Source organism: Panthera tigris, chromosome B2, assembly GCF_018350195.1.
Source record: "Panthera tigris isolate Pti1 chromosome B2, P.tigris_Pti1_mat1.1, whole genome shotgun sequence".
Taxonomy (NCBI): Eukaryota; Metazoa; Chordata; class Mammalia; order Carnivora; family Felidae; genus Panthera; species Panthera tigris.
The window spans coordinates 66000470-66141748 of NC_056664.1; the positions used below are offsets into that span (position 1 = coordinate 66000470).

Consider the following 141279-nt stretch of genomic DNA (forward strand, 5'->3'; position numbering starts at 1 on the left):
AAGTAGGGGCACGCCTAGCCGACTTGCTTCCTGAAATAATACATCCAGCCACAGAGCCACACTACAATGATGGGAGGGCTTCAGGCATTTATTAAATTTCATTACCTCGCATACAGCAAACATTCAGGTCAAGTGTGTGAAGAGTTAAAGCAGCATTTTTCAGTCCAGAGAGTTTTTAAACTGTGGGTCATTGAATTTTGTGCATAACAACCAATGATTTAAAAATGAATATTAGATTAAATATATCAAAATGCTGCTCTTAGAACAATGGTAAGTGCTGTTTTTTTAACCTTTTGTTTCAAAATTTTTATGTACGTACTGGGTCATGTTGTAAAAATGGCTGACGTTTACGAGTCACGGCTAAAAAACGTTTCTGAACAACTGAGGTTGAGGGTGGTTGGGCTGGGAGTTTCGTAGAGCAAAGCACAAAGGAGAACCCTTGGAAGTACCACACCTGAAAAGGAACCTAAAGCCTGCGCATTGACTCTTTCGAGGAGCCCTCATATGATAGAAAAATTGGATTGGTCAAACAGTGAGGACCACGCCCACAACATCTTGTCCACCAATGGGTGCGTGGCCAGGGCGTGGCGAGCCTTGAGCGGGCTCCTTAAGTAGCGGCTGCGTGGATACCTTATTTAAGACTACGACGGCACGGGGGTGTGGTGCAGATCCCTACTGGAGCGACGTCGGACGCGCCGGATCTTTTTCAAGGAACCATGTCGAGGCAAGAAGCAGACGCCAACGCCTCCTCGTGGGTCGTTGCGACCCGACGAAGCTCGGCAGTGTCCCGGGCTCCAGAAAGGAGGCCGACGGAGGATTCAAATCGAAGAGGTCAGGGGGTCCCTAAGGGCGGCAGAGGTGGCGGCTGGAGGAATTCCTCTGGTCTTCCGCAGCCTGTGGCGCCTGGTGCCCGCGAACCGCCGCTCTGCTTTGGACTGAAGAACATGTGGGTTGGCGCTGTGATCGGTAAGTGAAACAAGGTTGGATAGGCGGGGCGGGGCCAGGGCCTCCCCACCCACTCTCTTCGCCTCCATTCAGCAGCCATCTAATGAGATCAAGGTCTTTAACTGTGATATTTCTAATACCATCTGATGCTAGAATGATGTCACTTTAGATATTTTGTGGAGTTGATATTTTGGGAAACCAAACTCTTAGATTTATCAAATCTTTGGAGTGAAAGGTCAGGCCTTTTCACGACTTAACCCAAAATGAACAAGTCCAAGTCCAATCTGTTTCTTTGAGCACCATTTAGAGCCATTAAAGAAGGTGTAGGATATTAGGGTTGTTCAGAACAGTAGCAATATCTTGCACTGCTTCTTTTACTTGGGTATTTACCTCCTGAAAAACAGGATCTTTTTTTCTTAGTACACCTGAGTCTTAGAAATTCATTTTTGAAAGACACTTAGAAACTATAGAAATGGAGATTTGTCCCATTTGTGGCCATTAAGACAGGATAAATTTGAGCACTTTGCCTATTAGGTATGAGAGCTAATATTTTGTTTTACCCTTTTCTAAACCTGTTTTGAAAAACGACAGCATTTTGCAGGCTGCTGTTAAATAGAGCTGATTGATAGACCAGGTATAGATTTGTTTCCTCGAAGGCTCAGGCTCAAAGATCTGAAGAGTGATGCTCCATAAATGAAAGCCCCTAGATTTGCAGTAAATCACACACTGAACACTTACTGAGCACCTGTGATAGTGCAGGCTCTGTGCTAGAGACCACCCACTTAATGTTGGTTCTGGAGCCACTTTCTTTTTCTTGTAAAAAAAAAAAAAAACCAACACATGTATTTAAACTTAAATTTAAGTGCAATACAGTACTGTTAGCTAAAAAAGCAATGTTGCGTGACAGATCTCTGGAATGTTTTCATCTTGGATGACAACTACCCACTGAACAACTCACCATTTTCCCCTTTTCCCATCGCTGGCAAATAAACCATCATCTTTGTTTCTATGTCTGATTACATTAGATACCTCAAAGTCATGCTCTATTTTTTGTGATTGGCTTATTTCATTTAGCATAATGTCCTCAAGCTTCAATCATGTTGTCAAAAAAGGAATACTTCAAGGCTGAAAGCTTTTTTTTAGCATGTTTATAACATGTTTTTCAATTTTGAAATATTAAAATATTTTTTTAGTGCTCATTTACTTTTGAAAGACAGCATGAGCTGGGGAGGAGCAGAGAGCAAGGAAGACAGAATCTGAAGCAGGCTGGGGACTCCCAGTCATCAGCACAGCCCAGTGTGGGCTCAAACCACATACCTTGAGATCAGGACCAGAGCTGAAGTTGGATACTCAACTGACTGAGCCACCCAGGCGCCCCTATACCAAATTTTTTTTTCATTCAGTAGTCTGTTGATAGTCATTTAGGTTGTTTCCATTTCATAACTATTGTGAATAATACAATAATGCTGTAATGAACAGGATAGATATCTTTGAAACAGTTTTCCTTTGGATATACAGCCACAAGAGGAATTGCTGGATCATAGGGTAGTTCTGTTTTTAGTTTTTGACTAACCTCTGTCCCTGTACCAATTTACATTCCCACCAACAGTGCACAAGCTTCCCTTTTCTCCACATCCTCATTAACACTTGTCTCCTGTATTTTTGATACTCATTCTCATAGGCGTGAGGTGATATCCAGTTGTGGCTTTGATTAAATCTCTTAAATATTTTATTAAAAACAGGTCGTGGTGGGTCAAAAATAAAAGACATACAAAGTACAACAAACACAAAAATACAGGTAAGTGGTCTGTATTAAATCCTCAAAGAACATAGTTCATTTGTAACTATAATTTCTCTAGTTATTAACATACTATTGGTTATTTAAATGAGTTGGCAAAACTCTTCAGGCTGCCATTCTTTTTCAGGAATGGTCCCACACTGTGGTCCATTTCCAGGTCTAGGTTTTGTGACTCCTGGAGGTAAAGATCTTTAGCGATAATCTCAACTGACATTGAGATCTTGAATATTCATCATGTGCTTTTTGGACCCCATCCCTCAAACCCTGACCTGCGCCTGTGTTCCCAGTCTCAGCGGCTACATCATTCACCCAGTTCCCAAGCCAGAAATCTCAGATTACTTCCCTCTCCTTATCCTGCAACCAGTCCATCACTGAGTTCCTTTATATTTCCTGTATTTCTCAAGGGGAATCACATTTGGGACATTCTCCCCTAATCTTCCATTCCACTTCTAGTCTTATCCCCCTCTCACTAGGCTCTACTGTGACCAGGGCAATATTTCTAAAATACAAATTGTTTTCATAATTTGTTTTCTTTTCCTGCATAAAAATTTTTCATAATATCTCAGGCTCTTAAGTCCAGACTCCTTAGCATGGTCCACTTGATCTGTCTCCTTTAACCTCTAGCCTCCTTTGCCTTCACTCCCTCCACTGAACTCCTTGAGTACTTACAGCTGGGCTCCTGACACTCTCCTATCTTAGCTGATATAACTCCTGCTCATCAGGGAGGCCAAAGACCTCCTGCATCCCCATTCTTTCCATCCTCTCCGTGTTCATTTCTGCCTCATTTCAAGAACTTATACGGGGGGCCTGGGTGGCTCAGTAGGTTAACCATCTGACTTCTGTTTTTTAAGCTTTATCCATTTTTCAGAGGCAGACACTGTGAGTGGGGAAGGGGAAGAGAGAATCCAAAGCAGGCTCCCAGCTCTGAGCTGTTAGCACAGTGCCAACACGGGCCTTGAACTCACTGACCACAAGATCATGACCTGAGCTAAAGTTGGACACTGAGCCACCCAGGGGCCCCTAACCATCTGACTCTTGGTTTTCACTCTGGTCTTGATCTCAGTTTGTGGGATTGACCCCTGCATCCAGCTCTGTACTGACATGAGGAGCCTGTTCTTTATCTCCCTCTCTCTGCCTCTCCCCTCCACACATGCCCTCTCTCAAAAATAAACATAAAAAGAACATAGAGTTGTCTGTAAATAGTGGAAATTGTTAAGCTTTTTTGAAATCACCAGCCTAAGATAGCATTTGGTATAGCAATTTCCAGATATTGAATCAATGAGGTTATCTGGGATTATGCATAGTTAAGGATGTGACTTCAAGAGTCTTCAAATGTCATGTCAGCCTTGTAGTAAGGTTGCTTTCCCTCAAGTTAAAATTTTACACAAATAACCTGACCATTCAATCTGCTATTAATATAGCACATAGGTTAATCTGCCACATCCCTACAGTTCTGTATGATTTGCCAAATTACAATTTCATAGTTAAAAAGAGGTCAGATTAACAGTTTAATCTTCTAACACTAGTTGCTAAATGTATTCCATAACTGTCACTGTAGGTTTTTGTAAGTTTATTTTGAGACAGAATTCCAAGCATGCTCTTGCTGTCAAGAGCAGAGCTCAATGAGGGGCTTGATGAACCATGAGATCATGAGCTGAAAAAGTCTGACCTTAACCGACAGAGCCACACAGGTGCCCCTGACATGGTAGTTTTTAAATTTAGATTGTCCTGTTCCTTTTCCTCCAACCAGGAGATAGATCTCAGGATAGATTTGTAGAATGAAGAATCCCCTCCAATTAGAACTTAAAGACACTGATAGCAATACTAGATTTACTTAAAATTTTTATGCTATTTGGGGTTGAGTGATTTTTTTGGAGGGGGGTGTGGTAAAAGAACTTCAGTCTCACCTATTTTTCTCCTGCTTCTAGATAATAAAAGGTTATCCTGATGCACAGGTCAGGATATTCGGTAGCAAGGGTATGAAGGCCAAGGCCAAAACAGCGATAGATAATGTTGTTAAACAACAAGAAAGTTACAGTTTAAAGCCTAGAATTGGTAAGTAATTTTTGTATAGCACAGCCTTGTTAAAATTTTAAAAATTGCTTTGTTTAAAAATTGCTTAGTTGATGCTTTTCCTGATAACATCTTCAGATTGCTGTCATTAAATCTTATCTGTTATGGATTTTTTCCTTTGAAATGCCAGAATACTCATTTTCTTACATTAAAACACTTAATCTCTATGGTGAGTGAAGCCTTGCAGTTTTACTTTTAGCCACAGGTAAGTGAGAAAAAACAAAATAACCTTTTAATGCATTCACTATTAATGGTAGAAGGATTAGTCATGACCTTCTGCTTCTATCTCTTCCCTAGAATGTGACCAACTTTGAAAACTACCTAGTTTGGCATTTAAAAAAATCTCAGGGTCACCTGGCTGACTCAGTTGGTAGAGCATGTGACTCTTGATCTTGCGGTTATGAGTTTAAGCCCCTTGTTAGGCAGAGTTTACTTAAAAAAATCTCAGATCTTGGACTAAAGGAAAAGCCATTATTGAGCCATTTCCGGAAATATGAAAGTAACAAAGAAACAGCATCTTAAAGTTGATGGCAGCATTGCCTCTTAGTGTTTCTTAGGAAGGAAGCTCTGGGAGGCCTTTAAGATTCTTTATCTGTTAATCTGGGGTGACCTCTGCCTCACAGGATTGTTGTAAAGATTAATATGGGATTTATTAGCAAACAACAGGCTTTCAAACTAATTTCCATTTCTTTAATAAATTTCCATTTCAGTAACTCTGGTAACTGAAAAACTATACAAATTGTCTTAGCATCATAGTACTAAAACCTACTCTTTATATTTTAAGCATTATTTTCTGGTATGTATGTATGTATGTATTTTGAGAGAGTGTGCATGAGCCAGGTAAGGGCAAAGAGAATTCCAAGCTGATAGCACAGAGCCTGAGGTGGAGCTTGAATTCACCAACCATGAGATCATGATCTAAGCAGACTGAGCCACCCAGGTGCCCCTATTGTCTGGTTTTTAAACACAAAACAGTAAAGTGGGGTCATTTATACAATTAGGATTTGTTTTGAACTAATTTGGTAAAAAATATTTTAACAGATATTGTTGCTTTCCAACCTTCTGTTGGAAGAGATTTAAGGACAGAGGGTAATAGTACAGAGAATCAGCCATTGATTGATTGGGATCAAATTCGAGAAGATGCTTTGAAATGGAAAAAGAAAAAGTGGGAAGGTTAGTGCTGTATCCTAACACGTACATTTAGTGTTGGTGTACTTTTGGTGTTTTTTTTTTTTTTTTTTTTTTTTTGGGTTTTTTTTTTGGGGGGGGGCGGGTTTTACTTGAGGTTTTTATCCTCTAAGATGTGTCTTATTTCTAGTAATGAAATCAATATGAAAAATGTTAATAAAACATTAAATGCTGCAGTTGGTCCCTGTGGCAAGACTTGTTTTCTATGTTTTCTATGCTGTTATCAGTGTTATAATTGGGAAATTAAAATATTAAACTTATGGGGAGCCTGTGTGGATCAGTCAGTTAAACATCCAGCTTTGGCTCAGGTCATGATCTCACAGCTCATTGGTTCAAGCCCCACATCTGGCTCTGCATGGACAGCTCAGCCTGGAGCCTGTTTCAGATTTTGTGCCTTCCTGTCTGCCCCTCCTCCATTTGAGTTCTCTTCCAAAAAAAGTAAACTTAAAAACATTATACTTTGTCTTATTGGAGGTAATTCATGGCAAGAGTTTAATAAAATATAGAAAATCAGGCCCAAGGGGAAAATGAAGACAATGAACATGCCAACCATAAGTGGTTAACATTGTTGGATGTGGTTGAGAAATTGATTCTGGAGTGTCCTTGCTGACAAGAGCAAAATAAGGGAAAAACATTAATAAGAAAGAAAAACAGTTTTTGAGAAGAGATGAGGGTTTTTTTCATTTGCATTAATCTTAAATGAGATTCTCACTTGGAATTATGGAGTGTAATGTTTCACATCCACTAAACTTCAGTCTAAATTCAGGTACTAATTTTGGCTATCACAAGGCAGCAATACAATGTCATTTAAAATTTGCAATGGGCTCAGCACTGTGTGGAGCCTGCTTAACATTCTCCCCTCTTTCCCACTCTCCCCCTCTCAAACTCTCTAAAATAAAGTTAAATTAAAAAGCAAAAAGCTAATGCACTAATAGTGACAAATATTAACAATGACCACTTAAGTGTCCAGTTCATTTGCATGTTAAGTTACCAGTGCCGCCCTGAACAGTATGTGGTAGGGAGATCAAGGATAGGGGGTCCAGAAAAGATTTAAGTTTGGAGGAAGTATGCTAGCCATATAAAAGGAGACAAAATAGCCTCAAAGTGGAATAAATATTCTATACCTAAACAGAAATAAAATGGATCTTCAAAGACAAGGTAAAATCAGTCTACTGTGTTTGAGAAGAAGATTCACCAATTGGGATGATTGTCTTATGTAAAGTATTCTTTCTCTTACAAAACTTAATTATCAGGGCTCCCTTTCTCAGATAAAAAATGTAATTGAAAGAAACCAAAACAGGAGATCTCTTAGAGACTAGCATAAGTCTGACTGGCAAAGAACTGTCTAAACCTGTAAGGTGAATTTAATAAATAGATTAGTTTAACTTCTGTTATTGAATAAATTTCAATGAAATATAAATCCTGACTTATCAAAAAGTTTTAATTTTCATCTTTGTTTCAGACTTACCTGCAATTAAGAAAAATTTTTACAAGGAGTCAGAAGCAACAAGTTCAATGTCACAAGAGCAAGTAGAAAGTTGGAGGTGAGTAGTTTTATTTAAGTATTTGTATTGTTATATTATTAAATTAACTCATCAGGCAAACATTTAAAATTACTGCAATCGAAGACTACATTTCTGGTATTCACATGAACTTGGTTACATCCTACATGAAATATTTTAGAACATTGCTATCCAAGAAACCTTTCTGCAAAGATGGAAAAAGGATAGTATTTGTCCAATAGAGGAGTCACTATTGATAGCTATTGAACTTTGAAAATGTGGCTAGTGTAATTAAAGAGCTGAGTTTTTAACTCAGGAAGACTACTGTGGTTAGTGCAGTGCCTGCTGTGTTGCACAGCAGTTTTAGAGAATTATTTCTACTACTGTTAAATCATAAGTTGATATGAATATCAGCATCTCTTCTTCAGTGCTTATTATCTGGAATTAAGGGTCCTAACAGCAACGTGTTTTCTATCAGTCTGTTATAAAACTAAGATAATATGGAAGAGCAGAACAGTTATTCTAGGATTGGAATAGGGCTCAGACTTTGGACAAGTGATCACTTGTCAAATGAGAAATTTCCATTTGATAGGATTGTTGACAGTAAATGTTATGTGGAACATTTGTAGAACCTTGTGTATGCCAAGTCTGATAGAAATCATGACGCATGTGATTTTCAGGCTCTATTCTTCAGCTTTCGATGAAATTTCATTGGCCCATTCATACCATGTATCTTTTTTCTTTTCTGTTAACTATTCTGATAAGAAAAAGATGGGCTCACTTCTATTGTATTTTTCTGTAGTTTGACAGTTGCAGTTGAATTTCTAGATATGATGAGCTAATGCTGGGAAACATTTCTTACTTGGGGAATAAAGTGACCAAAGCCACTAATACTCTTTTTTCCTTAAAGGAAAGAAAATTATAATATAATGTGTGATGACTTGAAAAATGGTCAGAAGCGTCAGATACCAAATCCTACCTGTACTTTTGAGGACGCCTTTAAACATTACCCTGAGGTTATGGAAAACATTAAAAAGGCAGGTTTCAGGAAGCCGACACCAATTCAGGTATGGTTTCTTTAATTCCAATGTTTTACTGACAGTTTTTTCCCCCCAAACAATGTCTGATTATTAGAAGTTAAATCACCAGGGAGTAACTATCCCTTGTGAGCATCCCCTGTACCAGCAGGGCCTAGCATGAAAAAAATGTTGAAAGAAGTTTGTGGCAGGGAGAAGAGGAGCATTTGACTGAAAGATTCACTTTTAATATTTCTGTTTTAGTCACAGACATGGCCAATAGTCCTACAAGGAATAGATCTTATAGGAGTATCCCAAACTGGAACAGGGAAGACATTGTCCTACCTAATGCCTGGATTCATCCATCTCGATTTACAGCCTGTGTAAGAATTTCTACAGCTGGGTTCTCTTCATAGGGGCTTAATAGATGTGGATATCAAAGATGCAATTAAAGTTTCTTTCATCTGTTGCATTGGCCAAAAAGTATGCCTAGCCTCAGGGAAATGAACTTATACTGGCCTGGTCAGAGTATAAGCTGACAAAGGATTTTTAGGAAGTGATAGGTAGTCTTAATAGTGAAATATTGGAAATGTTTAAATTATCACGTCCAATACAATTGTGTGGGAATGTTTGACACAGGGAAAGCGTTGGCCATGTTAAATGAAAAGGCTGGTATCTGGGCCCTTGGTGTTTTGTCGTGCCATTTTTCTGTACTCCACATTTTGTGGTGAATGTATGTGACTTCTGACATTCATTCCTACAAATTCTGAAAGCGGTGAATGAATGTACTATATGTACCTGAGACAGGTACTTTAATAATTGTTTTCTCTCCAAAGAATTAGAGAAAAAAGGAACGGACCCGGAATGTTAGTCCTTATACCCACTAGGGAATTAGCTCTTCAAGTACAAGCGGAATGTTCTAAGTATTCATATAAAGGCCTTAAAAGGTACGTTGTCATTTCATTGTCCATTCTTGTAAGGGCATTTTAATAATTCATAGCTTTATACATTGTCCCCATTTTTTACACATTTAGAGAATGTGATTGGCTCAGCTTGGGTCAGGCATTACCCCACTCTAAATCAAAGGTAGCCAGGTCAGTGACATCAAGTAACAGTGATGCAAATATGGCTCTTTAGAACACATCACTGAGGGTTGATGGGTGTGGATAGTTCTTAGAAAGGGACAAATACTACCCAGAGGGTATCTGATACTTTCTGATTTACATACCTTTTTTTGTACCTAAAATGCTTTGGTTGGGATTTTGCGTTGTAATGGGACATTCTTTGCCTGAACATGTACCTCTTTTTTTTAAGTGTTTGTATATATGGTGGAGGAGATAGAAATGGTCAGATACAAGAACTGAAAAAAGGAGTAGATATTATTATTGCAACTCCTGGAAGACTGAATGATCTACAAATGAATAACTTTGTCGACCTCAGAAGCATAACTTACTTGGTAATCATGGAGTGAGGGTTTGGGATACTAGGAGGAAGGATAGAATTCTTATTAAAACAGTCTTAGAATACTATCCATGTTGTAATAGTTTTATTTTTTTAAGTTTGAGAAGCAGAGAACACGAGTGGGGGAGGGGCAGAGAGAATGCCAAGCAGGCTCTGCTGCTGGCATAGAGCCCACACAGCCCGATGCAGGGCTTGAAGCCCCAAGATCATGATTTCAGCCAAAACCAAAGGTCTATGCTTTGCATTCTATTTCAGTTTTTATAAATACTAGAAAATGTAGGTAAGTAAAAAAAAAAATTAAAATCCATGTAGATATTTTAGACATTAACATTTTTTTTAATAAATTTTTTTTAATAAATTTTTTTTAATGTTTATTCATTTTTGAGAGACAGAGCATGAGCATGAGCAGGGAAGGGGCAGAGAGAGAGGGAGACGCAGAATCCGAAGCAGGCTCCAGGCTCTGAGCTGTCAGCACAGAGCCCGACGCGGGGCTCGAACTCACAAACTGTGAGATCATGACCTGAGCCGAAGTCGGGCGTTCAACCGACTGAACCACCCAGGCGCCCCGACATTAACATTTTTTTCATTAGATCTAGAAACTGTAAGCCAGCTTAAATCAATCTGTGTTACAACTAGATCCGCCCTTATTTGTTCTGAAGATATTAAAATAGTGGCTTAAGGGGTACCTGGGTGGCTCCGTCAGTTAAGCATTAGACTCTTCTGGAATTTGGCTAAGGTCATGATCTCACCTCACCAGGTGTGCGGGAGCCTGGTTGGGACTCTCCCCAACTCCTGCTATCTTTCTCAAAAGGTATTCTTCTAAAATAAATAAAATACTGGCTTAAGTAATAGGGGAAATGAGAGAATTACCTTATTATAGTATGTTAACAGAGCATATTAGTTACCTCCCATATCTAATGTAGCCACAATCATTTTAATGCAGGTATTAGATGAAGCTGACAAGATGCTGGACATGGGATTTGAACCCCAGATAATGAAGATTTTATTAGATGTGCGCCCAGACAGGCAGACAATTATGACAAGGTAGGTAATATGCCTAATTGCTAGTCTACAAAATAGAAATCACTGGACTAGACTCCATTCTTAATTCCCCTACAGGATGTTAGAGTATTGAAGGTATCTTGAGATGCTTAGGTGAAAGACATTATGTCATCACTTAGGACAGCAATTCAGTGTAGCAGTATAATAATGATTTGGATTTCCTAAGTTAGAGGTAGACATTTCTGTGAAAACATACAGGGAACTCATGGAGGAGAGATTGTTTCAGAAGTGGGGGCCTCACATTTGAAAACATGCACCTGTTCTTAGAGACAAACCTTTGATACTGAATAGTTTTTTGCCCATGATAAAACTGAGAAACAATGTTATTTAAATGAGCCTGGGTGGCTCAGTTTAGCATCCAACTTTGGCTCAGGTCATAATCTTCCAGTTTGAGTTCGAGCCCTCAGTCGGGCTCTGCCAATAGCTCAGAACCTGGAGCCTGATTCAGATTCTGTCCTTCTCTCTGTTCCCCGCTCACACTGTCTCTCTCAAATAAAATAAAAACATTAAATAAAAATAAATGCAGAGTGATCTATAGACTGTTTTCTCTGTGGCTTATAACCTTTATGCCATTAACATTAAAAAGAATAGTGTATAATTGGAAGTATGTCCTCATTTGTTACTAATAGTTCCATTGTTATAACTACAGTGAAAGTACAAAAGGTAAGATTACTTGTATGGATGAAGAAACATTTGAATTTACATGTCCTTTCAGTACACTTAAAATGCTTTTATTTTGCATAAGCACTTGGTTTTTTGACTGACAATGTATGCTGACAAAAAATACTGTTTTATAAAGGCCAGGGGAAAACTAATCTAAATCTTGAATTCATTTTTTATTAGAATTTAAGGCATAGATCTTCACCTTGGTTTATAAACTTTTTAATTCAGCTTATTTAAAGGTTTCATCTAGTAGCCTCACTCTAGTCCAGCAATTCTTTGTGAAGTACACATTCTGTAAAAGTCCTCCTTATTTAAAAGTACTGAATTTGTCTTCTATGGGTAATCTGATTCATAGCATTCTTAGGGAAATGGTAATTTTTTATGATAAAATTTTAATGTTTGTATCATGCTTTATTTCCAGTGCAACGTGGCCATATGCTGTCCGTCGACTTGCACAGTCTTATTTAAAAGAGCCCATGATTGTATATGTTGGTACTTTGGACCTAATTGTAAGCTTGTTTTTTATTACTATTACCAAAAATATTTCTTATGAGAATTGTAATTACTTTGTTTTGACATGACAACTCTGTCCACTCCTTAGTTATAGAGAAAATCTTAGATACGTATGATTCATTGATAAAAACTTCAGTATACATCCAAGACTAATTTTAACAATTATGGTAGTTATTTCACATCTAAAATTTTAATAATCCCTCAATACCCTCCTATCCAGTCCTTTTTCCTATTTTCCTGATATCTCATTTTTATTTAATCCTGTTAATCAGGTTCTGAACAAGGTCAACAAGTACATGTGTGTAAGTCTGGTGTTTTGGTGAAATTACGATGGGTCAGTGGGTTCAGATATCAGTAATTATACAATCCATAAAGATCTCCATTATGTATCTCCTCCTTTGAAAGTTCCCTGGCCTTCCACTTAATCGAAATTGGATGTTCGATTAATCATTATTGAAAAATTGATCTTTTAATCACAAGTAATAGTGATAGGTCATTGCCTAGGCTCATTTCATTAGATTGCATGAAAAGTTTGGCTAGATATGGCATTCCTTTCATTAAATGCTATTAAAACCCATTTTATCTCTGGGTTAAATTGTATCAATGATATTTTGAAATTTTGCATTAAAGTGTCAGAATACTCACTGAATGGAAACTCTTGTCCCAAGCTGATCATCCTCCTTCATTATAAGAACTGTACCCAAATTCATGGCAGTTTGGCCTCACTCTGGTCATCTTTCCCAACAATGGTAACCAGTTACTTTCAACTAACTTGCCAAGTACTCAAGTTTCCAACTCAGCTTGGGTGAATAAGTAAGAAGCAAGAGACTGAACGATAAATCTTTGAGTAGAAACAGGTCCTTTTGAGATGATCTGCCTTTTTCCCCTTGGCAGTTTATTAAAACTTAACCAGTGATGGCGATAGATACATTTTGAGCCAGTGTATATTGTTTGCCTATCAATTTTGATGTACTGATCTTTTGACTCCTTTAGGCAGTAAGTACGGTGAAACAAAACATAATTGTCACCACAGAAGAAGAGAAGCGATCTCATATCCAAACTTTTCTAGAAAACATGTCTCCCAAAGACAAAGTCATCGTGTTTGTTAGTAGAAAAGCTGTGTGAGTATTTTTTCTTTTACATCATTAAATCATCAAACTGATGTGTTTAGCATTAGCTCTATTTGTATATTAATTTCAAACAGTGTATATATATCTTTCAGTATGTTTCAGTCTTCTGCTAACAAGTAAATAGAATGGAATAGTCTTGCTAATAGAAGTAAAACTAGTAAATTGATAGTGGTATTAGAATAAGCACTTAAGATCACTGACTTCATCTTTTGCTTCAGTGCCGATCACTTATCAAGTGACCTGATCCTGCAACATATATCAGTGGAGTCCCTTCACGGCAACAGAGAACAGAAAGACCGAGAGAAAGCATTAGAAAACTTTAAAACAGGTATATAAAAAAAAACAAAAAAACAGGTACATTACACAATTAGTATTTGATCCAGTTTAAGTGTATAATGCCTGCACCTGGCTGAGTGACAGCACCTTTTCATGGAACCCATTTCTAAGATCTGTCCTCAGTTTGCAGATCCCAAAACTACTTGCTAGAGCTCTGAATATTCAGATTTTCACAGGCGTCTGGGTGGATCAGTCAGTTCAGCATCTGACTCTTGATTTCAGCTCAGGTCTTTATCCCACTGTCATGGAATCAAGCCCCACATTAGGCTCAGTGCTGAGCATGGGTTCAGATTCTTTCTCCCTCTGATCCTCTCCCCTGCTTGGGTGCACACTCTCAAATTAAGAATACGTTTTAATCATATATTAAATATATTTAGCTATCCAAACTCCCAAGAACTAATATTTAAACCTGCATATCAAGGTAATTTGCCATGTGGGGTACTGCCATTAATTTACCTGAAAGTTGTATATCTTTGACATGGTTCGGGTGATGCAGGGACCATCTGCTGAACCATGATGTATATTGTATTATAACTTGCCAGCAGTTTAAAAGAAATATAAATATATATAAATATTATGTTATATTGTATTGTATATAAATATATATACAAATATCCCTTTCTAATTTTCACTGTCATAAGTATTTTAATATTAAAAGTAACAATGGTTCACCCAATTAGATATTAGGGGAGAATATACTTTTCTGATATGTCTTGGGTTGGTTTATGCCAGAATGTATATTCTTTTGGTTTTATTCTTTAGGTAAAATAAGAATACTGATTGCCACAGACTTAGGATCTCGAGGTCTTGATGTCCACGACATCACACATGTTTATAATTACGATTTCCCCCGGAACATTGAAGAATATGTACATAGAGTAGGCCGCACAGGAAGGGCAGGGTAAGTAAGCACAGTCTACCTATGAAAGAAGCCAACCACCATTACTCCGTTCACAAATGATTCTTAGCTAGAAAAGTGTTTTTTGGTCTTGCCTGTAAATTGTCTGTGCCACTTGCTTTGTTACTTTATCCCTGTCCAATTGGCCTGTTCCAGATTCAACCAGATGCCTCTCTGATTAGTTGCAGCTGTTTCTCATTCTACTCTTTGCTTTATATCTATAGTGTCACACTGAGCTACACAGTGGATACTCTACTGTTCCTGTGTAAGAGGACTACTAGCAAATCCCTTGGAAATACGCAGTTGAAACAGTGGTGCCTGGGTGGCTCCGTCAGTTGAGCATCCAATGCTGGGTTTCAGCTCAGGTCATGATCCCAGGGTCACACTGAGCATCAAGCCTGCCTGGGATTCTCTCTCCTCCTCTGCCTCTCCCCCACTTGCATGCACACTCTTTCTCTCTCAAATAAAAATAGAACAGCTCCAGATTATTGAGATTCCAAATTGCTGTTGGAGTGATGCTAACTTTTAATGAATAACGTATTTGGGCTTGTGAAAAAGTTGAGGTTTTGCTATTTTTATTGTTTTGCTAACTGAATCGTGAGTACAGATTATAAAATTGAATTACATGCACTCCTCCCCTTTTATAGGAAGACTGGAATGTCTATTACCCTCATCACTAGAAATGACTGGAGGATCGCTGGTGAGTTAATTAACATTCTGGAAAGAACACATCAGGTGAGAATAAACAACTCAGAACTCTACCTTGTATCACTTTTCTAATGTTCAAATAATTTCATTTATTCCAAGTACCGGGGCTTAGCGCTTGTCAGGAAAAAACATTAAACATGTTATGAGTGCTATAGCATGGCAAAGACAAGGAGCTATGGTATATAATTGGGGAACCTGATCTAATGGTAGTGAGCTTCAATGGAAATCATACTGAGGAAGAAGCCAATGGGGCAGAGTTTGGAAGAACTGTACAAGAAAGGGGTACATGTTCTAGCAGGCGAACATTCAGGCCCAGTGGTAAGAAAGAACATACAGAAAGTGGCACCAGTTACAGTAGTTAAGGGGACTGGCAAGCAACTGTAAAGGGCCATGCAAGCAGGGAGTGGTAGCATAGTCATGGAAGTTTAAAAAAAATTTTTTTTTTTAACGTTTATTTATTTTTGAGACAGAGAGAGAGCATGAACGGGGGAGGGGCAGAGAGAGAGGGAGACACAGAATCTGAAGCAGGCTCCAGGCTCTGAGCCATCAGCCCAGAGCCCGACGCGGGGCTTGAACTCACGAACCGTGAGATCGTGACCTGAGCTGAAGTCGGATGCTCAACCGACTGAGCCACCCAGGCGCCCCAGTCATGGAAGTTTTTAAAGATCAGTCTGGTTTTATTTATTTTTTGAAATAGTTTTTTAATTATTTCTGAGAGGGGAGGGGCAGAGAGAAGGGGACGGGATTGGGAGCAGGTTCTGTGCTGACAGCTCAGAGCCTAGAGTTTGGTTCAAATTCTGTCTCCCTCTCTCTACCCTTCCCCTACTCTTGCTCTTTGTCTCTCAAATAAACAATAGAAAAAATTTTTAAAACTGCCAAGAAAAGCTTTCACTCTGCAAGAAAATCTCATTCCTAGTAATAAACATTTAATGTTTCAGAATGTCCCAGATGAACTTATGGCAATGGCCGAGAGATACAAGGCAAATAAACTGAGAAGAGAAATGGAAAAATTGGGAAAACCCCAAGGAAAACCTAAGAAATGTTATTACTAATGTCCTTGTTGAAAAGTGGTACCAGCCTACCTACAGGAGGTAAAATTTAACACTTTCAAATTTTGGATTTCCAACGGCCTGTTTTCCTTAACTACACTATTACTATGTTTGTTGCAATCAGCACTATCTCTAAGAGTCATTAACACAAATTATTAGGGGTTATTTAACTTTTATATAAGTTCCAGTTAATATATCTCATTTAGAGTTGCAAGTATTAGAGAGTTGAAAATTTTAAGTTGTATAGAAATCTCATTAAGAGTAACTGAGTTGGCTGAGGTATAAATTGGTAGAAGCTCTGTGCAATTTGATAATGTATCGATTACAAATACATAACCTTTTCAGTTATTAACTTTAGGAATGTATTCTATAAATATGTCTGCATATGTAAGTAAAGATTCATTATTCCAGTATTTGTAGTAGGAAAAGACTAACCTAATTGTCCAGTAGGGGGCTATATGAATAAATTCCAGAGGATTTTTTTAACACTGACAGCCACCCAGTGCTCATCACAAATGCCCTTCTTGATCCCCTTCTCCTATTTCACTTATCTCCCAATCACCTCCCCTCAGATACCTAGCAGTTCGTACTGTAGTTAAGAATCTGTTTCTTGGTTTGTCTCTTTTTCCTTTGCTTGTATTTTCTTAAATTACACAAGTAAAATCATAGTATGTCTTTCTCTGACTTTTGCTTAGCATGATACCTCTATTTTTTTTTTTTTTGTGAACCATATCTGAAGGAATTAGTACTTAGAGAGCTCAAAACTGAATGAAAACCTGATTTAAAAATGGGCAAATGACTTCCATATACCTTTCTCCAAAGATACACAAATGGACAACAAACACTAAAAGATGCTCAGCCTCACTCATCACTGGGGAAATGCAAATAAAAACTAATGAGATTGTCTCACACACATTCAGATGGCTATTATAGAATATCTACTATCAAATAAACTGAGTTTTGGCGAGGAGGGGTAAAATTAGAACTTTTGTGCACTATTGGTGGGAATGTAAGGTGTGTATCCACTGCAGAATAAAGCAGTTCCTCAAAAAAATCAAATAACCCAGCAATTTCATTTCTGGGTTAATATCCAAGAGAATTAAAAGCAGGGTCCCTAAGAGATTTGTCCACCCAAGTTCATAGCTTTCTTAATAGCCAAAAGATGGAGGCAACCCAGGCATAAACAGAGAAACTAATTAGTGTGTAAAGGGAAATTCTGACAGGATGGTACAACATGGGTGAACCTTGAGGATATTATGCTAAATGAAATAAGCCAGTCAAGGACAAATACTGTGTAATTCCACCTAACAACGTAGGTAGGTAGAGTAGTCAGCTTCTAGAGAAAGTAGAGTGGTTTTCAGGAGCCAAAGGGGGAAAATGGGAGGTGTTTAATGGGCATAGATTTTCAGTTTTGCAAGATAAAAAAGTTTAGAGAGTGGCTGTATAAAAATGAAGATACATAACACTAAACTATATTTAAAATGGTCACTGTGGCAGATTTTGTTACATGAATTTTATCACAGTTTAAAATTTAAAGGCTTGGGAATAGCAATTTATGTTTTTCTCTACTTATTTTTCAGATTTCGAGACTTTAGAGATACTATTTAGGATATGTGGAAATATTGCAAACATGCTGGCTGTATGAAGAGATGACTGATTCTAAAATAGTGTTTAAAAAGGTGGAATTCAATATTTTATACCTTCTTTAATAAAATCAAACATTTAAACTTGAGTTAATTTTCCAATTTTATTATCTTTATTTGAAAATAAAAGTACATTTTATCTCCTAAAATGTTGCTCTATTAATGTCAGTCTTTAAAGAGTTTAAAGCCTGTGCAGATGTCATGGCAGTGAAAAAGATACTGTTGACAATTTTTTTCTATGATAAAAAGATAAGGTGATCACCCTGAATAGCCCTTTAATTTTGTTAAATAGAACTTTATTTGGGAGTGCTTGTCTAAATAATTATACTTCACCTACTTCTAAATGAAAGAGTAAAAGGGTTTCATGAGACTAGGATATGCAACAGTGCTTAAGTTTCAGCCTATAGGCTAAAATAAATCCTAGGAAAAATAAAATTTCGTTTCCATGAAAGATTCTTTGACTAATCTCATTCCCCAACTTCTCTTTATAGTTTTGAATAGTTTTCTGTTCTGTACATGATAGTTATATTAACACTTTGTGTATACTTGGTTAGGGCTTTACCTCCTCTTACATTACTACACATTCATACAAAAGTAGTTTCTTGGGATGGCTGGGTGGCTCAGTTGGTTAAGCATCTGAGCCTGTGTTGGGCTCTGTGCTGACAGCTCAGCCTGGAGCCTACTTCAGGCCTCTCTCTGCCCCTCCCCTGCTTCTGCGTGTTCTCTCTCAAAAAATAAACATTAAAAATGTGCCATAGCATATGAGAATAAGAACCAGATAAAACATAGAAATAAAAAGTGTATAATTTCAAATTCAATGACCACAAGGGAAACCAGAAAACTAAAATGATATTGTTGGAGCCAGGTGGTAGACATATAATATATTACCCTTTCTACTTCTGTGTATATTTGAATATTTTCATAATAAAAGTAGTCAAAAAAAGTTTACCAGAGTTGACTCATTAGACTAAGTGAACCTGTAAGTCAGAATCCAGCTTGCAGCACAGAAAGACAAAGTCGTTCCTCTTTCACGGCTGGCAGGAGATTTGGGAAGGAGTTGTATCTGGGGCCCAGAGCTTCACAGGGACCCTGAGGACTTCGATTAACTTTGGACACAGCACAGATGAGACTGACCAAGTCTCCTGACCTCAGCAGCCCCTCAAAGCCAAGGCAATACAGACCAATGGCCTGTGGTGGAGGTGGAGGCAGAGCCAAGGGTCTCCAGCTGGTTGGAGGATTGCCTTTATTAGACATTTCCAAGTTTCTGGCGTCCAGATCTTTCTTTCCTGGAGTCCAGATCTTTCTTTCCTGGAGTTGGACTCAACATTCAGGGGGTATAGCACAGGAGTGGCAGTGGGAGTGCCTGGGATGCTACATATCTTAAAGAGGTCCTCCCTAGCAGGCTTCTTGCTGGAGGGTTTGTTTTCCTCCAAGAAAAAAAGCAATCCTTGGGCTCGGCTCCTTCGAGTAATGTGGATGGATGGGATCACTACAGTATGGGCCATGATCTTCAAAATGATGGGTTTCCTGCACCTCGGTGTCTCAGTCGGTTAAGTGACTTCAGCTCAGGTCATGATCTCACGGTTCATGAGTTTCGGGCCCACATCAGGCGCTCTGCTGTCAGCATAGAGTCTGCTTCAGATCTTCTGTCCTCTCTCTGCCCCTCCCCAGCTCATTTTCACTCTCCCAAACTTAAAACAAGAAATTATGATGGGGTTTTTGGACTGGAGCCACATGGCGTCCATTGGGCCAGATTTCAGGGAGGGTGTTCTGGAGATCAGGGCCTGATTTCTGGTGGGACCTCAGAGACTGAGTAGGTGACAGGGCCCTGGGCCCAGAATGCTGGGCAGTCCCTCCGGAGGATGTTTGCCTCTGACATAATTAGCTTTGGTCTTGATCACCACTGATGCTGGTGCCAACAGGGAAGGTTGATGGAGACCCTACATGGCTTAATTTTTATTTTTTTTTCAATATATGAAGTTTATTGTCAAATTGGTTTCCATACAACACCCAGTGCTCATCCCAAAAGGTGCCCTCCTCAATACCCATCACCCACCCTACCTCCCTCCCACCCCTCATCAACCCTCAGTTCTCAGTTTTTAAGAGTCTCTTATGCTTTGGCTCTCTTCCACTCTAACCTCTTTTTTTTTTTTTTTTCCTTCCCCTCCCCCATGGGTTTCTGTTAAGTTTCTCAGGATCCACATAAGAGTGAAACCATATGGTATCTGTCTTTCTCTGTATGGCTTATTTCACTTAGCATCACACTCTCCAGTTCCATTCATGTTGCTACAAAGGGCATGGCTTAATTTTTAAAAAGAAGTCCCCACACCTTCCCCCGTTTTTCCATTACCAAGATGTAACCACTTCATCTTTTAGCTGTTTCTAAATAACATACTTATATTGCATTTTCTAGGTTTTTCAAATTTGATATTTACTGATTTTCCATTGTAAGAAATAATTCAGCCTTGGTTATACTCTTAGGGTGGCTCCATGACCCTCACCCTCCTGGGCTTTATATCTAGGTAATAAAGATATGGCCCTAACTCAAGTTAAAAACCTAACTCAGAGGTCTTGCCTTTGCCATTGACTTCTGGAAGGTAATCAGTAAGACCTTGGAACAGCCCAGAAAGTCTAACAAAGTGATTTATGGTGGGCCTTTGGATCATGATGCTTGACCTCCACAGTGGTTGGACTCTGAGGTTAGACATGTAGGGAGTTGACCACGGAGTTTCAATAAAAACTCTGTACACTCTGGCCCAGGTGAGCTTCCCTGGTTGGCCATATTTCATGTGTATTATATATATGGATGCCAAGAGAATAATGCATCCACTACTCCACAGAGAAAGGAGAATAGAAGCTCTGTGTTTGGTATCCTCCTGGACGCTGCTGAGTGCTTCTCCCTTGACTAATTTTAACCTGTATCTTTATACCCTGTAATAAATTGCAACCAGTAACCATGAGTGTAGCTGCTTCAGTGAGTTTTCTGAGTCTTTTCAGTGAATTATCAATCCTAAGAATGCTTTTGGGAATCTCCTGAAACCGCAATTGGTGTCAGAGGTAAGGCTAGTCTTGTGGGGACTGTTGTCTCCTACCTGTATAGCTGGCTAAACTGACACAGCACTCTTGAGGGATTCCCCTCCCCTTGAGTATGCGTGGGACCTGTGACTTGCTTCCAACCAAGTGGAATGGTAAAGGAGATGGAGTGTACATGATTATATGTATGGAATTATGTTAAATAAGACAGTAGCACAGCCTCTTGCTGGAGTCTGTCCCTCCCTTGAGCTTTGAAGCGAACTGCCATGTTGTGTGGGCTGCCAATGCTGGGAGACTCACATGGTGAGGAACTGTAGGCAGTTCCTAGCAGCTAAGGGCAACCTCTGGCTGATAGAAAGAAACTGAAGTCCTCAGCCTTAGCAATGTAAACAATGCCAACAAATGTGGATCCTTCTCAGTCTGGTCCCAGATGAAACAGCAGCCCCAGCTGACACCTTTATTGTGGCCTTGTGAGACCCTGTGCTGAGCCATGCTCAGAATCTTGATCAACAAACACTGAAATAAATGTGTGTTGTTTTAAGCCACCAAATTTGTGGTAACTTGTTATGGAGCAATAGGAAACTACAGAATCCAACCCCTCTACCTCACTATCACCATATAAGCACTCAGTCTATTCCTTTATCCTCCTTAATCATAATTTTGATGACACTGATAGTCAATGGTTATATTACTTTGCCTTCACATACAATTACAGCTGACCAATATTATCAAATCAGACTTTTCTTGCACACATTTGCTTCCTGGAATTAAAAGTAGTTTTGATTTTTGTTTGTCTAGTTTTCTATTTATTTAGGATTTACTGTCCCCAAAACTTTCCTCCAAATGTCTAATTTTTCTCTTAGTATGTTAAACAGGATATATAAAATGCACAGACTATAAAGGAGAAAACTGATACATTCAACTACATTAAAATTTTAAAACCTTGTTTACTAAAACACCAAAAATGGTAAAGACACTCCACACAATGAGAGAAGTTATTTGTTACACAGACAACCAACAAAGCGTAAGTATCCAAAATATATAAAGAACTACAAAAAATGAGAAAACAGTAAAATAGCCAATAAGAAAATGTGCAAAATGTATGAATGGGAAAAAGTTAACAAACAGCAGCTGCTTCTAAGTTGAATGCTGCCTGAGCACAGAGGAGAAAGGGTAACATTTGGAAATAGCAGGTATGGAAGTACCTGTTTCTTTGAATGTTGTACCATATGCATGTATTGCCTTTTCAGAAATATATATAAAAGTGTTACTAAATATAATAAAAGTAAGTTGTATGTTTTATATTTATCCATGTGCATTATTCTATATTTTGCTATGACATGGATTTCCTGAGACATGTAGAGATGATGTAGACTTTTCATTTCCTTCTTACTGATTCTGGCATATGTGACAAGACATTGCTTCCAAATATGTTTGAGCATTGAACAAAGTCTGCCATTTTTATGGAGGCAATGATCATTTCTAACGTCTCTTGCAAATTTCTACATTTGTGCTAGGTGAGAAGTGGTGTTTACTAAGTGCTTGATGAATTTAATTCAGGTGATAAGTATTTTGTCCTTTTCATTCCAGTCTAGTAAAGCTTTTATATTGTAAATACTCCTTTTGCTTCTTTATTCCTTGACTAACCTCTTTCCTAGGATAATCAATCTGTTTATACTGATTATAGTTCATTAAGACAAAAGAGTTAAATGATTTACATTCATTTTAGTTAATCATTAATGTGACAAATTTCAAACACTGCAATATTATAAAGTCACTCTAATTCTTGATTCTTTTTAAAAATATAATTTCAAAGTTTATGAAAAACTGGAAATCCATTGTTTCTCTCATATTCAATTTCCTTTGATAGAAATTCTTTACTTATTTTGTCAATTTGGTCCCGAGAGAATAGATTGAATCCAGGAATAAAATAATGCTCAAGATGTTCTATCTTGAGGCACTGAAGAAAGTATGCCACACAGTTATCAAAACAGAGCTCCAGGTCTCTAGTGTGCCAGTGACTGTCTTGTGACTCCTGGGTACATACATGAAAGAAGGCAGTTTTCACATGGTAAGAGGAGAACTTATCCAGTTCCTTTCGGTTTTCAAACTTTATTTTCAATTGTTCTAAAAGATATTTCATTAGTTTTAGACAATCTTTCCTGTTGAATAAAAAAGAAAACCACTTATTTTTATTTATTGACAACCTGCTTCATTCCACAAAAAGCTTTAGGCATGTAACAGGAAAAAAATACAAAGATACAATAAACAGGGGCGTGTGGATGGCTCAGCTGGTTTAAGTGTCCAACTCTGCTCAAGTCATGATCTCACAGTTTGTGAGTTCAAGCCCCACGTCAAGCTCTCTGCTGTCAGCACAGAGCCTGCTTTGGATCCTCTCCCTCTCTCTCTGCCCCTCCCCTGCTTGCTCTCTAAAATACGTAAACATTAAAAAAAAGATACAAAAAAAAAAAAGATACAATAAACAATACAGACATTATAATATATAAAAAATTAAAAATAAAGATATGTAATTATAGGGCCATTCTAGAACCTGTTTTCAAATATATGCTTTCAAGTTTCAAACACATTTTATTCTCCCCTCTTATTTTTAGCTTAAATATTTTATTCTATCAGGATAGATTCAACTATACGAAACTGGGAGATATTTATTCATGTAGTCATTTAGTACCTAGAAAAATCTCATTTTAATTTTTACAAAATGGGGGCAGATGACTGGCTCAGTCTGTAGAACATGTGACTCTTGATCTCAGGGTCATGAGTTCAAGCCTCATGTTGGGCATATAGCCTACTTAAAAAGATAATAAAATAAATAAATGATTTTCGTAGTTATTTCGTAGTTAACAAAATTTAATGTTTATAAAACTATTTAGGCTTATTAGAAATATAGGGGCACCTGGGTGGCTCAGTCTGTTGAGTGTATGACTTCGGCTCAGGTCATGATTTCACTGTGAGTTCGAGCCCCACGTCAGGCTCTGTGCTGACAGCTCAGAACCTGGAGCCTGCTTCGGATTCTGTGTCTCCCTCTCTCTCTGTCCTTTCCCCATTCATACTGTCTCTCTCTGCCTCTCAAAAAATAAATAAATGCTAAAAAAAGAAAATTAAAAAAAAAATATATTTTTTGGGGGGTGCCTGGCTGGCTAGCTGGGAGGAGGGTACAGTTCTTAATCTTTGGATCATGAGTTCAAGCCCCACATGGGTATAGAAATTACTTAAGTAAAACTTTAAAAGGAGAGGGGGTCCCTGGGTGAGTGGGTCAGTTGGTTAAGCACCCAACTCGTGATTTTGGCACAGATCATGATCTTGTATTTGTGGGTTTGAACCCCACGTTGGGCTCCATGTGGATGGTGTGATGCCTGCCTGGGATTCTCTCTCTCCCTCTCTGTGCCACTCCCCCACTCTCTCTCTCAAAATAAATAAACTTGAAACAATTTTTTAAACTTAAAAAATAAAAAAGATATTTTTCGTTTTTTAACTTAAAATTTTTTATGGTTTTTGTTTTTTTTTTTGAGAGAGATAGAGCAGGGGAGGGGCGCGCACACACACGCACGCGCACACACACACACACAGATAGAATCCAAAGCGGACTTCAGGCTCTAAGCTGTCAGCACAGAGACCAATGTGGGGCTTGAACCCACGAACCGTGAGATCATGACCTGAGCTGAAGTTAGATGCTTCATCAATTGAGCCACCCAGGCGCCCCAGGAAATATATTTTCCTTAATGCCTGTTTCAAAGCCTACATATGAAGCCTTAATCTCCCGTGCCTGCATGTGGGGCATTCTTGTTTTGACCTTTTAACTTTTGTGACCCTTCTACTAGACAACTTTAGAAACTCGAATGATGAGTTTGAAAACTCTTTTCAATCTCAGCTCTTTACAGTGCATATGTTAACACGAAAAATAATTACTTCTTAGTGTTGTTCCAAGCAGAGCTAATCAGTCCCTGGCCTTCACCACGAACAAACCATCTCAAAGCAGGCACCAGTATCCAATAAGAGTAATCTTTTAGTCTCCTCCCATTATGTGACATTAATGCTCATTACCTTAAAGCAACCAGACGACTCAGACACATCCAATTGTCGTGGCTAGCCATGGCGAGTGTTCATATCCTCTCACTCTGTCCTACTTCATACAACTATCTGATCCAGGTTCAGGACTTACTATGCTCCCTGGCCTTGCCTTCTAACACTATTTCCTTGGTCCCTTGGATCTGGCTTCCCTGGTTTCATGCTCACACTCTAGATAATACTCCAGGGTCGATCCAGCCATGTGCTGCCCCCAGGACTCAACTCAACAATGATCATCTTCAGACTGGAGCTATGAAATCAACAAAGAATTAAACATTCCATTGGTAATTTGCCATTTAACAAAATAATGAAGTTACCTGCAACACTTCATCCCATTAATTTCACAGCATGTTTTAGATTGTCCGTGATTTTTCAAAATGTCCTTTTCAATGTGAGAGAAAGATAGCCGCCACGTTTCTTCTTAATTTCCAAAAAAAAAAAAAAAAAAAAAGTACTTTATCAAAAGCATCCATATATAAACAACACAATACTGAAATTATTTCATTAAAATATCACTCTGGAAGATTTCTAAAGGGAGACAGACCAAAAGAAATGAACACATAATGTAATTACATATTAAAACAAGTGATCTGAAGCAAATAATGGGTTGAAATAGGAAAAATGGAGGGGAGCATCAGGAGCATAATATAGTTAGCATGATAAGATGAATGTATTACCTTTTATATATTGCTAAATTCAGTTTAATATTTTGTTTCAAAAATAATCTGAATCAACTGATTCAAAATTTTTGTTTATTTTTTTATACCATCCTTGCAAGTTTTGGTATTCGTGTAAAATGAGCTAGGGAACATTTCCTTTTTTTCTACTCCTTGGGAGAGTTTATATAAGAATAAAATGATTCCCCACCCCCCCCCCACTTCTAGAGTTTTACCATGGCCATCTCTTTTACATTCGCCTGACTATCCTATTATCTAGTTGTTTTTATACCAGAAATATATGATTGGTTTGTAATTTAAAAATTAATCAATATACTGTCTCATTAACAGAATAAAGGAAAAACATATGGTCATCTCAATAGAAGCAGAAAATGCAGCTAATAAAATTTAATATATATAATTTAAACAAAAAACATCTCTCAGCAAATGTAGATTTTTAAAAACCTAGCTATGATAATATAAGGCAAAAAGTTGAGGTTTTTCCTTTGAAATTAGGAAGACAGGATGTTGGTTATCCTCATTTCTGCACTGGCTATCCTAACAAGCACAGTGAGGGAAGGAAAAACAGGGACATAGCACTGGAAAGGGAGAAATAAAGCTATTATTATTGAAAGATGATAAAATTGTATACATAGAAAATACAAAAGAAGCTGGGTGACAGGTACGTGTATGTTCTTCAGTCTACTTTTCTATTGGTTTCAAACTTTTCATAATAAAAAGTTACAACTTCCTATGAGTAAATCTAACAAAATATATACAAAACTTAAATAGAAAACTTTAAAACTTTGGCACAATAACACTGAGATCAATGGAACAGAATAGAGAACCCAGAAATGGACCCACAAACGTATGGCCAGCTAATCTCTGGCAAAGCAGGAAAGAATATCCAATGGAATAAAGACAGTCTTTTCAGCAACCGGTGCTGGGAAAACTGGACAGCGACATGCAGAAGAAGGAACCTGGACCACTTTCTTACACCACACACAAAAATAAACTCAAAATGGATGAAAGACCTAAATGTAAGACAGGAAGCCATTAAAATCCTCAAGGAGAAAGCAGGCAAAAACCTCTTTGACGTTGGCCACAGCAACTTCTTATTCAACATGTCTCCAGAGGCAAGGGAAACAAAAGCAAAAATGAACTATTGGGACCTCATCAAAATATAAAGCTGCTGCACAGTGAAGGAAACAATCAGCAAAACTAAAAGTCAACCGACAGAATGGGAGATGATATTTGCAAATGGCATGTCAGATAAAGGGTTAGTATCCAAAATCTATAAAGAACTTATCAAATTCAACACCCAAAAAACAAATAATCCAATGAAGAAATGGGCAAAAGACATGAATAGACACTTCTCCAAAGAAGACATCCAGATGGCCAACTGACCCATAATAAATGTTCAACATCACTCATCATCAGGGAAATACAAATCAAAACCACAATGAGATACCACCTCACACCTGTCAGAATGGCTAACATTAACAACCCAGGCAACAACAGATGTTGGCGAGGATGTGGAAAAGAGGATCTCTTTTGCATTGTTGGTGGGAATGCAAGCTGGTGCAGCCACTCTGGAAAACAGTATGGAGGTTCCTCAAAAACTTAAAAATAGAACTACCCTATGACCTAGCAATTGCCCTACTAGGTATTTATCCAAGGGATACTGGTATGCTGTTGTGGAGGGGCACATGCATCCCCACGTTTATAGCAGCACTATCAACAATAGCCAAAGTATGGAAAGAGCCCAAATGTCCATCAATGGATGAATGGATAAAGAAGATGGGTGTGTATATATATATATATATATATATATATATATATATATATATACACACACATATACACAATGAGTATTACTCAGCAATCAAAAAGAGTGAAATCTTGCCATTTGCAACTACATGGATGGAACTAGAGAGTATTATACTAAGTGAAATTAGTAAGTCAGAGAAAGAGAAATATAGGACTTCAATCATGAGGACTTTAAGAGACAAAACAGTTGAACATAGGGAAGGGAAGCAGAAATATAAAAACAGGGAGGGGGACAAAACATAAGAGACTCTTAAATACAGAGAACAAACAGAAGATTATTAGAGGGGTTGTGGGAGGGAGGATGGGCTAAATGGGTAAGGGGCATCAAGGAATCTACCCCTGAAATCATTGTTGCACCATTCTAACTAACTTGGAGGTAAATTTAAAAATAAATAAATAAATAGATTAAAAAAAAAGGAAATTCTAAAACTTCACTGAGAAGTATTAGAGGAAATCTAAATAAATAGAGATGTGCACGCTGTACATGGATTGGAAGACTCATTATTATAAATATATCAAGTCTCCCCAAATTTATCTATAGATTCAATGTACCCTCAATCAAAATTCCAAAAAAAATGTTTTTGTGGAACTTGACAAGAGGATACCAAAATTTTAATGAAAACACAAAGGCTCAAGAATATCTAAAATACTCTTGAAGAAGGACAAAGTGGGAGAGTTTGCTCTACCAGATATCAAGATTTCTAAAGCTACATTATGTATGATACTATGGTATAGCACAAGGACAGAGGTTTTAATTGGACAGAATAAAGACTTTAGTAATAGCTACACAATATATAGACAATAAATATATGGAAAAGGCACTGGGCTAGGGGTGCTCATTACTGTATAAATCCATTTATGAAATCCACTTATACCATTCTGGAAAAGGCAAATCTATAGAGATAGTAAACAGATCAGTGGTTGCCAGAGGGTTGAATAAATGAGGCATGGGGGGCTCTTTAAGGCAGTGAAGCTATTATGTAAAGGTAGATACATGATACAATGCATTTGTCAAAATCAGAACAACTCTATAGCACAGTGAACCTTGAAGTATGACAACTTTAAAAAGTCATTTAAGAGATCAAGTAAGCCCAGGAAATAATGCAGACCAGCAGAAGGGACTCTAACTATATTACAAATGTATGAAACAACCTCCTTGAAGGGGGCTGGTGTAGAAACAAAAAAACCTCCCTGAAGGAGGGGGGTGGAAGCAAAGAAAGTTACTTTGGAAATGTTGTCTCTGAGACTGAAGGCAATAGAAACTGTACATAAGCTCTGTATTCCAGTTGATAATATAAATACAGGCGGTTACACATAGAAATGTTTATAGATATCTGTATACACTGGGGTCACTATATGTATATATATTTCCTTGCTCTTTTAGCTGAGAGTGATGACACCCTGGTAGCAGAGCACGCATAGCGCCCCGATCTTGGTTTCTAGTACATTTCCCAATAAAAGGATCCAGGGCTACTTGGAGAAATGGCTGATTCTAGGACTGAAGCAGGAAATACACAAGATGAGCCTGGAGCCTCTTGTAGTTACCAGAAAGTGAGTTAGTACTAAAAACAAAATAAAACAAACTCCACCCCCAACTACGGGGGAGTATGTCAAGGGATACAGCAATCAACTGGAAGAGCTCTCAAAGGCAAAAGCTGAAACAATTTAGACAATAAAATTAAGTGGTACTGGATTATAGCTCAACATAAAAAAAAAAAAATACCCATGAGTGCTTACTAATATGACTGCTTAAGCAAATAAATAAATGGGGAAAAGGAGACAAATCTCCCAGGAGGAAGAATTCCAAATAATTTATGTAAATACTGTGCTCTAAAAAGGTGGAGCATAACTCTGCCATTCTTTTTTTTAATGTTTATTTATTTTTGGTGGGAGGAAGACGGGGGGAGGGGCAGACAGAGAGAGATACAGAGAATCCAAAGCAGGGTCAGACTATCAGCGCAGAGCCTGATGTAGGGCTTGAACCCTCGAACCATGAGATCATGATTTGAGCTGAAGTCAGATGCTTACTTACTGAGCCACCCAGGCACCCCAACTCCCCAATTCTTATGTGTGAATTGTGCACAGTGACTTCCAAATAGAACAGTATGAAAAAGGGGAAAAAGAGTAACAGTGGAGAAACCTGACAAATGGCTTATCTCAGCCTGGTTCAACGACAACCATGCTAAGTCATGTTCGTGGCATGTGCCTTTGATAGGATATGATGAGAATGGCATTACCTCTGTTGTCTTCCGCCCAAAACCCAGAACTCCAGTTTAATCACAAGAAGACATCAGACACCTATCAATGAGGGACATTCTACAAAAGACCTGACTGGTGCTCCTCAAAACTATCAAGGGCACCAAAAATAAGGAAAGACTGAGAAACTGTTACAGTTAAGAGGAGCCTAAGATGACATGATGACTAAATGTAATGTGGTACCCTGCACAGGATCCTGGAACAGGAAAAGGGAGATTAGGGAAAAACTAAGAATATCAGAATTAAGTATGGGCTTTAGTTAACAATCGATATTTGTTCATTAATTATGACAATGTAGCATATTGATGTAAGATGTTAAAGATAAGGAAACAGGTATGGAGTATATAGGAACTCTACTATCTTTTCAATTTTCCTGCAAATCTAAAACTATTTGAAAGTTAAAAGTTTATTTTTGAAACTACATTGAGATTTCACTTCTTATTTTTTGAATTATTCGCGAAAATTCCAAAGTTTAAGGAGTTTGGTTGCTAAGGCTGAGAGTGAAATAGGTACTCTCATACATGGCTGTGGGAATGCAAATTGTGCAGTCCCTATGGGGGTGATCTGGCAATGTCCAGCAGATTTATATATGGATTTACTCCTTGATCAGCTGTAAAAACAGACTGAGAAAAGAAATGAGTGCTACCTTTATATAAAGCCAAAACTCTATCTTCAAAATATCTCACTAACTGAAAAAAGGGAGGTGTACTTTTTATCTTAAAAGATAAAGGTATATGGGGTGTCTGGATGGCTCAGTTGGTTAAGCATCCGACTTCGGCTCAGGTCATGATCTTGCGTTTCAAGAGTTCGAGCCCCTCATCGGGCTCTGTGCTGATCAGAGCCTGGAGCTTGCTTCCGAATCTGTGACTCCCTCTCTTTCTGCCCTTCTACCGCTCATACTCTGTTTCTCAAAAAATACATAAATGCTTAAAAAAAAAAAAAGATAAAAGTATATATTTACTTACACGATGAAACGAAAAACAATAAAGAGGGTTTCCAGTCAGGGAAGGAGAGAACAGTGTAGAGCAAACATGAATGGAAGCTGTGGTCCTCTAGAAATTCCTTTTTCTGTAGCTTTGACTTTGGAACCATGTGAATGCCTTATACATTTATGAGACAAAATTAAATCAAAATTGAAAATCTAGCATGTAAAATTTAAAACCATAATGAAACAAACAAACCTAACTATTTTGAGTTGGGTAGCTTAACCACCTGGAGAAATTCTTTCAAGTGGATTTAAGCTTGGTATTTTGACTGTCCTTTTATCTTAAGAACAAAAGAACTACAAAAAATCTTAAAGTGTTTTTTTTTCAATTATACTCTTGATAACAATGCTGGTATTATTTTGAAACAGGTGGAAAGATTTTTAAAATTCTTAAAAATTTGTAAGTAAAAACCAAACAAATCATATTTTTAAAAATATAGCTTATAAGACCAGAACATTTAAAGTAAAATGTTTGGAAAGAGAAAAACTAAAATAGGTGATATACATGTCTGCAATCTAGCATGAGTATTTTCACTGCTGACATGCCCCTCTGTTCAGTCTTTCAGATAGAGATGGGGGTTGAGGGGCATACTTGCCTGAACACAGATAATCTGCAATGATAGGAGGAAAACAGCCAAGGTAATGGAGAGCAAAGGTCAGCTGAGCAACCATCACAAGCATCCACTTTCATCTCAATGCAAGGATGTGACGAACTACCCACAGGACCACTGAAGGACTCTCTCATCCCTAATTTGATTTGTCTCCCAGTCTTGCCCACGGCAGTCGGTAGCAGACCACTAAGAGGGTGGTATGGGTCCTGTTAAGATTTCTGTATCACATACAGTGAGGGTTTCTTGGGCAGCTATTCTAGAAATTATCCAGGGGTGGAACCCCTCTTTACAGAAAGCTATGTTCCTTTTACAAAATTATGAATAATGATATATGTAATATCCTCTTACAAAACAACCTTTCTTGCAGAAAACGACTCCTATATATGCGCAATATAAAAAGTTATCATGAGTCCACAAAACATAAGCCATCAAACTAAGCATGATCAATGAATTCCAAGATTTGTTCAGAATACTAATTTGTAACGTGGTTCATACATTTCATGATCTTTTCCATATCCCTGGAATCCAGGTGCACTAGGTACCAAAAGTTCTTAATTTATAAGACAAAAATAAAATAATCAGCTAACCTGATTTTAGGTAGACTAACTCAGCCTTGAATGTTTTAGCTGTAGACTAACTCAGAACCTGAATGCTACCCAAGAGCACCATCTGAAAACCTGTTCTTACCCGTGAGGCCAGAGTACACAGGTGAGAAGACCAACTGTAGCTGAGGATGCAAAGGTCTGCTAGCTGCATGAGGAGCAGTGGAAGGGGAAGAAGACAGAAGAAAAGAAGTATGGCTGGGAATGAGAGTCTAGACTCTGATAAATTAATAATATATAACTGCCTTGTGCTGAACTAGGGATTTTATTTTTTAATATTTATTTATTAAATAAATAAACGGGGGAGGGGTAGAGAAAGGGGGATAGAGGATCCAAAGCAAGCTCTGACTTTAGTGAAGCAAGCCCATGTGGAGCCTGAACTCACAAAAAGAACCGTGAGATCATGACCTGAGCCAAGGTCGGACACTCAACCAACTGAGCCACCCAGGTGTCCTATGAACTGTGATTTTACATAAAGTGTCTCATTTTTTCTCTTCCCAGAAATTTTCAAGTAGCTTTTTTTTTTACATTTTTTTTTTTTTAACATTTATTCCTTTTTGAGAGACAGAGCATGAGCAGGGAAGGGGCAGAGAGAGAGGGAGACGCAGAATCCAAAGCGGGCTCCAGGCTCTGAGCTGTCAGCACAGAGCCCGACGCGGGGCTCAAACTCACGAACGGCAAGATCATGACCTAAGCCGAAGTTGGACGCTCAACTGACTGAGCCACCCAGGTGCCCCATAAACTTTCAAGTAGCTTTGAGAGACTTGGTTAACTAGCCCAAGATCACACACCTAGTAAGAGAAGAAGCCTCAGGATTCAGATCCAGGGCAGTCTGACTCCAAGGCCAGTACTGCCTTTCTCTATTGAAAACAAACTAAAAATAAACTTGAAATGTGGGTGAGATGATATTTTAAAACCAAGTATTTGATATTACTACTACAACTATGCCCTTTTCAATTCCCTTTCTCACCAAACTCTCACCTTGTAGTCTATTTAGCCTTATGGCTCTTGAAATGCCAACCGCACCAGTTACACTGCCCTAGTATATAACATTAACAGCCCTTGGGTCGCCTGGCTGGCTCAGTCATTAGAGCATGTGACTCTTGATCATGGGGTAGGAAGTTCAAGCCCCATGAACTGGGCATAGAGCTTACGTAAAAAAAAAAAAAAAAGAAAAAAAGAAAAGAAAAAAAAAAAGAAAAAAGAAAAAAAACACAGACAACTCTTTTATATGTTTTTAAGTTAACCTTCATATTCAAGATACCTTGAAAACCATTTCCTTCCTTTGCATGCTTGGGGACCAGGTAAAATGGCTGCTGTCTTAGACTGCTTCTAACTTTTGTTCCAAGCCAGTCCTTGACGGGCAGGCCATTCTTGGTGCTAGCAGGCCAGCTGGTGTTTAACTCCAAAGCCAGGGTTATATCCACAGATATTTCTTTAGGTTTTCTAATAAGAAGTGTTACAGCAGGACTCCCTCTCTTCTTCCTCTGGACAACGACATCTGTTTAAACACATAAAAGGGAAGATAGCATTTATCAATCCAGTTTTCTTTGAAAATATAGGGAAGATAATATATCTGTAATTGGAGATCTATAAAGTGCTAAGTGTAAGGTGCAAATTAGTTCTAAAGCGAAACTGACCCCACAAAGCAAAGTGTTTTCCTCATTTCACCAATATTTATCAATACCTACCATGGGGAAGCATTGTCAAGATTCTGTCTGGTATAAATGATGAGGAGCCCATGAAGACTGTGGGCTTTGGGAGTGCTGTGATTAACTTTTCACTTAAATTTATGGATGGCATTTTGGAGGGAAGCCTAGAGAAGAGACCAGATGAATGGCAGGGAGGAGACAGGCAATCGAGAAGACCACAGCAACAGTCCAACACAGAAGTTGTATGCCTGCAGCATCACAGAAGCAGTAGGCATGAAGACACAGGGAGTGATCCATGTTACTACAGCATTATTCACAACAGCCAAGACATGGAACAACTTAGGTATCCATGGATGGATGAATGGATATAGAAATTGTGGAACATACATACCATGGAGTATCATTCAGCCTTAGCAAAGAGTATCTTGCCATTTGTGACAACATGGATGAACTTGGAGGGCATTACACAAGGTCAAATAAGCCAGACACAGAAAGGCAAGTACTGTATGACCTCACTTATATGTGGAATCTAAAAAAGTAGAATACATAGAAGCAGAGGGTAGGATGGTGGTTACCAGGGGGTTACCAGGAGTTAGAGAGTGGGGGGAAATGGGGAGATGTTAGTCAAAGGGTACAGAGTTACAGTTATGTAGGGCAAGTATGTACAGAGATCTAAAGTACATCATGATGACCATCGTTAACACTACTTACTACACTGTTTACTAGAAATGAGCTAAGAAAGTAGATTTCAGGTACTCTCACCACACACAGAAAAGGCAACTATGTGAGAAGATAAGTTAATTGGCATGACTGCTGAAATCATTTCACCATGTATATGTGTATTACATCATGTTGTACACCTTAAATACAGTTGACTTTTGAACAACACAGGTCTGAACTGTGCAGGTCCACTTCTATGCATTTTTTTTTAGTAAATACAGTATAGCACTGCAAATGTATTTTTTCTTCCTTATGATTTTCTTTTTTTCTTTAAGTTTTTAAATTCCAGTTAGTTAACATATAGTCTAATATTAGTTTCATATATACACTATAGTGATTCAACACTTCCTTACCACATCCAGTGCGCATCACAAGAAGTGCACTCCTTAACCCCATCACCTATTTAACCCATCCCCCCACTCACCTCCCTTCTGGTAACTGTTAATTTGTTCTCTATAGTTAAGAGTCTGTTTCTTGCGGGGCGCCTGGGTGGCTCAGTCCGTTAGGCATTCAACTCTTGATTTTGGCTCAGGTCATGATCTCATGGTCATGGGATTGAGCCCCGCATCCTGCTCTATCCTGAGTGTGGAGCCTCCTTGGGATTCTTTCTCCCTTTCTTTCTCCCTCATGTGCGTGCTGTCTCTCTCAATAAATAAATATTTTTAAAACAGAAAAAAAAAGTCTGTTTCTTGGTCTGCCTTTCTCTTTTTGTCACTTTGCTCCTTGGCCATGATTGTATAGTGATTAGTACTCTGTGTTGTGTCACTCTGCTCCTTTGTTTTATTTCTTAAATTACACATGAGTGAAATCATATTGTATTTGTCTTTCTCTGACTGACTTATTTCACTCAGCATAATACTCTGTAGCTCCATCATGTCATCGCAAATGGCAAGATTTCATTTTTTATGGCTGAATAATATTCCATTGTGTATATATAATACATCTTTTTTTTTTTTTTTTACATCTTCTTTATCCATTCATCAATCAATGGACACTTGGGCTGCTTCCATATCTTGGCTAATATAAATAATGTTGCTATAAACATAAGGGCGCATGTATCCCTTTGAATTAGTGTTTTTGTATTGAGTAAATACCCAGTATTGCAATTGCTGGAGTATATGGTAGTTCTATTTTTAACTTTTTGAGGAACCTCTCTACTATTCCAGAGTGGCTGCATCAGTTTGCATTCCCATCAACAGTACACAAGAGTTCCTTTTTCTCCACATCCTCACCAACAACCGTTGTTTCTTGTGTTTTTGATTTTAGCCATTCTGATAGGTGAAGTGATACCTCATTGTAGTTTTGATTTGCATGTCCCTGATGGTAAGTGATAATGAGCATCTTTTCATGTGTCTGTTGGCCATCTGCATGTCTTCTTAGGAGAAATGTCTGTTCATGTCTTCTGCCCATTTTTTAATTGGATTATTACTTTATACATTTTGGATACTAACCCTTTCTCAGATATGTCATTTGTAACTATCTTCTCCCATTCTGTAGGTTGCCTTTTAGTTCTGTTGATTGTTTCCTTTACCATGCAGAAACTTTTTTATTTAGATGCAGCAATCCCCTTTGATTTTCTTTAACATTTTCTTTTCTCTAGCTTACTTTAAAGAACATAGTATATGATACATATACAAAATGTGTGCTAATCAACTGTTTATGTTATTAGTAGGGCTTCCAATCAACAGTAAGCTCTTGGTAGATAAATTTTGTTAACTTATACACAGATCATTATGTGTATTTTTTGTTAAGTTATACATAGATTATTATATGTGTATTATACACAGATTATACATAGGAGATCATTATGTGTATTTTTTGTTAAGTTATACATAGATTATATATGTGTATTATACACAGATTTTCGACTATGTGGGGTGGTGCCCCTAACTGTCCTGTTGTTCAAAAATCAACAGTATATAGAGATTGTATTATTTTTTTTAAAGACACAAGTAGCAGAAGTGAGAGGAATTAAAGAGGTTCAAATCAACAGAACTAGTAGATGGACTAAATCTGTAAGGAAGAAGGTAGAAGTCCGGAATGCCATCCCAGGATTTTGGCCTGAGAAATGAATGATGTCGATTTGATTCTTCAATATGGAATAATCAAAAGGAAGAAAGATTGGGCTGAGATGTATTTCATTTTAGACACAATGAGCTCTAGGTGTTTGGAGAATACCCAACAGGAGATGGCTACTGGGCCGGTGGCTTTGGTGGTCAGAAATTCAGTATCTCTAGATGAGAGATACTGGCTTTGGGATTGGGAGGTATACAAGCAATAGTTAGAGACTACTCCCAGATAAGACTTCTGGAAGGGACCATAATGAGAGAGAAGAAAGAGGACCAAGGAGAAAATCCTGGAGAATGCCCTCATTTTGCTATCACTAAATCTGTAAAACTACCCACATTTTACCCACATTTTACCCATTATATCCTTCTACCCTCCTATTACTACTGAGGAAGCGTACACCCCCCCTTTCAAAGGCTACCCCTGCACATGGTGTCTGGATTCCTTCTTTCTTACCTTCTTAACCACCGTGTTTTTTCAACTGTTCCCTCTCTCCTCCATCAGTGGGTGCCCCCTCCCTACTGGATCATTCCTGTCTTTATACAAAGGATTCCAGTATCTCTCATTCTAAAATATGCCTCTCTTGACCCCAACCTACCTCTTCCCCATGCTTACTCACCTTTCTATGTCCTTTACAGCTGAAACTTTGTAAAGATATGCCTACACACACCCCAGTGAAACTGCTAAGTCCAAGTTACCAACTCCCACAAAACTGAAGACTAAATCCAGTGGTTTTCCGAATGTCAGTAGCACTCTACACACTGACCACTCATTCTGCACTTAGTCTCCTTTTGCTCCTTCTCTTCTCAACCTCTAATGGGATCCTCTTCTTGCCACTCTGCTTAACACTGCAACTCCCCCTCCCCCATCCTATTGCCAACACTTTTCACCACAGGACTTACTACTTTCTAGTAGTGAAGATAATTATGTTTTCCATTTGTTATGAATTATATGTCTGTCCCTACATAACTAAGGTACAGAAGGGTGAGGATCTTCATTTATTTGTTCATTACTATATCCCAAACACCTAGAACACCTGGCACATTCGATGATCAATGAATACTGATTCATGAATAAATTAATCAATGCTCTCTGCCTATGTGGTCTCATCCACTGCCAATGCCATTTATGTGTTTACATATAGCCCAAACATATCCTCTGAACTTCAAACCCATATCCAATTACAAACTTGATACACTCACTTCAACGTATCACAGGAATCTCTAACTTAAAATCTCCAAAGCCAAAAACTCCTAATCCATACCCTAAAATACATTCCTCCTCAGTCCTTCCCATTAGAAAAGGGCACAATCAATTCACACAGGTGCTCAATCAGAAACCTGGAGGCCTTCTTTAATTCAATCCTCTTGAACCCCCTACACTTAATCCAGAAGTAAGCATTGCTACAGCTTGGATGTGTCTGCTTCTCTCCATTCCCACCTCCATCGAAGCCACCACTATCTTTCACCTGAATTACTTCAATGTCTTCCTTTTTCTTTCCTTTTTTTTTATTTGCCTTTTTATAATATCTTCTCCAGAGAAGTCAGAGTAAACTTTTAAAAATACAAAGCAAATCATCACTCCCTAATTAAAACTTCAATGAACATGGTATCAATCTGAATTCATTTCCAGGATCTACAAGTCCTTGCAGTATGGTCCCTGGCCACCTCTTCAACTGCATTTCATGTCACTCTTCCCCTTGTCCACATAGGCCTCTTTTTGTTCCTTTAACTTGCCAAGCTCTCTTCAGCCTTGGGGTCTTACTCCATCCCAGTTGCTACTACTTCTCCCAGTTCATTCCCTTTAGAGCACTTAATGTAATTTGTGTTTACAAGCTTCAAGAGGGGATTTCATGCAATCACATGTAACCAGTGGCACAGGCAGCCATTCAGTGAATATCCAATGAAAACCAAACTGAACAAATCAACCTTTAGGAAGAACACCAAGAAAATGTAGTAACTAAAATCAAGAGCAAAGAGTTGTTTCTAAGAAGAAGTGGTCAACAAGGAGGTTAAGAAAGATCAGGAAAGGATCCTTTTGTAGTTCATTAGTGTGATGACTGGGCGTCCAAGCTGCTGTGTGACAGACATGTGCCTCACTCAAGCCCTGTTATGAAGTAGGCACTTTACCTCTCTGATGTGGGGAGAAAAAAAAGATCATGAGAGGAGTGTACATTGGCAATTAGTAGGTATAATTAGACGTTTAAGAATCAAAAGCCAAGGAGCACCTGGGTGGCTCAGTCAGTTGAGCGTCCAACTCTTGGTTTCAGCTCAGGTCATGATCTCACAGTTCTTGAGATCAAGCCCTGAGTCAGGCTCCATACTGACAACTTGAAGCCTGGTATTCTCTCTCTTTCTCTCTGTCCCTCCCCTGAGCACACACATGAGCATCCTCTCTGTCTCTTTCTCTCCCCCTCTCAAAATAAATAAATAAAGTTTTCAAAAAAGAATCAAAAGTCAAAATTCTTACCTTCAATGTTTTCAATTTCTTTCTTAATGATTTTCCTAAACTTCAACAGCATCTTAGAAGCTGATAATATTTCCCCTTCTAAAAACGGACTCAGAGGATTTCCTTTAGGATTTCTTTTGAACTTCACAAAGTAATATGCACCACTGTTGCGATACTCTTCTAGCTGAATTCTGGAGACCTCCAGTTTGAACATAATATCAAATTCATTAGGAGCAGAAATCTAAGAAATAGTAAAAAATACTCGCTTGTGAATATTTTCCAAGCAACACAATTTTTTTCTTGAAATTTCTGCTTAAAACCCCCACTCTGAAAAGCAAGATCCCTAATATTTATACCCTCTGGGAGTGGGACTGGTGGAGCGAAGAGAGCATTGTTGCTTTGGTTGGTAGGTTCCATACCCTTTTTTTAAAACCAAAAGTATGCGGGGTGCCTGGGTGGCTCGGTGGGTTAAGTGTACGACTTCGGCTCAGGTCATGATCTGTGAGTTTGGGCTCAGGTCTGTGAGTTTGAGCCCTGCGTCGGGCTCTGTGCTGACAGCTCAGAGCCTGGAGCCTGTTTCAGATTCTGTGTCTCCCTCTCTCTCTGCCCCTCCCCTGTTCATGCTCTGTCTCTCTCTGTCTCAAAAATAAATGAACGTTAAGAAAAAATTTTAAAAAAGTAAAAAAATAAAACCAAGAGTATGCATTATTTTTATAATTTAGAATAATTTTAAATGATATCATGCAAGCTTTAAAAATCTGTACCAGTTTTTTTCTGAATTTACAGATTAATAAAATTAAAAGCCTTTAAGTGCTATTTTTTATGTGACAAGACACACACTCCAGCCACCCTCTTGTCACAGTGGTCTAAAAAAACGTGTGTAGCCATGTGCTGGCTAGTTGAGCAAAGGCCTTCTCGTTATAGTTTCTGGTCACCCAAGTGAGTGTTAGTTCCAACTCATAGTGTCTTTAACCACAGCATTTTAGGAGCATCAAAGAATCTTTTTCATCCTCACAATAATAAATGAATCAGCAATTATAATAAATGATCATTTTTCTTATATTAAAAATGCCACAAAGGGACATGTGGGTGGCTCAGTTGGCTGAGCATCTGACTGTTGATTTCAGCTCAGGTCATGATCCCAGGGTCATGGGATTGAGCCCCAAGTTAAGATTCTCTTTCTCCCTCTGCCCCTCTCCCTGACTCATGTTCTCTCTCTAAAATAAAATAAAATAAAATAAAATAAAATAAAATAAAATAAAATAAAATATTTAAAAAGCCACAGGGGGATACTGGGTGGCTCAGTTGGTTAAGCGTCAGGCTCTTGATTTCATCTCAGGTCATGATCTCATGGTTTGTGGGATTGAGCCCCATGTTGGGCTCTTTACTAACAGCTCGGAGCCTGCTTGGGATACTCTCTCTCTCCCTTTCTCTCTGCCCCTCCCATGTGCACACATGTGCGTATTCTCTCTCTCTCCCAAAATAAATACACATTTAAAAAATAAATAAATAAAATTTAAAAAGCCACAAATCTTTCATTAGTCAGGAGCATGCTTCAAGTACAGCTATTGAACTGTACTGTTCAAGAAGGTACCTATATGTCTAGTGACCATGTGAAACGTGGCTAGTCCAAATTGAGATATACTGTCCCGTATACCAAATTGTGTCCTCCCAAAATTAATATACTGAAGCTCTAGCCCCAAATGTGACTGTACTTGGAGACAGGGCTTTTAGGAGTTAATTAAGGTTAAATGAGATCATGAGGGTAGGGTTCTAATCTAATAGGATTGATGGCCTTCAGAGGAGGAGGAAGAGGAGGAGAAGGAGGGAGATCCCTTTCTCACTGCCCACACATAAGGAACAGAATGAGGACCCAGGGAGAAGGTGGCTGTCTGTAAGCCAGGAAGAGTCCCCACCAAAACCTAACCATGCTAGCACTCTGATCTTGGACTTCCAGCCTCTAGAACTCTAAGAAATTTGTGTTGTTTAAGCCACTCAGTTTAAAGTATTTTTGTTATGGCAGCCTAAGCTGACTAGGGTATAATATGAGGGTCAAACACTTGGAAGTGACATCAGTGGGAATGAATTAAGAGCCTCTGAAAATCCACTCTTCCATAAAAGCAACAAGAACATGGGCAGAAATGGTCAATTCAATTTTTCAGGTCTGTAAATTAACCAAAGGCTTGCAACAATCCAGGGAGGCTTTATTCAAGAAAAATGGCTGAATCCCAAAAGGAACTGTGAACTTTGTGGGCACTACCCTGTTCTCATCCACAGAGCACAGAAGGTTCTCTTATTCCCATTCACTCTCAGAAACCCTCCACCAAGAGTAGCTACTATTCTAACAACATAGATGAAGTTCACCTGTTTGGAAACACCATATAAACTGAATCATATAAAATGTACTCTATTACATGTGACTTGTTTCACTTAACATGTTTATGAGATTTACTTGTTACATGTATTGGTAGTTTGTTCTTTTTCATCTTATGAAACATTCCATTGAACTAATGCAGTTTATCACAATACACTTACTTATTCTGTTGTGAGTATTTGGGTCATTTCCAGTTTTTAACTATTACAAAGCTGTTCTGAGCATTCTTATATATGCCTTTTGGTGAACATGAGCACTCATTTCTATTGTGTATATGCCTAGCAGAACTGCTGGACCACAGGATAAGCATGTCTTTAACTTTAGGAGAAAGTGTCAATTTTCTAAAAGGGTTGTACCAATGTATCCTCCCTTTATCAAGGTAAGGGAGTTTCAGTTGCTCCACATCTTCTCCAAGATGGAATTGTCAAGTCTAAAAATTTTAGCCATTCTAGTGGATACATGTGTAGTAGAATCACACCATGGTTTTAATTTACATTTTCCTGATGATTAATGATGTTGAACATCTTTTGTGTTTGTTGCTATTTGGATTATATACTAAAGCATCTAGTCAAGTCTTTTGCTCAATTTTAAATTGGTTTGTCTATCTTTTTCTTACTGATTTGTACTAGTCCTTTGTCATATGTACATATTGAGAGTATATGCTTAAGTATCTGTTTTTGTACAGAGAGTATCTGTTTAAGAAATATTTGTACATCCTATTATTATGAAGACATTCTTCAATGTTTTTTCTAGAAACTTTGTTGTTTTGCCTTTCATCTTTAGGTTTATTATATATCTTTAAAATTGTTTTTTAATGTTTCTTCATTTTTGAGAGAGAGAGAGAGAGAGAGAGAGAGAGAGGGAGAGGGAGAGAGAGATACAGAGAGAATGAGCAGCAGACGGGTAGACAAAGGAAACACAGAATCTGACGCAGGCTGCAGGCTCTGAGCTGTCAGCACAGAGCCCAATGCAGGGCTCGAACTCACAAACAGTGAGATCATGACCTGAGCCAAAGTAGGATGCTTAACTGACTGAGCCACCCGGGTGCCCTATTATACATCTTGAATTAATTTTTGTGTATCATGTGTAGTAGATGGGTGTCAAGTATATACAATTGACCCAATACTGATTACTGAAAAAAGTCATCCTTTCTCCCACTGAATTACACTACTGCATATATTTTGTATTGAATTGAATTATATATGCAGGTCTGTTTCTGGACTTTCTACTCAACTGGCCTATTTATCTATCATTGCACCAATAATAACTGCTTAATTAGGGTAGTTTTATAGTAAGTCTTGCTCCTTGGTAGGGAAATCCTCCAACATTTTCTCCTTTAGAACAACTGTCTTGGCTATTCTAGGTCCTTTGCATTTCCACATAAATTGTATAATTAGCTTGTCAATTTAAACAAAAAAATTGATGGGATTTTGACTGAACTGCATTGAATCTATGCAGATCAACTTGAGGAAAACTGAACATGATATAGATTTCCATTTATTTACTCCGTTTTCAAATTTACTCAGTAATGTTTTGAAATTTTTATCATCTTTAGCAAGTTATTCCTAAAATATTTGATGTTCTTGATGCTATTTAAATGGTATTTTTACATTTCATTTGCACTTTTGTTGTTGTTAGAATATTGAAGTACTTTGATTTCTGTTTACTGACTTTGTATCCAGTAACCCTGATAAATTCACTGATAACAGTTGAGTAACACAGATTTGAACTGGGTAGGTCCACTTATACATGTTTTTGTTGCTTTTTTTAAAAATAGTACAGTATTGTAAATGAATTGTGTCTTCCTCATGACTTTCTTAACATTTCTTTCCTTACTTTATTGTAAAATACAGTATATAATACGTGTAACATACGAAGTATGTATTATTCATACTGTTCATCAAAAAGGCTTCCAGTCCACAGTAGACTCTTAGTAGTTAAGTTTTTGGGGACTCAAAAGTTATATGCAGATTTTTAACTGCATGGGTGGGGAAGGATTGGTGCCCCTAGCCGCTGTGTCGTTCAAGGATCAACAGTATTTCTAATAGTTTGTACAAAAATTCAATAAAGTCATCTGCATAAGTAGGTTTTATTACTCCTTTTCTGATCTTAAGCATCTTTTCTTTTTCCTGCTTTGTTACATGGGCTCTATGTATTCCTTTATTTCCTCTTTTCTTGTTCAACATTATGTTTGTAAGATTCATTCATGTTGTTGCATGCGGTTGAAGTTTATTTCTTTACTGGTTAATGTACCACTGGCTAAAACCACTACAATTACTTGATTTCTATATAACCTTTCACTCAGCCCAAACTATATGATTAGTAAAATGCAAAGAGGCAAAGAAAATATTATAGAATGGCAATTAGAGAATTTCTACAAGAAATCTTCCAAATTTCATCTAGAACTTGACAATATTACAGTAAAATATATGAATAAAAATGTGTCAATATGGAACCAAGTAAATAAATTACTGAGAGGTATATTTTGTATCTATCCTTTTAACAATTAGAAAGAGTTTGGAATCCAATTTTGAAATCCAAGTGTATGCATAACAGAAGAAAATATACCAAAATGATAACAGTGAATAAAATAAACGTGAGTAATATTGCTCTTCTTTATCCTTTTCCTAATTTCCCAAGGACATCAACATGGAAGAGGGGTGAATATGGAAAAGGCTGAGAAAAGTGGTATGTAGGTGGGACTAGCCATGGGAGCCTGCTAGAGGATTAACTGCTAGAGCCAGGCACTGAATCAACTCTACAATGAATATATATATATATTATAATCAGTTTTTAAAAATCAATACATGTTTTAGATAAAACAAACTTCATTCCATTTCTTCCATCAGTGCATGATTTTAAAAAGGAGGGGCAGGGGCGCCTGGGTGGCGCAGTCGGTTAAGCCTCCGACTTCAGCCAGGTCACGATCTCGCGGTCCGTGAGTTCGAGCCCCGCATCAGGCTCTGGGCTGATGGCTCGGAGCCTGGAGCCTGTTTCCGATTCTTTGTCTCCCTCTCTCTCTGCACCTCCCCTGTTCATGCTCTGTCTCTCTCTGTCCCAAAAATAAATAAAAAACGTTGAAAAAAAAATTAAAAAAAAAAATAAAAAAATAAAAAGGAGGGGCAGGGCACGTGGGTGGCTCAGTCGGTTAAGCGGCCGACTTCGGCTCAGGTCATGATCTCACAGTTTGTGGGTTCGAGCCCCACATCAGGCTCTGTGCTGACACCTCAGAGCCTGGAGCCTGCTTTGGATTCTATGTCCCCCTCTCTCTCTGCCCCTCCCCACTTGTGCTCACGCACTCTCCCTCTTTCTAAGAAATAAACATCAAAAAGAATTTAAAAAATTTTTTAAATAAAAAAATAAAAAGACAGGGCACCTGGCTGGCTCAGTCATAAGAGCATATGACTCTTGATCTGAGGTTATAACTTCAAGCCCCATGCTGGGTGTAGGGATTACTTAAATAAAACTTAAAAAAAAAAAAAATTGGGGCACCTGGGTGGCTCAGTTGGTTGGGTGTTGGACTCTTTTTTTTTTTTTTTTAAGTTTTTTTATTTTTTTGGGGACAGAGAGAGACAGAGCATGAACGGGGGAGGGGCAGAGAGAGAGGGAGACACAGAATCGGAAACAGGCTCCAGGCTCCGAGCCATCAGCCCAGAGCCTGACGCAGGGCTCGAACTCACGGACCGCGAGATCGTGACCTGGCTGAAGTCGGACGCTTAACCGACTGCGCCACCCAGGCGCCCCCGGGTGTTGGACTCTTGATCTCAGGGTCCTGAGTTTAAGCCCCATGGGGTTATAGCGCTTACTTAAAAAAAAAAAAAAAAGGAGACTGGCTCTGATTGGAAACTGTTCTTTTAAAAAAAAAAAAAATTTAACGTTTATTTATTTTTGAGACAGAGAGAGACAGAGCATGAACGGGGGAGGGTCAGAGAGAGAGAGGGAGACACAGAATCTGAAACAGGCTCCAGGCTCTGAGCTGTCAGCACAGAGCCCAACGCGGGGCTTGAACTCACGGACCGCGAGATCATGACCTGAGCCGAAGTTGGACGCTTAACCGACTGAGCCACCCAGGCACCCCTGATTGGAAACTGTTCTTTAAACATCTTATTTTGCCTGGGTGGTTCAGTCAAACATCCAACTGCAGCTCAGGTCATGTTCTCACAATTCATGGGTTCGAGCTCCACATCAGGCTCTCTGGTGTCAATGCATACATAGCCTGCTTCAGATCCTGTCTCCCTCTCTCTCTGCTCCTCCCCCATGCGTGCACGTTCTCTAAAAATAATCACTCTTTTTAAGTCTTATTATCCCATCCGTATAATTGAACAGATGGATACTTATGCAATAAGAATTACACTTAATGGGCCACCTGGGTGGCTCAGCCCGTTAAGCGACTGACTCTTGATTTTGGCTCAGGTGATGACCTCATGGTTCTGGAGTTCAAGCCCTGAGACCAGCTCCAGGCTGACCGTGCAGAGCCTGCTTGGGATTCTCTGTTTCTCCCTGCTCTCTCTCTCTTGCGCACACACGCTTGCTCTCTCTCTCTCTCTCTCTCTCTCTCTCAGAATCATACTTAAGACAATCTAATGAAAGTTTTGCTCACTTGGCTTTCAAAAAACTTTTAGATGGAATTATAAAGTCTTCAGTGCTAAAAGAGTTTAAGATTCAAAGACTGATACATACACTGTCTTTCTGACAATAAACAAAAACATCACTGAGTCCACACCAATGAAATGAACAGCTGTTTAAGATACAATTTATGTAAAACGTTCTGTGACAATGGAGTTTAAAATCTAGGTGGCAGTCAAAACAAAAAATATATGAAAGGTTTAATTTCACTGAAAGCTATCAGGTTAAATGCTTATCATGGGAATGAAATCTGAATCTGCTACCCTGAGAAGGCAGAGGTGTTAAGAGAGACCATCCATCTTTTCTTCTTGAGCACATTCATTATTCATTTGCTTGAATGCTTGCTATGTGTTAAGGCTTAGAGACACAAAGATGCATAATATTTGGCTTGCTATCTTAAGAGTTTATAATCCTAAATCCTAAATCTAGAGTTTAATAATCATCTACTTCTGGAGAGCAGTTAACTGAATAAAGCCAATACGTAACTCTAAAATAAATTACAATTACCTAATAAGGAAATATTCTCAGCCTCTGTTTCTGTTCATGCTACTCCTAAGATCTTATACAGATCTAACAGAGGTGCACGGTCCAGCCCTGAAAAATCTGACAGCTTAAGCCAAAACACAACTAGAAATCTGTCACCGGTCAGGAAACAAACTCCAGTCAGGAACCTGTTCCTAAATCTTCAATTCATACTGGAATGAAGATAATTCAGCCACACACAAATGGGATGTGGAATACATACCTAAAAACAATCACATTGGATGTGTACTTAGGGAGTACGCTTTTTTAGTATCTATAGATTTTCTCTTAATTTTTAAAGAACATCACTCAACGGGGTGCCTGGGTGGCTCAGTCGGTTAAGCCTCGGACTTCAGCTCAGGTCATGATCTCACAGTTTGTGAGTTTGAGCTCCGCATCCGGCTCTGTGCTGACAGCTCAGAGCCTTCATGAAGCCTGCTTCGGATTCAGCGTCTCCCTCTCTCTGCCCCTCCCCTGCTCACACTCTGTCTAATAACTGAATGAGCATTTAAAAAAATAAATAAATAAAAAATAAGGAGCATCACTCACTGTGAGCTTCCCATTACATCTGTATAAGAAATTGGGGAGAGAGGGAGCTGGGAGCAGCTGGAAGATGTTTTTCCTATGCAGTTTTTCCCATAGGAAAAATGTTCTTAGATATACTGATTTTGTGGAATTTTTCACAGACCACTCCTAATTACCCAACTCAGAATTTGACTAGGGAACACCAAGTATAGCACCGTTACAGAAACTCAAGCTGCTTGCATGAAATGAATCCATATATTTGAATTCCCCCAACAGCAGGGTCTTGACAAGAGCTGGCAACCAAGCTAGCTGTATATTCGTGGGATGTATAGATGGAGAAACGAGCAAGTGTTCCCCTTTTGGGGTACAACTATGTCACAGGCCACAAGAGAACAAGAGGCTGAGTTACTTTCGAAGGGAAGTGAGGGAACGTGGGAGTTGGGACTATCCGACAGGCTGGGGAGAGGGACGAGGAAAAATGGGCCCAGCTAGCCACGGGAACCGGAGGGGAGGCGCTGGGCGGCTCACCTTCACATGCTCGTAGTAGCTTCCGGTGCGCAGCAGCCCGACGTCTTTGAATTCGGAATCACAGCTCTTCAAGCCCCGCAGCAGGTGGTCCACAACCTTGTTCACAGTCTCAGCCGCCAATGAGATTTCCTGGCGCCTCAGCCTCAATTTGTCTAGCACCGCCCGGGGATTCCAGCCGCCGGGCGCCGCCCCCGAAGCTGAAACTAGCGGGCCAGGGCTGGGAACCTCCGTGGGCTCTGGCGGGGGTCTCTGCTCCCCAGCGGCGCGCGCGCTGCCCCTGCGGCGAGAACTAACCCTGGAAAGGGGCGGCCCCGCCGCCGGAGGCTCCAGCTTCGCCGCCGAAACCGCCTGCCCCTCCACCGCGTCCTCAGCGTCCAGAAGCGCCTTTTTGGCGCGGGCACCCCGCGCGCGTACCTGGGGTCTCTCCGGGGAGCCGGGGATGCTCCTCCTCTGCAGGGATCCCGCTGCCCCGACGGCGCCGCACTTCCGTGAGTTGGGTCGGGTAGCCCCAGGGGCGGACGGAGATTCGCTAGGTTCCTCCCGGAGACCCTTCACTCCCTGAGCCGAAATCTTGGAGGTAGCGGTCGCGGCCTTTGAAGCTGTCCTCGTGGCCTTTCCGCCCCGGTGATCCATGGCTGGCGCTCTCTGCTCCCCGAAATCCGGGAGACTCGGCTTCGCGAAAAGGCCGAGGGAGGAGAAGCCAGCAGTCAGAGCGAGAAATGAAACTTAAAAATCTGGCGGGAACGCAGGAAACAGGGAGGGGAGCACGCACCCTGGGTGAACGCTGGGAGTTCCCTGGGAGCTACGCCCCGCCCACGGTGGTGCGAAAGATGCTAACTTTCTCACCCGGCAGTACAAGCGACGTGGCTGGGCGGGAAAGCACGCTAAAGCGGAGGGAAGCAGAAAACACTTTCCGGAGCTTTGAAACAAAGTTTGACGGATTTGCTCGCTTCCTGCCTCAAAGGATTTTGGAGAACTACAGACCTTCTTGCACATTGAAGTTGGCAGAGAAACTTTTTATTTTTCTTATTTTTTTATTAATAAAATTTTTAAAATTTATTTTTGAGAGAGATGGAGAACCAGCAGGGGAGGGGCAGAGAGAAGGGGAGGGATCTGAATTCACAAACGGTGATATCATGACCTGAGCCAAAGTCAGCCGTTTAACCGGCTGAGCCACCTAGGCGCCCCGACTGAGAAACTTTTTAAATGTAAGTTTAAGTGAGGGTTCTTTTTTAGTAACGAGAAATAGGAAATGTTCAACTTTTACAAGGTGGGAATGAACTGAGAACTGCAATTGGAATAAATATTTCATTTTATTTGACTTTTTGAAAGCTCACAGTCTTAAATTGTGTAGTTCTTATCCGTGAATTTTACCCATTGGTTCTCAAATCCCATCAAAAATTGGCACTTGCGCCTGGATGGCACAGTCCGTTAAGCATCTGAGTCTTGATGGATACAGTATTCCACTCAGATCATGATCTCAGAGTTTGTGAGATCCAGCCCTGCAGTGGGCTCTGAGCCTCCTTGGAATTCTCTCCCTCTCTCTTTGCCCCTTCTCTGCTATTTCTCTCTCAATAAATAGACTTTCTTTCTTTCTTTCTTTCTTTCTCTCTCTCTCTCTCTCTCTCTCTCTCTTTCTTTTTAATGGCACTTAGGGGTGACTAGGTGGCTGAGTTGGTTAAGCCTCTGACTTCTGTTCAGGTCAGGATCTCATGGTTCATGAGTTCAAGCCTCACTTCAGGCTGTGCACTAACAGCTCAGGACTGGATGCTGCTTCTGATTCTGTGTCTCCCTCTCTCTCTGTCCCTCCTCCACTGGTTTTCTCTGTCTTTCTCTCTTTCTAAAATAAATAAATTAACATTTTAAAAAAATGACACTTACATTTTAAATTATCCATGCTGCTTTGGCCATTGCGATTCCAGAGTTCTCCATACAGGCTTTCAAATACCTATTTTTCTAAAGCCAAGCCCTTTGCATAAATAAATATTAGACAGGAACCCCCTGGGTTTAGAGTGCTTTGATTGATTTTTTTAAAAACCATCCTAACTATTTTTAGGTGTACAATGCAGTGACATTAAACACATTAACATTGTTGTGCAATCATCACCACCATCCATTTCCCCAACTCTTCATCTTATAAAATTGAAACTCTTCCCATTAAACAATAACTCCTGATTCCTGCCCTCTCCCTAGCCATGCAACCACCCTTCTACTTTCTGTCTCTATGAATCTGGCTCCTTTAGGTAACTCATGTAAGTGGAATGATACAGTATTTGTCATTTTGTGACTGGCTTATTTCAGTTAAGACAATGTCCTCAAGGGTTTATCCATATTATCTATACTGTAGCATTTGTCAGCTTTACTTTAAAACAATTTTTTAATGTTTATTTATTTTTGAAAGAGAGTGCAGGAGGGGGAGAAGCAGAGAGAGAGAGACAGAGAATCTGAAGCAGGCTCCATGCTGTCAGGCTATCAGTGCAAAGCCCGACATGGGGCTTGAACTCAGGAGGGGTGAGTTCATGACCTGAGCCAAAGTCAGACGCTCAACTGACTGAGCCACTGAGGCTCCCCTAGCCTTCCTTTTTAAGACTGGATATTTCTATTGTAAGTATATACCACATTTTGTTTATCCATTCTTCTGTCAATGGACAAAAATGCCTTGATGACTCTGTGAAAAGGTTTTCCTGAAATCAGTATTTTGATAGATCCTCTTTGATACAAAGACATTTTTTGCTTTTGTTTATGTTTTTTTGCTCTAGGGCAATGAGACCTAGTTTGAATTGTGACGTGAGAAACGTGTTTTTTTTCTTTTATAAAATGGAAGGAGGACTATTGTGTAGTCAGGCTTGTTCTCAAGCAGACCAATTTCAGGGAAAAGTAAAATGGTAGTTGAAATAAGGAAATCCATTTCCTTAAAACTGCAAGTGCACTTGGGCAGTCTTCCAGGATGCCCAGGGACCTCATTCTGAAGACCTCTGCTCTATGATTCTATTTTTCTCCTCCAGGGGCTCCAGCTGCTTATCATGGAATCCTGTAAATGACTCTACAGTTAGCTTAATGCTGTCCTCCAGCTATTTCCAAATCTTCGAAAGTCCACTCATGTTTGCTTAACCAAAAATATGTAAGCAACAATCCACCAGGCCAGAATCACATATCTTTGCTACTGACCTGTCACAGGAGAAAGTTTTGATCCTTGCTTAATCTTGCTGCAGCAGTGTCTGGATCATAGAGGGAATGACTTTTTAGTTGGGTCTTGATATGGATCTTGGACATTATCTCATAGGAAAAGCCAAGAGATTTGAACTCACGGTTGGTGAGTTCAAGTTCCACACTGGTCTATGTGCAGTGTGGAGCCTGCTTGGGATTCTCTCTCTGCCCCTCCTGCACTTGCTCTCTCTCTCTCTCTCTCTCTCTCTCTCTCTTTCTCTCTCTTTCAAAAAAATAAACTTAAATTTAAAAAGAAAAAAAACAAAAACAGTGCAAGAGGGATCAGGAATGAGGAATGGTACAATACCAAGATACTGGGAGAGTGACATTTGAGCAAAGATTTCAAGGAGGGGATACCCAGAAGAATGTTCCAGGCAGAAGAAAAAGTTAATGCAAAGCACCTAAGGGGAGACTATGCCTAGTTGTTCAAACAACATCAAGTGTGGCAAGAACTGGTGAAGCTTAAGATGTTGTGTCAGTTATCAACTTATTGCTTTTCAGACAAGGGCTTAATATACCCTTCAAGATATGCTATCCGATAAGTGACAGAATTCCTTTCAGCATTTCTCTTTTCAAGTGTCCACTATGTTAACCTTTCTCAGGAGAGGTTGCAGGAGGACACTGTAAGACACTTTCCAACATAGTGGAGGAGTGGAAGGGGGTTGCAAAGAAAGGACAGACTAGTGAGTGTGAGAACATCTGGTAGAGCCTACCCCAGCCATAGACCCAGAAAGTGATCCCTCTAGGACCTTGCAACCTTAGCCTGGCCATAACCTGTCTACAAGTTACTGGACAGGGGAACCAAGATCCCTGCCTGGCCTGCATAAGTTGCCTGTGGTCCAGAAGGTCACACACCAAGAAGTTGATCCTTCCTCAAGCCTTGTGTGCAGTCAGCCTGTGGCCAGGAGGTCCACATAGTGCTGTTGCTCCCTCTGCAAGCCCCCTGTGTTATGTAGCCCGTATTCTCTGAAGGCCTTCTGCAATTGAGGTCTGAACCCCTTTTGAATTTATTCTTACTTGGGTACTCTCCCTCAGCCCTAGAGTACTATATAGAGTTTCCTTATATCTTATATTCTTTTATTTTGCTCTTTTTTTAAAAGAGTTTGTATTTATTTATTTATTTATTTATTTATTTATTTATTTATTTACTCACAACTCCAAGATCAAAAGTTGCATACTCTACCAACTGAGCCAGTCAGGCATCCCAGTATAGTCAATTTTTCTTATGTTAAATACCAACTGTGTGATTTTTGTCTCCTGATTGGACCCCAGAGTGCTACAGAGTTAGTATTGGGGATGGGCTCAGGAGATAGAGCCCTAAAGTTGGGGTTTAGGGATTGGTTTGGTTGTGCCCTTAGGCTTGAGCACAGTGCTCAAGGAGGAGGAACCAGAAAAATATACTGAGAAGGAGTAGCCAGAAAAATAGGAGGAAAATCAGAATAGCTTAATGTCTTAGAAGACAAAAAAAAATGTGTCAAGATATGACTATGAAGGACACACATACAATATCCATCTTCTTGCCTATTTACACTTAAGACTTCATTAAAACCCAGTCCTGGCTACAGTATTAATGAAATACTCTTACACTGTTAATGCACCTGACCAAAAGCTTTCAGAAGGCTAATTTAGCCATCATCAATAATTTAAACATTGAGGAATCCTTTTACCCAGTATCTTCATTATAGAAAGAGTCCCATAAAATTAAAGAGATGTATGTACAATGATATTCATAACATTAAAAATTATAAACAGTCCGGGGCACCTAGGTGGTGGCTTAGTCGGTTAAGTGTCTAACTCTTGGTTTTGGCTCTGGCATGATCTCATAACTTGTGAGTTTGAGCCCCACATCAGGCTCTGTACTGACAGCACAGAGTCTGCTTGGGATTCTCTGTCTCCCTGTCTCTCTGCCCTTCCCCCACTCTCTCTGTCTCTCTCAACAATAAATAAACAGTAAAAAATTTTTAAAAATGATCAACAATCCGAATGCCCAGTAATTGGAGTTAATTACATAAATTATGGTTAAAATGTGATAGATTTATATATCCATGGCATGGAGTCCAGAATACATTGAGAGTTAAAGAACCCATAACTGCCGTCAGCTCTTCTAATCCCCACCTCTGTGATCATTGTCAGCATTTTGTTGCCAATGCCTCCTAGCTTTTTAAAATACAAATACTAATGCTACTATTATTTTGCACATATAATACTATGATTATATTATTTTTCAGTTTGCTTCTTTTTTTAACAAAGTTTAATTCTGTAGGGTTTAAATTGTGTATAACGAATGCTATTGTTAACGTAGTAAGACAACAAAATTCTGTATTCGACATATTTTAATAACTAGAACAATAAAACTGCCACATGGGTTGTTTCACTAACCAGTTTAAGATTTCCTTTCTAAGGAAGGCTTTAAAAATGTGTTTCCAAAAGGCTGGCCATTTAACCTTCAACCATTCCATTCCCCTATTAGCCATCATGAATCTTTCATCCACAAATATATTTTAACTGCTTTCGAATCTACTCTTATTCAGAGACTACTCTATAATATCAAACAGAATTCCAGGTGATATTATATCAGAAAATTCAAAGAATCTGATAAGGCAAACTGATCAAAATCACTGTAGGTGACCACCTGGCGATTAGAGCTGCCACTCTCCAGAAAACACAAAAACGACCACGTAGGAACCACCAATTCACAGCCACTGGTGATCAAAAGCCTGCATGGACCACGAAACCGGGCTCACACTGGTCGTGCCACCTGCACTGTTAACCCGGTCTCGCTTCGCCTTTAAAGTCCCGCCAAAGCCCCAATCAGCGCAGACGCTGAACGTGGACTGCGACGCTCTGACATCAGAACAAAGATGGCTGCGTCCTGCAGACTTTCTCTCGTACCCTAAATTTTTGCGCCTAGCTCGGGTCAGGTTTAGAGTCACACTCGGCCTTTCTCCAGCCATGTTTTCTCTCCGCAACTGCGGTCTCTGGGTCGCGGCCTCCCTCACCAAAAAGCGCCTTACGTTGGCCCGGTTCAGCGGTGACAGCGCGGCGCCCTTGGCTACGAAGTTTGACGTGATAGTCATCGGCGGAGGACATGCCGGGACCGAGGCAGCCGCCGCTGCTGCTCGTTGCGGCTCCCGGACCCTGCTACTCACCCACCGCGTGGACACGATCGGTGAGGAGCGCGGGTAGAGTGGAGGTTGGCCCAGGACGCAAGCTTCCAATATGCCCCTTCACCCTTTCCCGGATGGGCAGACTGTTCCCTCTCTCAGAGCTAGCGAGAATCCTAGTATCTGTGGTTTTATCCTGATTTGAGTTTCCCAGAACCCTGGATTGGGCTGTTCTTTGGACCACGGACTGCGCTGCTGCTCACCGAAGTAGTTAGTGAGGTGGAGGTGGAGTTGGGGGCCGTGCCTTGGGAAAGGGGGGAAATTTGAGAATACAAGCTGATAGCTTCTTATTTCCTTGTTGCCATTTACCTTTTGCTAGCTTGTGGCTTTGGGAAAAGAGTGAATTAACATTTATTAGGAATTACTTATTAAACGACAGTTGTGTTTTTCCCGAGATTTTCTGAAGCCCTTTTGAAGAAGGATGATCCTTTTTATTGCATTCTATATCTCTGCTAGGGGTTGGTCCTCTAATTTTGTGCTCAGGAACTAGCAGTGTTTTTTTCACACTTAAGAGGCAATGGGTGGACAGCTATAATTTAAAGCAAGACCTCTCTCTAGCACCATAATAGATGCTAGCTAAAACATCATTCTGTAAATTATGCGTGCCTATTTTTACCTCCTGCATTTTGCTTAAGAGTGAACAGTACTTGAAATATTAATCGTGTTTTGCAAAAATTGTGAATAAATCACATATTTGTATACTGAAGTACTTTTTAAAAATTACCATTCAGCTGCTAAGTGGGGAGAAACATACACTGTTAACAGTGATTCTTTTAGAGAGGGTTGATAAGATTACCCAAAAGATTATACTTTGCTTATGATATATTTCAGTGTTGTTTACATTTAAAAAAAATAAAGACTGGATACTGCCTTTCAATAATAATTCAAAACTCTAATGAAAAGTATTATTGAACTAAGATGACCATGAAATATGAGTAATGTAGTTCTGTGAGGGATAAAGGGATTCTTATCCAAACCCATATTCATATTATTTCACCAATACAGTACAATCCGTTTTCTTTTTAAATAAATACATTTCAGAGATAATAATTCTTATAGATGAGCTTAGTGGATCGCAAATCTGTCTTTAAATCAAAATCTCATTTTTAAGGTAATTTAATATAGTGGAGCATCTTAAATATTTCTACTTGGCCTCAGAAAGATAGCTTTGACTTAGAAGGTTCAACTGATGTAAGAATGCAGAGTACAAGAATTGTCGTGATGTGATTTAGTCATATCTGCCAATAATGAAGTTAGAGGCAGAAAGTCTTTTATTTTCTACTAACCTGGAAATAATACTTTTTGGAAAACTATTTTTGCATTTCACAACGGAAAAGTCTTGTGCTCTTGTGCGCCTGTTTATTCTTTTTTTTTTTTTTAATCTTTATTTTTGAAAGTGAGAGAGAGTTCGAGCGGGAGAGAAACAGAGAGAGAGGGAGACAGAATCTGAAGCAAGCTTCAGGCTCTGAGCTGTCAGCACAGAGCCCGATGCGGGTTTGACCTCATGACCTGTGAGATCATGACCTGAGCTGAAGTTGGACGCTTAACCAACTGAGCCACCCAGGCACCCCTCATTTATTTATTTTAAAGTGGTTTTTTTTGAGAGCGATAGAGAGGGAGACAGAGGATCTGAAACGGGCTTTTTGCTGACAGCAATGAGCCCCATGTAGGGCTCAAAGTCACTAACGGTGAGATTATCACCTGAGCCAAAGTCAGACGCTTAACCAACTGAACCACCCAGGCACCCTTTTTTTTATTGTAGAGAGAGAGTGTGAGCTGGGGAGAGGGGCACAGGGAGAGAGAGAGAGAGAGAGAGAGAGAGAGAGAGAGAGAATCTCAAGCAGACTCCACACTCAGTGTGGAGCCCAACACGGGGCTTGATCCCACGTCCCTGGGATCGTGACCTGAGCCAAAATCAAGAGTGAGACGCTCAACCAGCTGAGTCACTCAGGCACCCTCCGCTACTCCTGTATCTCTTTAAAGAGGAAAATAAATCCCATTTCTAGAGACTTCATCCCCAATAGTTCATCCCTCGTGACTTATTTCCCACTCTTAACCCAAACACTGGCAAGTAGAAACAGGATTACTTAGATCATTAAAGATTTATTCCTACTGAGTTTAGGTCACACTCCCTGAGTACAAAGCCTCATAGCAGAGTGTTTACCTAAATAAAATTGTGAATCGAAGGGGGGAAATAATCTACTGTAGCTATCATCTCTTTTTTACAGGAGGGAACTGAGGTAGAGAAAATTAGATAACTTGCCAAAATGACAGAGCGTATAGTGTTTATTTATTTTTGAGAGAGAGAGATAACAGACTGTGAGAGCGAGAGAGGCAGAGACAGAGGGAGACAGAATCCAAAAATTGGCACAGAGCCCAATGCTGGGCTCAAACTCACAGACTGCAAGATCATGACCTGGGCCGAAGTTGGACACTTAACCAACTGAGCCACTCAGGCGCCCCCAAAATGACAGAGCTTATAAGTGGTAGATCTAGGAACTGAGCCAGATCCCTTTCACTCATTCCTGACCCATACTCCTAATCACAGCGCTATTCAGCCTGCTTATGGAGACTATAAAAACTTGTAGACGGCTTGGTGGTGGCTTCAATAGACCTACAGATGTTGAGATCACTTCCCTACTCCTCCACCTCCCCTAAAAACCTTTGAGGAAACCTCATGAGTTTAGACTTGCAAATCAGACTAGGGGAATTTAAGGGGAAGGATTAAAGTATGGTTTCTACTTTCAGGAAGCTCATATAATTTAATCATTTCTGCAAAATAAGCAAAAAGGAAACAGCAGATGGCATTTATGGAAGACATAATTCATTATAACAGGGAATTAGTGCCAAGGGACTTCTTAAAAGTATGCTGGATTTGGGAAGGTTTCATGAAGTGAGGATTTCAAAACCACATTTTAAAGGAAAAGGCAACCTAATGAACTAGTAAAAATGTGTCAAGGAAAATATTTAAAAGAAACTATAGTCAATGGTTTGTCTTCCAGGATGCCCTGAATAACTCTTGCATCCCATTGGGATTTTCTAAGTTCCTTTCTAGTGTTTGTTTCAGGGTTGTTGGTTTTTTTTTTAATCTATCAGATGATTCTAGTCACTTGTACAGACGTTTCTCTATTAAACTCACTATGTACACATGTTCATATATTTATTTTGTCTGTTCTCTTTAGGTCAGATGTCCTGTAATCCTTCCTTTGGTGGCATTGGCAAAGGGCACTTAATGAGGGAAGTTGATGCCTTGGATGGGCTTTGTTCTAGAATCTGTGACCAGTCTGGTGTACATTACAAAGTATTAAACCGGCGTAAGGGACCAGCTGTTTGGGGTTTGAGAGCTCAAATTGATAGGAAACTCTATAAGCAGAACATGCAGGTGAGAATGGGGCATCAAAACAGGAGAGACTGTAGTGATTATTTAACTGTTATGCTTCAACTTGCATTCTCTTTTGACAGAAAGAAATCCTAAATACACCGCTGCTTACTGTTCAGGAGGGAGCTGTAGAAGATCTTATTCTTACAGAACCAGAGCCTGAGTACACTGGGAAATGCCGTGTCAGTGGCGTGGTTTTAGGTTTGTACTGGTGATAGATGATAATAACAGTGTCAAACTCCATGTGAAAAAACAAGTTTAGAGCAGAGCATGGAGATGTTTTGCTTATTCTAGGAAATTATTATATTTTCCTAGAGGAAAACTGTATAAAAAATTATATTCCTCCTTTCATCTTGACCTTCATGAAGCTTAGTCAAATTCTGGGCTCATTTATACCATCTTAGTAAGACTTTATAGCCTACATACATGTGTTTTTCTCCTGGTCCTTCTGTTGTAATTTTTATTTTTCCTAGTTCTTTTTTTTTTTCTTTTTAAAGATTTTATTTTTAAGTAATCTCTACATCCAACGTGGGGCTCAAACTCACAACCTGAAGATCAAGAGCCACACGTTTATCAACTGAGCCAGCCAAGTGCCTCTATTTTTCCTACTTCTTGCTTTAAGTTTTTTTCATTTGTATTTTACAATGTTACTATACTTATGTTTTTTACTTAAAGGAGTTACAAATTTCTTAAAATATTTTTTAATGTTTATTTATTTTTGAGAGGGAGAGAGATAGTGTGAACAGGGGAGGGGCAGAGAGGAAGGAAGACACAGAATCTGAAGCAGGCTCCAGGCTCTGAGCTGTCAGCACAGAGCCCAATATGGGGCTCGAACCCACAGACCACAAGATCATGACCTAAGCCAAAGTCAGACGCTTAACCAGCTGAGCCACCCAGGTGCCCCAGAAGTTATAAATTAATTTTTCATTAAGATAATACATGCACATAATTTTTACAAAAATCAAATTGAATTTAAAAGTTTGTATGGAAAAACAATTATCTCTATAATTATCTCCCTTTACAGATTAACTATTGCAGTTTCGTTTCTATGTATTTACATATTTCTAAATAGTATTCTTATATTTGTACTCCCTAAATTATCAGTATTAGATGTTATCTATTAACCTTTTTTATAGCAGTTCTCTTTAATCCCCTATTTTCCTTCCTTCAATCCTTCTAATTAGTTATGCCATAAATTTTGGTTGATAGTATGTTTATATTGTTATGATTTTTTAAATATTCATTGTAGAGCTAAGTAGTGTATTATGTTTGTTTCCTTTCATATACCTCTTTGCTTTGCTTTGGATTAATATTTGCTTTATTTTTTATTTGCTTATTTTAATTGTGTACTTGTTCAGCTTTTTCATTAGGAAAAAACTGTCATTTCTCAATCGTCAAGTAATCTATCAATTCTGTTTTTTCTTTGATTCTTCCCTCCCAGAGACATCAACTTCCCCAGCTCCCTACAACCCATCTGCTATAATCAGGGCAATTGCTCTCTGGGCCTTCTGCACAAATGTCATTTTGAGCCTTCTTTTTACTACTTTGCTGTGTTACATCATCCCATGTTCCTCGGGACTTCAGTCCCATGAGTGGGGGAGGGGCAGAGAGAGGTGAAAGAGCCCCAAGCAGGCTCCACACCATCAGCTGGAAACCCTATGTGGGGTTCAAACCCACAAACTGCAAGATTGTACCCTGAGCCAAAACCAAGAGTTGGACACTCAACTAACTGATCCACCCAGGAGTCCCTGTAGTTATTTTTTTTTATGTTTGTTTATTTTGAGAGAGAGACAGCATGCACATGCTCGCACGAGTGTGTGCATGAGTGTGTGCATGAGTGGGGGAGGAGCAGAGAGGGAGGACTCTGGGCTCAGCATTGAGCCCCTTGAGGGTCTCAATCCCCAAGATCCCATGCCATGAGATCATGCATGGCCTGAGTGGAAATCAAGAGTCTGACACTTAACCTATGAGCCACCCAGGAGCCCCTCCCTGTAATTCTAATTTGAAATAGTCACGTTCCAATTTGATCCTTGATAACAGGCACACTTTTTACTCTTTCTTAACCTTTAGCGGATGGAAGCACAGTACATGCAGAGAGTGTGGTTCTGACTACTGGGACGTTCTTGAGAGGCGTGATTGTAATTGGATTAGAAATGCATCCAGCAGGACGTTTAGGGGATCAGCCTTCCATAGGGTTGGCTCACACTCTGGAGAAGTTGGGGTTTGTGGTGGGAAGACTGAAGACTGGGACTCCACCCCGAATTGCCAAAGAGTCCATTAATTTCAGCATTCTAAACAAGCAGACACCAGATAATCCATCCATACCATTCAGTTTTATCAGTGAGACAGTGTGGATTAAGGTAAGATAATTTAAGAAAATCTAACTTTACAGCTGACAGTGGCCATTCACAGCCGGATATAGCCCTTCCTTCCTTCTTCCCTTTCTTCCACCTTCCCTCCTCCCTCCCTCCCTTCCTCACTTCCCTTCCCTTCCTTCCTTTCTTTCTTCCCTCTTCCCTCTGTCCCTCCCTTCCTCCCTCCCTTCCTTCCTTCCTTCCATCCCTCCCTCCTTCTTTCTCTCTTCTTCCCTTCCTTCTTTCTACTCTTCGCAATTCACTTTATATCACTATTACTTGGGGTGCAAAATAATGATCTTTAAAAGGATTAGCTAATTTGGCTAACTGGGTGTTTCCCAATAAGTTGTTAAGTTTCATCTCTTCAATAATTTTGCCTATTTAAAATTTTTTGAAACACTTTCAGACCTATGTAAAAATTGCAAGACCATTAAAACAAACTCCTGTAAACCACTGAAATTCACCCATTGTTAATATTTTACCATATTTATCTTTCTATATACAGAAATATATAGATACATATATTTAATCTATAAAACAGTAATATACACATTTATTCTTTTTTTAAATTTGAGAGAGAGAGAGAGTGCATGTGCGTACGTGCAGGGAGGGGCAGAGAGAGGAAGAGAGAGAGAGAAATCCCAAGTAAGCTCTCTGCTCTCTGTGCAGAGCCTGATGCAGGCCTCAAACTCACAAACCATGAGATCATGACCTGAGCCAAAACCAAGAGTCAAATGCTTAACTGACTAAGCCACCCAGGTACCTTACACACGTTTATTCTTATTCTTTTTTTTCCCCAAAACATTTGAGGGTAAGTTGCAGAGATCATGACTCTTTACTTCTAAATACTTCAGTATGTATTTCAACTAAGCACAATTACATGCTCTTATATAACCTCATTGTAGTAATGAAATTTGGGGAATTTAACCTTGATACATTGCTGTTATCTAATATAAAGTTCATAGTCAGATTTTGCTGATTATCCCAATATTCTTCTTTATAGCAACCCTTTTTTTCCAATCCAGGATCACGTGTTACATTTAATTGTCATTTCTCTTTATCTGGAACAGTTCCTCAGTTTTTCATGATACTGGTATTTTTGAAGAGTACAGGATACTTTTTGCCTATCTTTGGAATTAAAAAAACATTGTGTATTTAGAATTGAGGACTAATAATTGATGGTCCTAGTTTCTGGTAAGTGTTTTATTAATAAGTGGCTCCAAATATTCCACTGTCTTGAGCAAGTCACTTACATTTTTGCTTTGGTAAAATGTAAATTGTGATGCAACTTTCTTAGTATAAATATATATATATATATATATATATATATATATATACACACACACACACTTAATCTGTTTATTATAAATTTTCAAGTTTATAGAAAGTAAAAAAAACAGTATAATTTCTGTGTCCATCAGTCAGCTTCAACAAGTAACATTTTCTGGCATTCTTGTTTCATCTTTCTTTAACACTTTTCCTCTTACTAGGTTTTAAAGCTTTGGTCCCAGATATCACTTATAAATACTTTGGTATATGTTTTTAACAGATGAGAACTTTGTAAAAACCAACCACAATACCATTATCATACCTATCAAACAAGGACCAAATAAGGACCATACACTGAGTTGGATGATATGCCTTATAACAGTTTCCCCCAGTTTTTTTTTTTTTTTTTCTTCACATTTATATGTGGAAGAAACTGAGCCATCTGTTCTCTAGAATTTCCCACATTCTGGATTTCTCTGATTTCATCCTTCTGGTACCTTAAATAGGTTCTTCTGTCTTCTATATTTCCTGTAAACTGGTAGATTTGGAGGCTTGTTTAAATTTAGGTTCACCTTTTGGGGTTTTTTTGGCAAGAATACTCCCTAAGTAGTGCTCAGCATTATGCATAGGTTTAATGTTTGTAAAATTAAGTGCATATCATGTGTGTAATTTATTTAAGGAAAAGATAAACTCGTAAAGAAGCAAAACAGTGTTTTAAGTACTTCCTATATTTTAGCCAGAAGATCAGCTGCCATGTTACTTGACTCACACCAACCCTAAAGTGGATGAGATTGTCCTTGAGAACCTTCACCTTAATAGTCACATTAAGGAAACTACAAGAGGACCCCGGTAAGGACAGAACATTACTTTAAGGAGTGACATCAACCTTCTTTTGTTTGCTTCATTAAATTTTTGAATTTCATTGTCTTGTTCTAGATACTGTCCATCCATTGAATCAAAGGTTTTGCGTTTTCCAAACCGTCTTCATCAGGTTTGGTTGGAACCTGAAGGAATGGATTCTGACCTCATCTACCCCCAAGGGTTATCTGTGACGCTACCAGCTGAATTACAGGAGAAAATGATCACGTGCATCAAAGGCTTGGAGAAAGCTAAAATGATTCAGCCAGGTAAAGAGAATCACAGCTGCCCTTCAGTATCAACTCAGCATCACATTAGTAGATACTGAAGAGGTCTTAGCTATAGTCATGGTTGCTTAGAGCCTCAGAAGACAAAGCCCAACACCTATGCATTTAAAATATATTCTTTGTTTTTCAAGAGCATTTAGTGATCATCTTTGCATCTCTACTTTGAGGCAAATCCAGCTCTGTTTTTACTTACTTTATATCATTTATTCTTTGGTCAGGTTATGGTGTTCAGTATGATTATTTAGACCCCCGTCAGATCACTCCTTCTCTTGAGACTCATTTGGTGCAACGGCTCTTCTTTGCTGGCCAGATAAATGGCACTACTGGTTATGAGGAAGCTGCAGCTCAAGTAAGACGTTGTTCAAATATTGTTATAAACACAAAAGGACTATTTAACTGGTGTTTCTCCTTTAAACGTCTGTTATGATAACTATATAGATCTTATACAACTCATACATTGTAGTTGAAGACTTATTTCTGTTTCAGGGTATACAGGGATGGCTACTATTTTGAAAACACTTGTGGGTTTTGTTTTTTGTTTTTGTTTAATTTTTTATTTGAGTACGGTTGACACAAATGTTACATTAGTTCAAATGTACAACTGAATGATTTGATAGGTTTATACGTTATGCTGTGTTCACCACAAATGTAGCTACCAGCTGTCCCATTACATAGCTGTTACAATATCATTGACTGTATTCCTTATGCTGTGCCAAAAACTTTTGGTTTTAATTCTCATTTTGAGCTCCTAGGTCTGATACCATATTTGATTACATTTTTTCTGACTTTGTTTTTAAAGGTTTTATTTTTGACTAATCTCTACAACCTGGGGCTTGAACTTACATCCCTGAGATCAAGAGTCGCACGCTGTACTGACACACGCTGCAACCGCCCCTGAAATTTTTTTATAAACAAAATTTAGTTCTTCTTACATAACATTATTGAAAATTAACATATTCCTTTTAAGTGAGAAGTTATGTTATTTTTACTTGTAAGTGGGAAAAGGCTAGAAGAGCTTTATGGGTGGATTTAAAACAATATATTAGCCCACCTGAGGCTTATCAGGAATGTTAAATATTTTTGAAAACAATGAAATATAGCATTCTAAAGTGGTACATTACCTGTATTCTGGTTTTGAATAAGGATCACATTTTCTTTCTCTATTCTATCGCTTCAGGGCAGTGCTTGCTTTCTTACTATCCCGTGCTGTTTTTTCCAGATAGTGTTCTGAATAGCGTAGCTCGTTGTTCAGTTCATAATGGCCTTTTAAACATTTCAGTCCTCTTGTAGGGTGTGATAGCTGGAATCAATGCAAGTCTTCGGGTCAAACGCAAGCCTCCTTTTGTCGTTAGCCGAACAGAAGGCTACATAGGAGTCTTGATTGATGACCTCACCACACTGGGTACCAACGAACCATACCGCATGTTCACGAGCCGAGCAGAGTTCCGTTTGTCACTGCGCCCTGATAACGCCGACAGCAGGCTCACGTTCCGAGGTATCTCTTCACTGAGTCCTGCAACCATATTTACTCTTCTGTAAAACCTCTCTCATTATATTCTTTCCCCTTCTTTTAGGGTATAAGGAAGTTGGCTGTGTGTCCCAACAACGATATGAAAGAGCTTCTTGGATGAAGTCTTCTTTGGAAGAAGGCATTTCTGTGCTAAAATCCATTGAGTTTTCAAGTTCTAAATGGAAAAAGTTAATTCCAGAGGCTTCTATAAGTATTGGTAAAAGTCTGCCTCTCAGGTATGCACTTTTAATACAGACTTTTCTTACTTTTAACAGAAAAGTGAGATTGTTTCAGAGAAACATTACCTGTGGATTCCCTATTTTATTTTTTTTTTTTTTTTTTTTTTTTTTTTTTTATTTTTTTTTTTTTTTTTTTTAAATTTTTTTTTTTCAACGTTTTTTAATTTTTATTTTTGGGACAGAGAGAGACATAGCATGAACGGGGGAGGGGCAGAGAGAGAGGGAGACACAGAATCGGAAACAGGCTCCAGGCTCCGAGCCATCAGCCCAGAGCCTGACGCGGGGCTCGAACTCACGGACTGTGAAATCGTGACCTGGCTGAAGTCGGACGCTTAACCGACTGCGCCACCCAGGCGCCCCAGGATTCCCTATTTTAAATGACCATTTTAATGAACATGGCTTCTCAGAATCATTTAGATGTAACTTATCTCTTTATTCAGTATTAAAAATATGTATGATTCTAAATTATTTTTTTCATTTTTAATATAATATTTCTAATCGTTCCCATTGAGTTCTGGCTTTCCTAAGATTTAGAGGGTACACACCAAGAAATATAGTTAATCTGCATTCTTCTATAAGTATGGAACAATTAGAAACCTCTGATTAAGCAGAGTATTTTATTATTTTTTTTTTTAATTTTATTTTTTATTTTTTTTTAATTTACATCCAAATTAGTTAGCATATAGTGCAACAATGATTTCAGGAGTAGATTCCTTAGTGCCCCTTACCCATTTAGCCCATCCCCCCTCCCACAACCCCTCCAGGAACCCTCAGTTTATTCTCCATATTTATGAGTCTCTTCTGTTTTGTCCCCCTCCCTGTTTTTATATTCTTTTTGTTTCCCTTCCTTTATGTTCATCTGTTTTGTCTCTTAAAGTCCTCATATGAGTGAAGTCATACGATTTTTGTCTTTCTCTGACTAATTTCACTTAGCATAATACCCTCCAGTTCCATCCACATAGTTGCAAATGGCAAGATTTCATTCTTTTTGATTGCCGAGTGATACTCTATTGTATATATATACCACATATTCTTTATCCATTCATCCATCGATGGACATTTGGGCTCTTTCCACTACTTTGGCTATTGTTGATAGTGCTGTTATAAACATGGGGGTGCATGTGTCCCTTCGAAACAGCACACCTGTATCCCATGGATAAATGCCTAGTAGTACAATTGCTGGGTTGTAGGGTAGTTCTATTTTTAGTTTTTTGAGGAACCTCCATACTGTTTTCCAGGGTGACTGCACCAGCTTGCATTCCAAGTGGAGTATTTTAAATTCTGTAGACTCACTTGAACAATCCCATGCTACATTTTAGGGGGATTTTTTTGTCCTTTCATCATTTTGGTTATATGGACTCTGAGTCTAAAGGACATTAATATAGAGCTTTTGCTTCATAGATACATTTCTAACGACCTTACACAGATTTTTCCATTAAAAAAAATGTATGCTAGGGCACCTGGGTGGCTGAGTTGGTTAGGTGTCCAACTTCTGCTCAGGTCATGATCTCACAGTCTGTGGGTTCGAGCCCCACATTGGACTCTATGCTGACAGCTCAGAGCCTGGAGCCTGTTTCAGATCCTGTGTCTCCCTCTCTCTCTGCCCTTCTCCTGCTCGTGCTGTCTCTCTCTCTCTCAAAAATAAACATTAAAAAAACCTTTTTTTAGTAAAAAAAAAAAAAAAATGTATGCTAATTCAGGTGGGGAGGTTCCCAGAAGGCAGAAATGTAAAATCATTGTAGCTCAGAAGCAAATATGGTGGCATTATCTTGCAGTTATGAGTCCAATATACTTTTCCTTTTTTTTTTTTTTTTTTAAGTTTGTTTTCCTTGTGAGGGATTTTGTGAACTTAAAGGTATACCTATTTTAATGCTGCTTTTTATTATCTCTAATCTTCTAGTGCTCTCACGTTGATTAACAGCCTGGCATAACGTGTCCGTGTTTGGCTTTCATCTCATCATGGTGTCTTATCATTTATAACTTCTGTTCCCCGGTTTTCATTTTCACAGGAATTTCCCAGAGCACTGGTGGATAATAGAGGATATTAAGCAGATTTTTAATTATAGTGATGATAAGTATTAAAGAACCTGCATAGTAGTCACCCAAACTAGGGAATCTTAGTCACAGGAACGACAGCCTGATTGACAAATGAAGATGGTGGATAGATTTATTTACCAGCTAAGTGGCACTGGGAGATGGCAGTTGTATAAACATCGTTTATAATCCACTTGGTATTTCAGGTGTTTGTTTAAATTTAGGAAGGTTCACATTATTTTAGATTTTGTGCAACAAATATATAACATCATGCTTTTTTTTGACAAATGTTGCACTATTTCAAACTTATATAATTAGAATTTGCATTAAACGTGACCAATGTGTATTGAGGTAACATTGCAAGCAGAGTGTTTCTAACACAGTCTAAAATGCTAATCGATGAATAAAAATATGAATGAAAAGGCTATCAATTTTACATCTTCACCAAACTAATCCCAAGAGTAGCCATTTTATTAAGGTGATTAAAAAAACAATAATTTAGCCAAATGCTTTTCTTTTTAATTCAGGTTATCTTTCCCTTCAGGAGAAACTAGGGTCTCAGTCCCCACATTTGCTTTTTGTTTTAATTTTTTTTAATGTTTATTTATTTTTGAGAGACAGAGACAGAGTGTCAGTGGAGGAGGGGCAGAGACAGAGGGAGACACAGAATCTGAGCTCTCAGCACAGAGTCTGACATGGGGCTCGGACCACAAACTTTGAGATCATGACCTGAGCCAAAGTCGGACTCGTAACCAACTGAGCTACCTAGGCGTCCCCTGCCCCCCCACCATTTGATTTCAGCAGAATATTTAGTCTAGCATTCAGCCTCCCTAAATGAACTCAGTTTATCAATGCCTAGATATATAAAGCTAGAGAGATAGAAAATTGGTCAAAATACACTTATTGCACTTACTGTGTACATGCTAGGCTCTGTGCTAAACACAAGTTGAACCAGACTTTGAAGAGATACACAAATAACTACACACACATTTCCTGCCAGGATTATAGGGAAATACACTGATGTGTCAGAGTGTCTCTTACATTCTGTTGAGGTGTGATAACTTGTCCTTTCTGTGTCAGAGCTCTGAACTCTTGAGGCTTACGTTTGATTCAAAGCAGGTCTTAAAGGTTGGACCTGAGAACAGCTCCAAGGCTTGTAAATAAATTATTTTTTGAAAAAAATATTAAGTTGGACAGTCAAGGGCTATTCTTTGAGATCGCCATCCTGCTAGATTCCAAGATAATGCTTTTTTTTGGTTAGTCATTAGGTGTGTTCCAGTATGTTCTGTAGTTTAAAAGACAATTCAGCTGTTTTCCTTTGGGAGCTTAGGGTTTTATGGTTTCATGGTAGCTTATGAGATGAGGCCTCTGTAATTAATTGACCTAATTTGTCTCTGGGAGCACAGCAGAGCTGCCCAGAATTTCTGGACATTCCTAGAGCAGGCCATCTGAGGAAGAAATGAGTCAAGCATCCATCCGCAAAGGGTGATAATGCATGACTGTGGCAATAGAATAAACAGTAAAGAAGGTTGGCTGGGAGGCCTCGGAAGACTTGGGACCCTTGGATGGACAGATCTGACTTTTTGTTGACTTGATAATTTAATTGGTTTGAGATGGACAGAATTTATCAAAGATGCAATCTATTGGAGGGAAGATCAAAATTAGTAAATAGAAGCAAAATGAATTAAGACAGTAAATGTAGGGAAATTGTACAGATCGGTGAATCTGGTGAGAACCAAACAAAATGAGAAGTAAACTGCAGAAAATTTTGCAGTCTTGGGAGCACAGGAATGAGGTCAGCCTAGGGCAGTGTCATAGTTCAACCAAGCAGAACTAAGGTCTTGGCAACAATGGAACTCATTATGTACTGCTTTTAATTGCCCTGGCAATAACCGTTTAAATGAATTATAACCAAAAAGCCACGTAAATGAAGTCAGTAATAATTAACAGAGCAACAATTGGTCTAGTTCACACCATGTTAAGGGAGGGCAAGGAGATGGGGGTGGGTGATACCAAGAAGGAATCTGAGATCAGTATAAAAGGGATTAAATTGGCCTAAGGAACACCAGAACTTCTGGAGATGAAACATACCTGAAGTTTCTCTCTCTAGTTGGATCTTAATAAGTGTCGATGAATGAAGTTATTGCAAATCTCACCTGAAATACCTGTCAGCATTTATCCTTAGGCATGTTCTCTTGGTGAGCTATGAAAGATGCCTGGGAACTTTAGTAGTCATCTCTGTTAGCTGCATATATCGCTCTCCTCTCCCCTTGCTTTGGCCCAGGAGGACTTAGTCTATCCAGGGCTCATAGTGAAAGTAGAACTGAGAATTAGCTGCCTAAAGTTCCTAATCGGTAGAAATTGAAATGGAGATTATACAAAATTAGAATATACCCAACTGGAAGAATACTTAGGAACCCTTATTTATTAGAAAAGCCCTTGACCATCATTTTGTCATCAGTTTATTTGGAGAGACTAAAACATACACACAGGGCCTTTTGTTCTTACTTGGAGAGTTCTGCAAAAGCAAGAAAGAGGTCTTCAGCTGATTTCAGGCATGCAAGATGATGACTCACAGGACACAAATTCTTAGAGAATTCAGTCAAATCCTTGCTATCAGAGGATATTTTGTCTTTACAAGAAAGGGAGGACAAATGGATGATAGGATTGCAATCTTTACCAACAACTTATTTCTCATGATAAAGAAGAGAACTGGGGAGAATGCACACTAGTCTTACTGAGGTCCTACTGTGTTGCAGATGTCACTGCATTTGGTGACTGTACTTGGAAAGAATTAGGAGTATCTCTTTTTTACTATTAAATTTTTTTTAATGTTTATTTTTGAGAGACAGAGACAGAACATGAGCAGGGGAGGGGCAGATAAAGAGGGAGACACAGAATTGAAAGTGGGCTTCAGGCTCTGAGCTGTCAGCACAGAGCCTGATGTGGGGCTCAAACCCACAAGCTGTGAGATGACCTGAGCCAAAGTCAACGCTTACCCATTAAGCCACCAAGGCACCCCAGAGTATCTTTTGAAAATAGTATTAATTCAGAGATTTGGCATTATTTCCAAGGGATCTTGTTCTTAATCTGGCTTACATGATATGGACCCCTATTTTTTTTTGGGGGGGGGGACTCCTATCTTAATGAAACTTTTGTGTATTTGCAGAGCTCTAGATGTTCTGAAGTATGAGGAAGTTGACATGAAGTTATTAGCCACAGCTGTTCCAGCGCCCTTGAAGAAGTACATTACATGTAGAGAACTAGCTGAAAGACTGAAAATAGAAGGTAGAAAATAATTTTTTACTTAACATGCCTATGTGTTCTCTTTTCCATTTGTGCAATTTATGGAAATCAGCTCCATTAAGAAAAAGCTCTAAGAGGAGGCATTGTTACCATAGAACCAGCATAGTCTTAGGCTCTCTGCTAGTCAAAGTGGCGTTCCCAGCCTAGCAGCATTGCAACACAGGGGAGCTTGTTAGGAATACAGAATCTCACACTCTACCTAGGACCTAATTGAGTAAACACATTTGCATTTTTTTTTAAGTTTATTTATTTTGAGAGAGAGACAAAGAGTGAGCAGGGGAGGGGCAGAGAGAGGGAAAGAGAGAATCCTAAGCAGGGATTCTCTGGGCTCAAACTCATGACCATGAGATCTTGACCTGAGGTGAAACCAAGAGTCAGACGCTTAACTGACTGAGCCACCGAGGCGCCCAGCACATCTGCATTTTAACAGTATCCCTAGGTAGTTTGTGAGTACATTTCAAGTGTCCCTTAAACTTCCTTTTTACATTTTTCCCCTCTGATATTCTAATAATGAGAAAAATAATAGTGTCTTTGGCTTTGATAATATACTGGAATACTCTACCATTAACAAATACTTATTTTGTATCAGGCAAAGAAATCAGAGCCTGCCCCTGTACATTATGACACATATCGTGCTCTCATACCATCAAAGCTACAGATAACTTGGTAGTTGCACTGTATTTTTTTAAGTTTTACATTATGAAAAATTTCAAACATAAAAATACTGAGAACATCAGCTTCTGCGTTTTGATAGATGTTTTTCCCTGGGGTGGAAAATTATGTGGAGAAAAAGGCAGGGAAGTGAAAGAGGGAGAAGGGTAGGAAAAGGTGGATAATGACGTACTGTTCAAATAGGAAAGCACTTTAAATTCTTTGGGGACCAGCCAAGGTGGTAAGAACGCTGCATTCCTTGTATCGATGGCATTTTCTTTTAGTTCCAGAGAGATCTACCACTTTGCTATGTTTTGGCTGTGCATATAGGATGACCCAGGTGCTACCTACCATCCCACCATGCAAGTTAACCAAAGTCTGGCAACAATGGGAAACTCACCAAAACTGCAAATGACAAGACACTAGTAGTATACTGATGTGTGAAAATAATGTACTTTTATTTCAACTTCATGATTTCTCTATGAAGTAAAAATTACTTAATTGAACATTCAGGATGTTATCACCTGGGGACAGGTGATTAAATTCTGTATTTTAAACTTGGTTTGCAACTTTGTTCCATAAATCATCAGGTTTGAGTTAGAATAATCCAGAATAATTATCGTTAACTTGTTCATAGAAAACCCTGACTTCAGTCATGAAGTAGCTACTGTTTTGCCTTGTTTTTTAAAGACTCTGGCACATATAAAGACTCTATATCCATGGCTCAATAGAAACATTAGGTTAAAATATAAGATATATCAGTGGTTCTCAAATCACTACATGGACCCTCTGTACCAGATAGCAAGTTTCGTAATGGCAGAAATCAGTTTCAGATTCTTCTTTGTATTCTTTCTCATGTTTTATTATATATAGATTTGAAAGTTTAAGTAAATATACCTTTAACATATACATTCCCTCACTTATATCCCATGATCCTCTGTAAGGTCTATTTATGAGTAATATATTTGTATGACAGTTTTTTGTGCTAACTTGTCATATTACGATGTTGTATTAAGCCCTTTACATGTAGTATTTTGTTTGGTATTTAGAATTGTCCTGTGGGGGCGCCTGGGTGGCTCAGTGGGTTAAGCATCCACCTTTGGCTCAGGTCCATGATCTCATAGCTTGTGGTTGCAAGCCCATGTCGGGCTCTGTGCTGACAGCTCAGAGCCTGGAGCCTGCTTCGGATTCTGTGTCTCCCTCTCTCTCTGCACCTCCCCCCACTCATGCTCGCTCTCTCTCTCTCTCTCTCTCTCTCTCTCAAAAATAAACGTTAAAAAAAAGAAAGAAAAAGAATTGTCCTGTGAAGGATAGGTATTAGCATTATTGTCTTAATTTTACAAATAAGTGGTAACCTGCCTAAGATCACACAGTTGGTGAGTGGCAAAGCATCTGGGTCAGCCCTTACAATTTGTGGATAAAGAAGCTAAGGCCCAGAAGGATAATGATGTACCCATAGTCAGGTTCATTGATAGAGCCAGGCTCATAGCTGAGATTTTTCTGACTGCTAATCAAGTGATAGAAGCAGATATTATCAAAACATCTTAGGGAAAGCCGGCTTTCTTACAGGATAGGATGACCACCTCAATTTAGATTTTGAAACAGGTTTTGAGTTTATTTTTCTTAGAACAGAATGCTTCACAAAATAATTGCTAAATTATCCAACGTCATTTCTTAATAAAAACCTTAAATTGTTTTACATGTAAAAAACCCCACTTTTAAAAATTACAGCTTGATATGGACATAATTCTGAAAACCATTTTCTTAGGGAAACAGGTTGTCTTTAGGGCTCAAAATTCAAAGCCATAGTCCATTGAGGGTTTGCACTGAGAGGGAAAATTTGCAGAGTGGAAAAGCAGTATCTTCTATTTTTAATTTTCCAGATTTTGCTTTTAATGTTTAAATAATCTCTATACCCAACATGGGGCTTGAACTCACAACCCTGAGATCAAGAGTCACATGCTCAGGACACCTGGGTGGCTCAGTTAAGCATCTGACTCTTGATTTTGGCTCAGGTCATGATTTCAAGGTTGTGAGATTGAGCCCTGTGTTGGACTCTGTGCTGGATGTGGAGCCTGCTTAAGATTCTCCCAGTCTCTCTCTCTCTCTCTAAAAAAATAGAGTCACATGTTCTACTGACTGAGATACGTAGGTGCCCCTTAATTTTCCAAATTTTTGAGATGAAAGGGCATGCAATAAACTACCAGACAGAATGTTGTAGTTGCTATGCAAGATACTCCCTCTGATTTATCCTCAATTTCCTCATCTGGAAAAGAGTACGCTTACCCCACTTACCTTGTGGTGTTGGAAAAAGTGTTGAATGAGAGATTCAGAAGTTTTTTTGTAAATTGTAAAAAGCTATAAAAACACAGTTGTTGGGGCACCTTGGTGGCTCAGTCAGTTGAGCGTCCGACTTCAGCTCAGGTCATGATCTCACGGTTCATGAGTTCAAGCCCCAAGTCGGGCTCTGCTGACAGCTCAGAGCCTGGAGCCTGCTTTGGATTCTGTGTCTTCCTCTCTCTCCACCCTTTCCCCACTCATACACTCTCTCTCAAAAATAAATAAACATTAAAAACCTAAGTTGTTAATAGGAGTATCATAAATCATAACATAATTAATTCTGTTTACCAGCCATTTATGAATCAGTGTTGTTCCATCAGCAACAACAAATAAAGGAAGTTCAGCAAGAAGAAGCTCTCCAACTGCCAAAAGACTTAGATTATTTGACTCTCAGAGATGTGTCTTTGTCTTATGAAGTTCGAGAGAAGCTACATTTCAGTCGCCCAGAGACGGTAAGAAACCAGGCAGTGGATAGGATAAAGAACTAGTGCTTTAATTTTTTTTAAACCTGGATTTACAGTGATCACATAATTAATACACATAATTAATACTTTATTTCATCATTAAAAAATCTAACCTCTTAGGACATTTCTTTGTATGACAGATGTTGGTATGTTTTTGAGAGATGAAAAAACAGTCTAAATAAATAACTAGAAGAATTAGGTTGATTAAAATTATTCTCTAGTCCCAAACATGTGCTAACCCATAACTCATGACATAAAAGAAACCACATTAGGTTAAAATATAATACATGTGAGTGGTTTTCAAATCACCGCTCAGAATCCTCCCTAGGAGATCCATAGTGTTGGCTTACTAGGAGGTTAGAGGGGAGCCAAAGAGGTCCCTCACCCCATGCTTCAGCCTAAGTGTGTGTGTGCGCGCGCGCGCGTGTGTGTAAACATCTGTGAACAAATTAAAAACTTTATTGTATACTATACAGTATTAGACTTCTAATGACAAATATTTAGGAGGTGCCTGGGTGGCTTAGTCTGTTAAGTGTCTGACTCTTGATTTTGGCGCAGGTCATGATCTCACAGTTGGTGAGTTTGAGCCCCGCGTCAGGGTCTACACTGACAGTGCTATATTTATTGATTCTGAGATGCACATTTAACATTTCTGAAACTGAGTTGTATCTTAAAAATGGATGGTGTATCATAGTTTAATAGGCAGTGGCTCTTTTTAGTGGTGATTCATAAAGTAAAAGGCATTTAAGAAAAATATGACCTGTAAAACAATTTTAAAAAGAAATATTTTTAAAGGGAGGAGTGATTCCATCAATATAAACATGGTATTCTTAGCAATAGTCATCATGGAAACCAAGCAAATAGGCCTTAAATTTTATAACTCTGTATATCCTATTCATCTTGGGTTTTTATGGGTAGTCATAGGCTGCATTGCCCAATATGATAGCCACTAGCTAAATGTGACCATTTACATTAATTAAAATGAAATAAAACTCAGAATTCAACTCTTTAGTCATACTAACCATGTTTCAGGTGCTCAGTAGCCACATATGGCTAGTGGCTACCGTATTGGACAGTACATTGTTACAGTGCAAATGTTATGGAAAATTTCCATTATCACAGAAAGTTCAATTGGACAGAACAGGTCATTGGAGTTCACATCCCTTATCCACAATTCTAGGATACAAAAAGCTCTGACAAGTGTTTGTCATAGACAAACCTGGTATCAAACTTGACCTGAACTGACATGAGATTATTTAGTCTTTATACCACTTCGAGTGAATATTCATACATTTCACTATAAAAATATACCACAGAAATATTAATGAGATTATAGGGTGCTGTCCAACACATGGCTGAGGAGGTTACATTAGTTTAATGAAAATAAAATGTAGGTAGTCTAACCATCTTTTAGTCATGTGCTCTTAGACAAGTCACTTGAACTTCTCTGAGCCTCATTTTCCCTAATTTGTAAAATGAAGGTATTAATAATAATCACATTCCCTTTACCCACTTTATAGTTATTTTGAAGATACATTAAGATAATAGTTTTTAAAATATTTTATAAACTATAATATACAGATTGTTATTAGGAGCAAAACAAATTTGATTTTGACATAGCTCACTTATGTTTATCTTATGGTTTTATTTTTTTTTTTCTTCCAAGTTTTTATTTAAATTTAAGTTAGTTAACATACAGTGTAGTAGTAGTTTCAGGAGTAGAATTTAGTGATTCAGCACTTACATATATTTCTTATGGTTTTAATTCTTAGATTGGGGCTGCTAGTCGTATACCTGGAGTGACACCTGCTGCCATCATCAATCTGCTCCGATTTGTGAAGACCACTCAGCAGAGACAGGCGGCTATGGATGAATTGCCCAACACTGACCAATACTTGTGCGAGACAGACAAACTGGAAGAAAGACACTTATAGCTTTGTATTCATAGAAGACTTTTAAATAGTACAAGCAGAGAGAGGAGATAAGTACTGTATTTTGGTTTCAACACCTGTTAAAATAACCTTAGGTTATTATGGATTTATCATTAATTTATGAAGAGGGCAAAGATTATAATAACTGTGCTTCTTTATCTGAGAAAGTTATAAAGTCTTCATTTATACTCTTCATCTTAGGTGCTCTAATACAGTGAGCATATTAATGTAACGGGAGTATTCATCAAACAGAGATCATAGTGGATCCACAACTAAACCAGAAAAAAAAACTTCAGCTTGCAGATTTGCTTACTCATAAAGACTTTGTCCATTAAATGTTACCAAAGTAAAAGTCTTATGTTTCAACCTGTTTTGAAAGTTAGTAGTCTTTTGCTTGGATAAAGAGGCGATTTCAAAGCCCTCAAATTCTTAGGGCTTCAAATTTGAAACTATACAAAATCATCTAGAATTAGCCAGTTGATTTCCAACATTTAAAAATGTAGTATGTAGGGCGAAAGTTGACTTCTAAGATTCCTACACTTCTCCAGGAAATCCTCACCAGTAATTATCTTTGAACATCAATGAATATCTTGTAAAATAGATCAGAAATGATCATAGTTTCCTTTGATCCACAATATGGAAAAGTTTTTGGCAACCTGGTTAAAGGGAAAATAAAGGTAGTTACTTCATATCATACAGTATTTTCTTATGAAACTGTTATGGCACGATTTCTTAACACTGAAGACATAATCCATAGTAACTCGTGACTAGTGTTTCCCTGTTTTTAAGTCAGAATTGACAGAAAAACTGGAATGGTGCCGGCACTCTTCTTCCTCTTCAGTACTTCAATTCTGTGTTGTAATAGCGTTTAGGGTGGGAGGACCACCTGGGCCCTTTGGCTGGCTGACTCAGACACCTCGACCCTTCTAGGTAGACTAAGAAGATGAATGCAGACGAGTGGGCCAGAGAGCCTTGCTTGTCCCTGGAAATGCTAACTCACATCTCTGGTATCAATCAAGAGAGAAGCTCCCATGTCAGCTTCAGGCCAAAGAAGATACTTAAGACAGTATCAAGGGCCCTGAAGTCACTCTGGCTACAGATCTATTTAGTTTTTTTGTGGGGTTTTGTGTGTGTGTGTGTGTGTGTGTGTGTGTGTGTGTGTGTGTTTTAATTAATTTATGTATTTTTATTTTTATTTTTTAAATTTACATCCAAGTTAGCATATAATGCAACAGTGATTTCAGGAGTAGATTCCGTAATGCCCCTTACCCATTTAGCCCATCCCCGCCTCCCACAACCTCTCCAGTAACCCTGTTTGTTCTCCATATTTAAGAGTCTCATGTTTTGTCCCTCTCCCTGTTTTTATATTATTTTTGCTTCCCTTCCCTTGTGTTCATTTGTTCTGTCTTAAAGTCCTCATATGAGTGAAGTCATATATTTGTCTTTCTCTAATTTCACTTCCATCCATGTAGTTGCAAATGGCAAGATTTCAGTCTTTTTGATTGCCGAGCAATACTCCATTGTATATATATACCACATCCTCTTTATCCATTCGTCCATCGATGGACATTTGGGCTCTTTCCATACTTTGGCTATTGGCAATAGTGCTGCTATAAACATTGGGGTGCATGTACCTCTTCGAAACAGCATACCTACATCCCTCAGATGAATACTTAGTAGTGCAGTTGCTGGGTCGTAGGGTAGTTCTATTTTTAACCTTTTGAGGAACCTCCACGCTGTTTTCCAGAGGGGCTGCACCAGTTTGCATTCGCACCAGCAGTGCAAAAGAGATCCTCTTTCTCCACATCCTCACCAACATTTGTTGTTGCCTGAGTTAACAGATCTATTTGTTAAGCCTGAGTGTGAGGCAGCCAAATACTTTGTTGCTATAATGCTATATAGCTGCTCAGATATAGCTCAGTTTTCATGTATTTGTTTCATCTAATTTTATTTTTTAATTTTTTTTACATGTATTTATTTATTTTTGAGAGACAGAGACAGCACAAGCGGGGTTTGGGCAGAGAGAGGAGACACAGAATCTGAAGCAGGCTCCAGGCTCTGAGCAGTCAGCACAGAGACCGACGTGGGGCTCGAACTCACAAACCGCGAGATATGACCCAAGCCGAAATTGGACACTCAACCGACTAAGCCACCCTGGCGCCCCTGTTTCATCTAATTTTAGTTTTTCCATTAAAGTAGTCAATATCAGTAGCAAGTGAAAAGTATTTGTAATGCTGATCATTTAGCAATGAATTCTTTTTGATATTTGATTTAGTAATTTCAAAAAGCGGTTAACTTTTACTTTAGTTATGTTTATTCCTGGGCATAATTCTTACTACAGAGGCAACACTGTTCATAATACTATATTTTAAAAAGAAGGTAGGGGCATCTGGGTGGCTCAGGCAGTTAAGTGGCCGATTTCACCTCAGGTCAGGATCTCGTGGTTCACAAGTTCGAGCCATGTTGGGCCTTGTGCTGACAGCTCAGAGCCTGGAGCCTCCTTCAGATTTTGTGTCTCCCTCTCTCTGCCCCTCCCCCGCTCATGCTCTCTCTCCCTCTCTCAAAAAAAATAAACATTAAAAAAAAGAAGGCATCTTACACTACCTGTTTAGCACTAGAAGGGAAATTGCTGTTTTAAAACTTTTTTCTGGTTAAAGACAAGAGTAAAAGCAGTAAATGGGGTGCCTAATGAATGGAATATAACAAAAATTTATCTTGAGGAAATAGAAAGTTCTTAAATGCTGTGGAAGGTTCTTGATAGCTGTAATTTGGGCCTAGTGACATTACACATACTAGGAAATTCAAGTTTTATAATGCAAATCCATCACAATAGTGACTCTCACTGAAAAAATGTTTGACAGAAAACCTTTTTTTTTTTTTTTAATGTTTATTTTTGAGAGAGAGAGACACAGAATCTGAAGCAGTCTCTAGGCTCTGAGCTGTCAGCACAGAGCTCAATGTGAGGGTCAAACTCACAAACCATGAGATCATGACCCAGGCTGAAGTTGGATGGTTAAGTGACTGAGCCACCCAGGTGCCCCTGACATTTGTTTTATGTTCTGCCATTTGGTTTAGGATGCGAAACCTCTTTAAATCTGTAATTTAAAATGTGTTAACTTTTACAAAATTACCTCACTTGGGGTGCCTGGGTGGCCCAGTCGGTTAAGCCGACAGAGATTAGATCATCCTGAGCTGGCAGAGGTGCTTATGCTGGAGGGCACATAGTGAAAATCACCCGTTCCTCTTAGGCTCCCTCCTCACAACACTTTTATTATTGCATTATTTAATTCCACCTTAATTTGCAATATCTGGCTTACCCTCTTAAAATATAAACCTCTTGAATGCTTGCAGTGCCATAGTTGTAGACACTCAGGACATACATGCTTTTTTGGAATAAATGAATGAATATTCATTCATTTATTATGAAGAATTATGCTAAAGGCAGTGGGTGACAAAACTAAAACTTAAAGTGAATAATTAAATGGGATAAAAATATTTATGACATAAATAACTATATAATTTTGTGTTTGCCTGTCTCCATAACTCCTGTCTTCACATTCTGTTCAGCTTCATTTCCTCCCTACCTTCCTGTACTGTGTTTTCTGCTCCTAATATGAAAGTGAGATTTATTTTTATGATACTCATTTTATTTATGAAGCAGATATTTAGTACTTCCTAATGTAAGAGGTGAAGGACACAACAGAGTGAAAAGGCAACCCATAGAATGGAAGAATACTATATCTAATAACGGGTTAATATTCAGAATATTTAAAAGACAACTACAGCTCAACGACAGCAAAACCCCCAAATAACCCAATTAAAAAATGGGCAAAGGGCTTGAATATTTCTCCCCAAAATATATATAAATGGCCAATAGCCATGTGAAAAGATGTTGCACGGCATTACTAGTCATCAAGAAAATGCAAATGAAATTCACAGTGAGATGCCATCTCACACCTAACAGGCTATTATCAGATAAACAGAAAACAAGCCTTGGCAAGCCTGTGGAGAAATTTGAACCCTTATGCACTGTTGGTGGAAAAGTAAATTGGTGTAGCTGCTCCCCCTGCCAAAATTAAAAGAATTACTGTATGACACAGCAATTCCATTCCTGAGTATATACCCAGAAGAATTGAAAGCAAGGTCTTGAAGACCCTGTTCAAGGGTCATGTTCATAGTAGCATTATTCACAACAGCTAAAAGGTGGAAGCAACCTAAGCGTCCATCAACAGATGAATGGGGTAAACAAAATGTATGTAAGTAACAGTGAAATACTTTCCAGCCTTGAAAGGAAATTCTGACACACATTTCAACATGGATGAGTTTAGAGGACATTATGCTAAGTGAAAGAAACAGTCAAAAAAGGACAGTATTCTATGATTCCACTTATTTGTGGTACCTAGAGTAGTCAGATTAGCCTAGAGACAAAGCAGAATGGTGGTTGGGGGTAGAGAAGAATATGGAGTTATTGTTTAATGGGTACAGAGTTTGTTTTTGCAAGATGAAGAGTTCTGGAGTACGGTGGTGATGATTGCACAACAATTTGAATGTACCTAATGCCACCAAACACTTAAAAATGGTTAAGAAAGTGAATTTTATGTTGTGTTTATCTTACAATTTTTTTAAAAACCTCAATGTATATGTAGCTCAGCTCTAAAACCTATTTACTTACTGATAATTTATCCCCTGCTTATTTCTAAAAATATACTTGAGACATTTTAGAAGAAAATTAAGGATCAGCTGAGGAAAAGGCAGATCCCACTTTAATGTTAAAATTCTAGCTGAGCTTCCTGTCAGTGATAGGGTTTTGTGTCATCAAGGGGACCAAGAGAAAACTTTTTCCTATTATGAAAATCTAAGAGAAACTTATCACATAACCTCTTAGGGAAAACAGTGCCTTTGCTAGTGATCTTATAAAAGTAGCTACTACCTAATAATGTTCCCTATGTATCATCAGATAGGGAGTGCACCGTTGCACTTAACCCCATGATAAAGTTGTCCTTGTTCTGGAGACAAGGGAAACAAGACTTGGAGATAATTAATTTGCCTATGATAAACACTGCTGGGCCGTCTTCCTAATAATCACATCTGCCCATTGTCCTTTCCAAAAAACCATGGTTTACTCTTTCCTTCACAGTTCCAGGAGCTAAATCTTCATTAATTTAAGCCCGTCTCCGTCATTGCAGTCCCCCCTCTCCCCCCATTTGGTCTAGGCCTGAGGCTTGTGTGCAAACTGACCCAACAAATGGTAAAAGGAGACTCCCAGGGTGGCTTCTTTGCCCTTAAAAAGGGTACCTCTTCTATAAGGTGATGAAAATGTTCTGAAATTAGACTGTGACAATGGTTGCACAACTCTATGAAGATACTGAAGACCACTGAATTGTACACTTTAAAAGGGTAAATTTTGGGGCGCCTGGGTGGCTCAGTCGGTTAAGTGTCCGACTTCAGCTCAGGTCACGATCTCGCGGTCCGTGAGTTCAAGCCCCGCGTCGGGCTCTGGGCTGATGGCTCAGAGCCTGGAGCCTGCTTCCGATTCTGTGTCTCCCCCTCTCTCTGACCCTCCCCCGTTCATGCTCTGTCTCTGTCTCAAAAGTAAACATTTAAAAAAAAAAATTTTAAAGGGTAAATTTTACAGTATATGACTTGTGTCAATAGAGCTGTTTTTTAAACAAAACAAAAACCTGTAAAGAAATGTATGACTGGCAAGCCCTTGACCAAGGATTCTTAAACCTCACCTCAGAATTCCTAACAGAGCTTGTAAAAGTAGGGGGCAATGCCTTATCATAAGCAATTGATTCAGCTGGCCTGGAAAGGTATTGATATCCATGTTTAACAAACTCCATAGGTTATTTCAATGCCCAGCCAACTGTGAGAACCACTAGCTTGCCTCCATAAATATCCATTGTCTCAGCTGCTTTTGGAAGAAACTAGATTGCAATTAATTTTACCGTGTGCTGGCTCAGGAATGTAGAATCCAAATAATCTGTACTGCTGATTGACGTTGGTTGTGCAGAAAACTCATGCTTTATTACAGAAATTCAAGTCTAAAAGAAAGCCATTCCACCTTCCAATGGGTAGTGGGTTATATTTGTGGGCAAGATCACATTTTTTTCAAATGTAAGCTTTGGGCATACTTGAATGCCTGTCTGGACAAGTATATACCTCAGCTCTTACACCCTACAGAAAGGATGCATTTATTTTGATTTAGAACCTCATTTTGACTGTCAACTGACTTCTAAAAAATTTTTTTTAATGTTTATTTTTGAGAGAGAGAGAAAATGAACAGAGGAGGGGCAGAGAGAGACACAATCTGAAGCAGGCTCCAGGCTCTGAGCTGTCAGCACAGAGCCCAACACAGGGCTCGAACCCACGAACCATAAGATCATGGCCTGAGCCAAAGTCACTTAACCAACTGAGCCACTCAGGTACGCCTGTCAACAGACTTCTAAATCAACATTCTCAAACTGCTGGCTGCAATTCTTTAGCAAGTCATGAAATTTGTGTCATAATCATAGGTAATCATCTTTGATGCAATGAAATACTGTTTATACTGTGTTGCAATAGAAAATTTTTTTCTTTACTAGGATCCACAGTAAGAAATATTAAGACTAATCTGTTTGAAGAAATGCACTACTTCCTTAGGGCAAAACCCCCAATATATTAGGATTCTTTAACATCTGTGTATTTCTCAAAGAATTTTTTAAAAAAAAACTTAAAAACTTATTGAACTCTTTCTATGCTGTAGCCTGGTTAAGTCATGTGATTAAAGTATAACTGCAAGTTGCTGTTGAGCATGGATCTCAGGTATTCTGATTTCACAATACCTTTTCTGCCATTTTCAGTGATTTGTTTCCTCCTAAGGACCAGAAGTCCTCCATTGTATGAAAAGTTTCTCCAGCTGTCCCTAAACAATCGATGTCTCTTTCTCTTGGCTTAACCTTCAATTTCCCACTCCCACCTTTTGTAGCCTATTTCATGTTAAGCATTTACAGAGTTGCCATGCTTAATGAACCATTATAGCACTCGATCTAAGGGTTATTCCAGAGTTTAGAGACTGTCGGGGAATTTAAAATGTGAATTTCACTTTGAGCAGCATTCTCTGCAGATTTAAAATACTCTTCATATATATACTTGGAAGACAGTAGTACTTTTCTAGCGTTTGCTAGGCTAAACAACTATTTTTCAAACACAGTGCTTCATTCAAATTTAGTCTTTATGTTGGTTGCTCTTTGAATTCTGTTTTAGACTTGGTCTACACTATTTAAAACATGACAATCAAAATTTAAGTCAGCATGTTAAGATACATAAAAAAATAGACTACCTAAATTTAGAAAAAAACATTATTCTAAACTGTGTATCATAGAAGACCAGCACACATGACATGTTTCAAGCAATGAAAAGGAAACTTACTGAATTTTCTGTAGTTCCAATTCATACAGAACAACCTAAAGCGGGGCGGGGGGGGGGGGGTTGGGGAGGGGCAGGGAACAGTTTAACAAACTTCAATGACAGATACCAGAGCTTTGAAGAAAAACATTCATAAAGTTACATAAAATATGAGAAACTGAGTTCTAAGAGATGTATTCCCTAACCTCAATATAAAGATTTAGCTACAAGAAAATGTTCCCTCCACCCAACCCTAACTGAATAAAAATCATCTTATCTCTTGGTAGACATTTACTGAGTTTGCAGCTCAACACAGAATCTTGTAGGAGGCTCAACAGAGATGTCCAAATGGTCAGTCAAGGTGTGACAACAGCTAAAGAGAGGGGCTGCAGGTCAAGGCTGGGTAAGGCCCTTCCTTTGTTGATACAGCAGCACCCCTTCTACTTCAATGGTTACAACCCAGGCCCAGGAAGCCTGGCAGATGCCCTCATCAGAAGTCTGAGAGAACCACTTCCTCAGTTTGGGTGGCTCCAAATAGCCCTGGAACTCCAAACTCAAATGACTTATGTGGAAACCCTACAGTTTATCACACCACCAACTAGAATATTCTCCCAATCACATGATTTTACTGAAAATGTAACCAAGTCACTTAACCTCTGGGAACCACGTTTGCAGGGAGACCACACGGTCTTTGCTGCCAGTTACTCTCAGTAGAATATCCTACCTACCTTTGACTTATGTCTATTTTCAAACCTATTCTGCTTTATGTAAGCAGTAATCTACATTTTAGATCATGTCTCAGAAGAAATCGTGTTAAAGGGAATACCCGGACTGCATATGTTGCTGCTTTGATCACTTTTGGATGTGAATTTTGACAAAAAGCTAAAATAACTCAAACTCCTTGAGGTTGTGAATGGTTGGTTAATAAGACAGAATATTTAAATCCTAGTATAGATTTTACTCACATCTTGATCTTAAGTGGCACAGCAAATTATTATCTGCCAAAAAAAGGAAACTTAAAGCTATTACCTACTTCACCTCACTTTTACTCAACATTTGCTAAAATTTTCATGATTGTGATCAAAATGGCAAAATAGGACCCAGATTTTAATATTAGGTGAATTTGCAGGTGGCTGGACCATCATAATCAAAGAATAGTTCTCCAAGCACAATAGCTCAGGTCTGTTTTTGGACCTTATTTAGTACCTAGTAATAATTTAAATAAAACTACAGAAATATAAATATTAGATATATAAACAACAAAGTCCACATTTTTATTTAACATGCTTACATAGCAGGTTCCAGATTCAATATTACCCCAACAAGATGAGATATAGCAGGGATAAATGTAAACTCCCAACATTTGATGTTTAAGTATTTTTGAGAGCGCACACAGGTGTGCACAGGCGAGGGGGAGGGACAGAGAGAGGGTCAGAGGACCTGAAGTAAGCTTCGTGCCTACAGCAGAGAGCCCCATGTGGGGCTTGGAACTGTGATGTTGAGATGGTGATCTGAGCTGAAGTCAGATGCTTAACCCAATGAGCCACCAAGATGCCTCAATATTTGAGGTTTTAAAAAAAAATATTTTTGAGAGAGACGGAGGGAGGGAGGGAGGGAAACAGGGAGACACAAGATCTGAAGCAGGCTCCAGGCTGTCAGCAGAGCCCGATGTGGGGGGCTCGGAACTCCTGAATTGTGAGGACACTTAACTGAGCCACCCAGGAGCTTCTCAGTTTTTAAAAGTAACCAAGACAGGAGTGCCTGGGTGTCTCAGTTGAGTTCCACTCAGGTCTCAGTTTCTGGTTTGAGTTAGAGCCCCCATAGGGCTCCTGTGCCAGACAGCTCAGGGCTTTGGGGCCTTCTTCGGATTCTGTCTCCCTCACTTCCTGCCCCTCCCCCACTCATGCTGTCCCTCTTACTCTCAAAAATAAAGAGTGTCAGATTGGATACTTGTTGAAATGTGAATAAAGCCTGGAAATAGTAAGGTAACAATGGTTTCTTGGTTTTGACAAATATACTATACTATGGGAGTGGAAGACGTTAACGGGAAGCAAACTAGGTGAGGGGTATACTGAAACTCTTATTCCTATCTTCCCAACTTTCCTATGAACCTAGTTACTACCAAAGTTTTATTTAAAAAACTTGACAATGTAATTAAAGATCTAAAATGTAATTTGCATTTAAAGTCAAGTGATATTTGATCATAATCCGTGTTATAACCTCCTTAGGGCACCTGGGTGGCTCAGTCCACTGAGCAACTGACCCTTGCTTTTGGCTCAGGTCGATTGCAGGGTTCAGGAGTTTGAACCCCATGTCAGGGTCTGCAGAGTGCGGAGCCTGCTTGGGATTTCCTCTCTACCCCTCTGCTTCTCTTGCACTCACTCTTAGAATAAACATTTAAAAAACTTTTCCCTCTCTCTCTGACCCTCCCCCCGTTCATGCTTTGTCTTGGTCTCAAAAATAAACGTTAGAGGGGTGCCTGGGTGGCTTAGTCGGTTGACTTCAGCTCAGCTCATGATCTCGCGGTCCGTGAGTTCGAAACCCGCATTGGGTTCTGTGCTGACAGCCTGGAGCCTGTGTCTCCCTCTCTCTGACCCTTCCCCATTCATGCTGTCTCAAAAATAAACGTTTAAAAAAAAAAAAGTTAGAAAAAAAAACTTTTAAAGAAGCAACGGATCTTCCAACAACTGCAATAAAAGCTACCTTTTATTACTGGCCTTTTACAATAGGCCAGGTACTGGGCTAGAGTCCACACCAACTAACTCATTTCATCCTCAGAACAATCTTGAGATGGACAGTTATGCACAGATTAAAGGGACAGCTTTTCAAGTCCAAGTCAGGCAGACTCCTTGGTCTCCTGGATCAATGGAAGAGACTACACTCTTGTACATCTACAGATTTAATTTTGATAAAAAGTTTAAAAAGCTATACACTGGGAAGGGGAACAGCATAGGAAGAATCTAGAAACCCCGTGACCTAAGGTTCAGAAACAGGTTAAGAACGGTTTAGTGTAGATGTGACCAAAGGGTATTAATTGGGGGTGCCAGGCTGGTTCAGTCGAGGGAACATGCAACTTTTGATCTCAGGGTCATGAGTTCAAGCCCCTCTTTGGGTATAGAGATCAAAGTTGTTTTTTTTTCAAAAAGATATAATTGGAATCAAGTAAATTATTCTTGTAAAATGAAGTAAAATAGTTCAACTACCTTATAAAAGAACTTATGTTTTATGTCACTAGCAAGCAAATAGAATGGAGACAAAAAGCTCATCCAGCAATAGAGGACTTAGGAGCTACTCTACCTCAGTCTGTCATCTGTAATGAGGGTATTAATACTTGCCCTAAGGTCTCTGCCCTCCAATGAGTGACATATACGTTGATGAGGTATTCAAGCAGACTTCAATGAATATACTCAGTTGATTTGAAGTTAGATTTACAAGACTTAGATTCTTTCAATTTGTGTGTGTCCTTGTTACTTTTCTCACTAGACACTTGGATGTCTAATGTTTTCATATTCTCCAGTAACTCCTACTTGTCCTTCACATCAAGTTATGCCTGACAATGCATTTTTCTTCATAGCATCATCACAATTCAGAATTACCTGCTCATTTAAGGTAGGATCTACCTCCCCCACTGGATTATAAACTCAAGTGGCAAGACCTGTCCATTTTGTATGCAATTCTATCTCCAATGCCTAGGAATAGTGCAGCTTAAAAATCATATACCTACAAAAGGTATACATACACTTGCCATACAATCCAGTGATCCCACTAAGTATTTACACAGACAACCTATAGTCACAAACCTACAGGTGAACAGTCCAATTCATAAACTTCCCAAACTGGAAAACCACCAAATGGACAAACTGTCCATGAGAAAAATTAGATATGAAACAGACTTAACTTGTAAAACTTTTCTTAAAAAGGTCATTTTTCAATGTATGCAAAAACATTAACAAACTTTCAATTGCTCAAGTGTTAATACTTTTTGCTTACTCAGGAAATAATTAACATTAACTTAGCATTATCTTTGTTATGTAGTCTCCCACAAAAACCAGAGCTCTAAACTCTTGAGACCTATGGGCCCCTTAAGGGTAGTCCAAGGTGAATGACTATTTTCCTTATTTCACTCATTTCTGCCAGTGATTGATGGACAGGACACTTAGTTCCTATTTCTCTATTTAGAAAAAGGACAAAAATCATGATCCTTCTCAATGATTTCCAGGGATCAACTACCTTTCAGGAACCATGAGGCAGTTTCCTAGACATCATTAAGTTTCAATTTTAAGTCATGGAAATTCCCAGAGACTTACCAACTGGATGAGAAAACCTATGGGTTTGGAAGTGAAAAACATTATAAAATAGAATAAAGAAAACTTCAGGAAGGTAATCAAAAGGGGAAAACATGTTTTGTTCCTCTCAGCTGAAACAGCATGCACTCACTCTTCTTTTGCAGGACCTGGAAGGTGGTTCACTCCCAAGGCACCAGGTACCAGAATGAAATCTTAAATTGAGTATTCCTGCATTTCATGGTAACAAAATGAATATATTCTACCACCAATCTAAAGCCTATGTAAAGTCCCATTAACACCCAACAAACTGTTACCCTTTTTTGAGAGTTGGCCATTTTTAGAATTTGTGGACACTCATGGCCAAGAAATGTTTTGGGTGGAGAGCTTGGGGCTGAACTTAGCAGAAAACCAATTGAAACGTGAAATACAAGCCCAGTAACATTCACCAGGATTCTTACACTCCATACTGAAAACTACTTAAAATCAAGGGGTTTGCACCACTTGTACAGCCAATAGCCTTTATGTCGGGCTGAACCCAAACTTTAGCAACCGAATGAATTCTCATGCTCTTAAGAGGCTAGAAGATTAAGGGATAAACGCATAAATTAGAGCTGATTTGGCCAAAACCAGATTTATCTATTCTGGCAGTCTGTAAGGACACTAACAGAATAATTTTTTAAAAATCAAATATGCCTTACTAAGGATCTGTTTTAAGTCCTGAATCACAATGCTTTCCTCCTAGGGGCACCTGGGTGGCTCAGTTGGTTGAGCGACTTTGGCTCAGGCCATGATCTCATGATCAGGTTCATGAGTTCAAGCCCCAAGTCGGGCTCTGTGCTGACAGGTCAGAAGCCTGGAACCAGCTTCTGTCTCCCTCTCTCTGCCACTCCCCCACTCATGCTCCGTGTCAAAACTAAACATTAAAATGCTTTCCCCCATATTCTGAAACCACACCAGAATTCCCGGGACAAATTTCAAGATCACAAACATGGGTAATTCAACAGCTGGCCAATTTTAAACATGGTTGAAGGTCAAACACTAGTTTGAGGCATTCTAGTTTTATGAAACCACTCTTAATTTTAATCAATCCGAACAATGCAATTAGTACATAAAGTTCAACAGAGCTAAAGTAAACTTCTATATTCTCAATTTACACTCATTTTTGAAACCAGTTTGTAAATTATTTGCAGGACTACCAGTAGATGGTGCTCAAAACAGATGACTGCCTTCACAGGGCTATATTGCATTGGGTTCTATGGAGTGAAGTATCCCAACTGGCCCAGCTTTTCTGGACACTATTTCCACTTCTCTTTCTCCATTTAGTGGTAGCCATTTTCTGAAGCTAAGTGATTTTTGGGGTGGGGTGGGAGGGGTGAACAATAAATCCCTCCTAGTACACAAGATTTCAACATGCTGTTTAAGAATCTTACCTATCTCCACTCCTTATCTTAAACCAATAGTAATCAACATGTTTTTACAAAGAAGAGGAAAAAAATAATGGGTGTTTTGGAGCTGTGGAGACAAAGTCTTATTAATTTTTAATTTACAATGCCTCTGGTAATACTGCCCTGAGACCAAGCATTTTACCTAGTTTAGAAAAAAAATATTTTAATTGCAGTTCTCATTATGGCCACTAAGTTCTTAGATACATTCTACTTAGTAAATGTCTGCATTATAAAATACAAGGTGTCCTGTGATTTTGCCTATTTCAAAGCAACTTAAAATTTACAGATCAAATAGGATCTTATGAAATTAATGTCCAAATTAGCCAGGATCCATGGAATGTTCTATCAAATGCACCAGTGTTAAGAGAGTTGCCAGCTATCCAAAGGCAAGAACTTAAGACCATGTTGTTGTCAACCAAAGTACTGTTAATTTACCAGTCTACATACAGTTTATATAAATTACAAAATTACCACAGTGGGGTTTAACGAGCTCTTCACTTTCCATCCCATCCATCAAATGAACTTCAAATGGTCATTCTTTTATTGCTTCTCGTTAGGTAACAATTTTGGAAGGACACTTTTAGCAAAATCTCAAAACATATTCAACTAAAAACAAAGCTTACCCTACAGTCCAAAACAGGTCCTCATTTAGGCTGAGTACTGCCACTTTGGGTTTTAAATCTCCAGTGCAGCAATGTCCCTTCTTCACTCAAGCTTGGCTTAGATGAAAATTCCTACTGGAGGATTTCTAGTTCTCAAGTGACATTAAAATTCCAGTATATACTTTGTTCTCCTACAGTTTGGACACAATGAACTCTACCATTAAATACAATAACGTTATTGAATGCCTCACCTTTCAGGATACTTTAAACTACAAGATTTATAAATGTGACAAAGCATTCCAGTAAGTGGGAAGGAAACTCAATTGTGACAATGTATCAAGTCTACTCAATAGTGATAGTATACAAATTTTACACCTTGACTTTGATTTACAAAACTTAACTTTTTATAACCTACCTTAATGGTGTTACTGTTCTAAACTGTTGCAGATCCCCTTTTCCCATACCTCTATGTACTTGTTTCTTTTCCCTGAGGTGGTAAAAACGTTTCCCAGCCCGAGGGGGGGGGGGGGAACCTTAACCCAATTCTCCGTTTCACCAGATGTTAACACCAGGAATAGGTTATGGGCAACTCTTAATCTTTTTACCTGAATAGTACAAGCTTATAGTGTTGACCAAAAGAAGACACGGGTTTCTCATTAAACTTTTGTTTTAATGGGTCTCAAAATTCTGTGACAGATTTTTGGTCAAAGTTGTTTCCATTAAAAAGTACTGATTTTAAAAACTAATAACTTAAAACTGCCACACACAAAAAAAACAAATGGTCCACAAAACATTCTCCTTTCCTTCTGAAGGTTTTACGATGCATTGTTATCATTAACCAGTCTTTTACTATTAAACTTAAATGGCCAATTGACACAAACAGTTCTGAGACCGTTCTTCCACCACTGATTAAGACTGGGGTGGCAGGTATTGGGGATAATATTCATTTAGCCTTCTGAGCTTTCTGGGCAGACTTGGTGACCTTGCCAGCTCCAGCTGCCTTCTTGTCCACTGCTTTGATGACACCCACAGCAACCGTCTGTCTCATGTCACGAACAGCAAAACGGCCTATTAAAACAAATTTTAGATTGTCATCAGAAACTTTGTTCGGGTATTTCCCATCTTCAGTAAAGTTTCTAATTACACTCAAGTCATCCTTACCCAGAGGAGGATAGTCAGAGAAGCTCTCAACACACATGGGCTTGCCAGGAACCATATCAACGATGGCAGCATCACCAGATTTTAAGAACTTGGGACCATCTTCCAGCTTTTTTCCAGAACGACGGTCAATCTTCTCCTTCAGCTCAGCAAACTTGCAGGCGATGTGAGCTGTGTGACAGTCCAGCACAGGTGCATATCCGGCACTGATTTGGCCTGGATGGTTCAGGATAATCACCTGAGAAAAAGAGTTGCATTTAATGAGCCTCAAAACACCAAGTTTGGCAGTTAAGTGAGAACATTGCCACTTTCCAGTGTTACCTGAGCTGTGAAGCCAGCTGCTTCCATTGGTGGGTCATTTTTGCTATCACCAGCCACATTGCCACGACGAACATCTTTGACAGATACGTTCTTGACATTGAAGCCCACGTTGTCCCCAGGTAGAGCCTCACTCAAAGCTTCATGGTGCATTTCAACAGACTTTACTTCAGTTGTAACATTGACTGGAGCAAAAGTGACCACCATGCCTGGCTTAAGAACACCGGTCTCCACTCGACCCACAGGGACAGTACCAATACCTGAAATATTTACAGCATGGTATCAAATACCTTACATGAAAAAAGTGCAGCAACCAGCACAAGTTACGTCCTGATAGTGATGTTCAACTTACCACCAATTTTGTAGACATCCTGGAGGGGCAGACGCAAGGGCTTGTCAGTTGGACGAGTAGGTGGCAGAATGCAATCCAGAGCTTCAAGCAGTGTGGTTCCACTGGCATTGCCATCTTTACGGGTGACTTTCCATCCCTTGAACCAAGGCATCTAAAACAAGATTGTCAATTAGCATCCCCCAAACGGTTGTCAATTAGTCTCAACATCTGTCCCCTTTCATCACTTCCTCCAAGTCTTGAAAGTCACTTACATTAGCACTTGGCTCCAGCATGTTGTCACCATTCCAACCAGAAATTGGCACAAATGCTACGGTGTCGGGGTTGTAGCCAATTTTCTTAATGTAGGTGCTGACTTCCTTAACGATTTCCTCGTATCTCTTCTGGCTGTAGGGTGGCTCAGTGGAATCCATTTTGTTAACACCGACAATAAGTTGTTTTACACCCAGTGTGTAAGCCAGAAGGGCATGCTCACGGGTCTGCCCATTCTTGGAGATACCTGCTTCAAATTCACCAACACCAGCAGCAACGATCAGGACAGCACAGTCAGCCTTTGAAAAGAAAACAAGACCATATTCGGTTACAGCTTCTTCAAAAGGATGAACTCACCCTTTTTCCATTGCACAAGGCAAATCTCATTATTTTCAAGTTACTATCATACCAACCTGAGATGTGCCTGTAATCATATTTTTGATAAAGTCTCTGTGTCCTGGGGCATCAATGATGGTCACATAATACTTGCTGGTCTCGAATTTCCACAGGGAGATATCAATGGTGATACCACGTTCACGTTCGGCTTTCAGTTTATCCAAGACCCAGGCATACTTGAAGGAGCCCTTTCCCATCTGTAAGAATTGAAAATGGGTTACTTGGGAACTAAAACATGATCCATCTTAAACTTGGAAATCCCTTACTCCCACTTCAGCAGAAATGTGAAGTTTCAGTTCAACAACTGTTAGATGACTCACATTAACATACGTAAGAAGTTTAACAGCAAACACTAGTTTATTCCACCTTTAAGGAGGACATTCAGATCCACAGACTAGTTTTGAGTTACCACCTAACACCTGCTAACCGACTTCCAACTACCTTCCTCGTTATGTTGCTGCACCTACCTCAGCAGCCTCCTTCTCAAATTTTTCGATAGTTCTTTTGTCGATCCCACCACATTTGTAGATCAGATGACCAGTAGTGGTAGACTTGCCCGAATCTACGTGTCCAATGACGACGATGTTGATATGAGTCTTTTCCTTTCCCATTTTGGCTTAGGTTTAGCGGTGGTTTTCACGACACCTAAATTGGAAGAAAAATACCCTTAAAACTACTGTCCCAAAGACTTGAGAATAAGCCACGATCCAAACTCTTAAAGGGCAAATTCCAAGGAGAATTACAACCAGTGCCAGGCTGGCCCAACTCTAGTCTCCACCCACCAAGCGTGGGGTTAACTCCACCGCACAAAACCCCCTCCCCCTCGAGGAAGGCCTGCTTCCAAGTCGTTGAGAAGAAATCGAGGTGCCAAGACGGCGCCGGGTACACCGTGGGGTCACAGGAAGCGGCGGCCGGAGAGGGAAAGGCCTTTTTCCTTTGTGTGGGTGACTCACCCGCCCGCTCTCCCGGGCCGCCGCGTCCTCCATTTTGAGCTCCCTGCAGCAGGGCCGGAGAGCGGCCATCTTTCCGCGCACGCAACTGGTGCCGAGCGGGCCGGCCTGGCCGGCCGAGGTGGACGGCACGAGGCTGGCCCCCAAAGCCGCCCGTCCCACTCCACGGTGCCCTCCCGCGCTCGACTCGGTGGCCACCGCTTGTGGGCCCCGCCTCGCCGGACATGTGCGCCGGGACGAGCCGGCCTCGCCACCGCCCTCCGCGCCTCGCGGCGGCCCCACAACCCCAAAAACCCGACGACCGCGAAAAAGCCCACCCTGCTGAGATCCTGACCAACCTCCGCGAAACTATCTTGGCGCGGACAAGCATAGCAGCTTTTTCTCGACCGGTTAATTTGCTCGAGACTTAAAAAGATTGTGACAAGGCAGGCGAGAAGGTGCGGCGAATTCGCACGCGGCGGCCACAGCGCCCAAGCCAGGCCTCAACCCAAGCACGAGGCGAAGGTGAAGGGGGGGGGGATCCTGAAAAAACGCAAGGCCGCGAACCTTCCCACCCACTCACAACCCGAAATTCGGGGTCAAGAACCTCGTAAAGTGCCTGGATGGCGCGGCAGTTGTAACAGGCACGCGAGGGCCGCAGCCGGCTCAAAGAGGCCAGGCCCGCGGAAACCACACCCGGTACTCACCTGTGTTCTGGCGGCAAACCCGTTGCGAAAAAGAACGTTCAAGGCGGCTACGGCACTTATATACGATCCTCCCCCACCCTCGGGGAAGAGGGCGGAGCCAGCACACGACACCACTTTCCCAGTTTACCCCGCGCCAACTCTACCAGGCACCCGTTCAATCGCCGTCCCTTCCCCCCTACTTCTCGGGGACCGTGGGCGATGTGCGCTCAGCCCACTGAAGAGCATACTTCGCCTCGCGCATGCTCCTTTTGACCCAGATGATGACAAGAGCGAGTGGGTGGGGAGGTGGGGTCGAGCGAGCCTTCGGTTCTAGGTTATAGAGAGTTTAACGACGGTCCCTGGGATTCCCCAAGGCTGAGGCGAGTCCTCCTTTGTATGAATTACTTTCGGCTCCAGCTGGGGGGTGGGGCGGCCAGAAAGCGGCCGGGCCGGGTGGTGCGGAATATTCCTTCTGCCGTTCCTGGTTTAAATTGTAAAGGTGATGTAGACATTGGAGTATGCCTTCCCTCGGCAGTAAACCTCCAGTCTTTAGCCTGGTCCTCTCGAAGGTCCGGGACAACCCCTTTGAGCCACTTCCACAGCTAGTCGCCTGTCCGCCCGGGGCTGGCTCCTCCCCCGCCCCTGCCTTCGGATCACCGCCCCGCTGCAGATGAGTACAAGGCCCAGGCACCCAGGGCGGCGAGGGGCGGAAGACCCAAGGGGCTGCCTTCACAGCCGGTGAATCAGCGAGGGTTTCAACTGGGTGGCCGGGACTCGAACGAATATGCTTTTGGGGCTGGCCTCTTGGCTTGTTCCATTCAAAGCCAGCTGCTTTTATCGAAGCCCATATCACACGTTCACCCCATATGGCACTCCAGACGTCTAGTTTTTCAGTTTAGAATAGATTTCAATCCCACAGTTTGCCTTTTAATTCTAATTCTATTACGCTATAAAGAGACCTGTGTGTGTCTGCTCTCGTGGTATTTTTTTTTTTTTCAGTGTACACTGATTTGATTGCTAGCATGAGAAACCTAAGAAGAACTTTTCAAATTCAGTCTTTCCACTTGATCTCATGTAGAAACTGATCAACAGCATTAGCAAGTTTATCCACACAATTTCCTATCCCTGATACTTGTGAAATCACTGCTTCTCAAGTGGCCTATCCCATTTAAATAAATGGATTAATTTTATGTCGTCCTATTGATTTTAACTAAATGTTAGCATAAATCTAGGGCAAACCCGGATGAGGCCTTTTTGGTTGGCAATCAGGGCAGCTCTGAGAAATGCTCCTTTCAGGAAAGAACTTTTATTTTTAATGAGCTAGTTACTACATCAGTATATCTCTTCCACGTGTGGAACATCACTGCAACTCCTAGAGCCAATCTACTAAATGCTTGAAACCTACTATGTGTCCAGTGGTAAACGAAGTTCTGTGGCTTGTGCAAAAGAAATACTTCCTTTTGGAGAGGAACCCACAATCAAATTGGAAGAGGAAAAGGAATATATAAAACAATGGGGAAACAGTTAAAGGCAAACTTGTATGGGGCTTACTTACTTTCTATTTCATTGTAGGATGTAGTTCTAGTCCTAGCTTGCAGTTACTTCTCACAACCCAAATACCTTTTTTTTTTTTTAAATGAAAGAAGTCTTCTGGAATAGCCTTCCTGTGTCTTCTTGTTTTACCACTCTTTGTAGATAGAAACTTCTAAAAATGTGGTGTGTATGTGTGTTTAATTTCTTCATTAGGAGGTTCATAGCCTTCTCTTTTGGAGAGAATTTTCATGAAAGACACCAGGCCATATGAAGTTTCCCTAGAGGCTCATTAATCTTTTTTCTAGCAACAAAACCCTTTTCTAAGTCGATATTTCTAGCTTCTTTCCTTTCATAAATTCTTTCTTCATACTGCATTTTCCTAGTGCCCTTACCCAATCATATACATGTGGTATAAAATTATCTTGATATGCTAATCAGTGTTTGTAATGAGATTAAAATGTAAGAAATACCAATTGAAAGCAGTCACTACCAATAGAACAATGCAAATAGCTCTGCTCTTGTTTAATTCCTTGGAAATATTAATTAATGAGAATTTTCTTTGGAATGATTCCCACAATCAGTCATAATTGTACATCATAGCAATATTAACTGCACACTGTTATGTAAGATTAAGATTAGGGTGCCACCCTAGATTTATTTTCCATGCCTTCTTGAGTAAACTTCAAATGGTTTAGGTTTGAACATTATTGGAGATAATACTAGGTCATATAAATATTTTAACAGGAATGACAAATTTTTGAAAATGTAAAGAAATGGTTAGTGATATGAGGGAAGGAAGCAAAGACTAAAGACTAAAAGTTGAGTATTTGAAAGTTTTACATGGAATCCAAAATTGCAGTTAACATCTAATCTACGAAAAGTCAAATGAAAGTGGATGTTGGTAAGAGGGAAAAGTATTAAAGATAATTTCCAGTTAGTAAAATAAAAGTGAGAAAAGTGACATCTGTGAAATCTGCACAGTTGATTAAAATGTGACATTGCACACTTAAGTACTTTTATATAATCCTAAAACTGTAATGATTGGAAATATGTGTACTTTCAATTGAATTATTCTGTCTGAAAATACGGACCCACAACAATTTAAAAAGTAATTTTTATAGATATGTATGTGTATTCAGCACTACAATGAACACTAGAATTCTTCAGTAGATGCCCACAAACATTTCCACAGAAGCTTATAAAACTATAGCTCCTGATTCAAATCTCACCTTTTCATTTTTCTAGTATTTCACCATTACAGCTCTTTTGGAGGGTGAAAAAAATAATCCAACATTCCAAATAAAGTAACAAAATGGTCCAAGAATGTTCCAGGAGCAAAGAAAGACCACGAAACTTTCATTATTATGCCCAGGAAAGAAAGGAAAATTAAAGAAGTATGACTCCAAAGCCATCCCAGATTATAGGCAAGTCTTTCCCAAGGTCCTATGATTGCAGATGACTGGATACTTTTTACATACCTTACAGAGAATCCATTTTAAAAATAGAACCTAAGGAAAGGCAAAATTACACCTAAGTCCTTGATTTATATCTAAGTAATCTACTGGGCATCACTGACTAGGTGCTCTTATTTCTGTTGCAATAATGACCCAGACTTTTGAGGGGTGGGAGGTATCTCGAGCCATAGTGTGAGTCAGGGTTAGACACTAGCCACAGCCTTTTCTCAGGACAGAGGTCACATTCTGCTCTCGGGGCTGGAACGCGACGAGAACGCGAGTCCCGAGGAAGTCACGCGCGGCTCGGGGGTGCACCCAGGTTCCGAGGAAGGGGGACTCGGGCGGCGCCGACGGTATGCTGCGGTCCCCGGCGGCAAGGCGGACACCTGGCTGCCTTTTCCCCGCGGCTGCTCCCGGGGCCGCGCGACCCGAGCTAGTGGGTGCGCTGGGACACCTGTCGGCGGCTGGTCTGCGGACTCGGGTCTTCGAAGCACAGAGGCCACTCTGGCCCGCTCCTGGAGACGCCCCACCTGGAGGTCACTTTCTTTGGTCCTCTGACTGCGGAAGAAAGCAAGAAAATGCTCGGGAGGAGACAGAAAACCCCAAACGGCTCTGGGTGGGGGTCTATTTTTGTCACCTTGTCTGGCCTCTAAAAGGCTGAAGCAAATATTTTTTTAAAAAGCCTTTTTGGGGCATCTGGCTCAGTCAGTTAAGTCTGCCACTTCAGCTCAGGTCATGATCTTGCAGTTTGTGGGTTCGAGCCCCAGGTCAGGCTCTGAGCTGACAGCTCACAGCCTGGAGCCCGCTTCTGTTTCTGGGTCTCCCTCGCTCTCTGCCCCTCCCCCGCTGGTGCTTTCTCTCTCTCTCTCAAAAATAATAAACATTAAAAAAAAATTTTTTTAAGCCCTTTTCCCTAAACCCTGTGTTTTGAACATAATCCTAGTGTAGTTTTTTTCTCCAGGATTTTACGGCAGATTTAAGTATGTCTTCTAATTTAAAGTTAAAATGGCAACAGTAACATCGTTGAGACTTGTAAATACATTTTTTAGGTTGTAATCTAAGGTCATATTTTGTTTAAGATTTTTCTTTAAACTTGTTCATACCATTTAGAGTAGCAAACTGTCAAAATACATTGTAGTAAACATCTACATGACCCCATTTAGGAAAAAAAAAATGATTTTAGTTATTAAGTTTAGTAAAAGGGTGAACAGCAATAGTTCTTTGAGATCTATAATTGTGGTTCACCAAACATCTTTCAGTATTGGCTAATCACTCTGCTTTGGGACTAATTTAAAGCAGCTTTAAGTAATTACATTTTGCAGTGGCTTTCCACGTTTTCATCTTGCCTATGCAATTGAAAATTATCTTTAAAGGGGTGTTTTAAAATATGATTAAGCCAAGGAATTATTTAGATTCAGAATCCAAATAAAATGGTACTTCAGTATGCACTGTTCTAATATTTGCATTATTTAATGAAATCCCATCACCCACATTTTACAGATGGAGAACCTGTAGGCGACTGATAGTTTATGCATAATAAGCAAATGCAGACATACATTCTCTTTAAAAAGTTTCCCTTTTTTGCACAAAATGGTAAAATACAATATATCACATTGCTTCTTAATACATCTTGCAGATCTTATAAGTACTTTAGGGCCCTGCAAAGCAACATTGGAACCCAGGTAATCTGACCTGAGTGCTAGCTATAACTTTTATCTGCAGGACTAGACAGCCTAGAAAATGAAAATTGCAGTGGCATTGGAGTCAGAAAATCTGGGATTCAGTCCTTGATCCGCTGCTTACAGGTGTGTGATGGCCAGCAGTTCTTGGTTTCTCAGTGCATCTGTAACATGGGTCTGTTCTTTCTTCGTATTTAGTACCTACCTCACAATTCTACCGTGAAACAACATGAAAAGACACGGGGCACTCAATTATCTAGTAAAGATGGTGTTTCCACAGGCTTTTTGGAGAACATCTGCCCTCAGGTATACATGATGACACTAACTTGACTCGGCAAAGAAAATAAATTCATCAGAATCTCTTAATTTGTAAAAATTTGGAAATAGCTAATACATGTACATAGTAAAACATTGTACAGATGTTATTCAGTGAAATATTACTTTTTTTTATTGTTTAGAGAAAGTCTGAAGACTATGCCAGGAAAATTAACTAAAGATAGTTCTACTACTGCTCTCATGATTCTAAGACCGGTGTCTACTAGAATAAATTTTCTCTCATTTAGTATGGAAGAGAGGATAATATTCCCTTACTCACTAGTTTTTGTGAATCTGCATTTTATAGGCAATATTCACTTTCAGTATTTCTTTAAAAGAATTTTTTTAATGTTTATTTATTTTTGAGAGAGAGAGAAAGAGCATGAGCAGGGGAGGGCCAGAGAGAGAGGGAGGCACAGAATCAGAGGCAGGCTCCAGGCTCTGAGCTGTCAGCACAGAGCCTGACATGGGGCTCAAACCATGAACCGTGAGAACATGAGCTGAAGTCAGACGCTTAACCGACTGAGCCACCCAGGTATCCCTCACTTTCAGTAGTTCTATGTCTTCATAGGTAACATAGTAGAAAGAACACTGAACTAAAGAGCTGGAGTCTATTCCTGTCAATTTTATTGATTAGTTATATGACCTTGAATACATCACCCTTGAGCTCATTATGCCACTATACAGTATCTTTTTTTTATATTAAATATAGTTTATTGTCAAATTGGTTTCCATACAACACCCAGTGCTCATCCCAACAGGTGCCCTCCTCAAAGCCCATGACCCATTTTCCCTCTCCCCCACCCCCCATCAATCTCAGTTTGTTCTCAGTATCCAAGAGTCTCTTATGGTTTGCCTCCCTCCCTGTCTGTAACTCCCCCTCTTCTCTCCCCCATGGGTTTCTGTTAAGTTTCTCAGGATCCACATAAGAGTGAAAACATTTGGTATCTGTCTTTCTCTGCCTGACTTATTTCACTTAGCATAATACCCTCCAGTTCCATCCACATTGCTGCAAAACGCTATGCAGTATCTCATAACATCTATTTCACAGAACTGATCATAAGGCTTAAATAAGATAATGTATCTAAAGATGCGGACTATTTTGACAAATGCTAATGCTCATTATAATTAGAAAATAGCCATTAACTCTTTCAAAAAACAAGAAAAGTCTGTTCAAAATATAGAGAAATTTGCCCATGTCATTACTCATCCTAATGAGTACTATCTGTCCATTTCATTTAAGTATTAGAACTCTACAGATTCACCAATACATATGGCACACACTGGGTGTGTTCTGTAAGTGGCAAGGACTTTTGAATTATGGCATTCAGTATATGTTGGTAATGGTAGAGGACTTCAGAAGTCAGTTTTTACTCATGCATCCATAAAACATTCACTGAACATAAACAGTGTGCCAGGAGCTTAGCTAGACACTGAGGAGATAAACAATCATGGTTGGATAGTGTGTGTGGCAGAGTTCTAGACACTCAGGGAGAGGGAACAGTTACTAACAGTAAACAGGTGACTCCAGGGGAGCATGAATGCTGGAACCAGGAAAACCTAGCGTGTTTCTGAGCACTCTCGAGGGACTCAGATTGCGGGGGGCGTGGTGGGGGAGAGGACAGCAGCAAGGGAAGTAGAGAGAGTCTCACCTTGGTTGGTCTGGAACTGCTGGAGTCAGCCAGTGGAAGAAAGCCATGGAGGGGGTAGGTTTTGGGTGACTGCCTTAGAAAACTAGGTGGGAGGAAGAGTTTGCTCTTCTGCAGAGAGGAGCAGAGAACAAGATGAAACTGTTTGGGATGAACATAGGGGAATGGAAGGAAAAATAAGAAAAACAGAGAGGGAGACAAACCATAAGACACTCTTGAAAACAGAGAACAAACTGAGGGTTGCTGACCGGGTGTTGGGTGGGGGGATGGGCTAAATGGACCATAGGCATTAAGAAGGGCACTTGTTGGGATGAGTACTGGGTGTTATATGTAAGTGATGAATCACTAAACCCTATTCCTGAAATCATTATTACACTATATGTTAACTACTTGGATTTAAAATTAAAAAAAATAAAGAAGAAGAAGATAGGGGCACCTGGGTGGCTCAGTTGGTTAAGCCCCTGACTTCGGCTCAGGTCATGATCTCACAGCTTTTGAGTTAGAGCCCCACACTGGGCTCTGTGCTGACAGCTCAGAGCCTGGAGCCTGCCTCGGATTCTGTCTCCCTCTCTGTCTCTCTCTCTCTCTACCTCCCCTGCTCGTGCACGCTCTTTCTCTCTTGGTCTCAAAAAATAAATAAACATTAAAAAAAAAAAGATAAAACTATTTGGCATTCACTGAGGCCCCTGAGGAACATATGTAGAACACTGGGGCTTCAGAGACAGACAGATACGGGTTTGAGTCTTGCATCCATCACTTACTGACTGTGTGGCTCTGGGCAAATTATTTGTTTTTTTAAGCTTCAGCTCTCCCATCTGTAAACGAAGATGATAATACCTAACCTATAAGACTGTTATGAAAATTAGATAAGAAATTTTTTTTTCACCAAGTTAGAACAGTAATTGTCAGGGAGCTGTTTGTTTTTTCCTTTTTGTTTGTTTCTTATGCACTGTCTGTAATGTATAGCATTTTCAGAGTGAGGCATCTCTGAAATCAGAAAGCCTTCACTCAAATCCCTGTTGGCTCTCCCACCACTAGGGAGGGGATGTTTGGCAGAGATCTAACCTCTCTAAGCCTCAGATTTCATATCTATAAAGTGCCAACGATAATAAATAATATCTACCCCAGGGGATTGTGGTAAAGCTTAAATAAGTCGATGTAAAGTACTTAACCTAGTGCCTTGGCACCTGGGAAGCCTTCAGTAAATCTGAATTGTTGCTTATTATTTTCCTTTTTCTTATTGGAGGGTCCTCATTAACTGGAATCTTGTCACAGAATGAAGTTTCTTTTCCAAAACAAATGCCAAACTACCTTGCTGTATGCTCTGTGTTTAACATCCCTGCATTTTAGCTAATTATTAATTTTTCTCATAGCCCCCCCCCCTTTAAAAAAGAGTTTGTGTATTTTGAGAGAGAGAGAGAGAGAGAGAGCATGCGAGCTGGGGAGGGGCAAAGAGAGAGGGGAAAAGAGAGAGAGAATCCCAAGCAGGCTCCCTGCTGTCAGCTCAGAGACTACCATGGGACTCTAACTCACGATCTGAACCCTGAGATCATGACCTGAGCTGAAATCAAGAGTCAGACACTCAGGGCACCTGGATGGGCCCAGTCAGTTAAGCATCTGACTCTTGATTTCACCTCAGGTCATGATCTCATGGTTCATGGGTTTGAGTCCCACATTGAGCCCTGCACTCTCTCTCTCTCTCTGTCGTTCCCCGGCTTGCATTCTTTCTCAAAATAAGTAAATAAACTAAAAAAAAAAAAAAAAAAAAAAGTTGGACACTTAACCAACTGAGTGACCCAGACACCCGTCTCATAGCCCCTTTTTCAGAATCTTAAAGATGCCATGTTTTGAATAATCATGAAGTTAGAAATGTTAAAGGACAGTTTTTTTTTTTAACTAGGATTTTTTTTTTTTAATTAAAGGCAGCATTAAGCATCACCCCTAATTCTTCAGGCTGAAGAGAAATAATACCAAATGGAAACTCAAATCTTCAGGAAAAAATAAAATGGAAATGATACATATCTAGGTTAATATTAAAGACTACCTTTTCTCCTAATTTCTTTAAAATATATAAAACTACTTAAAGCAAAAATTTTTTAACATTCATTTACAGGGTTCATAACACATGTGGATTGAATGCATATAACAATTGTATCTTAAAGGGCAGATTTGGGGGGTGAGTGGGCCTATGGTGTACAAGACTTCTACATTGTACAAAAAGCTAATATTAACTCTAATAACTGAAAAGTTGAGTATGACTATTGTAACCCCTAAAGCAAATACTAAAAACATAATGCAAAGAGACAGAGCTAAAAAGTCATTTGATAAAGTGAAATTCTAAAAGAATTTTTAAACAATCCAAAGAAGGAAAGGAACAAAAGCAGATGGGACAAAGTATACAAACAGTAAAATGATAGACCTAAATCTATTTCTATAATTGCAACAAATATTAATGGAGTAAACACTCCAATTAATAAGCAGAATTTGTCAAAATGGATTAAAAAAAAATCACCAAGACCCAACTATATGCTGTCTACAAGAGACACATTTTAAATATTAAAAAAGATGGGGTGCCTGGGTGGCTCAGTCGGTTAAGCATCCAACTTCAGCTCAGGTCATGATCTCGCGGTCTGTGAGTTCAAGCCCCGCATCGGGCTCTGTGCTGACAGCTCAGAGCTTGGAGCCTGCTTCTGATTCCGTGCCTCCCTCTCTCTCTGCCCCTCCCCTGTTCATGCTCTGTCTCTCTCTATCTCAAAAAAAAAAAAAAAAAATTTTTTTTAATAAATATTTAAAAAGCTGTTAAATGATGTATGAATAGGTTTTACTTATTTGGACACATTGGAAATGGAATTTATTTTTTAATTTATTTTTATGTTTCAAATATTTATTTACTCATTTTAGAGGGGAGGGGGCACAGAGAGAGGGAGAGAATCCTAAGCAGGCTCCACACTACCAGAGCAGAGCCCGACACAGGGCTCAAAGTCACAGCAAACTCACAAGCTGAGCTGAAATCAAGAATTGAACACTTAACTGAGCCACCCAGGCGTACCTAGAAGTGGCTTTTAAACTTTGCCTATCTCAATCACTATTATTTCTATAAGGTATCTTATAATAAGATGGGAAAGAATTATACTGTCCAAAATTGTAGTGGTTAAAAATAATTATTAAATGGTTATAATGGACTTGGCAAATATGTACTATTTGGTGGCATTATCATTTGCTTATAATTATTACATAACATATATTTACTTTATTATAGCTTTCCATTGTTTCACTCTGTACAAGCTCATCAATGATTAATGTAAACATTTGTTTTACTCATGTTTTATACTATATTTTTACTATATAGAATAATTGAAATCATGGTTTTAGAGTCAAATATCCCTGAATTACTCTAGGATTTGACATTGACTATGTGTCCACAGGCAAATTTCTTAACTTTATTTATTGAGCTTTGTTCTTTCATCCTTCATCTTTAGTTCCTTCATCAATATAATGCTTCATGGATTACAAAATAGTAGTTACCATCATCATCAACATCAATGATGATAAGAGTAAATTCACATATCTTCTTAAAAACATTATATAAAAATGGAGTGCCCGGGTGGCTCAGTTGGTTAAGCATCTGACTTCAGCTCGGGTCATGGTCTCACGGTCCGTGAATTCGAGCCCCGTGTCAGGCTCTGTGCTGACACCTCAGAGTCTGGAGCTTGCTTCAGATTCTGTGTCTCCTTCTCTCTCTGCTCCTCTCCCACTTGAGCTCTGTCTCTTTCTCTCTCCCGCCCCCGTCCCCAAATAAATAAACACTTAAAAAAATTATTAAAAAAAAAACATTATATAAAAAAAACTGATGAGGGTTGCCTGGGGGTCTCAGTCAGGCATCCAACTCTTGATTTCAGCTAAGGTCATGATCTCACAGTTTGTGAGTTCAAGGCGCACATTGGGCTCTATGCCAACCTTGAAGAGCCTACTTGGGATTCTATCTCCTTCTCTCTCTGCCCCTCCCCCGCCCTTACCCTCTCTCAAAAATAAATAAACATTAAAAAAAACACAACTGATGAGAAAAGATTTTTGAAGTTTTTACTCCTGTTGCTGCTTTCAATAGATTTATAACTAACACTGTATTTTAATGAAAAGAAAAGTGCAAAAATCTTCACAACAATGCAAAGCAAGCAAAAAATACCTCACTCTATGACAATCCCTTAGGCCTGTAAATATTCAACAAAGAAAAAAAGTAATGTCTCCTACTAAATTAAATGGCTTCTATCAACGTCTTCCTGTGGTTGAAAACATTTTATTCTGACACCAAACTTTAGTAGTCAAATGAAGCAAATGAGAGCCAGCCGGCAGAAGGAGTCTATTATTAGATTCCTAACCTGAAGCAAACGTTGTCTGCAGAAACCCTCTTCAGATGTGCACATGTCCATTGTGTGACAGGAGTGTGGGAGAACATAAAAAAGTATGCAGCTACAGAATGGAACCTGGGAACCTTTAGTGTCAGAATGCTTAATTGGAATTAGAAGACAGGAGTCTATGAAACTGAAAAAAAAAATGCATTTTATCTTGGTTAATCATCATAAAATGAAGCAATAGTACAGGAATATTTTGCTTCCATGACTTTTTTTATGGCACAATGGTTACAAGAATTCCTAAAATGAGCAAAGGAGAGGACACAAGCATGGTTGGCTCACCTCCGCTCTCAGGTTTCATTTCATACCTTGCATTCTCAGAGGGATCTTATCATATCCAAAAAGGTTCCCTTGTATTGCCCCTTCATTGTTTCCTTCTTAAAGCTTATTGCAACATGTAATTATCTTATTCATTTGGCTACTATTTTCATGAAAACAAAAATATTTTCTTACTTTTTTTTTACCTTGGTATCTGCTGCCTGACACATAGTAGATGGTCAATAAACATTTGTTGAATGAATGAATGAATGAATGAATAAGAAATTTGGAACTGCAATCTGCTTCTCCTCAAGTAAACTTCTTCCTTGACACGTGCATGCTATCTCCAGTTTGAGAATCAACCAAGCAATCATAAAAACCTTTCTTTGGTATTACAAATCATTCCCAAATTTTTGTTTTCTAGTAGCCCTCTTAACGTGCCCTGGTCTTTTTCTTTTTTGAGCTTGGACTTGTACAATGATTTCTAGTTTGATTTTTTTTTTTTCTTTTTAAGTAAGCCCCATGCCCATGATGGAGCTGAACTCACAACCCTGAGGTCAAGAGTCACATGCTCTACTGATTGAACCAGGCAAGTACCCTCTTGTTTGATTTTTTTTTAATGTTTTATTTATTTTTGAGACAGAGAAAGACAGAGCATGAGCAGGGGAGGGGCAGAGAGAGAGGGAGACACAGAATCTGAAGCAGGCTCCAGGCTCTGAGCTGTCAGCACAGAGCCCGACGCGGGGCTCGAACTCACGGACCGTGAGATCATGACCTGAGCCGAAGTCGGATGCTCAACCGACTGAGCCACCCAGGCGCCCCCTCTTGTTTGATTTTTTTAGGTTTGCTAGGAGTGACAGGTTCACCCCAGGCCTGGTGAGGGCAGGGGACATTTCTAGACATCACTATCCTGATGTCAGCTTAGCAAATAGAGAATGATATTTCCATATGACTTAAAAAAAAAAAAAAGGAGTTGATTATACTCATAACTGAGATTGGCTTAGAAACAAGTAGAGGGTGATGAAGCCTGAGGGAGCTCATTGAGAACAAAGATGTGTCCCTATTTCTTCATTTACCCACCCAATCCATTCATCAATCATCCCTTCATTCACTAATTATAGTATTTATACCAGAACCTATACCAGAACTGTTCTAAGTGTTTTGTGCATGTTAATTTAATCCATATAGTTGCCCTAAGGGTTTGTACTGTTACTATACCCAGCTTATAAATGAGAAAACTGAAAATCATTTTTTAAAACATTTATTTATTTTGAGAGAGAAAGAGAGCACAGAGGAGGGACAGAAAGAGGGAAAGAGAGAGAGAATCCCAAGCAGGCTCCTTGCTGTCAATGCAGAGACTCATGCTAGGCTTGATCTCACAAAACATGAGATTGTGACCTGAGCTGAAATCAAGAGTTGGACACTTAACCAACTGAGCCACCCAGGGGCCCTACTGATAACCATTTTTTAAGCATTATTGCTCAGTGGTCTTTGAGAAGGAGCTGATAATCTTTTCAGAGTAACATAGATAATGTTACAAAAATGATGATAATTTTCTAAATCATTTTTGACATATGTCATCATGATGAAACAGTATTTAAGCAAAGCTACATATGCTGTCACAAAATTAGGGGAAGTGTTACCATATAGTACATTGTTAGGATGAAGTCAGTGCTAAACAGGAGAAATGAGCAAAGTGCTATGGCCTCAGGGAGGAAACTGGAGGAGTGAGAAGAGCATGGCACTGGGGTTGGAGAGACTTGGGATTGGATCAGGTGTCTATTCCTCATAAGCATCAGTTTTTATACCTGTGAAGCAGTAAGAACAAAGCCTCTAGAGATCTTTCCTAAATTCCCCTCCTCTGTGCTTCTCCATCACCTTTTGCAAGGCTTGTGTAACATTTGCCACATTGAGAGTACTCAGCGATGAGAAAGAATGAAATCTTGCCATTTGCAACAAACATGGATGGAACTGGAGGGTATTATGCTAAGCGAAATACATCAGTCAGAGAAACACAGTTATCATGATTTCACTCATATGTGGAATTTGAGAAATTTAAAAGATGAAAATAGGGGAAGGAAAGGAAAAATGAGATAAAAACAAAGAGGGAAGCAAACCATAAGAGACTTTTAAATACAAAGAACAAACTGGGGGTTGATGGGGGCTGGGGGAAGCGGGTTAAATGGGTGATGAGCATTAAGGAGGACACTTTCCAGGATGAGCACTGGGTATCATAGTAAGAGATGAATCACTGGGATCTCCTGAAGCCAAGACTACACTGTATATTAACTAACTTGAAAATAAATTTTAAAAACTAAAGAAATAATAACATTTGAAAAAATAATAAATTACTTTTGATATGACCCTCTCCTCTTGAGATTATAAATTCCTTCAAGGCAACAGTGTTTGGGATGCTCCCTGCTCCTAACAGGGCCTGGGTGAACCCCTCACTTCTAGTTAAATGTGACTGGTTCCTTAGATCTCATCCCAGTCACCTTCTCAGGGAATCCTGTCCTGACCCTCTCTCCACCCATTCTATTGCTCCCCCCTCCTTCAAATCTAGGACTGTTTCCTTTGCATAATTTTTTATAGAACCAACTTGTTTCTGTATTGTCTTCCTTCAGGGCACTTGTCCTGGTTTGTAGGACAAACTAAGACTCCCCAACCCCATAAGCCCCTTAGCCCCACAGACCTTGAGAAAGTTAGAAGGGACCAGGTATACATGGTTCACCATTGGGGTCTCTGTGTCAGAGGAATCCTCATAGAGAATGCGGGTCTTGAAAGATTAAAGGATTTCTGGGGTGCTGGCTGGCTTGGTCAGAAGACCATGTGACTCTTGATCACATGAATTTGAGCCCCACGTTGGGTGTAGAGATTACTTAAGTCAACAAATAACTAAAAAAAAAAAAAAAAAGAAAGAAAGAAAGATTAAAGGCTTTCTACAGTCATTCAAGGCTGAGAAAACAGTAATTCGAGACATGTAAATTCATGACTTATTTCAGGAAAACTGAGTAGTCCTGTGTGGTTTTAAAACCAGGGGTTTTCTCAACCAGGGGTGATTTTACCCACTTCTCTCCCAGGGACAACTGGCAACGTCTGGAGACATTTTTTAGGGTCACGCCTTGGGGATGCTACTGGCATCAAGTGGTAGAGGCTACGGCTGCTACTAAACATCTCCCAGGGCTCAGCGTGGCCCCTTATAACAAAGAATTATCCAGCCCAACATGTCCGTAGTGCTGAAGTTGAGAAATCCTGTTCTAGAACAAACAAAGATGGATATTCGGTTTGGTGCTTTATCATGGAAGGACCCAAGTCCATCTTTTAATCCTCAACACTGATTAGGACACACATATGTTAATAAATATATGTGCAATGGATTTAAGTCTTGAAAAACCAGTTAAAAGTTAAATTCAGGACAAATGTCGAAGGACATTTTACTTGATACAGAAAGGAAGAGGTAGTACCTTTTGTCTTCTGTCAGGCAAATGTAGGTTCAGTCCCCCTTAAAAAGGCCTTGTTCTAAAAAGAACCACTTTTTATTTCCACGGAGCAATGGACATCTTTGAAACTTAATTCAGCAGTTTAAATAATACTTAATTCTTTCAGGGTGCCTGGCTGGCTCAGTTGGTGGAGCATGCAACTCTGAACTCCAGAGTTTAAGCCCCACATTGGGTGGAGAGATTACTTAAAAATAATAGAATCTTAAAAAAAAAACAAAAAACAAAAAACACTTAATTCTTTCTGTTACATTTTATTGGCAGCTTGACCCTATTTGATAACTGAGGGCAATCTAGTTAAATTTCAGGAATGGATAATAAAAACAAAAAAGTCCTTGGAGAGTTGAAAGTTTGTGTGCACAAAAGAACCTGCATGTGGTATTTATAGTAGCCTATTTGTGTTTTTAAAATTATTATTATTTTTATTTTATTTGAGAGAGAGAGAGAGAGAGAGAGAGCATGAGCAGAGGAGAGGGGCAGAGGGGGAGAGAGAGAGAGAGAGAAAGAGAGGGAGAGAGGGAGAGAGGGAGAGAGGGAATCTTCAGCAGGCTCCATGCTCAGCCCCAGCCTGACTTGGGCTGGATCCCACAACCCTGGAACCATGACCTGAGCTGAAATCAAGAGTCGGACGTTCAACTGACTGAGCCACTCAGGTGCCTCTACAGCCAAAATTCAGAAGCAACCAAAATGTTCTTCAGACAGTGAGTAGATAAACTGTGGTACAACCAGACAATGGAATATTATTCAGCGCTGAAAAGAAATGAGCTATGTGGCCATGAAAAGACATGGAGAAAACTTAAATGCATATTACTAAGTGAAAGAAGCCAATCTGGAAAAGCTACATACTGTATGATTCCAACTATATGACGTTCTAGAAAAGGCAAAACCATGGAGGCCATAAAAATATCAGTGGTTGCCATAAGTTGGTGTGGGGGAGAAACGATTGGTAGAGCAGAGAGGATTTTTAGGGCAGGGAGACTACTCTGTATGGTACCATACTGGTGGATATGTGTCATTATACATTTGTCCAAACCCACACAATGTACAACACCAAGAGTGAACCCTAATGTAAATTACAGACTTTGAGTGATAATGATGTGTCAATGTAGGTTCATCAATTGTAACAAATGTACTGCTCTGGTGGGGAATGTTGCTATTAGGGAGGGCTGTACATGTGTAGGGACAAAGGATATACGGAAAATCTCTGTACCTTCTGCTCAATTTTGCTGCTCTAAAAAATAGTCTATTAAAAAAAACAAGTCCTTGCACATTTAGCTGTTCTTAAATTATCTTTTGCAGTTAACTAAGTCAGCATGGAATTGGACCTTTGAGGTTAAGGGCAGGGGGATCCTTTTAGAAGTAAAAGGATAAATTACTGAGTTGAAAAACAACCAAAATATACACACATTAGTGTAGAAAATGTACACAAAGTCGAGCTGAAAATTGCAAACAGGGTACAAAAGTACTGTATCATACTGTGGTTATATCATTTAAGAGGTTCCAAAGGACAGGATTAGAGATTGTAAAACACTACTAAATTATAGTTACTGATTTCTACCTAAAGGCAGTTTTTTTTTTTTAATTTTTATTTTTTTTATTTTTTTTTTTAACGTTTATTTATTTTTGAGACAGAGAGAGACAGAGCATGAACGGGGGAGGGTCAGAGAGAGAGGGAGACACAGAATCTGAAACAGGCTCCAGGTTCTGAGCTGTCAGCACAGAGCCCGACGCGGGGCTTGAACTCCCGGACCGTGAGATCATGACCTGAGCCGAAGTCAGCCGCTTAACCGACTGAGCCACCCAGGCGCCCCTAAAGGCAGTTTTTTTTGCCTTAATTTGTTAAAAAATTTTTTTGAAGTCCAAGGTTAAGCTCTTAAAGCCACAGAGGATTTCTTCTATAATGCCCAACTAGAAGTTAAGGGGAAATTTTTCCATCAGGTAGAATGCATAGCTGATTGGTGGAGAATCAGAACATGGTTTTGTCACAATACTGTGTAAAGCACAGATTACGGAAATGCAAATGTCTGCATGGAATATCTGATCTCAACACAAATGGATTGCTTTATTCTGGCTTACTGTTACTCCTATGTTATCTTTTTGGGATTTGTAAGTGACCCTGAGTACTGTTTAAGATCTCGTGAGAGCAAATGAAAGCACTTGACACTGCATAGATCAAAAACAATACTTTTATTAGAGTAGGCTGCTTTAATGCTAGAAGCAAACCAACACCTGGTGATCATCTGAGACTGGAGGAGGTGGGGCCTCCAGGGAATGGAAAAGTGCTCACACCATCCTCATGGACCCAGGGTTTCTTTTACTGTAGACTACCATAATTAGCTTATGGGTGGCTATTTTTAGAGCCGGGCTCTCCTGTTACAAAAGGATTTTCTTTTTTATGAATGCTTTCTGTCCTTGGCTCTCTTACCCAGCATTGGCCAACAGGCCCAGAAAGGACCTATGTCCTACAATATAGGGTTTACAAATTTGGACCCCTTACTGGACTATATTAAGGTTCCCACATAGTTCACCTTGACATGTATGTCATCTTTGATTGGTGATGTGACCATGCTTTTTTTTTTAAGACTTTTTTTCAAGTGGGTTTTTGTTTTTGTTTTTGTTTTTAAGGGTCATGGTAACATTGAGCTGAAAGTATGGAGATTTCCCATATGTGCCTCGCATTGCCCCCACATGCACAGCTTCCCCCAATATGAACACCCCCCACCGGAGTGGTACATTTGTTACAACTGATGAACTGACGTTATCACGCAAAGTCCACAGTTTAATTAGGATTCTTAGTGTTGCACATTCCATGGGTTTAGACAAATGTAAATGACATATATCTGCCATGATGGTATCATATAGAGTAGTTTCCCCGCCCTAAAAATCCTCTCTGCTTTGCCTATTCATTCCACCTTCCTCTCAACCCCTGGCAACCTCTGTTTTTGTTTGTTTGCTTGTTTGTTTTGTTTTTAATGATTTCCGTAGTTTTGCCTTTTCTAGAATGTCATATAGTTGAAATCATACAGTATGTAGCCTTTTCAGATTGGCTTCTTTCCCTTCATAATATAAATTTAAGTTTCTTCCACATTCTATTTAAAAAAAATTTTTTTTTAATGTTTATTTATTTGTAAGAGAGTGAGACAGAGTGTGTGTGCAAGTGGAGGAGGGGCAGTAAGAGAAAGGGAGACACAGAATCCGAAGTAGGCTCCAGGTTTTGAGCTGTCAGCACAGAGCCCCATGTGGGGCTCCAACCCACGAACTGTGAGATCATGACCTGAGCTAAAGTCGGACGCTTAACTGACTGAGCCACCCAGATGCCCCCCTTCCATGTTCTTTCAAGGCTTGATAGCTCATTTCTTTTTAGGGAAATTATATTTCATTGTCTGGATGTACTACAGTTTATCCATTCACTGTCCGAAGGACATCTTGGTTGTTTCCAAGTTTTGGCAGACCATGCTTTTTTGGACTAACAAATAAGTAATTCAAGGAAGCAATATTGGAGATTAAAAAAAAAATATTTTGAGTCTCTGGGGTAAAAAATAAAAGTTAATACAAGTGGATTTGAAAAGATATTCTGCCAAAACTCAAGAGAATTTTGAGACTCTTCCAAAATAGATATTTATATCTAGAAACAACACTTGCTTAATCAACAAGTAAGCCAAATTTCAGTAATTTTGCTTTAGTTTTTGTGTGTTTAAGTACAAATATCTGTATTAAGTGACATTCCTAGGCTGTTTTGATAATGCTTAATAAACAAAAGGAGACTACAGTGGTAGGTTGTTACTTGACTCTAAATTTGTTGCGTATAAAAGAAATACCATTGGAAAAGGAAAGTTATTCAAAGAGTAAGAATATCTGGTCCAGGAGAAATATGGGGAGGTAGGGACTCATATACTTTTGGTGGGACTGGGAATCAATGCAATCTTTTTTTTTTTTTTTTTTTTAATGTTTTATTTTTTTGAGAGAGATGGAGACAGAGTATGAGCAGGGGCAGAGAGAGGGAGACAGAGAATCTGAAGCAGGCTCCAGGCTCTGAGTGTCAGCACAGTCTGACACGGGGCTTGAACTCCCGAGCCACAAGATCATGACCTGAACCGAAGTCGGATGCTTAACCGACTGAGCCACCCAGGTGCCCCCCCACCCCGCTTTTTTTGAAGGTAATTTGAAAGACTTCTAAAATTTTAAGTAGCATACTCTTTGACAAAGCTTCTACAGATTTGTCTTATAAAAAATACACAAGTGCCACATTGAAAGATGCTGACAATATGTTAAATGAAGAAAATAATTTGCAAATAATAGCAGTGATCCCTTTAAATATAGACTTGTATAAGAATTGAAATATCCAGAAGGGGACTCTCCAAAGTGTGTTAAGTGATTACCTCCTAAGAAGTGGGATTGGCGTTTTATTAGTTTTCTATTACTGCATAACAAATTACCAAACTCAGAGACTTAAACTAACACCTAGTGGATTACCTTATGGTTTCTATAGGTTAGAAGTCAAGGGGGCACCTGGGTGGCTCAGTTGGTTAAACGTTCAACTCTTGATTTCAGCTCAGGTCATGATTTCAACGTTGTGAGATGTAGCCACGAGTTGGGCTCTGCACTGAGCTTGGAACCTGCTTAGGATTCTCTCTCCCTCTTCCCCTCTCCCCTGTTCGTGCTCTCTCTCTCTCTCTGTCTCTCCCTCAAAAAAGGAAAGAAAAAAAAAGTTAGAAGTCAGGCACAGTGTGTCTGGGTTCTCTGTGTGGGGAATCACAAGGCTGAAATCAAATTAGCCAGATGGGGCACCTGGGTGGCTCAGTCATTTATGCCTCGACTTTGGCTCAGGTCATGATCTCACAGTTTGTGAGTTCAAGGCTCAAGTCCAGCACGGAGCCTGCAACCCGCTTCAGATTCTGTCTCTCTCTCTCTCTCTGCCCCTCCCCCCCTCATTCTCTCTCTTCTTTCTCTCTCTCTTTCTCTCAAAAAATAAGTAAACATTAAAAAGAATTATCAGCCAGGTGGAGTTCTCATGTGGACTTCACTTCCAGTCATTCAGGTTGCTGGCTGTGATACTATGATTTATAGCAAGAAGTGTATATTTGGTCTCCATTGTATTTCTAACATAGAGCTCCTAAAACCCTTGGAATTTCCTAAGTGAGGAGAACATAAGGAGCATCTTTTGTTATGTTAACAAGGTGACTTTTGGACCCCACCTCCGGATAGGGGCTGGTTGCCAGGAGAACCAACCTTGTGTTTAGAAGGTTGTTACTTTCAGTCTCACCCCCACTGATCTTCCAGGAAGGGAGAGGGGCTGGAGGTTGAATCAACCACCAATGGCCAAAGATTTAATCAGTCGTACCTGTGCAGTGAGTCCTCCATGAAAGACCTAGAAGGACAAGTTTCAGAGTTTCCCAGGGTGTGTAAACTTGGGGAGAGTGGCGCACCTGGGGAGAGTATAGAAGCTCTGCATCCTTTCCCTGTACCTTGCCCTGGGTATCTCTTTCATCTAGCTGTTATTGACTTATATCCTTTTAAAACAAACTGGTAATCGTTTAAGTAAAATGTTTCTCTGAGTTTTGTGAGCCTCCCTAGCAAATTGGTTGAACACAAGGAGGGAGTGGGGGCTGTTGGAACCTCCAATTTTTAGCCACTGGGTCAGAAGCAGAGGTGGTAACCTGGGCTTGGGACTGGTGTCTCAAGTTGGGGGGTAAGTAGGGGGTAGGGGGTGTATAGTCTTGTAGGAATGAGCCCCTAACCTGTGGGATCTGATGCTACTTCAGGGCATATTATGTCAAAATCGAGTTGAGGGATGCCTGGCTGGCTCGGTTGGTACAGCATGTGACTCTTGATCCCACGTTGGGCTTATATAGCGCTTACTTCAAAAAACAAGGAGGGGAGTGGCATGCCTGGATGGCTCAGTCTGTGGAGCATGCAACTCTTGATCTCTGGGTTGTGAGTTAGAGCCCAACATTGGGTGTATAGATTACTTTAAAAAGAAAAAAAACAAAACTGAAAATCTTAAAAAAAAAAAAAAAATTGGAGTTGAATTGTAGATCCCCCAGCTCATGCCTGAGAATTGCTTGGTGATGTGGGGAAGCTACACCCCACCCCCTCCCCCATGGGAATTGGCAACCAAAATCATTACTAGCAGAATTCTGTTCCTTTAGTTGTAAAACTGAGTTTCCGTTTCCTTGCTGCCAGTAGTGAGGGCTGCTTGCTCTTAGCTCCCTGAAGCTGTCCACATTCTTCGTCAGGTGATCCTTTCTATCTTCAGGTCTGCTAATCTTTCTCATACTTCAAACTTATCACTTCCTCTTCTGCCACCAGCCAGAGAAACCCTTGCTTTTATTTTTTTATTATTTTTTTTAACGTTTTATTTATTTTTGAGACAGGGAGAGACAGAGCATGAACAGGGGAGGGTCAGAGAGAGGGAGACACAGAATCTGAAACAGGCTCCAGGCTCTGAGCTGTCAGCACAGAGCCCGACGCGGGGCTCGAACTCACGGACTGCGAGATCATGACCTGAGCCGAAGTTGGCCGCTTAACCGACTGAGCCACCCAGGCGCCCCAAGAAACCCTTGCTTTTAAATGACTTGTGTGATTAGGTTAAACTCAGATAATTTATGCTGACACTGACTAGCCTTCATATTCAGTATCCCTGCACACCAAGAACATGAATGTATACCAAGGAGACAGGAAATCTTGAGGTTGTCTAAGACTTGCCCTCCTCAGGGGTGGAGGTAAAGGAGGAGTATTTTCATTTTGTGTTTCATACATATTCGTGATATTTGAATTTTGGAGGACATAATATGCGTCAATTTTTGCACTTCAAAATGTCTGGAAGGATATACTCATATTTTAGTAGTGGTTAGTAGGAATAAGACTTTTTTTAAAGACTTTATTTTTAAGTAATTTCTACACTCAACATGAGTCAAACTTACAACCCCGAGATCAAGAGTTGCATGCTCCACCGGCTGAGCCAGCCAGATACTCCCTAAAGTTTTAGTATTTAAAAAATTTTCATATTTTTTAAAGTGGGCTCTATGCCCAACGTGGGGCTTGAACTCACAACCCTGAGATTAGGAGTCACCTGCTTGGGGTACCTGGGTGGCTCATTTGGTTAGGCATTTGACTTTGGCTCAGGTCATGATCTCGTGGGTTCCTGAGTCTGAGCCTCACATCGGGCTCTGTGCTGTCAGTGCAGAGCCTGCTTCAGATCCTCTGATCCTTCACCCCCAATTTCCCCCCACCCCACCCCTGCCTCTGTCCTGCGCACACGTGCTTTGTCTCTGAAAAATAAATTAAAAGCTTAAAAAATTTTTTTTTTACTGTTTATTTATTTTTGAGAGAGAAAGAGAGCAAACATAAGCTGGGGAGGGGCAGAGAGAGAGGGAGACACAGAATCTGAAGCAGGCTCCAGGCTCCTAGCTGTCAGCATAGAGCCCTACAAGGGGCTCGAACACACCAACTGTGAGACCGTGACGTGTGCAGAAGTTGGCCGCTTAACCAACTGAGCCAGCCAGGCACCCCTAAAAAGGTTTTTTTTTTGTGGCGGGAGGTGCCTGGGTGGCTCAGTCGGTTAAGCGGCCAACTTCGGCTCAGGTCATGATCTCACAGTTTGTGAGTTCGAGTCCTCCTCGGGCTCTGTGCTGACAGCTCGGAGCCTGAAGCCTGGAGCCTGCTTCAGATTCTGTATCTCCCTCTCTCTCTGCCCCTCCCCTGTTCACACTCTGTCTCTCAGAAATAAATAAACGTTAAAAAAAAAAAAAAAAACTTTTTTAAAAGTTTTTAAAAAAAAAAAAGAGTCACATGCTCTACTGGCTGAGTCAGCCGGGCATCCCAGGAATGATTTTTTAATATAACCATATAGTAATGACCTTTTTATCATATAATTATAAGTATGTAAGGTTATTTCTATTTTAAAATTTAAAAAATTCATGCAGGTCATAGACCAAAGCAACTAACAGAATTTATATTGGTGCCATTTTGGCTAAAAATAGTTTTTTTACCGTGGTTGTAAATATACATCTTGATAATACAGCATGGCCAAAATGTGAAACTATGAATGCATTTGAGAAGAGCCTAGATAAATTCCTGGGTGATAGACACACAGGTTATCAGGAGAACTGCAAATAGAATCAGGGGACAAAACATCATCTGAAGATTTAGGTTACAGGGTCTGACTGGCTGGCTGGAGGCAGGTCCCATACTTTTCCTGTGCTCCTTGCCACTTGTTTGTAAAATGAGGGCATTAGACCAGATGAACCCTAAGATCCATGTGTTTTGCTCAATCTTTTTGAGATTGATACCATGGTTTCTAACAAAATTCTCCTAGTGTTACCGTCCTAAATAAACCCAAGGCTAGAAGGATTATTAGCCTGATCCTGAGAAGTGGGTTTTATCTTCTTTTGAATTATCAGTGTGTTCCCTGGGAGGAAGGGTTGACACTGGATTAATCTTGGAAAACAAAGCACAAATACAAAATGTGACTGAAAACCTGAATGAGCAAGTTGGACACGAAGAACTATAGGACTTTGGAAGGTTGTAAGGGAAAGTTTCTCTCATGTGAGCCCTCACCATTTCAGAGGCCAGAAGGAGAAAAATATTTTTCATCCCATTCAAAGAAAACAGGATTCTTCTCAGAGTCAGCACTGAGTAACTCGTTCTTTTTTTTTTTTTTTTTTTTTTTTTAAGTATGTCACTCTTGATCAATAAGAGAGAATGTGTTTGGGTCATTTAGTATTTGTTATATGCAGGTCAGGGAGCAAAATCTATAAGTGCAGGGTAACACAAAGCACAAACTGCTAAACTAGATTAATTTTTTATTTTCTGTTCTTTTCCAGTAGTCTTTGTTTCCTGAAAGGAAGGGCTGATACTGATTAATTGAGAAAAACAAATTTGGAATGATAAACTACTTCCCATTCATTCTTCACAATCTGTGCACTTACCAGTTTGCATACATTCTTACATCTTTCTCTTACTGCCACATCCCTCCTCAACAAGGTCTGAAGCCTTCATTAGGACTAAAACAGAATCCTTATTCTTGCTGAGGTCGGGAGTCATGTTTTTATAAATAAAACATCTTAATCCAATGAAAAGAGCTAGGGCCTGGGAGTCAGTGATTCCAGACTCTCCCACTAACTAGTTCACTCGTTCATTTGACACATTTATTGAGCACTTACCATGTGGGGGAGTGAGATGCTCTTCTACCTGCCAGGTACACAGCAGGGAGCCAAAACAAGTCCCTGCCTTCCTGGAGATTTCATCCTAGCAGAGGGAGACCCACGATGATAAAGAAGTCAAGGTAGAATTTGGCAGATGGAGATGAGAGCTGTGGAGGACAATAGGGGAGTGTGGAAATGGGATGAAGGTGAGGGGTTCTCAGAGGTGACTTGCATCAGAATCACCTGGAAGTAAGACAGTTGTTAAAATACAAATTGATTGGGGCGCCTGGGTGGCTCAGTTGGTTGAGCGTCTGACTTCGGCTCAGGTCATGATCTCACAGTTTGTGGGTTCGAGCCCCACATCGGGCTCTGTGCTGACAGCTCAGAGCCCGGAGCCTGCTTCCGAGTCTGTGTCTCCCTCTCTCTCTGCCCCTCCCCCACTCACACTCTGTCTCTCTCTCTCCTTCAAAAATAAATAAACATTAAAAAATTTTTTTAAAAATACAAAACAAATTGATATACACAATCCCAGAGTTTCTGATTCAGTAGGGCTCAAGCAGGGGCTTGAAAATTTGTATCTCTAGTGTGCCTGGATGGCTCAGTGGGTTAAGCGTCTGATTTCGGCTTAGGTCATGATCTCCTGGTTTGTGAGTTCAAGCCCCGCCGCAGGCTCTGTGCTGACAGCTCAGAGACTGGAGCCTGCTTTGGATTCTGTGTCTCCCTCTCTCTCTGCCCTTCCCCTGCTCACACTCTGTCTCTCTAAAAAAATAAATAAATAAATACACATTAAAAAAAAGAAGAAGAAAATGTGTATTTCTTTTTTATTAAAAAAATATTTTTAACGTTTTATTTATTTTTGAGACAGGGAGAGAGAGCAAGAACAGGGGAGGGTCAGAGAGAGGGAGACACAGAATCTGAAACAAGCTCCAGGCTCTGAGCTGTCAGCACAGAGCCCGATGAGGGGCTCGAACTCATGGACCGCGAGATCATGACCTGAGCGGAAGTCAGCCGCTTAACCGACTGACCCACCCAGGCGCCCCTGAAAATGTGTATTTCTAACAAGTTCCCAGCTGATGCTGATGCTGTGGGTCCAGGGACCATACTTTGAGAACTATGGGGGTAGATCATATTATATAGGATGTCCAGGAAAGTCTTCTCTGATACTATGACATATAAACAGAGACCTAAAGGAATAAGCCATAATGGGAAGAGCAAGAGCATTCCTTTCAGACAATAGAAATTAGGAGCCCCTTGGAGTGTTTGAGAAATGGCAAGGGGGCCAGGTAGCTAGGAGGGGGCAGAGAGGGGAGGAAAAGAAGATCATATAGGTTTGATGGCTAATGTAAGGACTTTGATTTTTATCCCAAATGAGGCAGAGAGCCAGGAAAGGATTTAGAGCAGAGGAGTGATATGGTCTGTGTTGAAAGTGTTAGGCAAACGAAAGGTAGGATGCTCTGTAGTTATAATGATGACTTTCAGCACATACTAATAAGATTCATACTTATTTCTTCTTGTAGATTGATAAATGGGTGGCAAGGAAAGCCTGAAATTGTTTGACAATTACTATCGACTCCAAAAACTCCTCATCCCTCTACCATGTGCAAATGCAATGTAAACATAGCCAGCTATGAGCCAGGGAGCAGCTCTCCCCAGACACCAGATCTACTGGCACCTTGATCTTGGACTGCCAGCCACCCAAACTGTGAGAAATAAATTTCTTTTTTTATAAGCCACCCAGTTTATGGTATACTATTATAGTCACCTGACCTGACCAATACAACTTACTGAATTTCATATTTTGAACCCTATTTATCAAGACTATTTAACTGAATATTAAATAGTTACCTTATGTCTTAAAATAGTTTACTATTCTGTTCCCCATTGGATTGTAAAATCTGCAAAATAGGGGCCATATGTGTGGATAGTGTGTATTTTGCACGCACATAGTCTTATTTACAATTGTTTCTGCATCCACCCTGCTTCATATTCCATGAGGCATAGTAGGCCCTCAGCTATTTTTTGAAAGATGAATGAATGAACGGAATATTCATTTCTACATAGAAACACCAATACCTAAGCCACAACATTTGTATGAAGTTTTTTTTTTACCCATTTTCTTGTTTTTAATTTATTTTTATTTATTTATTTATTTTAACATTTTTTTATTTTTGAGACAGAGAGAGACAGAGCATGAATGGGGGAGGGGCAGAGAGAGAGGGAGACACAGAATCGGAAGCAGGCTCCAGGCTCTGAGCCATCAGCCCAGAGCCCGACGTGGGGCTCGAACTCACAGACCGCGAGATCGTGACCTGAGTTGAAGTCGGACGCTTAACCGACTGAGCCACCCAGGCGCCCCATACCCATTTTCTTATTTGATTCTGAGAATATTCCCATTTGGTAAGACCAATCATTCTCTCTCTCTCTCTCTTTTATTTGAGTATAGTTGACACACAATGTTACATTGGTTTCAGGTATATAAGCTAGTGATTTGACACGTTTATGCCTTATGCTATGTTCACCACAAGTATAGGTTACCATCAATCCCCAAACATTGCTATTGCAATATCACTGACTATATTCCTTATGCTGGAATATAGTTTTATCCCCATGACTCATTCATTCTCTTTTTCAAAGGGAGACAGAGAAGCCCTGACAGGCACAACGCTGTGTGACTGGTAGGAACTGAGGTGGCTCTTCACCAGAGTCTCACCATCAGAGCCCAGAGTCTCTCCACTATATTATGCTCTTCTGTCACTAAGCTCACTTGGAGGATAGTCTTTATAACTTATTAAGATGAAATTGTCTCTGATGGAGATGTTCTAAAGCTGAATTATGGTGATGGCTGTGCAATTCAGTAAATTTACTAAAATCATTGAAACATGCCCTTAAAAATGAGTGAACTTTACGGTGTGTACATCATTTCTCAACAAAATTATTATTATTTAAAAAAATTTTTTTTAATGTTTGTTTATTTTTGACAGAGACAGAGACAGAATGTGAGTGGGTTAGGGGCAGAGAGAGAGGGAGACACAGAAGCAGAAGCAGGCTCCAGGCCCTGAGCTGTCAGCACAGAGCCCGACGCGGGGCTCGAACTCACGAGCTGTGAGATCATGACCTGAGCCGAAGTCGAACGCTCAACTGACTGAGCAACCCAGGCGCCCCAACAAAATTATTTTTAAAAATTAAATTGTCTCAACTAATCATCCCAAAATACTATAATTCCTTTGGCAGGATACTGTTAAAATCTCAAATTCCTTTCCAAAAGCCCTCAGGTCACCAAGTTATCAAGTGTTTACGTTGACGAAGATAGTCTCCTTGATCAAACTCTAGCCATACTCACCTGAGCCTTCTACTAGACTAGACCTCAACCTTGGTTTATAAAGACTTGAACAAAATACTAACATGTTTCTAACAGCTCAAGGCCACGTCCCTAGGAGGACGCTAGCTCCCCCTTAAAGTGCATGACTGAGATAGGTGGCTGGGTGGCTCAGACGGTTCAGCTCAGGTCATGATCTCACGGTTCATGGGTTCGAGCCCCGTGTCAGGCTCAGTGCTGACAGCTCAGAGCCTGGAGCCTGCTTCGAGTTCTGTGTCTCCCTCGCTCTCTGCCCCTCCCCCACTCATACTCTGTCTCTCTCTCTCTCACTCTTAAAAATAAAAATAAACATTAAAAAAAAAAAGTGCCTGACTGAAAAAACTCAAGGCTGCTAAGAGAATTTACTGTTTGTTCCAGCCAACACTTAAGGATACACTTAAGGCTAAGTCCTGTCTCCTGGCCTCTGTGGATGGTTAGGAGCCTAACTTCCATAAGAGCCAGTTAACAAACTCAGACGGGTTTCACAAGGATCAAACTTCTCTACCTGCATTTTGTCATTTTTCACTACCCTGACTCTACTAAATCTTCATTCACCCCCTCCCTATTCCTTCATTCTTCCTTTAAAATGCCCAGTCACCAAGGCTCCTGGGTGGCTCAGTCCATTAAGTGTCTGACTTTGGATCAGGTCATGATCTTATGGTTGGTTCATGAATTTGAGCCCTACATGGAGCTCTACACTCACAGTGCCGAGCCTGCTTGGTATTCTCTCTCTCTCCCTCTTTCTCTGTCTCTGCCCCCCTCTTTCTCAAAATAAATAAATAAACAAAAACAAATATAAAATGCCCAGTCACCTCTGTCAAGTTCAAGTCAAGATCAGTTCCAACTGAGCTCTTTCCTATTACCTGGGTGCAGGATGTAGGACTGAGCATTTAATTTGTGGGATCCGATGCTAACTCCAGGTGGATAGTGTCTGACTGGAACTGAATTGAATTGTAGGACACCCAGCTGGTGCCGGGAAAACCCATACATCTGGGGTCAGAGTGAAGGAAATGTAATGTGAGAGTGAAGGAAAATGGGAGTTTGTTCTCAGACATCAAATAACATGAAAACAACAAACAATGTATTATAGAGAACCCTTTCTTTTCCATATAATTTATTGTGGGGTGATCAATGCCAAATAACATATTAATTTTTATCATTTGCTTCTTTTTAGATCTCCTTGACGAATTCTTCATTTTTCCTTCTAATGTATTTCATGCCACATTTAAGGCAATAAAGAATGTTCAACACCACAGCTGAGGACTCGAACATTCACCTGCAGCTAGGTGTGCTTCCACCATGCAGCTGTGCTCCTAGTGGTTTTTTCCCAGCCGTCCTCTATGAGAAGTTTTTGGAAAACATGTAGCATGAAAACCTTCATGCATCTTCAAAACTCATAGGCCCTGTTGCACCTCCAAGAGCAGAGAAGTAAACTCATAGTGGGTCACAGCTCTTTCCTTTCCTCGGTGCCCACGCAAAAAAAAAAAAAAAAAAACAACAATCTGTCTTGATTCAATGAAGTTCAATACAAAATATTAATGACAAATTTAAAATAATAGATTTTACTTACAGTCATTTATTGAGCTCAGTTTAAGCCTCTTGTAATCTCTACGAAGGGTTGACAGAGGCCTGAATGGTGAATATTTTTGGCTTTGTCGGCCACGTGGCCTCTGTTATAACTATGCAACCGTACTGCTGTGGTACCCTAGCAGCCATAGGCGACATCATTGATTGAGTGCGGCTGTGTCTCACTACATAAGTTTACTAAAAGATACTGAAAGTAAAATTTCATATCATTTTCATGTCGTAAAATGTTATTCTTCTTTTGGCTTGTTTTCAACTATTTAAAAATGTGAAAACTTTCTTAGTTCTCAGGCCCCACAAAACAAGCAGTTGGATTTGGCCTGTGGGCCCCAGTAATTTCCCTACCTCTGCTCTTTATTGACATATTGTTTGCACCGAGGTGTTTATAGTTTATTTAGGCCCCCTGAGTTTCACAATTGGTGAAACATCTTAGCATTTCTTTAGGATGTCAAGTCCCACTCATGTTTGAACAGTGAAAGTACTGATCAAAAAACAAGATCTTATTCAAGTTATTGTTCTTTAAGGTAAGACTACAAACTGCACTTTAATTAAAGTCTTGCTAATTATTCTTTTCCAATAGGTCTTTTTGAAGTTACTCACATCCGCTGGTCACACAATAGGCATGATCTCATCCTCTGTACCCTCCAAATCCATTCACACTTAGACCCACTTAATCGCTTTTGAACTTTATCTTCATCAGTGTTGAACTGTTCCAGTACAGGAAAAGTAGTTTTGAAATAACCTCATTAAATAGCTAGGGTTTTTGTTGGTGCTGTTTTTTAAAGCTGAAACATTACTCAATTTGTATGGCTTATGTTGCAACTGTGAGAGTTTGGTGAGTCAATATCACCTCATGAGTAACTTTCATTAAAATTCAAACCAGTTGGTAATTTGGAGAATGAGAATACAATAATATAGTCAACTGGAGTTTACTCCCTGTTCAGTGCTGTGCTAGGTTCAGTTGGGACAGAAAAGAAGTGTACCTTTGAGGAGCTTACAGTTCAGTGGGAAAGACAAGATGAATGTATAAGAAACCATAGTGAATTCATCATTCACTGAGAACTCCCATTTGCTACAAGTAATTGCTTTATATATCACATCATTTGGTGCTAATGTAGAGGAGGCACAATTTCTTTTTCCTACCACCCTACCAAGTTTGAGCCCTGTAAATTGGACTGACAAAAGGCAGATTAATAGGAGAAAAATATGCAGATTTATAACTTAATTTGTGTATGACACAGGAGCTCTCATAAGGAAATGAAGACCTGAAGAAACAAGTAAGCCTAAGCATTTTTATACTAGGTTTGATGAAGAGTGGAAAGTTGTGGAAAAATGTGATAGGACAAAAGAGTGTGAGCTAAAGGTAGTAAACTGGGGGGAACAGAGCAAGGCCTGTTCATTAGGATTCCTCTCGGCATTCCTTTGCCTTTGGAGACAAAGGTATTCCTTTCCTCCAAATATAGGGAGGGCACCTCTCCCTAGAAGGTCTTATGACCCTGCTTCAGGGAAGAAGGTGTTGGCCAGAAAGTCCTTTCTGTACCTGTTGCTTCTCGAAGTCCTTCAGTTTATTATTATTATTTTTTAATGTTTGTTTATTTTTGAGAGAGAGAGGGAGGCAAAGCACGAGTGGGGAGAGGTAGAGAGAGAGAGACACACACGCACACAGAATCCCAAGCAGGCTCCAGGCTCTGAGCTGTCAGTACAGAGCCCTACCTGGGGCTGGAACTCAGAGTGGGGTCTGACGGGTAACCGACTGAGCAACCCAGGTGCCCCTCGAGTTCCTTCAGTTTAAAATATTCAATATGCTGGGGTGTCTGGGAGGCTCAGTCAGCTGAGCATCCAACTTTGGCTCAGGTCACGATCTCACGGTTTGTGGGTTCGAGCCCCATGTTGGTCTCTGCACTGACAGTGCAGACAGAGCCTGCTTGGAATTCTCCCTCTCTCTCTGCTCCTGCCCCTGCTTGTGTGTGCGTGCTCTCTCAAAAATAAAGCGATAAACATTAAACCAGTATATATACTCTGGTTTCTCTTCAGATCGTATAAATCTTTCGCCTTTTACTAAAAAAACCAGTATATTCGATATGCTAAGGTGCCACATTTTGAGGTAGTATGTTCTGAACGCTGTCACTTAAAACTATTAAATGAGATACTGTAACCATTTCACAGGTGAAGAAACTGAGGCAAAGAGAAATTTTTAAAAATTACTTAAAGTGGCAATACACAAGTGACTGCTTGACTCCAAAGCAAATCCGTTTCCCCCCGTCACCACTCAGATTATCTAGTCCAATCTCCTACATATTAAGGAAATAGAGTTAACATGGGAAAAATAACTTATTTATTTCCTAATTCAATGATCTGTAAATAATGGCTATTGCTAGATTCAGTTTAATGAGAATAATGTGCTTAGGCAAAAAGGCCATGCTGATGTAAGAGGTTCATACCAGACCAAAAAAAAAAAAAAAAAAAAGATGTTCATACCAGATAACCTCACCTACAAGAATGTGTTTCGTATGGGGCTAAATGCTGTAAAGAAAACATATTTATATTAAAATCGAAAACATTTTATCTAAGGGAGCCTGGCTGGCTCAGTCAGAAGAGCATGGAACTCTTGATCTTGGGGTTGTGAGTTTGAGCCCTACGCTGGGTGTATAAATTACTGAAATAAATAAATAAAAATAAAGTTAAAAACTTTTTAAAATCTAAATTTAATTAAAGTTTTGAAATAAAGCTACAGTTCTGGAATGCATCAAGGAAGGTAGACATTTGATTTGATTTGATGTCTATCATGTTTGCAGAGATCATTTAAGTCAGACCCCAGTCGACATGGCAAAAGGCCACTACGTTTTGTTTACAGAAGAATGGAAAGAAACCAGAATGTCTCCTACCTGGATTTTTCTGAAGCATTGATTCCTTTCATTGACGCATACTATGCTGGCTGATAGTGTCATCTATAGGTCAAGGCCAGCTGCCACCAACGTATTCAACCAGCCTACTTAGTACTATGTTACATACCCACACTCCTAGGAGTTAGTCTTCTGATGTTCACATAGAACAAAGTACTTAGGTTATTTTTCTTTTATCTTTATTTGTGTATTTTTTAGTAATCTCTACTCAATGGCAGGTTCAAACTTATGACCCTGAGATGAAGAGTTGCATGCTCTTCTGACTGAGCCAGGCAGGCACCCCTGTACTTAGGTTATTTTTTAAAATAAATCTTCCACTGAGAGTATATGGAAACTCCTGTATTATCTTGGCAAATTTTCCATAAATCTAAAATTATTCCAAAATACAGTTTAAAAAAAATCTTTTGATGACATCTTGACTATTTCTCACTTCCTTTGGTGGGGAGGTGGGAAGCAATTCCATTCCCCAACAATGGATTTTGTAAGCCCCATGAAATCTTAGCAGCCTTTTACTGTTAGAAGTAAAATCACTGGGAAGTTACCCCAAGAAGTAAACCACCCAGTGTATGAACATAAATAATCAGTATTTGTTCCCACATGGGAATGAATTTTAGTTATAATTTTATTTACATTGTTAGTGTAGTAAACTTTTTCTTTTTTTTTTTTAATTTTTTTTTTAACGTTTATTTATTTTTGAGACAGAGAGAGACAGAGCATGAACGGGGGAGGGTCAGAGAGAGAGGGAGACACAGAATCTGAAACAGGCTCCAGGCTCTGAGCCATCACCACAGAGCCTGACGCGGGGCTTGAACTCACAAACCGCGAGATCATGACCTGAGCTGAAGTCGGACGCTTAACCGACTGAGACACCCAGGCGCCCCTGTAGTAAACTTTTTCTAGCTCATTTATAAAATATAGACTACTAAAAATAAAAAATTATTTACATTTTTAAACAACTTAGGTATTATCCTAATAGGGAAAGGGATACAGTTCTTTGGGAAACATTCTAATGATTTACATATGCAAAACCCAAGAATACCCTTCCTTCAGACTTTCCTTTTGATATCCAAACCCAACAAATGAAAGTTTAATCAGTAAAGTGAAGTCTTTACAGAAGCATCCAACTCTTTCCAGTAAATGATTTACAAAGAGATAAACCTTTGTTAAGGGAAAAAGAACATTTATTGACCGAGACCCAAGTGCTTTACAAATGCTGTCTCATTTAATCTTCACAAAAGGGCCTGACAGTGTAATAGATATTATTATTTCCAGTTTGCCTGTGAGGAAACAAAGATTCAGAGACGGTTAGCCTTTTATAGATCTGTAGCTGGTGGCAAGTTTTGATCCCCAATCTGACAGATTCCAAAGCTTTTTTGCTACCACTCCAAAGGTTTAGCAAGAAATGTAACACCCCTCCTCTTTACTCAAGTATATTCTTCCTGCAGTGTCTACACTGAGATTTCCGTATATCAGAATCATGCTGCAGTTTTGGGATAGGTTAGAGAATCGTAGATTTATGAAAACAAATTAAAGAAAAACTTTTTGATTTTTCTTACATTTTATTACTGCAGTATCCAAGAAGAAAAAAAAAAAAAAAAACACCCAGTGGTTACATAAGACAGAAAACAGGAAGGAAGTAATTCTCAAATAAACTGGCAATGCTAAGTATGTTCCACAGAACAGTAATGCAGAGATGTTCCTTGGGGGAGAAAAAGTCCTCTGTGAAATAAATTTGAGAAATTCAGCATACTGTCTCCACTAGGATATTGACAGTAGCCATCAGCCTAGTAAAGGCTCTGAAAAGTCCTGTAGCCAAAAATCTGTTGAACTCTGTTTCACTTAAAAAAATTCTTCCTCCCACTTAAGTGACTGCTAAATTTTAGTGTCATGCAGTGTTTCTCAGTGAGGTCTATGACTAATACGCATTCGTGTTACCCAGGATATAGGCTAACAATGCAAATTTGGGGGTCCTGCCCAATCTCAAGATCCATTGGATAACAGTCTCTGGGGAAGGGTTTGGAAACGTGCCCATTTAACTAGCTCCCCCAAGTAATTCTATAGACATTCAAGCATGAAAAAAATTGGTACTTTTCAATCCTCCACCACACTTCTGAACTCGTGCCCTCCTGCATCTGTTGCCAAGAACTCTCACAATCGATCACTGCACTGTGGTGGAACTTTGTGGGCAGGCTTGAACTCCAGGTTGTTAGGGAAGCAAGAGTTTCCAGTTTAGAAATGCAAATAATATCAGCCACAGGAGTTAGGAATTACAGATCACTCTTAAATGCAAATAGACGCAATTCCTTAGTTTTTACCTTCCATTGTTTCAGTAGACTCTTGGGAGAGAGGAATGTACTTGGCCTTTTTAGATAGGGAAGAAGCTTTCAACACTTAATGCGATCCTCGATGTAAATGCTCGCCATCTTGTCTTCCCCTTTCATCTGTTTTCATTTTTCTTCCTCTTTCGAGTCTCTTTTTCCTCTCTGGTATAAAAGTGCCAGAAACTGATACACTAAAATGTTGACAGTGGTCGTCTCTGGTTAATAGGGCTGTGAATAGGGATTTTCTTTCTTTTTTCCCTATTTTCTACTCTCAGGTTTGCCAATGTTAAGTCAGTCAGTAAATTTAAAAAACACATGTGTATGAGAATGGAAAAATCTATGGAAGGAACCCCCTAATCACTGGCTAACTTAGAAGGAGGGAGAGCAGGGCAAGACTAATTACTTTATATTTTCGTGTTTCTTCATCTGTTAGGTGCAGTTTTGACAATAGCAAAGGAAAATTAAAACTATTTCTTTAGTTTAGCTTTTTTTTCTTCTGCCCTATTTTTCTTTTTTTCTTGCTGGTCCTATCTTCTCCCCCCAACTGTGAGTTCTGTGTTAGGGAAGCAGCTGGATGACACTTTGCTGGAATGAAAGAGCCACTGTCTGGCATTGCTCTGTAAGTATAAACCACGCTGCATTTATGGATAGCCTCTTTCTCCTGGAGGATTGAGATGCCTCTTTATAATTCCGCTGCTATTTTTAACATCCCTACAGGGTAAGGAGAAAGCCAGTCCTGGCATCTTTGAGCCTGTCACAAGTTTTCCAAATCTCTGGCTTCCCCTGGGTCATATAACAGATCATCTGCAGACAGTTTATAAAGTGGTCTTAGATCATTTCTTTCTGACACTCCTAGAGAAGCCAGACCTCTTGTTATGAGAAGGCCTTGAGGAAAGCAGGAAAACACGTGTGTATTGATTTGTTTTGGGGGAAGGGTCTTAGAATCATCTTTGTCCTCTAAGCATGGATGAAGATAGCTCCAGAGCCAAAAATCCCCTGCGGGCCCAACCACTCCAGGCTCTCAATCCCTGGGCCAAGTGGCCTTGATAATTTCCCTCATTACTCTAGAGACGGTTAATTTTTCAGTCAGTACTTGAAACCCGGCTATAATTGTCCACTGAGTGCAGAGGGAGAAGCTAAATCAGCCCCAGGAGAAGGCACGGCTGAGCTGGCCCGGTTGCCACGGCTGTTACCAGGAGTGTTCCCGGCTGCCCTTGAGCTGCTCTTGAAAGCAGAAAATTAACACCCAAGAATCGAAAACCACTGCAGCTGTCTTGGCTGTGCCTTTCTCTTTAATAGGGAAATTAATTTGAACTCTAAAGCAGTACTCATTTTTAGGTATATGCGGATTATTTTAGCTATCTCCAGTCTAGGTTTTTCTTAGAAGTGTGAAACTTCATTTAAATATTTTAAGCTAGTATTAACAGCAGAAATCCCTTAACTCTTCAGAAAAATAGGAAAAGTTTGGGGCATTTTCTATGCCTATGATAGAGGATACACACTATGATAAATGGCTGTGGTGGTGCATTTACATTTATAATTGTTATCAATTTATAAAGGGCTCATCCTCTATAAAGAACCCTCTATAAAGCCAATAAGGGTAGACTTTAACCACACTGTCCTCAACTTTCTTTTGAGTTGGAACCACTCTTTTACATTAGAGATTAAAAGCAGGCTAGTGGGTGAGATTTCACTAAGACCACAAAATAAGTTTTAATCAGGGTTTGAGGTTGATAGAAATATTTTAACTTGCATTGCCCAGTATACTTAGAAACCAAAAGTAAATAGATTTGAAACCTCACTGTTTGCTACTTTTATACATAAGAAAAAAAAATCTATGTGAGACCAGGTTCTCTAATCAATAGTAATTTGTATGCTGACTTTTTCCAGTTAAAAGAACTCAAAAAAAAAAAAAAAATCCTAGTGAACACTCTAGTGTTCCAATTCTTAAACAGAAAACCACAGGCCCTAACTGGTGTCGCTTAAGCCAAGTCACCAAACTCATATTTAATACATAACCTAACTGCAGTTTCAACCTCCCCCAGAAATATAATTTTAACTGATCAGTCAGGAACTCTGATCAGCACCAATGAAGTAATCTGCAACCCTCAGTGGAAGATGAGGAAATTCGACTAACAAGACCCCTCCCTGCCCTTTCCCCTGAGGGAAAGTGACCTTGCCTGGAACAATTCTTTCTTTTCTTTCACTAATAATATTCTTGTCCCACCCTCCTTCCTATAACAACTTTCCATTTAGTACAACTCCTCAGAGCCCCCCTCAACTTGCGAGAAGGGATGCTGCCCAGTTCATGAGTTGTTTAATAAAGCCAATTAGATCTTCAAACGTCCTCAGTTGAATTTTTTGTTCTTTAACACAAGGGATGACTACTGATGTCATTCACCCACATTGATCCACCCAGTATGGTCCTAGCAGTGTCTTTAGCATTAGTGACTCAGAGACACAAAGACCAGGTCCTTCACTTTCTGGAGGGCTAGTGGGAGTGGACTGAGGGCACCAGAGGAGACGAGTATGAATACGAAGTGGTAGGTATTTTAGTTTGTTTTTAACAGGCCTGCCACATCTTCCCTTCTCAAAATAGGTGATTTCTGGGCACCTCAAGGCAGGCACCTCTGGGCACCACAGGGTCGAGGCTGTCTAGGACTGAGCTCAGCAGTTGTCTGGCTCTGCCCAGCACAGCTGCAGTGTGCTGGAGAAAAAGCTACAATCCCCTGGGGAGGCAGAGCCCATGGGGACCATGGGGAGCATTTCACCTCCACGGAGGATAAAGGCTAATTTATTTTCTATTTTTTTTCTTCACCAATTGTGTCCTCTGCTGTCACAGTTCTCTTTTTTTTTTTTCTTTTTTGAATTTTTCAAATTTATTTTTGAGGTGGGAGGGGCAGAGAGAAAGAGAGAGAATCCAAAGCAGGCTCTATGCTATCAGCACAGAGCCCAATGCGGGGCTCAAATTCACAAACTGTGAGATCATGACCCGAACCAAAGTCAGACGCTTAACCGACTGAGCCACCCAGGAGCCCCTGCTGCCACAACTCTATTCTTTTTCCCTCCTCATTTCCACTCCACTCCTTCCTATCTTCTCACTAAACAAAAACAATGAATGTACAATGCCTTAAGTCCTAAACTGGGGTGTGCAGCAGGTGATTGGCTTGGTTTGTAAGGAGCTAGCGTCTAGGGCTGCACTTGATCTTGTCTTTCTCTGATCAAAAAACTATAAGGCAAGTCTTCCACCTTCTATCCTTATCAATTCTCTCTCTTTCCTTCTCTAAATCCTTTTCAAAATGGTTCCTGACTTTACCTAGAACCTGATTTTTCTCGGTGTGGACTCCCGGCATTAATGAAATGAACAAACACACGTGTTCCATTGATACAGGATCTGTGGCATCATCACAGAAACCTAGGTAAAGCCCACAAGAATCATTCAAACTTTGAAGGATTTTTAAAAAACGTTACATGGTAGGAGGCCTCAAAAATTCCTGATGTAGGTGCTGTGGTTCCCTATTTTAAATACCAGGGAAATAAGAACCAGAGGATTGAAGTGATTGTCTAAGGTTTATACAACAGAAAGTAGCAGAACCAAGAGTCGATGCAGGTCTTTGATGATTAGTCCTGGACTATTTCCACGCCACCATCACCAGCAGGTTTTTCAACAAACAGTGCATGTGAAAAAAAAATGATCTATTTCCTTTTCTTTTTCTTTTATTTTTTAAAATTTATTTATTTGTTTGAGAGAGACACAGGGCAGAGAGAAAATCCCAAGCAGGCTCTGCATTGTCAGCACAGAGCCCGGAACTCAGGAACTGAGATCGTGACAGGAGCAGAAACCGAGATTGTCAAGAGAGTCTGATGCTTAACAGACTGAGCCACCCAGATGCCCCTCCTTTTCTTTTTAAATTACTTAATCTTTGAATTATCCAATCTCCTATCCCCTTTTGCTTTGTGTTTTCATACTATTCTGTTCTCCTGAGGGAGAATACTTATCTTCTTTGAGTAACCCTGGTATCTAAACACCCAAATGCAGTGCTTAGGGACAGATATTTTATTTTATCAAGAAAACTCAGTGGCCATTCCAGGTGTGAGTGTGCTTTGTCAGGAGATAGAAATGGAGAGAATCAGGATAGTTGAAATGAGAGTGAGCTATTTCCAGAATTTTCTACTTCTCTCCATCAAGAATTGCTAATCATCATTGCTTATAACCATAATAGAAACCAGAGATGTTACTTAAAAACAAAAACAAAAACAAAAACAGCAAAATAAAAAAAAAAATCTCGCCTTTATTCTTCAAAGTCCCATCTCAAATCCAGTTTCTGGGATACAAATCATTAAGCAGCCCTTCCTCTTACCACCCAATTTCTAATCCTATTTCTGTCATTGAGAAGGGCAGAGTCAGATTGTATATATGATAATTATAGTTCTATAATTTTCTGTGCAAAATTAAAAATGGCTTACAGTAAACAAAAAGTTAACTTCAAAGAGCAAAGGATCGAAATCTCAGGAAGCACCCTAATCCCATCACTCCATTACCTCAGTCTTCCTAACACTTACCTGTTGCACTTGAGAGAGAACAACAGCTAACTGTTGATGCTAATAGCTCAAGTTTTACCTCTAAAGTTTAGAAAATTCTAAATTATGGAAGCCTTTCACATTTTAACCATTTGAACCCAGACATTTGACAAATGTTCCTTTGTAACTGGAAAATTATCATGGCTACTTAGAAAATAATAATGTCCACCATATTGTTCCCCTGCCACTGAAAATTTCCAGAGGGATTGTTTGAATTTATCTAACAGTGCATGAAAAGCTAGTATTACCAGGAAACAATTTGGGTGGGCCTACTTAAGGACACTCCAGCAACCTAAGTGATCTTACCAGAAGGTGGATAGGGAAAGGAATAGGGAAAGAATCAATCCTGTTTCCCTGCTGTGGCCTAATGACTATTCCCCAGACAAGATGGGCAGGATCTAGGGGCGCCTGGGTGGCGCAGTCGGTTAAGCGTCCGACTTCAGCTCAGGTCACGATCTCGCGGTCTGTGAGTTTGAGCCCCACGTCGGGCTCTGGGCTGATGGCTCAGAGCCTGGAGCCTACTTCCGATTCTGTCTCCCTCTCTCTCTGCCCCTCCCCCCGTTCATGCTCTGTCTCTCTCTGTCTCAAAAATAAATAAACGTTAAAAAAAATTTTAAAAAAAAATAAAAAATAAAAAAAAAGATGGGCAGGATCTCATTCCCACTAGGAATTTTTTTTTTCTTTTGCAAAGATTTATAATGCAAGAAAGAACTTAGATTCCTGCTTTTGCACATTGTAGTTTTGGGCATTTAGTATCTATACTTATGTAACATTATCAGGTATTTTCTTATTTCATTTGTTCACAGAGCATGATTATCAAAGTATCATAAAACAGAATGAGGAAATCTCAGTCGGGATCTTCAATTTATTCAGTTAAACCAATACTGTTGTTAATAAACAAAATTCATCTGAATAGATTGGAAGATCTAACTGGCTTTATTTAATGCTCCATGAATCGGGCAGCATCTCATCTTAGCAGATAGAAAGGAACTCAGAGGAGCAGCACAAAATGGAAACCTTTTATAGGAAGAAGGGGGCAGAAATAAGTTTCTAGCAAAGAGTGGATTGTTTCAGACATGGCCACTTCCTTCAGGGGGGGTGGGGAAAGAAAGGGGTCCTATCAGGTAGATTACTTCACTAGTGCTAACTAGATAATTCCAGATTGACAAATTAAAGGTCATACTCTGAGGGAGAGGCTGAAACTGCAAATAGGTTAGGTATTGAGTCTTGGTTTCCTGGTGTGGCTTTTAGCACAAGTGACTCCATTTTGAATCTTGCTTCTTTTTTTATTTTATTATTTTTTTTTTTAACACTATTCACCCACCTCCAAAATCCTGGCCAATTGTTTGTCCAGCTTGTTTTGGAGAGTCTCCATTAACAGGAAATCCACTCCCTCTTGGAGGAATCCATCCCATTTTTCAAGAACATTGATTTAGTATTTTGAAGATTTTTTTTCTTTTTATTATTTTAAAAAATGTACTTATTCAAACTCAAGTTAGTTAATATACAGCGTAGTATTGGTTTCAGGAGCAGAACCCAGTGATTCATCACTTACATATAACACCCAGTGCTCATCCCAACAAGTGCCCTCCTTAATGCACATTGCCCATTTAGCCCACCCCCCCCCAACACCCCACCAGCAATTCTCAGTTTGTTCTCTGTATTTAAGAGTCGTTTATGGTTTTCCTCCTTCTCTGTTTTTGTCTTATTTTCCTTTCCCTTCCCCTATGTTCATCTGTTGTGTTTCCTTTTTTGTTTTTAATGTTTATTTACTTTTGAGAGAGAGCCTGAGTGTGTGGGGGGTAGGGGTAGAGAGAAACAGAGAAAGAGAGGGATAGAGGATCCGAAGTAGGCTCCTCGCTGACAGCAGAGAGCAGCTGATGTGGGGCTGGAACTCACAAACTGTGAGATCATGATCTGGGGACTTGAGCCAAAGTCTGATGCTTAACTGACTGAGCCACCCAGACACCCCTTGAATTTGCTCTTTAAAGCAGGGATTGACAAACTGGTGCACCAGTCAAATCCAACCCACTGTTTATTTTATATAGCTCTCAAGATAAGAATGGTTTTTACATTTTTAAAGGGTAGGGGAAAAAAAAATCAAAAGAAGAATAAAATTTCCTAACATATGAAAATTCTATGAAATTCACATTTCAGGGCCTAAATAAAGTTTTATTGGAACATAGCCATACTCATTCAGTTACATGTTGTATGATTTCATGCTACAATGGCAGAATCGAGTAGTTGGGCTGAGACTATTACCCACAAAGCCTAAAATTTTATTTTCAAGCCCTTTATGGGAACTCTGCTGATTCTTGCTGTAGAGCTTTGCTGCTCAAAGTATGGTCTTTAGACCAGGAGCAACGAATATTATCTGGGAGTTTGTGAAAAGGACAGTCTCAGAGGAAAAAAAAGGCAGCCTCAGGCTTCACCCCAAACTTGCTGAAATTAAATCCACATTTTAGCAAGATTCAAATGATTTGTATGCGCATTCAAGTATAAGAAGCATTGTTGTAGGAGTGTGCTGTGTCTGCTGAAGGGTTGGAGGAGGGGAAGTCCAGCAACTAGGACAGTGGGTGGTTTAAGATAAGGAGACAGAGGGGAAATGGATAGGGTCCACAGACATTTAAAGAATGTTTGCCATTTAACTGTGCCGGGCAGCCTAACATTCCTGTCCCAGACCTTTGGGATTCCTGCATATAAACATGTAGAGAATAGAAAGCCATATGCAAGTTTAACATAGAAATCAGCACCACTTATAATTAGAGTGTGTATTGCCATGGCATTTTGAAGAAAATTGATCAACAGGAGGATAATTGAATTAGCCAGTATCCAACTTCCTATCTCCAGCCTCCATCTGCGATTTGCAGACACAAAAAGGGCGTTCTGATAAGCAGAAATGTCCATTCCACTAGAAACTGGCCTGAAGCACTGCTAGAGGGAACTTTCAAGAGATAGTAGCTCAAATATTTTTCTAAAGTATTTTTGCAAATGCCAGGATAGTGAAGAAGTTGGGATAGCCTGCAATCTCGCTCAAAGATCCTCTGTAAGGGTATATTTGACCACTTTCTAATTGGCTTTTTAATGATTAGTCCAATTCAAGGAGAGTTTAATGCTGTCTAATTTGAAACATACTGAAGTTTGCAGCTATACACTGTTATTACATGCCATTAAACATCACAATATCTCCATTCTCTGAAAGTATAATCCCAATTTATTTCTAGAAATTAACAAACTATGTATTTAAGGACAATTTCGCCTTTGCTCAACTAATGAAGAATGCGCCACATCCCAAGATGTATAGATAAATAAGACAGAACAAAAGTGTTTGAATTCAAGAAGTTGGCAGTCTAAAGGGAAGATAGACATGTCAAATCATCAGATGCAACTATTAACAGTTCATGGCCAGTCTTTTTTCATTTTACTCCTACTTACCCCTCTCTACTGAAGTATAAGCACATGCCAAGCATTATAACATTTTGAGGGAAAGTGATATTTCTTGGAGTTCAATTTTGAAGGATGCTTAGGAGCTCATTACCCTGAGAAGAGACTAGGGGAGCCTCTGGGTGGAGAGCTATTTGAACACCAGCAGGAGGGCAGGAAACTAAATCACAGTCCAGACCAGTCTGGCTTGAGGGAAGAATTTCACAGACATTTGTGGGAAATAAAGTTGAAAGAAGAGGGAAGGCTAGAATGTAAGCTCTGTGAGGGCAAGAACCATGGTTATCTTATTCGTCCTTATACACCTTGAATCTCTATAGTGCCCGACAGAGAGTGGCGCTCAAAGGCTGTGGAAAGAATGCATCCATGAAAACGGAGGCAGATTGTGGTGGTTTCACAATGCTAGGATCTTGTGCTTATTCTGGAGCCACTGAGTTAGTTTAATTGGCGCGGGGGTTTTTACATGATAAAACGGTGTTTGTGGAAGATGAATTCAAACAGAATCACGTATGTTTATAAGTATGTTGACTTCCACATGAGTCTTGGTGCTGCAGGGCCTGTGCAACAGCCACCTGATTTAATGCACCTCTCTCTCAGCTGAGTCTGCAGAAATCATAAACCTCGCTGAAACTTTTTTAACTTTTTTCTTTTTCTTTTTTAACTTTTAAAATGATGATCATTTCTGATTTTTTAAAACCCATTGCATACCATCAGTCTCAGGATAAGGGGTAAAATAAAGCACGAAAAATACTTTTAAAGGGCTATATAGTTGTAGCGAACAGCAATATTTCCACAGAATATTTAAAAATATAAGCTGTGATTGCTTTGTATAATGTGATTTCCTATTAATTTGAGGGAACTAGGATAACTACAGTTATCCTCTGGGAGGGCCACTTCCTGAGGTGTCCCTGGCCTGTTCTTGGTTCACAGGGTAGAGTCAGGTTTCCTGCGCTCAGCCAGCTTGAGTTTGTGTAAGAGAGCAGGGTACAAAGTGCACATGTAAGGCTTCAGTTTGCATTCATTTGGTCTGTTACACATATCTGGAAATTGCTTAGAGATCCGTGGCATGTGGGTTAAGTTGAAAGATGACTGAGAGGAAGCTAAACAGAGGGGGAGGGGCGTGGGACCAGCCGCATTTAGACTGTCAAGGGTTGTGCACTGAGGTAGAAAGTGGGTTCGGGGGGAAAGGAAAAAAAAAAAAAAAAGAAAGTGGGTTCTTGCAAAGACCAACTGGGGATGCCTGGTTCCAAAGTCTTTCTCTTTGAACTCCTGAAGGAGTTCCCAGCACTTAAGAGTAGAGATTTTCATACCTTAGGATGCATCCGCATCGCCTGGAGGCCAGGTCAAAAACAGACTGCTGGGCCCCAGAGTTTCTCATTCTGTAGGTCTGAATGGGGCTTAATAATTTGCATATTTTACGAGTTTCCAAGTGAGGCTGATTCTATTGGTCGCTGTACCACACTTTGAGAACCATTGACTGAATAAGATGACTTAATTTTTTTAAAGTTTTATTTATTTAAATAATCTTTACACCTAATGTGCGGCTCGGACTCATGACCCCAAGATCAAGAGTCAAATGCTCTTGTGACTGAGCCAGCCAGACGCCCCTCTTTTTCTTTTTTTTTAATCTTAAATTATTTATTTATTTATTTGTTTGTTTGTTTATTTTTTAGTAATCTCTATACCCAGTGTGGGGCTTCAACTCACAACCCTGAGATCAAGAGTCATATGCTCTGCCTACTGAGCCACTAGGGGCCACTAGAAAGTGATGACTTTCTTAATAAATCATCTTAGAAATCAGACCTAGAAACCTAGCAGCTTGCTAATAGTCACATAGCATGATCCAGGGTCAGTTCTACATACTCCTAGGCCTCTCCTTGCCTTGACTCCTGCCAGCTTAAAAAAAAAATCATTAAGCGTGCCTGGGTGGCTCAGTTGGTTAAGTGTCTGGCTCTTGGTTTCAGCTCAGGTCATAATATCACAGTTCATGAGTTCCAGCCCCAGCTCGGTGGTGACAGTGCGGCACCCGCTGGAAATTCTCTCTTTCCCTTTCTCTCTGCCCCTCCCCTACACGTGCGTGTGCATGTGCACACATGCTCGCTCTCTCTCTCTCCCAAAACAAAGAAATAAAGTTAAAAAAAAAAATCACTGAGGTTATTTCCTAGTCATTTTGCACTATTACAAGTCTCCCAGTTAATGTGCATGTTGAATACAATATTTGAATAAGTATGCCTTTAGATATAATAATGTCTTTATAAACCAAGAATACCATTGTATAGACTGTAGGATAATTTCAAAGAATTCATACTTATAAAGTGGCATATTAGATCATTCTCCTAGTCGGACTACTGTTTGAAACCAGGTGGTTGAATCCTGCGGGCTGCAGTAGAATTCCAGGTGTAGCTAATCTTGCTGATGCCTCTTTATTTTGTAACCTACCATTTTTTTTTTCTGGCACCCTGGCTGTTGCTGTTTTCCCTTCTGCTCCACTTAATATATATACTGGCTTACGGTATCTGGAAAACCTGTTGGAACAGAGCAGTTTGGGAATAGAACAGTGGGATTCAAACAAGGCATGATGAGCAAGCAGGCTTTCAACCAACAAAATCCTTCATCGTTGTAAAAATTACTACCTCTGCACTGAGCTTGCTCCAAATTCTGGAAGCACACAGTGCCATGGACTCAGCAGGACCAAGAACCCCAGTGTGTTGGCTCACCACTGTTGGGCAGACATAACCAGCAGTCTCCCTGTTGAACTTAAATGAAAACTTGATTAAGTGCTTCTTCTTTGGGTGTCTATGCATTTTGGTTAACCATTTGGCTATAAGTTCCTAGTGGCATATGAGCAGTGACTTAAAATACAGCTTTGTTGGGGCACCTGGGAGGCTCAGTTGGTTAAGCCTCTGATTTCAGCTCAGGTCATGATCTCATGGTTTGTGAGTTCGAGCCGCAAGTTGGGCTCTGTGCTGACAGCTCAGAGCCTGGAGCCTGCTTGGGACTCTGTGTCTCCCTCTCTCTGCCCCTTCCCTGCTCATGCTCTGTCTCTGTCTCTCTCTCTCAAAAATGAATAAACATTAAAAAAAAAAAGTACAGCTTTGTTGTGTCATATTCATTCATTCATTCATTCACTTGTTCAGTCTTAGCTACTCCTTTGTTAAGCATTGATTCAGTGTCAGGTGCCATACTTGGCATCAGAACCACAAAGATGAGTACGTTATAGTTTCAGACTACTAGGGGCTTTCAGGGTGCTAGAGGAGAGAAGTCATGGAAGCAGCTAATTCCAAAAATGTACGTATTGAAATAGAGGCATGTACAATGACTGATAGAGTACGAAGTGCTCAGAGAAGTCCTCCAGTGGAGGCGACAGTGGACCTGAGTCTCGGCAGATGAGTGGAGACTTTTTAATCTAGGCTGAAGAAACAATACGTGTAAAGGCAAGACAGGAAAGAGAATGACTTACTCAGCCTGGCTGCCTTGCAGGGTGTGGCAAGGGAGTGGCAGCAGATGGGACCGGAAAGGTGAGCGAGGACATCAGATAACACAATTGCACCCATAACTGGATATACCAGCTTTTGTCCTGGATAATTTGGAATAGATTGCTTAAATATAAAGTAGGGAAACTTCAGGAAGTGTGAGAGAACTAATTGTGGGGTTTTTAACAGTAATTTTAACCTTGAAGACAATTGCCTTTGTTTATAATGAAACTCAGAACAAGTATTCAGCTAAATGTGTATTAGGAAGGGCAGTTGCAGTGATCAAAAAAGTTTAGTTCTCTATAGGATGGTCATACACAGACTCTACTGTCTTATTTCAGTCATACTGTTTGAATATTCTCACTATACTAAGAAAAAGGATAGGGATCCTAACAAAAGGAGTTTGTTCTCATGGACCAAACAATATAAATCTTCTTCAAGTCTGTAGACCTTTAGTCCTCTCAGCAGGAACCTGCTTGAGATGCCTTGGGACTGCTTTGTTGGATTATCAATATTAGAAAGTTCCCATATTTTTCAAATTTGTATTTACAGTCTTGAATTTCTAGAGAATGAGTGATGTTCTAATTGCCTTTTCTTTTGCATTTTTAGTATATGTGTCTTAGCCTACTCGAGCTGCTATAATAGAATACCATAGACTGGATGGTTTATAACATTTATTTCTCACAATTCTGGAGGCTGGGAAGTCCAAGGTCAAGATGCTGGCAGATTTGGTGTCTGATGAGAGCCCTCTTCTTGGTTCATGTCATGTCGTCTGTCATGTCCTCTCATAGCAGAAGGGGCAAAGGAGCTCTCTGGGGTCTCTTTTATAAGGGCACTGAGACCAGTCATGGACTCTTTATTCATGCCTAATAGCTTCCCTAAGGCCCCAACTCTAAATGTTATCACATTGGAAATGAGGTTTCAAGGTATTTTGGGGGGGGGGGGACACAACCATTTAGTGTATAGCAATATGTACCAAAGCACAGTGCTTCTTTGATCTGTTGCTATCAGATTTTTCTTAGACACTTAGAATTACAACATTCAGAGGAAGTTATGTCTAGTACAAAAGAGAAAGAGTGAAAAGAACCAGTCTTGTAGAGGAGAGAAAGTTCTGGTTGTTGATGAAGGCTTAGAGAGAAAACCAGTCTTTCCTTCATATTAATTTACTTAATACTTAACATTTATGAAACATTTATTAAGCCCCACAATAAGCCAGGCATGAGACATGTTGAGGAGACTGAGATAAGGGCCTGGCTCCTGCTTTCAGAGAGCTCAAAACCTAGGGTAACAAGGAGTTATAGTGAAGTGTGATAAATAATTTGGCAGAAGTCACTTCAGTGTATCACAAAGATACAGAGAAATAGCATCTAATTCAAGGTTGGGGATGGAGCGAATGGAGGGTTCAGAGGCAAAAAATGTATCCAAGAGATGTTGATCCTTGACTCAGGTCTTTAAAAAAATTATCATTAAAAAACTGTTGTTTTATGAGATGTTTCAAACATTGAAAAGTCCAGAAAATAATGACCCTCATATGACTATCATCCAGATTTAACAGATGGTAATATGGGTACCATATTATTTTCTATACTTTGCAATATTTGAAATGTTTCATAAAACAGGAGTGGGACCCTATACTCTGGCAAGCTCTTTTGCAACTAGATGCTATGAATGTTTTGGCTTGTATAAGCTTTAAATCTTAGTAAGCCTTTTGGATCTATAAACTCATTTAGCTGTCATTCCAGTCCCCAGCAAGGTGCAGGACAAGTATTTGAGGTCTCATTTTGTAAATCAGAAACCAGAGGCACAGACAGAAAGTAATTGACAAGAACAAGTGCTGTAAGAACATAATTTATTAGAAACGCTTATGTTTGTCATATATTCTTCATAAGCTGTATTCATAGGTGGGTGGTACCTTCCAGGTGTGAAAAATCATTAGGGTTTTGTTTTGGTTTTGTTTTGTTTTTTTTTAAAGGAAATCGTAACAGTGAACATTTACAGCACTTACTAGCCTACGAGGGTTCCACATGCAGTTTAGAATGTGAGCTTTACAAAGCTGTGAGATTGATACTGAATGCTCATTTCAGAGACATGAAAACTGAGCTTTGTGGAGGCTTTGTGGCTTGCTTACTGTCGCATCTGCACTGAGTGGCAGATCTCTGGTCCTGAAGCTGCATTCTCCTCACTGTACCACGTTGCCAGTTTTTCACCCACTGGTGCACAACGCATATTCTCCAAGGCAGATGGGAGGGAGGTTCGGCTAAGTGTAGCTCTGTCTTCCCTTCTAGTTCTGGGGCTTGGACCTGTGCGCCGTGAGTGAACTGTACGGTCTACCTCAGTGCAGGTTCATTCACACACAGCCGCTGCTAGTAAGCAACACATGGTGATCTGAATTTATGAGCATTTTACTCTCCTGGGTGGCTTTTTCCAGTCCATTTTCCTTGTCCCCTCTTCAGTTTATGGCCCTGTAGTTGTTAGTGTGCCTGTCAATCTTTCTGACCTTTCCTCCAAATTCTTGCAACAGCAGTTGACCTAGGACACCTGATCCTATCTTCAGCACCCTGCCAGATAAAGCTGCCATATCACAGTGGAAAGGCTTCCTGAGTTGCCTCCTGGCAAAAAGCTCTTGCTTATCCAGCTTTGGGCCAGACCCAGGGTCTATGGGTTCCAGGAGAGGTGATGAAGGGCTGTGACAAGTGCCTGCCCTGGCAGACGGAGCACGCGCTGGCTAGCTTGAGCATGCAATACAGCGGCAGCTGCCCTGAGAAGGGACCTCTGTGCCCCAGAGGATTGCTGCAGCTGAACTGATCTACCTGGGGGTGGAGTGAGAAGCCTTCACAAGCACCGATATCTTTCGGGATCTTTACCTGTAATCCATTGGCAGTTGCCACCCCCTTTCCTGGAGGATCTAAGAGATATCCAAAAGAATTTGCTAAAAAATCTTTTTTGAGAAGCATCTTGGTAGTGAAGCCTGGGCCTAGGGAAGCCTGCAGCCCTGGATTCAAGGCTTGGCTCTGAAGTTGGGATGTTTTTGGATGCTACAGAAAACTCTGACTCCGTCTGGCTTAAACAAAAGGGAAATTTATTACTTTTTGTCTTCTTTTTAAAATTTTTTTAAATTAAAAAAAATTTTTGAGAGAGAAGGTGCAAGGGAGTGAGGGGCAGAGAGAGAGAGAGAGAGGGAGAGAGAGGAACGGGGCTTACCCAAAGTGGGGCTCGAGCTCACCTGAAGTGGGACTCAAACTCACGAACGTGAGATCATGACCTGAGCTGAAGTCAGATGCTTAATGACTGAATCACCCACATGCCCTTCTTTAAAATGTTTATTTATTTATTTTTGAGAGAGAAAGCACACGAGCAGGGCAGAGAGGAAGAGAG

At 39.8% G+C, this 141279-nt stretch overlaps 4 protein-coding genes and 1 non-coding gene across 9 annotated transcripts; 3 read left to right on the forward strand and 2 right to left on the reverse strand.

Annotated features, from left to right (window-relative positions):
• Positions 1-404: 404 nt before the first annotated feature.
• DDX43 (DEAD-box helicase 43) lies at positions 405-18074 on the forward strand. 2 transcript variants are annotated; one of them, XM_007090110.2, is made up of 17 exons: positions 405-966; positions 2688-2743; positions 4672-4798; positions 5858-5989; positions 7467-7548; positions 8417-8573; positions 8787-8905; positions 9359-9469; positions 9837-9978; positions 10927-11027; positions 12130-12217; positions 13215-13342; positions 13570-13679; positions 14450-14588; positions 15233-15320; positions 16232-16384; positions 17923-18074. In XM_007090110.2, exons 1-16 carry the CDS (start codon positions 717-719, stop codon positions 16343-16345), a joined length of 1944 nt encoding a protein of 647 aa, XP_007090172.1. In that variant the 5' UTR covers positions 405-716; the 3' UTR covers positions 16346-16384; positions 17923-18074. The 2 variants fall into 2 exon arrangements, with proteins under 2 accessions (XP_007090172.1, XP_042842597.1); XM_042986663.1 differs by lacking the exon at positions 5858-5989 and having other exon boundaries at positions 406-966.
• A 3943-nt stretch (positions 18075-22017) lies between these two features.
• Positions 22018-48207, reverse strand: CGAS (cyclic GMP-AMP synthase). The gene is made up of 5 exons (XM_007090111.3): positions 47507-48207; positions 38953-39172; positions 33309-33545; positions 25422-25524; positions 22018-23180 (listed from the first exon to the last, which is right to left on the reverse strand). Exons 1-5 carry the CDS (start codon positions 48137-48139, stop codon positions 22829-22831), a joined length of 1545 nt encoding a protein of 514 aa, XP_007090173.2. The 5' UTR covers positions 48140-48207; the 3' UTR covers positions 22018-22828.
• On the forward strand, positions 38515-38622 carry LOC122238969. Its single transcript, XR_006218104.1, has one exon. It is a non-coding gene; the product is annotated as a small nucleolar RNA U13 (small nucleolar RNA).
• A 5363-nt stretch (positions 48208-53570) lies between the features above and the next one.
• On the forward strand, positions 53571-75190 carry MTO1 (mitochondrial tRNA translation optimization 1). 3 transcript variants are annotated; one of them, XM_007090113.3, is made up of 12 exons: positions 53571-53882; positions 57060-57259; positions 57340-57457; positions 59327-59616; positions 61616-61728; positions 61816-62006; positions 62243-62373; positions 63315-63519; positions 63599-63770; positions 68977-69095; positions 72396-72556; positions 74341-75190. In XM_007090113.3, exons 1-12 carry the CDS (start codon positions 53666-53668, stop codon positions 74500-74502), a joined length of 2079 nt encoding a protein of 692 aa, XP_007090175.1. In that variant the 5' UTR covers positions 53571-53665; the 3' UTR covers positions 74503-75190. The 3 variants fall into 3 exon arrangements, with proteins under 3 accessions (XP_007090175.1, XP_007090176.1, XP_015396572.1); XM_007090114.3 differs by having other exon boundaries at positions 72425-72556; positions 74341-74428; XM_015541086.2 differs by lacking the exons at positions 68977-69095; positions 74341-75190 and having other exon boundaries at positions 72396-72488.
• A 13677-nt stretch (positions 75191-88867) lies between these two features.
• Positions 88868-92431, reverse strand: EEF1A1 (eukaryotic translation elongation factor 1 alpha 1). 2 transcript variants are annotated; one of them, XM_007090112.3, is made up of 8 exons: positions 92328-92431; positions 91159-91336; positions 90709-90888; positions 90298-90594; positions 90047-90197; positions 89698-89954; positions 89380-89614; positions 88868-89286 (listed from the first exon to the last, which is right to left on the reverse strand). In XM_007090112.3, the coding sequence occupies exons 2-8, from the start codon at positions 91300-91302 to the stop codon at positions 89162-89164; spliced, it is 1389 nt and encodes a 462-aa protein (XP_007090174.1). In that variant the 5' UTR covers positions 91303-91336; positions 92328-92431; the 3' UTR covers positions 88868-89161. The 2 variants fall into 2 exon arrangements, with proteins under 2 accessions (XP_007090174.1, XP_042842599.1); XM_042986665.1 differs by lacking the exon at positions 92328-92431 and adding an exon at positions 91980-92069.
• Positions 92432-141279: the final 48848 nt, after the last annotated feature.

Coding starts and splice junctions, on each gene's coding strand:
- DDX43 (XM_007090110.2), top strand. CDS start 717: ATGTCGAGGCAAGAAGCAGACGCCAACGCCTCCTCGTGGGTCGTTGCG. Junction 4,799..5,857: donor CAGTTTAAAGCCTAGAATTG/GTAAGTAATTTT, acceptor ATATTTTAACAG/ATATTGTTGCTTTCCAACCT. Junction 15,321..16,231: donor TTCTGGAAAGAACACATCAG/GTGAGAATAAAC, acceptor TTAATGTTTCAG/AATGTCCCAGATGAACTTAT.
- CGAS (XM_007090111.3), bottom strand. CDS start 48,139: ATGGATCACCGGGGCGGAAAGGCCACGAGGACAGCTTCAAAGGCCGCG. Junction 39,173..47,506: donor GCTACTACGAGCATGTGAAG/GTGAGCCGCCCA, acceptor ACTATTTCTTAG/ATTTCTGCTCCTAATGAATT. Junction 23,181..25,421: donor AATGGGATGAAGTGTTGCAG/GTAACTTCATTA, acceptor TTTATTCAACAG/GAAAGATTGTCTAAAACTAA.
- MTO1 (XM_007090113.3), top strand. CDS start 53,666: ATGTTTTCTCTCCGCAACTGCGGTCTCTGGGTCGCGGCCTCCCTCACC. Junction 62,374..63,314: donor ATGAGGAAGCTGCAGCTCAA/GTAAGACGTTGT, acceptor GTCCTCTTGTAG/GGTGTGATAGCTGGAATCAA. Junction 63,771..68,976: donor GGTAAAAGTCTGCCTCTCAG/GTATGCACTTTT, acceptor GTGTATTTGCAG/AGCTCTAGATGTTCTGAAGT.
- EEF1A1 (XM_007090112.3), bottom strand. CDS start 91,302: ATGGGAAAGGAAAAGACTCATATCAACATCGTCGTCATTGGACACGTA. Junction 90,889..91,158: donor TTGAGAAGGAGGCTGCTGAG/GTAGGTGCAGCA, acceptor CAATTCTTACAG/ATGGGAAAGGGCTCCTTCAA. Junction 90,595..90,708: donor TGATTACAGGCACATCTCAG/GTTGGTATGATA, acceptor TTCTTTTCAAAG/GCTGACTGTGCTGTCCTGAT.